Source organism: Lampris incognitus, chromosome 20, assembly GCF_029633865.1.
Source record: "Lampris incognitus isolate fLamInc1 chromosome 20, fLamInc1.hap2, whole genome shotgun sequence".
Classification (NCBI taxonomy): Eukaryota; Metazoa; Chordata; class Actinopteri; order Lampriformes; family Lampridae; genus Lampris; species Lampris incognitus.
The window spans coordinates 14220513-14329849 of NC_079230.1; the positions used below are offsets into that span (position 1 = coordinate 14220513).

The following is a 109337-nucleotide window of genomic DNA, read 5'->3' on the forward strand; positions in this document are numbered from 1 at the left end:
TTCAACACAAACTTGGAAAGTAAGGGGATGCCTGAGGAGTGGAGAGGAAGCATACTGGTACCGACTTTAAAGAACAAGGGCGATGTGAAGAACTGTAGCAACTACAGAGCTATAAAGTTAATCAGCCACAGCATGAAGATATGGGAAAGAGTAAGAGAAGCTAGGTTAAGAGGAGAGGTGATGATTAGTGAGCAGCAGTATGGTTTCATGCCACGAAAGAGCACCACAGATGAGATATTTGCTTTGAGAATTTTGATTGAGAAGTAAGAGGAAGTCGGGATTTGCAGAGAAGTATGTAGGAGTGGTGCAGGATATGTATGAGGGAAGTGTGACAGTGGTGAGGTGTGCGGTTCGAATGACAGGTGGGTTCAAGGTGGAGTTGGGATTACATCAAGGATCGGCTCTGAGCCCTTTCTTGTTTGCAATGGTGATGGACAGGTTGACAGACGATATCAGGCAGTAGACTCCGTGGACTATGACGTTTGCGGAAGACATTGTGATCTGTAGTGAGAGTAGGATGCAAGTTGAAGCAAATCTGGAGAGGTGGCGGTATGCAGTGGAGAGAAGAGGAATGAAAGTCAGCAGGAGCAAGACGGAATACCTATGCGTGAATGAGAGGGAGGCCAATGGAATGGTGAGGATACAAGGAGCAGAGGTGACGAAGGCATATGAGTTTAAATACTTGGGGTCAACTGTCCAAAGTAATGGGGAGTGCAGAACAGATGTGAAGAAGAGAGTGCAGGTGTTACCAGCCTAGACCTAGGGGAATCTGGGCAGTAGCAATGATCCACAGACAGTGGGTACTGTGGACCGGTGAGGTGAGCTGGGTAGATAAACTGTGGATCATAGAAGAGAAACGCATGAGTCCATGTTCACTCCAGCTCTAACCAGTTTATTCTGAGCTGGTTAGGAAGCTGGGAGTAGCTTGACTCCGGGGATCCACAGAAGCGCTACAGCGCCCTCTAGTGGCTTGGTGGAGAAACACCCTTACTGCATTGCAATCACGTATCTAAGTTAGATCTAAATCTAAAAAATAGGGGGGTATAGTTTTTAAGATAAACTTTTCATTGAGGCTATTTTCAATCCCTTACACAGGCAGTGTGGAGTGGGTGGAGAAGAGTGTCAGGAGTGATTTGCCACAGAAGGGTACCAGCAAGAGTTAAAGGGAAGGTTTACAAGATGGTTTGTGAGACCAGCTATGTTATATGGTTTAGAGACAGTGGCACTGACGAAAAGACAGGTGGCGGAGCTGGAGGTGGCAGAGTTGAAGATGCTAAGATTTTCATTGGGAGTGAGAAAGAAGGACAGGATTAGGAACAATTATATTAGGGGGACAGCTCAGGTTGGATGGTTCAAAGACAAAGCAAGAGAGGCAAGTTTGAGATGGCTTGGACATGTGTGGAGGAGAGAGATGCTGGGTATATTGGGAGAAGGATGCTGAATATGGAGCTGCCACGGGAGAGGAAAGAGGAAGGCCAAAGGAGGTTTATGGATGTGGTGAGGGAGGACATGCAGATGGCTGGTTTGACAGAGGAAGATGCAGAAGACAGCAAGAGATGGAAACGGATGATCCGCTGTGGCGACCCCTAACGGGAGCAGCCAAAATTAGTAATAGTAGACTATTGGGTGCACCGTGTCAGAGCTGAGGCCTTCCAGTTGATGGAGTTGACCACCTACACGGATCACTCTCAAACTCTGGGGACAAGGTAATAAGGCAACTACCTGATGAGATGGGCTTGCCGGTCTCGAGAGCCTTATACTCATCAGGGAAGCTTGATGTTTGCGACTGTCGCAATATGGTGTTAGTAATTTGCAGCAGAGGGACTGTCAGGCTGACGGGCCACCCCATCTAGGGATCTACAGGTGGCTTCCACCAGGTCTTCAAAGGAGGTGTACTGAGTTGCGTCTACTGCAGGGGAGCCGGCAGTAGTTAGGCCACAGAATTTAGGCTTGCAGAGCTCTTGAGGTTCTGCATTGTATATCGGGGCTGGAAGCATAGGCCATGATTCTGGGGCCTGAGAGAAGAAGGTGAATAGGCATTGAAAGATTAAGAGTGGACACTGGAGGTGTTTTGAAGGCCCTTGCAAGGTCCAACCTCGGCAAGTTCTAACTGCAGCTGGGCCTCCTGGTGGACCGAGGTGCACTGGCTTGTTGGGAATAATCAGGTCTGGGTGATCTGAACCACTGAGCAGAGTGGGTGGACCTTGTGGAGGGAAGATATTGGCAGGCCCTTTAGGTGTCTGTATTTTTGTTCTAGGGTCAACAATGGGTATGTATACTCTGCCAGACTGAGGTGGCTAGCAGTGAATGCATATTGGATGTGTATTTGTTTATGTGGCTTATTAACAGGAGAAATATAGAAGGGGACAGAGGCTCCATGCACTGGTTTCATGTCTTGGTGTACCCTCCACAGTTTCAGGGCTTCAGTTGTTCCTTGCAGTCTCAGGTGCTGTGCAGCATCAGGGAACAGGATGGTGCGCTCTGAGCCATCATCAAGAATAGCGTATGTCTCCAATGCTCTATTCTCTTCATGAAGGGTAACCTTCACAACTTTGAGGAGGACTCTTCCACCACAGCGAGGCTGGTCCAAGTACAGCATCTCAGAGTCAGAGTTGTAGAGGGTGGCGCTGTCTGAGGGAATATTTACAGGCTCTGCAGCACTCCGCTAATTGACCTCGTGAAGAGAAGACAAGTGCTTTCCTTTACAGAGATGGCAAGGCTACTTTAAATCACAGTCTTTAGCTAGGTGTGCTTGGGCACAATTTCAGCATTGCTTATTCTCTCTAATCCAAATGACAGCCTGATCTCTATTAAGGGCAGCAAAGTCTGTGCACTGGCTCAAATGATGTGCTGTATTGTTGCAGTAGGGGCAATGAATCGTTCCCTTTCCTTTAACTTTTGGTGGGGGTGCAGCTGGGGTGGTCTTACAAGGGAAGTGCTCTGCTCCATGCATGACAGTGGCTTGTTGACTCAGGGGTCGACCATGTGATGTGCATGAGCATATCACCCCCCATATGCTCATTGAGTGGGCGTCAGGGTAGCGTAGCGGTCTATTCCGTTGCCTACCAACACGGGATCACCGGGTCGAATCCCTGTGTTACCTTGTTCGGGCGTCCCTCCAGACAAAATTGGCCAAGTCTGCGGGTGGGAAGTCGGATGTGGGTATTTGTCCTGGTCGCAGCACTAGCGCCTGGTCTTGTCGGTCGGGGCGCCCCCCAGATCGGCAGAGAGAGGGTGGAGCAGCGACCGGGACGTCTCAAAAAGAGCGGGGTAATTGGCCAGATAAAATTGGGGAAATTGGAAAAAAAAAGTGCATGTTAAGTGACGGCAGCCGGTTAGCACTGGTTAGTTCTACAGTAAACCAGGAAGTGAAGAAAAAACTCAGGAAGTGAAGCTAGGTTTACTAGTTAATTATTAGTTCATTCCACTTGTATTACATGTGTGCGTGAATCAAAAAACAAAAACTAAAACACATTCTCACCCACTCTTATAACTGCCAATAAATTGGTAAAGGGAAGTTCTGCCTCCTCTGTGTTTGATTAACACACCTTAGCGACGGCTATCTCACCTGCACCACTTAGTCTCACCTACACCAACTGAAAATGTCTTTTCTCTCCAGGTAAGTATATCTGCTTGGCTAGTGTTTTGAAACTTTCTTGTCTGCCTTTCTTTGGTTTTGTGGTGTTGAGATAGTTGGGCTTTCTTGATGAAATCAGTGATCCTCTCCAAGACTGCACCAGGCAAGTGGGATGTTAGTTGCTGGAGTAGTGGGTCAAATTTCTCCTTCAGCCCTTCAATAGTGAAATAGACCTGTCTCACTCTTTCATTCAGGAGTTGCTTCTGTGCCGTCTCTATGATTCTGTCTGCTCTATGTCCTTTCATTGTGGTACACAGGCGCAGACTAGTGGGTATGAGCCTGTGTTGTCTGCATCTCAGATTGAATCGCAAGTGGTTTCTGTAGTCTGCAATCTTCCGAGCCATCCTTTCATATTCCCTCACCATTTTAAGGGTGTCAGACCCAATTGTTCCGCAACATGTCTGTGAATGTTCTCATTCATCCAGGTCATGGTTATCCAAAGGAATTGAATCAAGTGCAACTGGACTTGGTATATATGCGTGAAGATGTTTCACCTCTCATCCAACAGTCTTCATCAGTTAGTGCCTTTCTGACTAGACCAAGCTAGTCTGACTGGCTGGTGATGAAACTCAAGATATTTATCCTCTTTGGAGTCGTTATCAGAGCTATTGATGTCCATGGCTCTTTGTGTTCCGATGTTTAGCAACGCCCGTCGTTATCAGAGCTATTGATGTGCATGGCTCTTTGTGACATTGTAAGTGGGAGATAGGTGGTGTCGCAGACCTCCTGCTCTGTTGAGGGATGGTTTTTCCAGTTTCGCATAGATGGCTTCCTTCACCCCTCTTTCAAACCATCTATCTTCCCTGTCCAAAATGTGTACGTTGCTGTCCTCGAAGGAGTGTGTCTTCTCCTTTAGGTGTAGATAAACTGCTGAGTCTTGTCCTGAGGAGTTTGGCCTTCTGTGTTGGGCCATCCGTTTGTGTAGTGGTTGTTTGGTTTCTCCTGTGTATAGGTCAGTGCAATCCTCATTGCATTGTACAGCATACACCAGATTGCTTTTTTGGGTGTGTGGTACACGGTCTTTGGGATGAACCAGTCTTTGTCGGTGTGTTGCTGGGTTTGAAGTATACCGGGATGCGGTGTTTGTTAAAAAATTCTCCTGAGTTTCTCGGAGACCCCAGAAACATACGGGATGACTATGTTATTCCTTCTGTTCCTTTTCTCCTCATCGCTCACCCGGTTGGTCTTTTTGGAATGTGTTGCAGTTTTCACAAAGGTCCAACTGGGGTAGCCGCAGGTTTTTAAAGCTCCCCTCGGGTGTTTGTGTTCTTCCCGTTGGGCCTGAGTGCTGCTGGGCACATTGTCAGCTCTGTGTTGCAGAGTTCTGATGACGCCCAGTTTGTGTTCCAGAGGGTGGTGTGAGTCGAAAAGTAGATATTGGTCTGTGTGTGTAGGTTTCCTGTAAACCCCAATGTGGAGGTCACAGTCCAAGAAGGGCAAACTGTTGTTCTTTACGTCTTCCCTTGTGAACTTAATGTTCTTGTCCACTGAGTTGATGTGTTTGGTAAACGCTTGCACCTCTTGTGTTTGGATTTTGACCCATGTGTCGTCCACATGTCTGGCTCGGAGGTGTTCCTCTGAAGGAGTTCAGGGCCCTGTGTTCTACCTCTTCCATATATAAGTTGGCCACAATGGGAGATACTGGTGAGTCCATTGCACAGCCATGTTTCTGTCTGTAAAACTGGCCCCTGAATTGGAAATATGTAGTGTTCAGGCAAAGGTCCAATAGTTGGCAAATCTGGTCTGGGCTGAGGTTGGTCCTATCGTGGAGGGTGTCGTCCCGTAGCAAACGTTGCCTCACAGTTTCCAAAGCGTCCATGGTTGGGATGCAGGTGAATAACGAGGTCACATCGTAGGATACCATGGTTTAATTCGGTTCCAGTTTTACACCTTGGACCTTGTTCACAAAGTCAATGGAGTTTTGGATATGGTGAGGTGTTTCGCCCACTAAAGGGGTCAAGATGTTGGCTATATGTTTGGCAATGTTGTACGTGACCGAGTTTTATGCTGCTGATGATGGGCCTGAGGTGGGTTCCATCTTTATGGATCTTAGGGAGTCCATATATGCATGGAATGTTATCTTGTGGGTAGAGACAGTGGTATTGTATCCGATCAATGGTTCCTCCTTTCTGTAGTTTCTGTAGGTATTCTATTATTCTCCTCTTGTAACCACTAGTTGGATCGCGTCTCAGAGGTTGGTGTCGCTGAGTAATGACGTGATCTTGGCGTGGTAGTCTGTTGTGTTGAGGATAACCGTGCATCTCCCCTTATCTGCTGGAAGGATAGTGATGTTTTCATCCATGCTCAGGGCTGTCACGGCTTTCCTTCCCTCCATGGTTAGGTTGGAAGGAGGGAGTTTCGCATTAGGCAGAGCTGCTGATACCTCTAACCTAAGCTGTTCCGCCTCGGTTTCCGTTAGATTGTTTTTCCTTATAGCTGATTCTGTGGATGTGATGAGGTCAACTATAGGTAGTTGTTTGGGTGTCATGGCGAAGTTCAGTCCTTTGGCTAAGACCTCCTTCTCTGATTGGGTAAGCACCTTGTCCGACAGATTCTTGATCCATCTGTTCTGCGTTCCGTTTTGTGTGGGATGTTCTGTCTTTTGTCTCCAGGTAAGTATATCTGCTTGGCTAGTGTTGTTGGTTCGTCGCTGTAATTTTTGAAACTTCCTTGTCTGCCATTCTTTGGTTTTGTGGTGTTGAGATAGTTGGGCTTTCTTGGTGAAATCAGTGATCCTCTCCAAGACTGCACTAGGCAAGTGGGATGTTAGTTGCTGGAGTAGTTGGTCAGATTTCTCCTTCAGCCCTTCAATAGTGAAATGGACCTGTCTCACTCTTTCATTCAGGAGTTGATTCTGTGCCTTCTCTATGATTCTGTCTGCTCTATGTCCTTTCATTGTGGTATACAGGCATAGGCTTATGGGTATGAGCCTGTTGTCTGCATCTCAGATCAAATTGCAAGTGGTTTCTGTAGTCTGCAATTTTCCAAGCCATCCTTTCATATTCCCTCACCATTTTAAGGGTGTCAGACCCAAATTGTTCCACAACATGTCTGTAAATGTTCTCATTCATCAAGGTCATGGTTATCCAAAGGAATTGAATCAAGTTCAACTGGACTTGGTATATATCCGTGAATGGACCATTGCACAGCCGTGTTTCTGTCTGTAAAACTGGCCCCTGAATTGGAAATATGTAGTGTTCAGGCAAAGGTCCAGTAGTTGGCAAATCTGGTCTGGGCTGAGGTTGGTCCTATCGTGGAGGGTGTCGTCCAGTAGCAAACATTGGATCACAAAGAGCCATGCACATCAATAGCTCTGATAACGAAGGGCAAATAACGAAGGATGATAACGAAGGACCTCGGAGCTTGGTCTAGTCAGAAAGGCACTAACTGATGAAGCCTGTTGGATGAGAGGCGAAACGTCTTCACGGATATATACCAAGTCCAGTTGCACTTTTCAATTCCTTCCCCAAATACTTATTTAGTAATGCTAGTGGGATTGAATTTCTTCTTAAATGTAACTATTCCGTAGACAATAACCTATTAAACTAACTAATTTTCACAAACAGGCACTATTAGCGTGGAACTTGGCCTATAAGCACAATTTCTCTCCACACAGATACTTCATATGGAACAGCAAAGATATTCAGTTTAAAAACAAAACTTATCAGGCTCACAATGATGAAGGACCCACAAAGCAGGCTCACACAGGTAGTAAAACTTCCAGAAAGGTTTAATCAAGCAAAAAGGTTGGTGAAAATAATGCTGGAATGCTTGGAGGATCAGCAAGGATTTCCTCGGAGGTGACTGGATGGCCGCTCAGGAAACGGACTTCGGAGGCGGCAGAAGGGCCGCTCAGTAAACAGACTTCGGAGGTGGCGGAAGGGCCGCTGGGTAAACAGACTTCGGAGGTGGCGGAAGGGCGCCGCTCGGAGACCAGACTTCAGAGGCAGCAGAAGGTTCACTCAGGAAAATGACGTTGGAGGCAGAGGAAGGGCCGCCGCATGGGGACCGGACGCCAGAGGCGGTGGAAGGGCCGCCGCTCGAGGACCAGGTTTTGGAGGTGGCGGAAGGACCATCGCTCGGGCATCCGGCTTCGGGACAGCCGCAAGGGGAGCCAGCTTCAGAGGCCGCGGCGGGGAGCCGGCTTCAGAGGCCACGGCAGGGCAGCCGCTCAGGGATCCGGCTTCGGGACAGCCACTCAAGGAGCCAGGTTCGGAGGCAGCAGCAGGGAGCCTGCTTTGGAGGCGGCAGCGGGGCAGCCGCTCGGGGAGCCGGCTTCAGAGGCGGCAGCGGGCAGCCACTCAGGGAGCAAGCTTCAGAGGCGTCGGAAGGGCCACCGCTCAGGGACCAGACTTTGGAGGTGGCGGAGGGCCGCCACTCAGGGACCAGACTTCGGAGGCGGCAGAATGGCCGTCGCTCGGGGATCCAGCTTCGGGACAGCTACATGGGGAGCCGGCGTCGGAGGCCGTAGCGGGGCAGCCGCTTGGGGATCCGGCTTCGGGACAGCCGCTCGGGGAGCCAGCTTTGGAGGCGGCAGCCAGCTTCGGAAGCGGCAGCAGGGCAGCCGCTCGGGGAGCTGGTTTCGGAGGAGAAGCCTGTGGAGGCTTGGGGTACCTCCCTGTAGGCAAAGAGAAGGTAAGGGAGCCACTGATCCAGGTCAGATCCAGTCTCATTCACAAATTTACGGAGCATTTGTTTGAGGGTTTGGTTGAAACGCTCCGTCAGTCCATCCATCTGCAGGTGGTATGGGGAGGTGCGCACCCTCTTTATGCCCAGAAGCTGGTAAACCTGTTTCAAAAGGTTAGACATGAAGTTAGTGCCCTGGTCTATTAAGATGGAGGTCATGGTCTCCATGTTGTCAGGTATTTGAAAACCTAAGGGCATGTCTGGAGCAGCCTCAGCTGATGGTTGTACAACAGTGTGTTTGAATTTCTCTTGCCTCCTTTGGCTACGGGGCTTCCAACAATTCCCGGGCTGTGTGTCAAGCTCAACACCATAGAAGGGCAAGGCACTGAGGGCTAGGGAATCTGCATCCACATGCTTAGCTTGTGCTCTGGTGACTGCAACATTACAGCTCTGCACTGGGTTCAACAGGTCAAAAAGTACAGGCAGGTCATCACCCAAAATCACTGGAACAGGCAAGTTGTCTGCAACTCCAACATTTAACAGACACGCCTGTCCTTGTACTTCAACATAAAGGTCAACAGTAGGGTAAGGCTTCTCATCACCATGTACACAGCAAATGGGGATAGCCTCAAGGGTGCAGATGGCATTAGGTGGCACATATTTTTTGTGTATGAGAATCTGAGTACTGCCAGTATCAATCAGGGCTCTGAAGTCTTCTCCATTTACCTTGACATTGACCATTTTCCTGGGCTGGTTACTGTGATGTTTAATGTCAACACTTTGGCATGGAACAAAACACATTTGAGTGAGCTTGGCTGGATTCTTTGGGCACATTGGTTTAATATGGCCTTCCTGTCCACACAGATAACAAATGGGTGTTCTGCTAGGAGCTCTTGATTGTACTTGTTGATTCTCCCTTACGGGAGGCTTACCCACACCTAGCGATGGCCTCTGGTGGGGAATTCGCTGCATTTGTGGCAGCGGTGGGATCAGCCAGTTGAGGACACAGGTATTTTTTTCCCCACCTTTTTCTTTTTTTTTTCTTTTCTTCTTTCCCTGCCTCCACTTTGTGAAGACATGCACCGTGGAGGAAAAGCTGGAAGAGGAGGTAATAAGAAGCCGCTCATAGGACTAGAAGATCAGCCTGAGAGTGAGGAAGAGTTGGAGGATGGAGCTTTAAAAGGAGCATCAGGCACTGGGGGTGAAGAGAGCAGACAGCCAACATTGGGAGACCTGACCAGTATTATTCAGGCCTTCATGGGCAACAGGATGCCTGTGAGGTGAAATTGAAGGAGGAAGCTACACGGCAGGAGCAACAGTTCCAAGCGCTTCAACATCAGTTCAGGCTTTTGCAGTAGGAGGTTCAGGTTCGCACATCTCCAGTACCAGAGCTCACTTCAACGGCGACAGATCCTCTGGAGACTCCTGATGCAGATAATTATTACCAGCAGGCCCAACCTGCGGCCTCATCAGAACCCATCCACCTTGTCAAATATCCATCAGGTCAGTTTCGCTTTTCTCATGAACCTAGACTAGAGAAATTAACAGAAAATGATGATGTTGAACACTTTCTCATTACATTTGAGAGAATCGCAGCAGCCTGTCGGTGGCCAAAAACTGACTGGGTTTTCTGACTAATCCCACTCCTGACACCAATGCAGCAAATTCAGGGGGCAGCTCGGGACGCCGCATCCAGGACGCGAACCCGTGGCTCCCACACCGCAAGCGACTACGTTAACCAGTCGACTAAAGGGTCCAACCCGTTAACCAAGGGCTAACATGTCTACTTATTCGTGTACGTTACACAACCCCCCTCTTTCGGGAAGCGCGTCCCCGCGCTTCAGCATATCAGCTCCCTCACGCCTCTGGGCGCACGCGCTTCCAATGACCTCACGGTCTCACCATCCCACCACTGCCACCAAATGTAGGGGACTGAGCCGGCAAGGATGAGGAACACAGGTATTTTCCAGAAAAAAAAGGGTTTTATTTACCCAAAAATGCAAAAAAAAGTACTTTACAAAAGATAGAACAAAAGTCTGGGCCCATAAAAGAGGTCAAAATAACAGAACTTAAATCAAGCAATAAACTCAATATAAAGTGAGTTAAATGAAACAAACTAACAGAATGACTGCCCAACAAAAGACAAAACAGACCTCCTTAACTAGACACAAAGGGACACATATATAGTGGCTGATCAGACCAACTACACACAAGGAGGGGTGACATACAAACACTAAACACTGCTGACTAAATTACAAACAAAAAGAAAACAGGGCAATCAGATAACCAATATAAATACATTCAACTTCTAACCTAACAAAATAAATCAATAAACTAATACAACCCAAAACATTACTAAACTCTAAACTAAATCCCCAAATCCCCCCATGATGTGGCCGGCACTTGGTTTGGCCCAATTGGCCACTTCCTCCATAAAAGGGCTGTGCTTCCAGGGGCGGATCCTTTTGCCCAAGCCTCACAGGAAGCCCCTCGGCAGCAACAGCACCCTCTGCAATTTAGATCAGTTGTGAGGCCACAGGTGTGGCCATCACACTGCCTGTTATCTACATTCCTGTTTTTTAAGTTTGCTTTATTAAAGCATTGCTCTAGCCCAGCCTGTCTCCGCTGTCTCCATCTGGGTCCTGTTCCTGCTCCCAGTGTGATGTCAACCGTGCATGGTAGAGATGTTTTACTGTTGTTGAGAATTCTCATTTCTTCCCAAAAATTCACAACAGTTTCCTAGCAGCTTCTTAGCCATGAAATCTGCTCTCATGGCTTGCTCATTTTTACAAATGAAGTGAATGGCATACTTGACTCTTGCATTATTACCATTACTTATTTCTGTCTTATTGTTTTTCAGAACTGTTCAGTGTTGAATGTTTTTGAAACATACCATTAATCTTCATCTGTGCTGGAACAGCAGCAGCACAGAACCTTCATCACCCTCTCAAAGAAGCATCTGACACGGCCCTTCGTGGACTTGATAACAACCTCTGAAAATCATAAAACCATTGCTGCTCAGTATTGTGCTTCAGCTAAACACAAGGAAACTCTAATCCATTATACATCTTACTGACCAGGCTGGATATCGCTTATTCCCGTGGACTCCTCTTCATCAAAGGGCAACATTTCACAACACTTGGACATTGCTCCCTCAGCCTCCTCCTCCTCATCAACAGAGGATGTTCCTCCCTTGGATTTGTCTGTGATGTTGTTGGAGTCGCATGTCGACCGCGCTAGAGCCTTTTCCCCAGAGGAGGTTGAAGATGTAACACTGCAAAGTCAAAAATGCTTGTCATCCTACTGTTTATAAACTAGAACACATCCTACTGTTAATATAAGAGGATTCTCTGACATTACTAGACACTTTTTTTTATCTCTTTAATGGAGACACATGTCTATAATGTGCATTGTTTCTTCCATCTTCCTGATAAATGAAAACATCTACCCACAGATACACAGAGCACTGTAACACACACTTACTGGGAGTTGCCAGCGAAGTTATCCTGAGAGCAGTCCATGGTGATGAATGAGTGTTGCAGAACCTGACTGGGTGTTACTCTCTGGCTCGCATCCATTTCAAACATGTGCTTCGCCAAGTCTGCAAAATTTTCCATCTCCATGGCTGTTGTCACAGAAGGCCCTTCGTTTTGATAATTACGTTGAATGAGCTGGAAGTTCATTAGGCAACAAGAGTCAAGAATATTTCAGATCACTCCTCTGGGTAAAAAATGACAATGGTTACACATATTGAGAAGTACATGAGGTTCTTCAGATTGTCACACATCCTTGTAAAATGTCCTTCTGTTCAAATCCTAAATGTTGAATGTTCAAAAGAGATCACTTACACCCTTAAGCTCATCAAAGGATTTCGGGCTCAACCTTCTGGCCACAGACATGACACCTGTGTCCTTCTTATATTCCTCTGGTATCTACAGAGAGATAATGTTCTACATGTTAAATCTTGCCTAACTACAGTAAACTAGGCAGACCAACACACAGTGTGACTGACACACAGGCAGATAGCATGCTAGGTCCGAGACCAGCTCCATCAGAGTAGAAAGGTGAGTGATGGTACCTTAAGTCTCCACGCTTGCTTGGAGGAAGAGGCGTTTCTCGCAAAAAACAATGTGGATCTAATTCCAGAATTTAGGAGCCTGTCAGGTGGCTGCCCCCATATCGCCACCATGTATCTGATCTACAAATAAAACACAACATCGCATTTGGAACACATGAGCACACTATAACACTTGTCAAGAAGAACACAACAGGTGCACTTTTAAAAGAAAAATATTGGTCAACCATTGCAAACAGAACTGAAAGATTATTTCTGTACGATGTATTAAATGCAGCATGAACAACTGTTATAATCTGGCAGTTTATCATATATCATCTGTAAATGAGCCAAATTATATCTCTGACTTTATGCCATGGCAACTTCCTTCAAAAATTATCGAATAAACAACTGGCTCTTCAGTGAAAACATCTCTACTTATTAGGAGGTTTGTGCTTGTTATAAACACACAGCGTATAGATGAAATGTCTTTTTTTTAAACGGACTTATTGTATTGTTTAACTGAGGCACTGACCATGTCATAAAAGCTTCCCCCAGGATACAGTATCTTCCCAAGGGCCAGTTCCACAGCCACACAACCAAGAGCCCAGATGTCAATGGACTCGTTGAAGGGGAGGCCAAGCAGCATCTCTGGAGCGCTGAGAGTAGAGAAACAGGAAAACATTACAGCATATCATTCATGAAAACTAAAACCATACCTCCCTCCCTCATGTTGTCTGTCACTCACCAGTAACACAGGGTACCACCAAAGCCCTTCACATTCACCTCTGTCACATGGCGAGCAAGACCAAAATCTATGAGCTTGACCCTCAGAGGCTCTTGCAGTTGGTTTACCACCATTACATTATCAGGCTTCATGTCACCATGAATGACTCCAATGCCTTTCAAATGGTGATATGCTGTGGCCAACTGAAAAGATATGCAGAATTCACGTTCAGTTCATGAGCCAAATATGTGTAATTTATTTGCGGTCCCTTTTTCACAATATGTATGCATAATATTGAGCACAATTCATTCTCGAATCTTAAAAAGCAGCTTAGAAACAGGGAAGTGATATTTCGTTTGAAGAATGAAATGCGAAACTCTTCCTCTAAAAAGAAAAACATGAATTTTTCAAAAGTTTTTCCTTCTGGGTGAAACCAAAGGTTAGCGGTCCTACAAGGCACCATCTGTATCAACATGTTAACAGGAGAATAGCTGACCTGATGCAGGATGTTCCTAATCTCCTTCATGGGCAAAGGTTGATAGCTTCTGTTCTCCATGAGGTCCTTAAGACTTATGTCCAGCAGTTCAAATTCCAGACAAAGGAAATTCAGGTAGAGGAAACAGCCACCCCATCTCGCAATGTTGCATTTATTTGGATCCAATGAGCTGAGTCTTGTTAATATGGCCACCTGAGGAATACATTAGAGGTTGAAGAGAGATTCTTACAGTTGTAAATCCGGATTGAAAACAGAGCCTATACTTTTAAAACAAATTCTGTTTCACCTCTTTTTTATTCACAGCATCATTCTTGATCATTTTCACCGCCACAGTTTTGTTGCTGTCTGTTTTTAAACACTCTGCAACCGTTCCAAAGTTGCCTTCCCCCAGTATGTCCTGTACCACATAGTTTGAGGACCTGCCACACAGAACATAACCTCTTGCTAACTGAGCGGGATCTGATGGAAGAATGATGGAGGGCTCCCTGGTCGCTAAACGATAGGACATCTGCCTCCGCAAACTCATCTGGAAAAGGAAAAAAAAATATGGACACGTTACACCCTACATCATAAAAACACAACAACAACAACACCCATATGAACATGTCTATACAACTTTAACTTAATATGCAGGGCTAAGATTTTCTACACTTTCTTGAGACCCCACTTTTTTTGGACACCACTTTCATTTGTTGCTTAGATTAATTTAGTTAGGCCTCCTCACTGTCATGTTGTTTTTTTATTGCATCCCCTCACATGTCAGTGAACTTTTAAAACCCTGTTATGGTTTATGTGTGGTAAAGGACACAAATTCTGTCTGACCATCTGATCCCCCTTCCACTGCTGTTTACACTGGTTCTAATATGAAGGATATGGAACTAATGATAGCGTTAGATAAACTGTTTCTGTCCTGTCTATATAATTTATAAGAAAATCATTTAGCATATCAAGTAAATTTACCGTGTTTCACTTGATGTCCCTTGATATCTGTTAAGTTTCTTAATCCAACAAACAGTGGCGTCTCCAATGGGTGGCCACGGCCACCCTGATACTATCCCTGCCCCCCTCCCGCTGGCCCCCCAGCCACGAGTTGCATATGTAGGATATGCTTCTGATTATGCATAATATACTTCTATCTGATATTTTATATTAGGTGCTGTTCATTTAAATCAATAATGTATATTTTTCATTATAATTCATGTCAAAGAAAATAACATGCATAGCCAGACAGCCAGCCGCTTTTGATCGTCCGTCACTGCATCACACATATACAATATAACAATGAATCGTCTAACCAGTGGCGCCCCCAAGGGGTGGCCAGGGGTGGCCACGGCCACCCTGATACTATCCCAGGCCCCCCCGCTGGCCCCCCCAGCCACGAGTCACATATACAGAATATGCTTCTATCTGATATTTTACATTAGGTGCTGTTCATTTAAATCAATAATGTATATTTTTCTTAACTCTCATATTGACAGTTTTCATCTAGCCTATACAGTACACTACAACAGCAGCATAGAATTCCCGAAATTCAGTCATGGCTTTTGGTTTTGGTGTGCCACCCCAAGATTTTCAGTGGCCCCATTTGGCCACCCCTATGAAAAATTTCTGGGGGCGCCACTGCGTCTAACACATTACAATATATACAGATACATAACACATTAAAACAGAATTGTTGTGGAACTCAAAATGTTAACTGTACCGATATTAGTCTATGCACATCAGATATTTAGTAACATTAACTGTAAAAAAAAAGAAAGAAGAAGAAGCCAAAGTATTTCAGTATGCGATTCCTTAACTCTCATATTGACAGTTATCAACTAGCCTATACAGTATACTACAACAGCATAATAGAATTCCTGAAATTCAGTCATGGCTTTTGGTTTTGGTGTACCACCCCAAGATTTTCAGTCGCCCTATTTGGCCACCCCTATGAAAAATTTCTGGGGGCGCCACTGCCAACAAAAAGCATGCTAAATTAAAAAGCTCTTTCAAAACACAAAGTTAAACTGGCTAATGTCCATTTGGTGGTTCAGTTAGATTCTGTAATGTCATCACATCGTGACATGTGATTTCCAAGTTCTAGAATCCAAAAAAAAAATTCTAGAATCCTCAGCGCTACAGAATGCTGACTGGTAGAGGGAGCTCCTCAGCCGGGCAGCAGAGACGGTTTAGGATTTACAACAACAAATGCAACTACAATCGATAATAACAGTAGTCGTAACTTGATATAATTGTAAAGCAAATTTGTGAGTTGTTTTGTCAAGCGATAGATGAAATTATTTAATTTCTCAGTCCTCAGCTATCAAAACATAGCTGATACATTAGTTACGCCTGCCCATCCAAACATATGTGTAGCATTCAAATACCTTTTCTTTTTTTATGAAGAACTCCAACCACAATGTAGGTTACGCTCTTCAAATCTCTGACGTTGCTTTGTTCGGCACTGACTCCGACCACAATGTGGGTTACGCTCTTCAAATCTCCGATGTTGCGCTCTCGAAGTCTGGAAGCACACTGAGGCGAGCGCCGAGCGTTCCATCTTTTATATGCTGCGACGGCTCAGCAATTAAAGAGACAGTACCCATTTTTCCTACCTCTGTATAAGTCCGTCCTTCGAATTTCTTGTTTTTCTCGACAACGAGCTCATCCACTCTGATGATTTTTTTTTCGTTTTCTCAGGCCAAGCCACGGTAAGCTGGATTCGCTGATGGCGGTAGTAGAATTAAACAAACTGTCAACCAGATGACCCCCCCCCCCCCCGTTTTCTCAGGCCAAGCCACAGTAAGCTGGATTCGCTGATGGCGGTAGTAGAATTAAACAAACTGTCATTGAGTGTTTGGTGGGAGACCTGAGGCCGTTTGGTCTGATGCTTTTTCGTGCGAGGCAGTTTCGTCTGACGTCTCATCCGATGGACAGTATCTACTACAGCAGTGTCCCCGTCACTGCACTGGGCCATGGCATTTGTTTATTAGGAACAGAGGAAAGACTGCCTCCTACTGGCCCACCGACACCACTTCCAACAGCGACTTTTTTTCCCGGGAGGTCTCCCATCCAAGTACTTTTTGTCAAACCTCTTTACGCACAATGCCCTCTAGATTCCTGTAAAACAGCTTCGATCAAATGGATATACATTTTCTCATTAATTCCCTTCGCTTCTGAAGATGAATTTTGTAAAGAAAAACTGAAATGTGATGCAGACAGCCATGATGTCAGTGCATGTATTACATCACCAAAGCCTTTTCGGACATGGTGTCTTTTTACATCATCTTTACAGGCGTAAAAAAAGCAAGTATCAAAATAAATGACTGGCTGGACTGCGGCAGGATGGCGCAGTGGTTAGCGCGGTCGCTTCACAACAAGAAAGTCCTGGGTTCGAGCCCCGGCGTAGTCCAACCTTGGTGGGTCATCCCGAGTCGTCCTGTGTGGAATTTGCATGTTCTCTGCGTGGGCTTCCTCCGGCGGCTTCGGGTTCCCTCCCACAGTCCAAAGACATGTAGGTCAGGTGAATTGGCGGTACTAAATTATCACTAGGAATTACTGTGTGTGTGTGTGTGTGTGTGTGTGTGTGTGTGTGTGTGTGTGTGTGTGTGTGTGTGTGTGTGTGTGTGTGTGTGTGTGTGTGTGTGTGTGTGTGTGTGTGTGTGTTGGCCTGTCCAGGGTGTCTCCCTGCCTGCTGCCCAATGACTGCTGGAATAGGCTCCAGCATCCCTGAGAGCAGGATAAGCGGTCAAGACAATGGATAGATGGATGTGACTGGATCAACAAAACTATGCAATCTTAATTGCACAGTAATCTGTTAGCCCATTTAGCAAATTACAAACCCAAATACTAATTCCAAAAACTTGCTGAAAGGGTGATATTTTCCAAACTTATTACAGATAAAAACAATTTCTGGATGCCAGAACAGCAGGAAATCCGTCTGATAAACTGTCAGAATAAAAGATAATATAGACCATTAATTATACCAGAAATGGGGCGTGGTGCTAATTTTTAGTTTAACAGAAATGGCTTAAAGACCTGAGAAAATAAGTCAAAGATTGTCTTGGTGCACACTCAGTATAATCCAGGTAAGAAATTCAAAGAAGTTTTAAATAGTTCATGAAATGTATCTGTCAATAACCTTGTATCTAGATGAACTGATTCAACCTTATTTGATAAATCAACGATAAAATTCTATCCCTGAATATTCCAACAGATCCCTTCACTGGCTTCCAGGGAATCACGGAATCAATTTTGAAATGCTGCTCCTTGTTTAGAAATCTCTCAGTGGTTCAGGGCTGAAACACATCCCTGACCGGCTTTTTGAATATGAACCTTCCAACAGAAGAAGGCTGTGTTTGTACCAGGCAGCATCCAGTCAACCTTCCATATGTAAATAAGCTGTCTCCCCGCCTGCCGCCCAAAGACTGCTGGGATAGGCTCCAGCATCCCCAAGACCCTGAGAGCAGGATAAGCGGTTTGGATAATGATTGGATGGACATAAAAATACTGACCACCATTTTTGACCAAATTCTTAACAGTTCAATGTGTTATTCCCCATAACTGAGTCCAATCTGCATATAATAATAATAATAATAATGATAATAATAATAAGCGATATCAGGCCCTGGCCTGATAATCGCCAGAGCCTGTCAACCAGATCCTACCACCATTGTATCATCAAAGATGGAAAAGACCCAAAATGCAGAATCTGTGGAATGTACGAGGAAACCATCAACCACATTGTCTCAGGCTGCCCGGAACTGGCAAAGACCGAGTGCACATACAGGCACAACAAGGCAGCAGCATACCTGAACTGGAAGATCTGCAGGAGTTACGAGATCAAGACGACTGAGAATTGGTACGAACATCAGCCAAAAATGGTCACTGAAAACAATGATGTCACCATCCTCTGGGACATGCCCATCCACACTGACAGAGAGATAAAAGCCAACAAGCCCGACATCGTCATCAGGGAGAGGGAGCAAAAGAGGTGCATGCTCATCGACATGGCAATACCATCCAAAAAAAAGCCCACCTCAGTGAAAGTCACAGAGAAGCTGACCAAGTACAAAGACCTGGAGACTGAAATCAACAGGATGTGGGGTATGAAGACCGAAACAACACCAGTGGTCATCAGAGGTCTACGACTCATGAAGAAGGGAATGGAAAAGTTCCCCAACTGTATCCCAGGCAACATCAACATCTGTGCAGTCCAGAAGATCGCCCTACTCGGAACAGCCCACATATTACGACGAGTACTGTCAATCACGTGACATGTGCCGTATAGTGCCTCAAGTCCATCGTTTGGACCCGGCTCTACAGGATGTAAAACAGGAAACATGAAAGCAATAATAATAATAATAATAACAGCTTTATTTATATAGCACTTTTCTAAAACAATGTTACAAAGTCCTTTACAAAAAAATAAAACCAGACAAGGCAAAAGTAAGAGTCAAGTCAAGTCAAGTCAATTTTATTTGTGTAGCCCAATATCACAACTTACAAATTTGCCTCAGGGGGCTTTACAACAACACAACATCATGTCCTTAAACTCTCGCATCGGATAAGGAACAACTCCCTAAAAAAGCCATGCAATGGGGAGAAAAAATAGGGAGAAACCTCTGGCAGAGCAACAGAGGTGGGATCTCTCTTCAAGACAGACAACGTGCATACAACACTGAAAAAGGATAACAGAATTATAATGGAATTAAAAATATATGAAGAACATGATGAGCAGGATGCCAAGCAGTGTCCAGATGCCACCGGAACAGCCCAGGACCCAAGCCACGCGACCAGCATTCATCCATCCATCCATTATCTGAACCGCTTATCCTGCTCTCAGGGTCACGGGGATGCTGGAGCCTATCCCAGCAGTCACTGGGCAGCAGGCGGGGAGACACCCCGGATAGGCCGCCAATTTATAAGATATATAAAAAGAAAATGTGATGAGGGGGATGCCAAGCAGTGTCCAGGTTGCGACCATCCTCACCACGGATTCCTGGGAGGAGGACAGACTGCACGTGCACACAAGTGAGACTCACATGACACCATTCACACACAGAAAAAGACAAAGGAGAAGACATCATTCAGAGAGAGAAAAGACACGTGAGAGAAGAGAACAGTTTGCAATAGCCAATAATCTATACTCTATAATCTTGTCGGCAGAACAGTGCTTGGTAAATTCATTGAGACAGAAACCGACCCGCCATGCGGTACAGGTTGTGACGTACTCCACTTAAAGGCAACTAATTGTGGACTACGGCAAAAAGATGAGTTTTAAGTTTGGATTTAAAGGACTCAACAGACTTTGATCGTCTGACGGCAGCAGGCAGGTTATTCCACAAGAACGGGGCCCGATAGGAGTAAGATCCATCGAGTAAGAGTAAGAGGAGTAAGAGTAAGACCAACTAAGTAAGAATAAAAATAAAAACTGCATAAATAAATAAAAATAAATATCAAACGTTTGTAAAAGCTTTCATAAAAAGACAAGTTTTAAGGCAAGATTTAAAAAAAGCTAGAGACTTGGTTGGTCTTAGTTCGACAGAGAGGTCCATAGTGTGGGGGCTCTTAACAGCAAAAACCTGATCACCCTTTGTGACAAACCGAGACCTGGGAATAACCAGCAGGACTCCATCTGTGGACCATAATGGTCGGGAGGGCACATACCAGGTCAATAAATCATTAATGTATGTAGGAACAAGACCATTAAATCCTTAAAAGTGAGCAATACATTTTTATAATCAATTAGAAATATAATGGAGCCAGTGTAGGGAGGCAAGCACAGGAGTGATATGGTCATGCCTCTTTGTCCCGGCAATGAGCCAAGAAGCAGCATTTTGTACCAACTGGAGATGGTGCAGGGAGCCCTTGCTGATACCAGAACAAAGTGCATTACAATAGTTGAGCCGAGAATAGATAAAACCATATACAACCTTGAGCGGCATGGTGGCACAGTGGTTAGTGTAGTAGCCTCACAGCAAGAAGGTCCTGGGTTTGAGCCCCGGGGTTGTCCAACCTCAGGGGTCATCCTGGGTTGTCCTGTGTGGAGTTTGCATGTTCTCCCCATGTCTGTGTGGGTTTCCCCCAGGTGCACCGGTTTCCTCCTACATTTGAAAGACAGGCAGGTCAGGTGAATTGGCCATACTAAATTGTCCTTAGGGGTGTGTGTGTGTGTGTGTGTGTGTGTGTGTGTGTGTGTGTGTGTGTGTGTGTGTGTGTGTGTGTGTGTGTGTGTGTGTGTGTGTGTGTGTGTGTGAGCCCTGTGATGGCCTAGATAGCAAAATTGCTGTGGCCGGGACCTGTCCCACACCCGACACTTCATCCAGCCCACATACGATGGCACTTAGGCGATCTGCTCCTATTTGCCAGATCTGGGCCAGAAGCAATGCCGCACGGGCCACATATTTGCCAAAGGTGGCCCATATTTATTTTGTGATATTTTGGTCATATTCACCATTTACCACACAGGCCCCTTCAGGGTTACATCCAGACTACATGTTGCCAAGAGTGCCGCATCTTTGCCAAAAAAGGCCCAGATTTGATTTGGCATATTTGGGCCATATATATTATACAGGTGGGCCATTTCAGGCTCACATCCATTTTGTCAGGGCCAGAAGAAGGCCATCAGTGCTGCATCATTGCCTGAAGTAGCCCACATCCAGATGCTATCTGCCTGCCGCCCAATGACTGCTGGGATAGGTTCCAGCATCCCTGCGACCCTGAGAGCAGGACAAGCGGTTTGGATAATGGATGGATAGATATACAACTTTTTGCAGATTGGCAATTGATAAAAATGACCTAATTTTGGAGATTAGCTTGAGCTGGAGAAAGCGTTTTTTTGTTTGGTTTTGTTTTTTATTCCCCCTCCCCTTTTCTCCCCAATTGTATTCGGCCAATTACCCCACTCTTCCAAGCCGTCCCAGTCGCTGCTCCAACCCCTCTGCTGATCTGGAGAGGGCTGCAGACTACAACATGCCTCCTCAGATACATGTGGAGTCACCAGCCGCTTCTTTTCACCTGACAGTGAGGAGTTTCACCAGGGGGAGGTAGCGCGTGGGAGGATCACGCTATTCCCCCAGCCCCCCCACCCCAAAAAAAACAACAGGCACCCCGACCACCCATATGGGGCGCTAGTACAGTGACCAGGACATACACCCACATCCGGCTTCCCACCCGCAGACACGGCCAGTTGTGTCTGTAGGGACGCCCGACCAAGCCGAAGGTAACACGGGGATTAAAACCAGCAACCCGTGTGTTGGTAGGCAATGGAGTAGACCGCCACGCCACCACGATTTTCATTTTGCCTGGAACTTTTACCAGATTGAAAGAAAATTTTATAGATGTGGGTTAGTGGTTTTGCAATACTTTCAATTGTGGTACTTTCTTAACTATTGTCATTTCAATATCATTCCACTCAGTAGATTCTTTTCTCACATTTGTTTACAATGTCCATGATTTCCTTCTCTTCTACCGCTCGAAGAAAAATGGAACTTGAATTTCTGTCCCCATAATTATCATCATTCCCCTCTGTGATTTTGTGTGTCATTGATTTTTTTCTGCCAGTTTTGGGCCCACATTTACAAAGAATCTGTTGAAGCCATTGACCACGTCTTCCATGTTATTCATAGTCTTATCATTATCTGTAAAATACTGAGAGCAGCTTGGGCTTCTAGACCCATTTCTAATAATACGATTCAACACATTCCATATACCTTTGGTGTTGTTTATTGGTCTTTAATTCTTTGTTGTAGTAGTCCTTCTTGCATATCCTCTTAATGTTAGTTAGCTTGTTTTTCTTTTTTTGTATTTTATTTCTGCTTCAGTGGTTCTGTGCTTTATGAATTCTTTATAGATCTTATTTTATCATTATCAGCGACTTTCTTAGCGATGGTTTACCTGAACACACGTGGTTTCTGCCCGGCTTTGAACCTTGAAACTGAGGCCATGTGACATGTGACAGTTTAACAATTCAGCAGAGAAACCGTCCACTTGCTTGGAAAATGGTCGACCTCCCAGCATGCTCAAATAACTGGATTAGTATGTCGTGGTTGAGACACTGTTTACCCTTTGGGTTTACCATAGATCTAAAATTTGCAAGCCTTTATTTTTTCTATTTCATTCTGTGAATTACATCTCCAACTGGCAAACACGCATTGTATGTTGTACGTGAAGGACATAGATTATTCATTATCCACCCCACCCAACTCCCCTAGGTCACTAATCTGGTAATTTGTCTGCTTTTATGACAGCGGTTGTTGTGTAACAGCAGAGTTCATTGCCCTTGTAATAGACATATTATATCACATGTTGTTGTTACAATACATCCACTTGCCTCACTGAAGGTGAGATATAGTACGCAGAGTAACAATGAATAACATTAGCTGGTCTGCTCACTTTTGGTGGTGCAGCGAGCTAACATGTTTCTTGTTGTGATAGGTAAAAGTCTAAAATTGCAGACGAAAACAGATGATGCACGTCCACCACTCCTGCTGATAACAGGCTATAAAAATCAGGCCATGAGGGACTAGGAATTGTCTTGGCCTTTGGCAGTTCCAAGGAGTGTCAACCCCCCCCCCCCCCCCGAAGGCTTTGCCACACCAGTTGCCATTACCCCACTCTTCGGGGCTTCCCGGTCGCTGCTCCACCCCCTCTGCTGATCCGGGGAGTGCTGCAGACTACCACATGCCTCCTCCCATACATGTGGAGTCAGTCATCAACCGTTTCTTTTCACCTGACAGTGAGGGACGTAGCACGTGGGAGGATCACGCTATCCCCCCCCCCCCGATCAGGCACCCCAACCGACCAGAGGAGGCGCTAATGCAGAGACCAGGACGCATACCCACATCCAGCTTCCCACCCGCAGACACGGCCAATTGTGTCTGCAGGGACGCCCGACCAAGCCGGAAGCAACAAAGGGATTCGAACTGAGATCCCCGTGTTGGTAGGCAACAGAACAGACCGCTACGCTAACCGGAAGCCAATTAATATTTTTTTTAAATGTTGAAAGTTCAGAATATTTCTCTGTAGTTGGTGTAAACGTACTCACCAGTTTAGAATTCACTTTGCCGCCCTGAATAAAGAAAAAAATAGTTGTGCCCTCCACCCGACCTGGGAAAATTACCAACTGACGTCACTAATATCTTTTTTCTTGTGTATAACTAAGACTGTGCAGTGTATTTTTACCGTGACGTATATTTTGTATGATCCTGTGACGCTGCTGCAATTTCACAGTGCACGGAGGGGACGTCACCATCTATAAAAAGAATCAATAATAATTTTTTAGCGAAAAAAAAACTGTAAGTGTGAGTCTTAATTGCACGTGTGACAAAATATATAACCATCTCCTGACAATTCCTTAAACTTCTTTTAGAAATAAATAGGACTAGGTTAAGTGTTTAACATTAAAGTTGATTTTACAGTAAAATTGCTAAAAACCGCCACTGGTCTTAACACATTGTTTGGTGAATGGTGTCCCAGCATCACTTTGTGACCCACCTTACTGTAACCAACCCTGAGCTTATCAAAGCGATATCAAGGGTCGTGCCATGTTTTCATTTCTTTACATACACTCGGATTTAATCAGCATGATTTGGCAAGCTTGGTTCACATACAGATTTTACACTTGACACTTTACTGGGGCATCTTTAAAGGGTGGAGATTGGGTTTATTGGTGCATTCAGAACAGACACAGTGGGTTTATCAATTCTGCCGACAGAGTCGCTCTCAACAGCAAGGACATGACAAAAAACAGATTTATGAATACAGGATGTGGTAGTCTCCATGTCATATTTAACAAAATTAGGCCTAAGTTATGAATAATAAAGGGTAAGCCTATAAGTGGATGGAAAATAAATAAAATGCCTGCAAGTTAAAAATCACAGTAAAATGTGAAAATGTTCATGATGCTTCTGCATTAATACCTTTCCTGAGAAATACCCTAACGGATGGATGGATGGTTAACCGAAAGTCCAAGAATTCAGACATATGATTCAAATCTGCCTGGCCTTGATTAGAGCTCTAAGCCAGGATTTTCAAGTTCTGTGTTGGTGCGTGGTGCCTGGTCTGGTACAGGGTCCCGGCAGAGGAGCCAACACAAAAATGCATCTGGGATCAGACGGAGGTTTGTCAGGCAGAGAAAGATGCTATACAGTTGTAGATCAATGCGAGCTCCATCCTCTAACATGCACTCCATCACAAAACTAGGAAAGTACGTGACACCTAACGACATCACCGCTATAGCATAAACCTTCATTGTGCGTTTGTCAAGACAGAACGGTGGCAGGCAGGACACAATGCATATCATTGCAGTTAGAACCAAAGCCACGGTACCCAACCCAATGGCAGTGGCGTTTACTTCTAAGAAAAGTATGCAAATTAGATCTACAGTGAGGATGACAGGCAGTGACCAGTACATAGATCGCAGTTTTTTGGTTGCCTTTGGTAGCTTCTGGGATAGGACAGCCTCCAGTGCCACCAGGAGATGTAGGAGCATCCCACTGCGTCTGGAAGCGAACCACACATCAACGAGTTTTTGGCAGTGATTGATGGAGCAGGAAGAGCCCATGACCTGCATGGCCACCACGGGCGTGGACAGCGACTGCAGGAGGGCGGTGAAAAGCAGGGACGTGGAGAAAACGGTGAGGTTTCGGGGCTCCGCACATTTGCAGCAGAAGGACAACAAGACCATGACGATCGCAGGGAGGCCCACACAGACGCCGCCCAGGAGCAAACCCAGCGATATAGTATCACTTCCCTGGATTCTCTCACCTGTGTCCCACCCAAATGGACCGCTGCTGAGGTGAACCCATTCTGTTAGGATCTCCATCCTAATGTGGCTTCACCGGACAAGGCTACAACTGTTTTAAAGGGAAGAAAATTAGAGAAAAATATGACTGGATGCAGATTCCACCATCCATGCACAACTTGAAATACTACAAAGGCAATACATGACAATACCACTAGTCACTTAGAACACACTTATAATTTCACTTAAATGCACTGAGAATGAAATATGTATACAGTACCAGTTAAAGGTTTGGACACACCTACTCACAGTCAAGTCAAGTCAAGTCAATTTTATTTGTATAGCCCAATATCACAAATTACAAATTTGTCTGAAAGAGCTCTATTTTTACTAAATTCCACTTAGGCACCAAATTAAACAACTTATTGGGGTGGGGGGGCTTGTATATTTTTAATCTAAAATGGCTTTAGAAAGAAATTCAGCTTAAATAAATTCAAGATTTTGAAAAACATACATTGAATCAGGTGTGTCCAAACTATTGACTGGTACTGCATATATATCTTCATATACAGTATACTATATATAAAACGTTCAGCCAAAACATTAAAACCACTGACTGGTGAGCGAGTAACATTATCTCGTTACAATGGCACCTGTCAAGGGGTGGGATAATATTAGGCAGCTGGTGAACAGTCAGTTCTTGAAGTTGATGTGTTGGAAACAGGAAAATGGGCAAGCGTAAGGATCTGAGCAACTCTGACAAGGGCCAAATTGTGATGGCTAGACGACTGGGTCAAAGCATCTCCCAAATGGCAGGTCTTGTGGGCAGAGGCGGACTGGGAATGAAAAATGGCCCTGGACTTTTTGACTCAGACCGCCGCCCCCCAATCCCGCCCCCCAGCAATACACCACCATCCACACAAACCACGCCACACTTTACGTAAACAAGATGACTGAACAATATTTATAACAATAACTTTAGTAAAATAGAACAAGGGGAACATGTTGCTCTTAGGGGGAGGCTGGCTAGAAGGAGCACATTTTGGCACAATGGCACTGGCAGCAAGGTGGCAAGAATCTCTGGAGCCATCTGACCAATAAAAGAAATAATATAGGAAGAAATGTGTTGGAGAAAAGACTGGTGAGTAGGCAAGTCATAGAATAAAATAAACATATTTCCTACCTCCTTAAATTAACAATTTCTGCAGCAGCACACTTCTCTCAGCAACACCATCTATAACCAGGTCACTGTTCAGGGCCATTAAAACATCTCGCTCAGTAGCCATGAGCATAAAAGCTTTCAGGTGCTGTTGAGATAGAGTGCTCCCGAGCCTCTGGATGAATTTTAGAGTAGAGAAGCTCCGCTCGCAAGCTACCTGGGTTACTGACAGGGTAATTAGGAACTTGTACGCAAGGCCCAGGATGTGGTATGCGTCGGTCAACAGGTTGTACTAAGAACACGGTAGCAACACACTGGACAGTCCTTGCAAGATGAGCAGCTCTTGTTCACCATCTTCACCTCGTCTTCATTTCCTTCAAGTCCATGATCCCCCATAGTCCTGGTTGTGTACTCTTCAAATCCCGATTGTTTTAACCTAGTCCACTGTTCTGCCAGACTCATGAGCTCATGCTGTAAATTGGCCACTGTTGCTCTGCTATCAAATTTGATCAAACATTTGCTTAGTTCTTGAAGGGCTGTCTGTGGAAGGCCACTGGTACTGGATGTTAGCTGACTAAAGTTTTTGAGGTCCAGAAGAGCCATATCGGCATACAAAGTGCCATTACTCAGAAATCGCCTATGGATGTTATCTATAACTGTATCCAGAATTCGCTTATGGACACCATTCCAGTATGCACCCTCTGCCTTAGTACAAGTCTCATCTTGCACCATCTCTCCAGGCATGGTTTTCTTCTTTGCCACTTAGCCATAACAATTCCGTTGCCTAAATGTGCGTGCTATTTTTGATGACATCGGCTGTAAAAGGTTCTATGAGTTCAACATTATGAAAGTTCGCCGTAGCACGTCAAACTTTTTTTAATGTCCCGCCCCATCCAGGCTGTGAATTGGTCGGTTCAATAAAAGTGATGAACGCTTCTTTCAACAAAAGGCACCCAGTATAGCTAAATAGCTAGCTGGCCAAATGCAAACATTGCTTATCTTATCCATATTGTCTTCTGTCTTACCGCTTTAGCTGTAAAACATTGACTAACAGTTGAACTGGTATCATTGGGCTCAATGAGCTGCTCTCTCTGCTCTCTGTTGCCAATACCTTCAGGCTCACTGAGATTATTGATGGGAAATGGCAACAAATGAATCATTTGTCATTATAAAACAGTTGGCTGCATCAGCCTCAAGGGACTTCAGCCTCTTCTCTCTCTGGTTTTCAGCACCACCTTTGTGGGTTTTTTTTCTTTTTGATTGTCAGTCTTGCTCCACTCCACTATTTATCCAAACGTCGCCACTTATCAGAGATAGGAAAGGGGCGGGGCCCCGGAAACATTTGAATGGACCGGACCAAAAGTAATTGGCTGGGAGAGAGAGGCTGACAGATTTAATACCCAACCGCAGTGGACCGGCAGCCCACTGACACGCAACACTTGGTTATTTTTAAGTGGGGGCTGGGATTATTTTTATTTTGCATTGCATTGACCCCAATTGTCAAGCAGCCCACCGGGAAAACTCCCGGTGATCCAGATGGCCAGTCCGCCATTGCTTGTGGGTTGTTATCAGTATGCAATAGTCAGTACGTACCAAAAGTGGTCCAAGGAAGGACAACCAGTTAACAGCCAACAGGGTCATGGGCACCCAAGGCTCATTGATTTGTATGGGGAGCGAAGGCTAGCCCATCTGGTCTGATACCACAGAAGAGCTACTGTAGTTGAAATTGCTGCAAAAGTTAATGCCGGCTATGATAGACAGGTGTCAGGACACACAGTGCATTTCAGCTTGCTGCGTATGGGGCTCCGTAGCCACAGACCAGTCAGAGTGCCCATGATGACCCCTGTCCACCACCAAAAGCACCTACATCGGGCACATGAGCGTCAGAACTGGACCATGGAGCAATGGAAGAAAGTATCCTGGTCTGATGAATCACGGTTTCTTTTACATCATGTGGATGGCCAGGTGCGTGTGTGTCATTTACCTGAGGAAAGGATGGCACCAGGATGCACTATGGGAAGAAGGCAAGCTGGTGGAGGCAGTGTGATGTTCTGGCCAATGTTCTGCTGGGAAACTCTGGGTCCTGGCATTCATGTGGCTGTTACTTTGACATGTGCCACCTTCCTAAACATCATTATAGACCAAGTACACCCCTTCATGGCAACGGTATTCCCTGATAGCAGAGGCCTCTCTCAGCCGGATAATGCACCCTGCCACATTGCAAAAATTGTTCAGGAATAGTTTGAGGAACATGACAAAAGTTCAGGGTGTTGCTTTGGGCTCCAAATTCCCTAGATCTCAATCCGATTTAGCATCTGTGGGATGTGCTGGAAAAACAAGTCCAATCCATTGAGGCTCCACCTCACAACTTACAGGACTTAAAAGTATCTGCTGCTAACGTCTTGGTGCCACATACCAGAGGACACCTTCAGAGGTTTTGTGGAGTCCATGACTCGATGGGTCAGAGCTGTTTTGGCGGCACAAGGGGGACCTACACAATATTAGGCAGGTGGTTTTAATGTACAATATTAGGCAGGTGGTTTTAATATTTTGGCTGATCGGTGTACTTATATTTGACTGTCGGGTTGTATTGGTTCAATTCCACTAATTCTATTGTTTAAGTAATAAACAGCATTAAGCAATCGGATAACAAGTAATCAGTTTGCAGGGGACACAGTAATATATATAATGGGACACTCTCTGCCCACAGTCTTAATAACTAGTCTCGTCCAAAAAGCATTCAACCAGTTAATGAAGAATTTTATGTAATGATTTTTCCATTGTTGGCATTACACATTTAGCATTATTAACATTATTTTCATGCATTAATTCAACAAATTAATGAAGCATTAATGAAGCATTTATCTAGCAATGATATGAGGATGAGTTCTGCTGCTTATTTGCTCATTAATTTATTTCCCTTTTTTCCCATCAATCACCAATTTTCCTATGTTTTATGGGCCCAAGGTTTCCTATCTCCTGCCCACTGCGGGTTTCTTCAATCATCCCAGATCGACCTGGACAAGCACCCCACCAAGTTGTACAGGTAAATAAGAATCATAATGGTTGAACACATTTTCCTTTCTGGTTCCCAACCAGGATAGCTGTCCATACTGGATTATACAAACCCAGCCAAGGGTTCAAACCATTAACTGCAGCATACAGGTCATTTAAAATGTCAAATAATATAGTAACGGATGGTGTGCCTGTCTGCCAATCACTTTTTCAATAACTAATCTAATTCTTAAGATCCAGTTTGATGTGCTTTTTTATGCTTTGGTAATAAAAAACAACACAGACTTACCTGAATATTCTTGTTCCAGAGAGAACTAAACAATGTGTAGGCAAGATGACGTCTTCTATTTCCGAGGTTGGTAAGTTGTGAATGACAGATTTATAGTCCCTTCCTCACAACACTGCTGCCGTCATTCAGCCTATCTGTCTAACTTTGCTTTCATCACTTATGGTTTACCAGTTTGTCAGGTGTCCCACCAAGCAAGTGGTATAATAAACTGAGCCACACCATTTTGCAGCTTTTGAACAAAGTCTAATGTATGAACACGCCTATGAAGCACCACTAGCTTATCTTAAAATCAATCATCCCACCCTGGTTTGAAAGGTGCTACCCCCACCCTCACGCACGCACACACACACACACACACACACACACACACACACACACACACACACACACACGGACACACACACATGGACACACCCACATATGCTCATGCGCACACACATGCATGTGCACACACACACATGCATGTGCACACACACACACACACACGCACACACACACACACACACACACACACACACGGACACACACACATGGACACACCCACATATGCTCATGCGCACACACATGCATGTGCACACACACACATGCATGTGCACACACACACACACACACGCACACACACACACACACACACACACACACACACACACACACACACACACACACACACACACACACACACACAAGTACAATAAATCATGTCACAAATAGGATCAATAAAGTTCTTTTCTTTTTACCTTAGTCCTACATTGCTAACAGTATTAATTAATTTGAAATTTGAATGAAACTAGTGAAGCCCATTTTTGTTTAAAATTTTTTTCATCTTATTGTACTGTCTTTGAAATAATAATAAAAAAGTGTCAGCACCACTCCTTATCGGAGGTGTCACACAGCTCGGTTCAAAGGCCGATAGCCATTAAGTATACATGTGTGAGAGAAAGAGAGAGAGAGAGAGAGAGAGAGAGAGAGAGAGAGAGAGAGAGAGAGAGAGAGAGAGAGAGAGAGAGAGAGAAAGAGAGTGAGAGAGAGAGAGAAAACATTTATACAACATTATTAAACATTTATAAAAAAAAAAGATAAAAATCCAAACTTTTTTTTCCATGAAACAAAATATTACTGTACAGTACGGGTAAACACTTAAACATTTTTATTAAATATTAAGTCATCACCTGCCACAGAACATGTTACATCATTATACCACCACTTTTTGATAAAATCACCCATGTTATTCATTCTTTAAAGAATCTAAACTCAACCCAGAATCTGGCTTTCACCAATGAGATAAGAACAGGATGTACTTCCTGCCCTGTCCTGTTCTCCACTCAGTTCTTCCTACTACTGTAGATGGACAGTTTGGCCTCCCCTACTACCAGATTTAGTAGTTGCCACCTAGAGGTGTCAGATGTTTTGTAGCCAAATCCCAAAATGAAGACAGTCTTAGTCCTCCTCTCACCAAACCATCTAAAAACATTCTTCAGTGCATTAAAATACTGAAAACAGTGAACAACAGTCTCTACTTCTCCACAACATGGACATTTACTTGAAATTGTGGGGTTGATCACAGAGCTAAAACTATTCACTGCAATGGGAGCTCCGGTAGTTGACGTCATGTAACAGTCGAAATCATTACACCGCCATTTTGGCAGGAAAGCCAAGGGCCAGCGAGTCTAGTTATCCGTGGTCGTTACAATATGTAGGAGTTGTTACCCGTTTTTATATTCTTGTTGAGCGCATGTCTGTACTCTACTGTCTGTATATTTGAATGTTTGTCAATTTAAAAAAAAATCCATCCGCGTGTGTCCTGCAGTGAAAGTAGATGAGTTTTCTAAAGCATCTGGACTACACTTAAATAAAAAAAGTGAACTAATTGCTATACATGACCCACTAATACAGAGAGAGAGAGAGAGAGAGAGAGAGAGAGAGAGAGAGAGAGAGAGAGAGAGAGAGAGAGAACAAAAAGTTTCTCCCACCTGCACCAGGTCTCTGATGTCCTTGTCGATCAGTTTTCCCGCCCTTACCTAGGGCGCCGGGGTAGGTGCATTGTTCTTCCGGTCTAAACATCCGTAGCCGGATGTAAACATGCAAGCCTATATCTGCAATATCTTCCAACACCATTAAACATTAAAAATAGACATTAGAAAACAAAACAAAAAAATGGTTCAGGGACACATTGTGCGGTGCGTGGCTGTACTAATACACGGAAACGCCTGAATGAGTGGTTGGATAGAGAGTGTGTTGCCCATCGACCTGCCACATAACGGCAATGTCCCTGCATTCCACTGTTTTCCTTCCACGGAAAACCAACAGCAGATTTCGAATCACGGGTGTGGTTGAAGGCTTTGAATTTGAAGAAACCACCGAAAAACGTTTTTGTTCGTTCCTATCACTTCATTGCCAAAAAGCCAACCAAAGAAAACCATTTCCCTGAACTGTGGTAACTGGGTATCTACTCGTTACACCGGAAAAGAAAAGCATAGGATGGCTCGAATGCGGAAATGGGCCGGAAGTGCCGCGTAAACTTGAAGCGAATTCATTTCCGGGGCCATCATGCGCTGTCGAGCGCAAACATTTCAAAGCACCGTAAAAGAAGCGAGAAACTTCACCTCAACTGTGGGAAACCAATCAGACGTAACAAATACATCACTCAGCAAATGGAGACGTTGGTCTCAAGGAAGGTGTAAAGTTATTAAATCTAATTCCAAGGCAGCAATGTAGTGTTTAAATTCCTTTATTAACTTATTCAGCTTCCACGTTTGGCAATCGTAACTATCTAAAATGAGTCTTCATTTCCAGGGGTTTTCTTCTTCTTTCAACCTACAACATAATAAACCAAGAGCGCCCTTCAATGAATAAAATGAAACATCAAATCACAACACAAGAACCATCACATGCATTATAAACTATAAACATTACAGAAGGTTATAGCCAAAATCCCCTGGCAGGGCTATTCATGCGCAATAATTTTAGCTCACTTTCATAAATTATGAATGAGGGAAGACACAAGAAAGAGGGGGATAAATGTCAGTTTTGCAGACATCTCAAACATCCATTATCCTAACTGCTTATCCTGCTCTCAGGGTCGCGGGGACACTGGAGCCTGTTCCAGCAGTCATTGGGCGGCAGGCGGCGAGACACCCTGGATAGCCCGCCAGGCAATCACAGCCCCCCCCCCCACCACCACCACACACACACACACACACACACACACACACACACACACACACACACACAATCATTCCTAGGGACGATTTAGTACAGCCGATTCACCTGACCTACATGTCTTTGGGAGGAAACCGGAGCCCCCGGAGGAAACCCACGCAGACAACATGCAAACTCCACACAGAGGACGACCCGGGATGACCCACCAAGGTTGGACTATCCAAAGCGTCAAAGCGTCAAATGTACTTGAAGAGGTATAATGAATGGCTTCAGGTTGAGTACCAATGTGTTTTGGCTGAAGAGGCCCTTTGTCCTCAGCATGACATTCCAAGGTAATGACAGATTGATGTCCAACAATACAACAAGTTGTAAAAATGTCCTTTTAACACAAATGAGACCCACTAGTTACTTCAGAAACCGTGGAATAGTTAACATCCTCTGTGCTCGCCGAATAACTCAAGAGCTAACCAGTTTTTATAAATTCACACGGCAAGCCCATCGTTTTGTTGCCGGGTTTCGCAGTGCCATCATCTAAAAGGGTAAGCCTTGGAGAAAACAAACCACACAGCACAACGAACTCTAGTTCTGTTTAATTTTATTACAAAAACAAAAGGGGATTTTCAGAATTAACAGTACAACAGTCTATCTACCCAGAAAAAAAAGCTAAAAAAAAAAGGCATAGAGGGAGACAGTTTTGGTGTGTATGTGATTTTGTGTACAAACCCCATTACCCCCCCCAAAAAGAACAAATTAAAAAAAAAACAAACAACTAAATGGATCACAGATGTGCCAGATAAAATGTCATCTTCAGATTCATCTGTTCACAAATATACAGGTAGAACAACAGAAGGAATGAGCATTATGATGTGTGTTTTGTGTGTACGTGGGTGGGTGAACGGGGTGTTTGGGGGGGGGGGATGCTGGGGTCTTTTCGAAGTTTTTCTGTCTTATATAAAACACTTGGCAGAAGATAAGTCCTCTTATACTATCTACTAGTTAACAAACTCGTTGATCTTTTAACGAAAAAAAAGTTTGTAATAAAAACCCATTTAAACACACACAAACACACAGCTGAACCCTGATGGATGGAGTGAGGGAGGTGTGGGATGAAAATGCAAACTGAGAAATGAGGAATGACGAGCTAACAAAGTGTTTCTTACGCTCTTGCTGGTACACCGTTACCCTTTAAACACGACACCGTCTGACCAACACAAAAATAAAGGAGCATCTACTTCTATATACACGTTGTGTATATGTGTGTACGTGCGTGCATGTATGTGTGGGCACGTTCATTTGTAAAAATATGACTGAAAGAGCCAGTTGGGGCACAAAGGGGAGGTTTAGTTGGGTGGGAGAAATCAGATGAACTAATTTTGGCAGTAGTCTGTGCGTGCATGTATGTGTGTGTGTGTGTGTCTAAGAAACATTTAGTGCCGTCGTTTCTTCTTGCTGGGCGGGGCGGCTGATCGAACCTTCCTCTTCCTGTTGGTGGTCTCCTCTGCGTCCTCGTAGTGACTCTCCCTGTCAGCTGTAGGACAGTGGCATGTGTGGTGGGGGAAAAAGATGTGAGAGACATAAGGACAGAATTGAGAAATTTGTGAAAAAAAAAAAAAAATTAAATCGCAGTACCACTTGACTCAGGCTGGAGTGATTGTAGACACTTAAAATCACGGGCCATTAAATATTCATTGATCCATAAATCTATTAATGTACTGGAATGCTGCGTGATGCCAGGATTTTGGAAAAATGGTAAGCCGCGATAAACTGACCCACACTTGTTCTTGTATCATGATGGTCAGCCCTGGTAAACTTTTGCATCCAGACAACTAGTTGACATTGACAATATTGCTGACCTGTCCTAGTCATACCAGTAATGTCCAGCGAGGCAAATGTTCGTAATCACATCCCTTATGTAGGTATTCATTTTCAAATATCTAAATTTCAGAGTCACGTTGAAGGAAAGCAACCGAGAAGAAAAAAAGACTTCCGTTATTGGAGGAGCCTCCAGATTCCAAATCCGAAGTCAGCCCAAAAAAAAACCACACTGCATACCGTTTAGTCAACCCAAAATAACTGAAATGATTTTGTGATTGATATGTCACATGACCAATGTCATTTTAAAACATAGCAATATACCAGCTTAAACAGTTTGACAACTTTTCTTATTTTAAAACAATAAAGTACTTTCTCCTTTTGAAGCTTGCAAGATTTTACAGGAACAGACCTTTTCTGGCCTCCTCCTCAAGCTCGTCCCAATCTTTTCCGCTCTCCTCTTCACTGCCCAGTGATGCACTATAGTCTGAAGGACACACAAGACAATCAACAAAGATAGAGTATATACACACACACACACACACACTGCATATTTGAGTCCAACAGGGCAGAAAGTATCTCGAGACATACCAGAGTCCTCTGTCTCTGAGTCATAATCTTCATCACTGTCCTCCTCTTCCTCTTCATCCTCCTCTGCAGAGGGGTTGAACGTCTCATCCTCCATCTCAGACTCCGAGTCCTCCTCTGCGCCACTTCCCTGAGACATGGACACAGACGGAAGAAGAGGGACAGAAACACAATAAGAAAGGGACGCAATCAGATACAAGACAGCACAACAATGAGAAAATGTGTACTACAAACTGTATTAGAAAGGGAATGGGAGCTTCATGCCCAAAAATCTGACGAATCAGGAAAACAGAGGAGAGACAACATGAGCTACTCTGCTCCAAATTTTCCAGTTCTTTGAAACAATAACTGGGGAAGTGGCAAGCACAAGAACTTCCTACCAACTGGTTTAACAAGTGAAACATGGCTGTGTGCATGTCTTTTTTTTTTTTTTGGGATATTCACCCCTTTTTCTCCCCAATTGTACCCATCCAATTACCCCACTCTTCCAAGCTGTCCCGGTCGCTGCTCCACCCCCTCTGCCGATTCGGGGAGGGCTGCAGACTACCACATGTCTCCTCCGATACACGTGGAGTCGCCAGCCGTTTCTTTTCACCTGACAATGAGGAGTTTCATCAGGGGGCCGTAGCGCGTGGGAGGATACGCTATTCCCCCCAGTTCCCCCCCTGAACAGGTGCCCCGACCGACCAGAGGAGGCGTTAGTGCAGAGACCAGGACACATACCCACATCCGGCTTCCCACCTGCAGACACAACCAATTGTGTCTGTAGGGACGCCCGACCAAGCCGGCGGTAACACGGGGATTCAAACCGGTGATCCCTGTGTTGGTAGGCAACGGAATAGACCGCCATGCCACCCGGACGCCGTTGTATACATGTCTTCCCTAACCCTAAACCTTTTAATTTAGCCTATGAAAATATTTAACAGGTCATTTAGCCCGACATCATGTTAATCTTTAAGCTGTAAAAACCACAATTCTGACAAGGTCTGAGTATTGTCCCCGCCAGGTGGTGAGCCTGGAGGGAACTTGGTGGCGCGTGTCTGTGGGTTTGTGTTTGTCTGTCCGCTGCTCATCACTCATACTACTGGGGCCTAGCATCCTAATATTTTTGTGCAGTTACAACTGTATGATCAAGAACTGCTCATGATTGTAATGATTCAAAACTTTCGAAAAATGTTTATCACTACCGCTGCTCCCTCTCTTCATTCACTCTAGCTCACTCGACCAATGCTGCCCTCTGTTGCTGCCCGATCTGAGTCGACCATAGATGTGAATCGAACATAGATGTGAGTCGTGCATGTGCACAGTTGACTTACATCAGGCAGAAACAGTGTTAAAGAATTATGTAATCGGGTACAAGTCTTGAAAGTAAACGACAAGTCGGTCGTATTTCGCAAGTCTGGAAATCATTCACTGCTGATCTCAGCACAGGAGAAGTTGAGGAACAAAAAACGTTTGTCCTTATTTTCGAAGTATAATAAAGCTGGGTAAACCGTTTACCCTTGCGCATGTGCGACTCGCATCTACGGTTGACTCAGACCGGGCAGCAACATCATCAAAAGTTGTTACAAGAATTCTGATAATCCAAAAAAATGCAAAATCTATAGAGGAACAACTTCCTCCAGGAACAGCTGCATATTCTTGTCCTTGCCCAGTTTTATATTATGAAACTAAAGATGGGGTTAGGTTTAGGTCAAAATGGTCACATAGCAAATGTTTTCTTTTTGGAAAGTCCTAGTTCACATTAGACTTGGTTGCATTCGTGTGGGGTCCGCCTAGGAGAATGCACATGCACAGACTGACAGACAAAATGTTTTTATGTCTGAGAACTTTTTTCGCTTGAGTGCTGCATATTAAAAAGTTTTTCCATATTTCCCCTTTCAATCGACTCCCGTTCAATCAACTTGGGCGCTGCGCAAATCTCTTATAATGGCAGGAAAGACACTGGTTTTTTGGTCTGTGTGCATGTATCCAACATGTCTGGTTACAGACGCCGTTTCAGACACACCATGACTACCACCGAGGCGCTGCAGTACTTACAGGCGTTAGAGAGCAGCGATTTTAAGTCATTTGAAAAATAGCATTAAAGTTATTAAAATGTTAATTTTGGTGTCAGTCGTTTCTTAACAGACATACTAACATATGTAATGCATTAATATCTCAATTGGGTATTTATCTTGACAGAATATAGTTTTAAAACCGTCCGACCATGGTTGTTCTAGTAGTTTTTAAGTTCCAGTCATTGTTTGGGACTGTTCTAATATTTGTTTTCAGGTCTTTTTTTACAGTTTATGTTTTATAGGCCTGTTAGGTTTGTTAGATTAGCAATATGTGTTTTCCACTTCGTTTTTCAGGTAATATTTTCACTTTTTCAATTTTGCTATTCAAGTTCGACCATGTCTCTATGAAGTTTAAATTGTTTAAAAATAGTATTATAGTTGTTAAAATGTTAATTTTGGGGTCAGTCGTTTCCTAACAGACATACTAACATATGCAATACATTAATATCTCAAGTGGGTGTTTATCGAGCAGTCATTTTGACCGCCCATGGTCGTTTTAGGTAGGAGTGAAATCCCAGTTGTTCTAGTGTTAAGCAAGTCAAACAGGATCGGAAAGATGAAATGATCTCACTTCTCCAAAAACCAACTTTTAATTGCGTTAAAAGAAAAAAAATCAATTTTAAGACTCGATATTTAACATGCCTTTTAAGATGTATATTTCCTTTTGCAGCATTTCCATGTACCTACCTCACTCTCTGGGTCCAAGAACGACCAGCCTCCTTGCTCAAAGAATCCTTCTGGATCATCAACAATGGTTTTCATGATTTTGGTCCAGTTCAGAGACTGGACTCCTTCTGTGTATTTGATATCACACGAGCTGGAAGAGGAAACAAAGATCCCATTAAAGAATTTGTGATGCACAGAGGAAATTATAGAACTACTACACCGCAAGCAACTTCCAGGTGGGGAGAAGCTCACCGTTTCCAGATAATTCAATATCACTACAAAAGACAGCATCATATCCTAAATCCACTTTTTTAAATACTTTTCCACAACTTCCTCAACTGTCAGCAAACAAACCGATGGGTGTGCCAAAACAAATGCAAACAACTTTGTAGCTGTATCATTTTACTCTTCGGTGTATGAGTCTGTATGAGATTTAGACTATGACAAACAGCAAAATGAACTCACTGAAACAATCCAAAAGGTGTTAGACACAACGGCTTAACTGTTCACTGGTGCAAAAGCCAAATCGCTACCTAAGCTAATCAACCCAACGCTGAAGTTTCCCATTCATGCAGTCATGTCATATTGATTGGTACTGACTTGAGCCACTCTTTGATGGGGTCCAGAGAGTTGACGGGCACAGCATTGATCATTGTGACCTTCTTGTTGTAGTCCTTGTAGACGATGACCACGTCAAAGTTCTTTAGGTGGAACTGCACACGTTCAAAGTGGACCAACTCCACCTCGTCCAGAGTCACAACAAATGGCGGCTGGAGGAGTAAAGCGGTAGGATTAGCTTCGTTGATCTCAAAACAGTTCAGATGTGAAAAGAATAAGGAAAAAAGTACACCAACACTGTACAAGCTATGCATGAAATACCATGGCCAAGGACATACAGAGAACAGAAGCCCTAAAAAGGTAAAAGAAATTAGCAATGGATTTTTTGTTAATTGATTTGACAGTATATTTTAAGTGCAACATTTGTTTCTATGCAGAAACTTGAGTTATTTGTTAAGGAAAAAATACAAGTTCTGGTTGTCTATCTCCCAAGTTTTCTAAAAAGTTTTTGGGCCTAAAGGGAAACAATTTAAAATATCTATACTCCCGGATGTTATTTGGCTTTTGAAGCCTTGTACTTTACAGCAGGGTTGTTAACCAATTCTGACGGTCTAGGCACAGTTCTGCAACTGCTGTTAGATGATGTGTCACATTTACTCACCCATTCAGTAACGTTGACAAGAGAACTGGATGTGGGTTGTAGGAGGCAGGTACTCCTGTAGGGGGCACCCTGGAAGCTGAAAACGAGTTACACACAAGTATACCAGTCAAAATTGTGATGCAACATTCAGACAAGAGTGGAACACTTCCTTGGAGTCATGCTAGATTAAACTCCCCCACAAGAGCTTTTGCTCTCCTTAGAGGTGTGTATGGCCATGCACACACACCCTAAAATCTTGAAATTTGTCATGTGCATGTTCATTTGGAACCTAGATTATATATCCATTTGTTCTCTGCAGCAAAAAAAAAAAAAGGTTTACCAAACCTTTTTCTTTTTTTGTTTCAAAGAGATAATTTCATTGGATAAAAAAACCAGGGACTCACCCCAGGTCTCGGAAGGGGACCTCGAACTCCAACTCCTCCTTAGTCAGCGTCTCCACCTTCTCGATGAAGTTCTTGAAGGCTGACTTGAGCTTGTGCCTCATCTCCCTCTCCATCTGCTCGGCGTACAGGTCGTCACGGTCGTGCATGTGCTGGTGCTTGCCCAGGTCTGTGGTGATCTCCCCGACCTCCGTGTAGAACTGCACATCTGTGTGGCGCTTCTTGCCGAACATGATGGCGTTCTGGGTAGGACAGGTGAACAGAAACAGAGCAGCTTTGATGTACTGTAGACACATTGGTACGTGCCTACATGGTACGTGCCTAGCTGAGCAAACAGGATACCCCTGCTAATAAAGTTTGTCCCGTGTTCGTAAAAATGCATAATGTAATCCATTGATGAAACTCATAAAAGGAAAATAACCAGCAAAAAGCAGGTGACTGTTCCGTTTCCAACCCCGATGCGCCACATACCCTCACCCAAATTGACTCTCCTTTAGCAGAAATCAGTCTATACTGCCGCTCCCCCTTCACAGCACAGTTATTATTGAGTCAATCAGACCCTTTGTGTCGGTGAATGCACACTCAACAGTTTTTGATGGATTGACAAACCCAACACACATACTTTTTTTTGTCGACCCCCCCCCCCGCCTTTTTCTCCCCAATTCACCCTTCACTAAGCCATGCCCCTGAAACGCAGATTGGCCAATCACAGCACAGCATAGAACAGGCTCTGACAGAGGTCCGACACTGTCTTGGTGGCGCTCCGTTGACTGATGCAAAAGTTTCAGATTGTCTTCATTTCGAGCTGGTTTTGTGGACTTTTAGCTACTAATGGTTAAACGTTGTGCCTGGGGCACTTGTTACAGTGACACTCGTTACAGAGATGTGCGTTTTTTTCCCTTTCTAAAACCAAAATCAAACCCTGAAAAGTGTAGGCTGTGGATAAAGCTGTGGACATCCTCAAATCCAGTTGAACCCCTCAAACATCAACAAGCATCGCTTTGTCTGCTCCAAAGTAAGTAATTACTTTTATTAACCCTAAAATAATGTTAAAGCTTGATGGACTTAGCAACAGTAACTAAGGGGGGCGGGCCTTAGTGAAGGGTGAATTATATCCAGCCAATTACCCCACTCTTCCAAGCCATCCCGGTTGCTGCTCCACCCCCTCTGCTGAGCCGTGGAGGGTTGCAGACTACTACATGCCTCCTCCGATACATGTGGCTTCCCCAGCCACTTCTTTTCACCTGACAGTGAGGAGTTTCACCGGGGGGACGGAGCACATGGGAGGATCACGCTATTCCCCCCAGTTCCCCCTCCCCCCTTAACAGGCGCTCCGATCAGAAGAGGCACTAGTGCAGTGATCAGGACACATACCCACAGCCGGCTTTCCACCTGCAGAAACAGCCAATTTTGTCTGTAGGGAAGCCTGACCGAGCCAGCGGTAACACGGGGATTCGAACCGGCGATCCTCATGTTGGTAGGCAACGGAATAGACTGCTACGCTACCCAGATGCCCTACACACATACCTTTAGGTGGAAGTGTAGTACGATGATCATCTCCCCGTCACAAGGCTGGAAGATGGAGTGTTTGATGTTGTTGTACAGGATGTCCACTTTGTCGCCGCGCACTGAGGTAAAACGGAACCCTGGCCAGGGAAAAAGAGGAGATGACTGAGCCAGAATTATGTGGGTTAGTTGTTGTCTACATAGAATATAAACTTTGTTGACAAGTAGGAACTTTTGGTTACACTGCACACAATTAAAATCAGAAACTGCACATCAAGAGAATCAAAAAAGACAATTTAGTATCATTTCTATTGCGTGTTAAGTGCACTTCCTGGTGGCAAGTTGGCAGAAATTCCCTGTTCTCCTGTTATTCGTCCCTCACCGTTGGTATGCGCCTCCAGTGAGCCCTGCATCCTCTTCTGGGCAATGTTGGGTCTGATGTAGAGGTCTTTAAGCTTAGGGTTGCTGCGGTTCAGGTTGATAACCAGTGAGTCTTGCTTGACGATGCCCTCCTTCTCCTTCTCCTCAGCCTCCCGCGTCTTGTAGCGCTTCTGCACCTCCTTGATGATGCGGAAGGCATTCTGCAGGTTGGTGGAGGGCACGGATGTGTCGCCGGGTGCCTTCAGATTGGATGCCCGGTACGTGCTGAGGGGGAAAAACAGGGTGTTAAGTTTGGATAAGTCACATAGGAGGAAGGAAAATGGTAAACTGTCTATACCATTAACAGAGTATACAGGCTTTAATGTGTATTTTTGATTCCAGTGGAAAAAAAGAAAAACATTAAAACTACATTAAACAAAAATGCATTTTGAGATACTACTAATATGAACAGCTGGCTTGACAACCACTTTTTTTTTTAACCCGTACTGTTAGCAGGTTTGGCATACAACACGAGGAATTCGTATGCCAGTGTGTCCTAGTCAGTTAATCTGCAAAGTCGAGTTCAGGCTCTCCACCTGCAAAGGCAATCTTGATTATCAAGAACAGCTCATAATAAAGCCGTTCTTTGGATGATCTGTGGGATGATGAGCACAGGGTTCTTGCTGCCACCTGTCCTCCTCTTCAGTATATTGATCAGCTAAACAACAATGAGCATTGCTTCTCCAAGAGGGAGACAATCACCGTAAGTAAAACAAGGAAACGGAAATGAAAAATGACAACATGTATCTGATCCGATATAGAAACAAGCTGACATGTGTTCAACAAAGCCTAATTAAATTATTTTATCGATATTAGTTATAGCCATAAAGGAGGAGAGGGTGAAAAAAGCGGGGGGGGGGACTAAGAAGGACGTAATTCTGCGAGTGTTCCAGGGAGTGCGTAAGGCAGATGCTAAGCAGCGTGTATGTGTACGTACAGTGCATCTGGAAAGTATTCACACCCCTTCACTTTCCCCACATTTTGTTATGTTACAGCCTTATTCCAAAATGGATTAAATTCCTTTTTTTTCTCATCAATCTACATACAATACCCCATAATGACAAAGTGAAAAAGGTTTTGTAGAAATTTTTGCAAATTTATTAAAAATAAAGAACTGAAATATTGCATGTACATAAGTATTCACACCCTTTGCTACGACACTCAAAATTGAGCTCCGGTTCATCCTGTTTCCACTGATCGTCCTTGAGATGTTTCTACATCTTGATTGGAGTCCACCTGTAGTAAATTCAATTGATTGGACATGATTTGGAAAGGCACACACCTGTCTATATAAGGTCCCACTGTTGACAGTGCATGTCAGAGCAGAAACCAAGCCACGAAGTCAAAGGAATTGTCTGTGGACCTCCGAGACAGGATTGTATCGAGGCACAGATCTGGGGCAGGGTACAAAAAAATTTCTACAGCTTTGAAGGTCCCGAAGAGCACAGTGGTCTCCATCATTCGTAAATAAAAGAAGTTTGGATCCACCAGGACTCTTCCTAGAGCTGGCCGCCCAGCCAAACTGAGCAATTGGGGGAGAAGGGCCTTGGTCAGGGAGGTGACCAAGAACCCGATGGTCACTCTGACAGAGCTCCAGGATTCCTCTGTGGAGATGGGAGAACCTTCCAGAAGGACAACCATCTCTGCAGCACTCCACCAATAGGGCCTTTATGGTAGAGTGACCAGACGGAAGCCTCTGCTCAGTAAAAGGCACATGACAGCCCGCTTGGAGTTTGCCAGAAAGCACCTAAAGGACTCTCAGACCATGAGAAACAAGATTCTCTGGTCTGATGAAACCAAGATTGAACTCTTTGGCCTGAATGCCAAACGTCACGTCTGGAGGAAACCAGGCACCTCTCATCACCTTGCTAATACCATCCCTACAGTGAAGCATGGTGGTGGCAGCATCATGCTGTGGGGATGTTTTTCAGCGGCAGGAACTGGGAGACTAGTCAGGATCAAGGGAAAGATGAATAGAGCAAATTACAGAGAGATCCTTGATGAAAACCTGCTCCAGAGTGCTCAGGACCTCAGACTGGGGCGAAGGTTTACCTTTCAACACGACAACGACTCTAAGGACACAGCCAAGACAACGAAGGCGTGGCTTCGGGACAAGTCTGTGAATGTCCTCGAGTGGCCCAGCCAGAGCCCAGACTTGAACATCTCTGGAAAGACCTGAAAATAGCCCAAATATAGGTGTGCCAAGCTTGTAGCTTCATGCCCAAGAAGACTTGAGGCTGTAGTCGCTGCCAAGGGTGCCTCAACCAAGTACTGAGTAAAGGGTGTGAATACTTATGTACATGCAATATTTCAGTTTTTTATTTTCATTAAATTTGCAAAAATTTCTAAAAAACCTTTGTCATTATGGGGTATTGTATATAGATTGATGAGGGAAAAAAAGGAATTTAATCCATTTTGGAATAAGGATGTAACATAACAAAATGTGGGGAAAGTGAAGGGGTGTGAATACTTTCCGGATGCACTGTATGTGAAGTGTCCACCTGTAGGTGAACGGGATTAATCCCAATAAATTCTGGCGTCAGAGATCCGCGAACTATTGTAGTGAAATTGGAGCGCAGACAGACTCTGCAGCCACTCATGGACTCCACAGTCATGCAGACACCCCATGACCAAGAGAACAGTTGGAGCCCCAAGCACCGCAACCCCAGAGGAACATCAAACCCACAGGGGGCCAGGAGCCCGCAGAGCAACATCCCTGCACGCCCTCAAGCACAAACCAATCCCCAAAATCACAAGTCGGCCCACACTCCCACCACAAACCCCAACGTGCAGGCAAAAGGCGCATCCGCAGGCGTGAAGCCAAGCCGCAGATAGCAAGCACAGACCACTGGCTCAGAGCTGGGCCCCGCGACAAACAGATCCCCCACCCTGCAGGCAAGGGGGCCCCCATGCCCATCCACGCCCCAAGTAGGGGTGAGGGCCACCGCACTGCCACTGAGTAGATGCCCTATCCAGCCACACACAACTAGCATACACGCACATAGCCAATTACTACCCCCCCCCCCACCTCGAGGCACAGCAACGCGGGAGTGCAGCCGGTGGGAGAATGGTTTGACAACCACTCTATGCTGGCCTTTTGAGGACATTCAGGTGGCAGAAGTTTGTTGAGTGGTACCATCACCATTCCCATCACAGACCCGCATAAAACACACAAACTCAAGACTTTTTTTAAAAAGCGCTAAACATACATTTCTTTGACAAAGGTGGCATCTGGGTTGGGGAAGATGTTTCCTTCATGCCGTCCCAAGGAGCTGCCCGGTACGTAGAAGTTGATTCTCAGGTAGGTGTAGTCTCCCTCTACAGACATACTGATGTTCTAGACAGAAAAAGAGTATGAGATCAGAATGAAGATCAGAATGAAGAAACATAGAACAGGCAAACGTTTTGAAAAAATAAAGAATTCAAGGTAGACCAATGCCTAGTATAAAATAACATGGGTATATAAACATTTGAATAAGATAAGCTTTGATAAGTATCATTTTCCTCCAGGAAGAAAGAATATGGATAAAGATTTTTTGCATGATCTTTTTGAGGGGATAAATATGTGTTGTCAATGTTGACGATGACCCAAAGATCTCATTAGGAAAGGCAACAAGTAATGGTTACAAAATTGCTGTTACATCTACCTTTAACAGAAAAATAAGATATTGATGATATGATATTGATAACAATCTTGCCCATCTTTGGCGATGAAAGGACGTCTCAAAATTATTCTTAAAAACATAAGCAACTGGCCATGTGACATTCTGGCAACCTGAGCCAGTGGTTTAACTTTTAAATGGTAACTGGAAACTGGTTTAACAGTGTGGACAGCCAATTGCTTATGTGTACATTTGCATACTCTGCACAAACGCTTTTGCAGTGAAGTGTAAATCTGTGCGACAATCTGAACTGCTGATACTCTGAATGTGTTTGTTGTCAAATTTATTTGTATAGCCCAAAATCCCAAGGTAGTCCCAAAGATTTTACAATCAGTACAATATACAACATACAAAAAAAACCTATCCTTGGACCCTATACTTGTGATCGAGGAAAGGCTTGTTGAGACCTATAGGATCCCTCTACATGAATGACAGACAATTTCAACATATTCTTTTTTAGCAATGTTCCCTTTTTTGCAGCAACCCCAATTCTCCACAAGGATGATCAAAGCTTCATTTTAAGTTATGGGCTCCTATCACCACGAGAAATAGTTCGTTGATATGAGAGCAAGAGATATTTCTTGAATTGTCACACCGTTTTATTTTGCCTGCATGTACCTTAATGGTGGCAATGTGGAAAGGAGTGGCGATGCCAAAGACGGGCATGACGACCGTCTCGTACTTTTTGTCGATGAAGATCTTCATGTCCCTGATGTCTTTTTCTCTGGGCATCTGGGACACGCTCTTATATGAAACATTAGACTTCCTGGCCCTGGGGTGGAAGGAAGGAGATGCGGAGAGTAAAAGCGTAGTTAATGAATAGCAGATTCTACTGCTTACTGATCGCATGGGTTCCTTCACACTAACAAGTTTAGGGATGCAGTGCAGGATCCAATCGTTTACACAGAGAAACTAAACAGTGGAAGTGTCTTTTTGCATGCTCAATAATGTAAGTATGGAAATCACAGAAAGGTGAATCAGTTAATCTGGACATTTTTATTGGGTGAAACATTTCATCACTCATCTAAGTGACCTCAATTGACTAACTTAGATGAGTGATGAAACGTTTCTCTCAATAAATGTGTCCAGATTAACTGATTCACCTTTCTGTAATAAACAGTGGAAGGTGAATCAATTCAGTTATCAACAGTATATCAAGACAAGTGTTAAGATAAATTTTTTTGCTTGTCTCGAAGTCCCTGGAGACTAATTTTGACATGTCCGCTTAGTCAAAAGATAGTTGATCAGTTTGTTTTAATTTAAATGTTTCCAGTAAAACTGATTTTCCAAATTTAAACCCCTCTCTTAGTCCTCCCACATCATCGTCTTCTGCTTTCCTTCCAATTCCTTACTTCTGAATCTGTTGCTCTCCTTTCTGCTCCGTCAGACGACGCCTTGCCTCTTCATTCACCTGATTGGCCAGTTCCTTCTGGTGGGCTCGCCTCTTCTCCTCTGCCGTCATCTCATTCTGAAAAAATGAACAAAAGGTGCAAGAGTGAGCAACCTTATGCACAAGGAAGAAGTTATGCTACATACAGCTACACTTAACAGCTGCAAAGTCGTTCATATACTGACGCACACACACACACAAACTGATAGTTTCTGGATTCCAAAGCTTTAGACATCCACAATAGGAAAGAGCATTAAAAGAATAAACTCCTAAACTACTTGTTTTAATTGATTGTGACAAAAAACAAAATGAATTTACCAGTGACCGGGCAGTCTCAAAGCAGTAACAAGGAGGTGCTCAATCAAACACACTCGAACACTTACCCTAGTTCTGTCTGCCAGCAGAGCTGCACTACGTGCTCCCTTCCCCAGTAGCTCCTCAGCATCATCTGCGTCTTCCTCATCATCCTCTTCATCATCATTCTGTATATAACAAACCACACCCATTTATCTTCCAGTAATTTCCAGAGACTGTGTAGTTCACAGAAACAAGCTTTTACATAAAAAAGGAACAAGGGTAAATTTAAGATTGACAACATGATACGATTGAAAAAGAAATTTTTGGCAAAGAATTGCTTCATCTATTACGTTGATCTACATAGCAAGCTCACGGTGAAGTAAAAACATTAAAAATATTGTAGGTGCTGTGGCTAGGGTGGATAGTCATGTGAGGTTTTGGGAACACTTCGAATGGTTGTCAAAGAAGACAGCGCTCTGTAGAAAGTGCCATGCTTAACTCGCTGAACACCACCTTACCTTCAGAAAGATTCCCACGTTCTTTATCTTCTTTTTCACTGGTGTAAGTATTGTGGCAGCCTCCTCCTGTTAAGAGACATTTCACTATCACACATATACTCTTCTGCTGCTATCAAACCTTTCCATCAAGTCAGTAAAAAAGGCAAATGAAGATGGATGTTAATGACTTGTGTCCCTCCTTAATGATAAAGAATTTACCACCTTTATCACGACAGAGCTTAATAACTATTTAGATACTAATACCTCACCAGAAACATCACCTCTTATATTTTGTGGGACTGTGCTAAAGCGTACATCAGGGGGTCACACCATTTCATTTACACGTGCTCAGAGAAGGAAAAAGGATGCCAAACAGAGGGAATTGGAGGATAAAATAACGGATTTAGAAAAGCAACATAAACAAACTGCCTCACCTTGTCCTATTATAACTCTTAATGCAACCTGTAGAGAACTTAATAGCTTGTTATCAGAGATTGGGGGAAGCTTAAGATTCACTAACCAACAATATTATGAATATGGTAACAGAGCAAGTAGATTATTGGCATTTAGATTGAAAAAACAGCAATCATCTAACATAGTGCATCGAATAAAATCCAAGAACTCCAAATTCCTCACTAAACCAGATGAGATAGAAGAATCTTTCACAGAGTTTTACAAATCCCTATATAATAACCCAGACACTTGCACTGAGGATACACAACCTGAAACATTTCTAAAAGACATAAAATTGACAGAATTAACGGCTAAGGAATTAGATGAACCAACTGAGGAAAGGGAAATTAAGCAGGTGATCTCCACTCTGAAAAATAATAAAAGCCCAGGGCCAGATGGATTTATTAACGAGTTTTACAAAACCTTTAAAGACATGTTATCTCCCTTGTTATCAAAAGCGTACCATCATGCATTTGAGTTAAAAGTTATGGCCAAGCAACCATAGTGGTAATACTATGGGTAGAGACCCTACTGAATGCCAACCCTATAGGCCAATATGACTACTGAATGGAGACTTGCGCATTTTAACAGCAATTTTGGCTAGACAGGTCAATAAAATTATCACCCAAATTATCCATCCTGATCTGTCTGGTTTTATTACTGAAAGATACTATGGAGACAATATTAGAAGATTACTTAACATAATGTCCCATCAAAAGGATGAGGAAAAAGAAGCATGATATCATTAGCTGTCCAAAAGGCCTTTGATCGTGTGTCATGGCAATACTTATTTCAAACATGACAATGGTTTAAATTTGGCCCTAATCTCACAAACTAGATACGAACACTTTATTCAGATTCACAGGCTGCTGTCAAAGTTAATGGGTATAGATCAGAGAGATTTATATTAGAACGCGGATGTAGATAGGGCTGCTCTATTTCGCCCTTCCTGTTTGTCATTAGTACTCAACTGTTAGCACAGCCCATTAGAGATAATAACATAAAAGGAATTGAAATAAATAAAGAGCATAAATTATCCCTTTATGCAGATGATGTGCTACTATATTTGAAAGAACCAACAACAATAATACCACAACTAAAGAAACTTATTTCTCACTATGGATATTATTCAGGATACGAAATCAAAGTGGGAAAAACAGAAGTCATGGATATTAACGGCAGAACACCACAAAGTATAAAACTCCAGCATGGGTTTAAATGGTCGAAAGATGGTATTAAGTATCTCGGTATACACATCCTCAATCCTGTATAAAACCTTTACGATGCCAATTATAAGAAAATAATTCGGTGTGTCAGTAATGATTTGGACCGATGGTCTTTTCTCCCTCTGTCCCTACTAGGCCGTATTGAAAGCATAGGTATGAAAGTTTTTCCCAGGCTGCTTTATTTATTTCAGATGTTACCTATTAAAGTCCCGAAATCTACTTTTGATAATCTGGATAAATTGATTTCTAAGTTTATATAGCAAAGAAAGCGCACAAGAATTAAGCTTAAAACATTACAGCTATCTAAGCCAGATGGGGGGCTTAAACTTCCCAATTTAAGATATTACTTTTCGGCCACACAGAAACTGAGTGAGACAACCAGCTCCATAAGTCACCATACCAATGCCTGCAAATGTCTTTGCAAAATAATTAACCACAATACTATTGCGGCACTATGCAATTTCCCACAATAATATAATTATAAAACAAAAAGGCAGAATATTGAGACTTTGGGTAAATTTCATGAACAAAGTTACAATCATAAAGAGTTAACACTTGAACGACCGGGACTTCACTCCTACCTAAAACAACCATGGGCGGTCAAAATTACCACTAGTTTTTTTTAAGTTGGATTTTTCTCCGTTTTTTCCCCAAATTGTACCCAGCCAATTACCCCACTCTTTCGAGCCATCCTGGTCACTGCTCCACCCCCTCTGCCGATCAATCAATCAAATTGCATTTTATATAGCGCTTTTCTAGCTGCAACAGCCACTCAAAGGGCTGTAAATGTCTGGTCAAATCTAAATTTCAGACACCTGTTACAATAGAACACAAGCCAATCTGGGGAGGGCTGCAGACGTACGCCATGCCTTCCCCAATACTTGTGGAGTTGCCAGACGCTTCTTTTCACTGAGGAGTTTTGCCAGGGGGATGTAAGCGCGTGGGGGGGGGGGGGGGGGGATCACGCTATTCCTCCCACTCCCCCCCCCCCGCCCAAACAGGCACCCCAACCAACCAGAGGAGGCACTATACAGCAACCAGAAGGCATACCCACATCCGGCTTCCCAGCCCCAGACACGGCCAATTGTGTCTGTAGGGATGCCCGACCAAGCCGGAGGTAACACGGGGATTCGAACCAGCGACCGTGTTGGAAGACAACGGAATAGACCGCTACGCTATCCAGATGCCCAACTGCCAGTTTTTAAACTCTATATTCTGTCAAGATAAATATCTAATTGAGATATTAATGCAGTGTATATGTTTGTATGTCTGTTAGGAAACGACTGACACCAAAATGAACATTTTAACAACTATAATACTACTTTTAAACAATTTAAACTTCATAGAGACATGGTTGAACTTAAATAGCAAAATTGAAAAAGTTAAAATATTACCTGAAAAACAAAACGGAAAACAGATATTGCTAATCTAACAAACGTAACGAGGCCTATAAAACTTGAAATGTAAAAAAAGAACTGAAAATAACCATTGAAACAGTCCCAAACAATGACTGGAACTTAAAAACTACTAGAATGACCATGGGTGGTCAAAATGACCACCCACTGTTTTCCAACTATATTCTGTCAAGATAAATACCCAATTGAGATATTAATGCATTGCATATGTTAGTATGTCTGTTAAGAAACGACTGACACCAAAATTAAAATGTTAACAACTTTAATACTATTTTTCAAACAATTGAAAATCACCGCTGTCCAACGCCTGGAAATACTGCAACGCCTCAGTGGTAGTCATGGTGCGTCTGATGGCAGCTGTACCCAGACATGTAGGCAATAATCAAAAATCAAATTTAGACTATTACTCTGCACTGGAGAATGCTAGTGTGTCTCTATGACAGAGCAATGAACTTCGCAAAGGAAATAGTGCGAACAAAACACGTCATAAATAGTGACATGACGTGCATGATCACATGCAAATTATGAGCCGTCTTTTTGATGGCTGATGGTCGTTTTAGGTAGATCTTCTCATAACTTTTTTGTGCAATTGATTTAAAACTCATTTTAATGCAAATATATGCAATTTTAGGAGCATTCGAGAGTGGCAGGTCTGTATCTTTCCCCCCCAACAAAGTTATTAAACTTTGAACATCAAAAATGGTCAAAATGACCGCCTTGATTGTTCTAGTGTTAAAGGCATAAAATCGTCCTTTTTGATGTTTTCTATTGCTGGTGATGACTAATCCTTGAATTTCCAGAAAAAAAAAAAAAGCTTTTGTAGTCACAGATTACTGTCATCTAAGACTTCCCCAGGAAGTGAGACAGTACATATCTTTTAACATCTCCACCACATAAGCTTTATTTTGAAGATTATGGCAGCGAGTTTGAAGACGCAGCAAGTTTATGTGGCAAACAACCAAATATAGTTGACTACAACATCAATAGTTAAAACGCAAGTTAAAAAAAGTTTTCATGATCGGCCAAGGAGAGGATGCTGACCCATGCTAGTCATCATGGCGATTCGATTTCATCTGTAATGGATCTATGGGATTTATAGCGGTTTAACACCAATGCAGAAACAAGTATCGCCAAACACATCAGTAAAACAAAGACACTATTAGGGACTGTAGCTCTAAAGTTGATTAGCTTGTTGCAGCTACCTCTAACCATGCCAGCTACATCGGTAGCTCTGTGGCCTGCTTTAGGATATAGAGTGCAAACATGGAAGTCACCCTGTGGGCTTGGTTTGGCAAGATGTATGGGGACTGAGTGACTATTGGGAGGCACAGAGAGAAAGGAGAGGCCAACCTGCCCGACTAACTTTCTTTCCATCAACTATTTGTGTGTATTTCAGTGAATGGTCAGGAACTGTGGAGGGAACAAGACATTGGATTTTGCTTAGAAGCCTGAAAATACAGGGCTGTCACGTAGATGGTGAGGAGAACTTAATTGATGGATTGTGGACTTATTCTGAAAGGGAAGCACTCAAGGCTGAACTACACAGTAAGCATGAATAATTTGTTACCAATAAATATGAACAGTAGAGTCAGAATCCAGATGTCCCTCTTGATAAAAATTTGAACTAGGGACACCTTGATTCCTTTGTAGATGTATATTTAGACTCTGTTATTTGAACTAGCCTAATTCTGGTCACAAGCCAGTTTCTTCTAAACTTTAATTATCTTATTTCTACTGTAGTGTATCTGTATCTTACCTCATTAATCTGTACTGTGTCTCCAACGAACAGGGCATACTTTTTCTGCTCATCCTTCTTCCCCTCTTTATTAACAAGGTCAGCAAAGCCCAGACTGATACTCAACACCATGCCTGGGGGAACACAGACACATTATGAGAAATGCTGTTCCACAATAATAGTAGCCTTAATTCCATTCCTAAAATCCACCAGAAGGAGTTACTATGGTATAAAAGCTCTCCTCCCAGTTTTAATTCATCAACATGGAATTCCAATGGGATTTCACAACCCAAAACCAGAAAACAATCAAGTGCAAATAAGAACAGCACACTGACAAATCAAGTTCTAAAAATATCAAAAAGCAAATTTAAGCAATAATGATCAACTAAACAATACCTCACTAGTATTTAGGTACCATTAAAAATGTCAACTGAAGAAATGCTAAATATTTTAAGGACCTTCACAGTGCACACAGACACCCTGCAATAGCAAATTTTGGTGAAATTCCAATAAAAAAAGGAAAGGAAAATACAAATAGTATTTTACAGACACAATGAAATGTCACCACAAAACCAGATTCATCACAGGAAAACCCCATTAAATGCAAAGTTGAAGGGGCTCACCTTTTTTCAGTTTGTACTGGTTTTTGCCATTCAACACCAAGGAGCCCTCTCTGAACTCTATTCCCATTGCAAAACTACAAGCAACAGAAATACAATAAAAACAAGATGCGAGACAAAATCATGCTAATTAGGACAACTTTACAGAATATAAAGGCCTGTGCGTGTGTTTTACCCAAGGTTTTTTGTGAGTTTAGGCACCAGGTCTGACTTCTCTTTCTTGACGTACTCTAGAACGGCATTATAGGCGTCACAGATTTTTACCCCTGTGGGAGAGACAGAAAAAACAAGATTGGATTACTAAGAGTTTAGGCTTCATTTGCAAACACCAAAATGTTAAATGTTGAATTAAGTTTTGAGTCCTTATATAAGCCTGTTACAGTAAGATTGTGTGCATGTCTAAGGCTACTAAATATCAGAGGCTTTTAAAGACATAAAAGTGCATACAGCTGCCAGACGCACACAATTGCTGCCAACTTCACTACTACGGCCCCTACCATCAGCCTTCACTGTTGTCTGTCCACTGGCTTTGATTATTTTCTATTATTTTACAGAGAAAAGGGGGAAAGTAGTGAGGGAGAAAGAGCAGAGGAGACACAGTAGAGAAAAGTTCTGTTGGGAGTTGGGTGAATTGACTCTCTGGACTCTCCCAAAAGTAAAAAAAAAACTCACCGTGTTTGAGCTGTTTGAGCAGCTCCTCCTCCACCTGCAGCAGGAAGTTGTAGTTGTCCTGCATTTCCTGTGGCGGGTCCACCATCAGGGTGCGGACCAGGTTGGAGCAGTAGGACTTGTAGCGGATACCCATGGCACATGTGATGGCACCGAAGTGCATATGGTTCTTATCACTGGCAGAGGAAATGGGATAGGTTTCAAATTATAATGACATGATACCTTATAGTGCTCATCAGTTTCACTTTTACAACAAGCACCCCAGGAGGTGGCACTAACTATATGGCTCAAGGACATGTCAGTGGGACAACATAGATTCTGACATGGGGCTTAAATTACAGTCTCCCTCCTCACTACATAGTCCTGCAACCCTGCCTTACCATGACATGTCTGACAGAGAATTGACATTTTTGGGTTTTTTTTGTTTTCCACTTTCCTTGTGGCAAATAATTTAGCTTGTTGCAGAGTTGGAGTGGATCAAAATTTTCCTAAAATATAATCTCGAATTGGGTTGGGGACAAGCTGTCACACTCAAGTCATTTATAAGGAAACACTGACACACAAAAATGTTTTTGCCGTTTGAATTACATGTTAATTTCATCACAATAGTGAACCTCAAGTGTCCTTAACCAAGTCTGGGTTTGTTACATGAAAACATTTAAACAAAAGTCACCAACCATAACTCCATTTTCAATTGCACTTGCGGTCACTGTTGCTTTACAGGGTGCTCTTCATATCCTACTGCTTTTTACATCAACAGCATCAATCTATTGCAAAGAGTTACTGAAAATGTCCCACGATGCCGACACAGAGACAACTTGCTACCTGACGACGCTGAACTTGAGGCTGTAATTTCCTCCGCTCTGGATAATTGGGGGGTAGCACATCTCCACCGTGGAAGGGTCGGCACCACCCAGGTACTTCTTCTCTTCTATCGCTTTCTCAACAGACTCTGCCAGTTTACTGTGGCGCACTTTCTGTTTCAGTCCAGGAGATAAGAGAGAAAGGGATTCAGATATTATAGGGTTTGATTCCAAATTAGTTTATGCCGATTTAGGAAGAGAAAAATATTCCATTAGCGACACTTGACATCACATCATTAGATCTTCTATAAAATGACTTTTTGTCCGTCTTATTCACTCAGGTATGCTTGTGATGTTTAAGTCTGTGAAGTAATTCTTGTTTTTAATGCACTTTTTGTTTTTAATATTTACTGTGTGTTATTTGTTTTTATGTGGCACGGAGGTCCTTGTAAAACATAACTTCGTTCCCTTGTATGTATGAGATGTGTGATCCATGGTGAGTTTCATTCAAACATAAGCTCTGTAGTTGTGGGTGCTGCATTTTTAACATGATGGCCATTCCTTGATTAACACCCAGAGTATGCAATCTTTTTCTTTTTTTTGATTTCCTCCCCCTTTTTCTCCCCAATTGCACTTGGCCAATTGCTCTCCGAGCTGTCGCAGTCGCTGCTCCACCCCCTCTGCTGATCCGGGGAGGGCTGCAGACGTCACCTGACAGTGACGAGTTTTGCCAGAGGGATGTAGCGCGTGGGAGGATAAAGCTATCCCCCCCGAACAGGCACCCCGACCAACCAGAGTGCAGCAACCAGGACACATACCTACATCCACCCACATCCTTCCCACCCGCAGACACAGCGAATTGTGTCTGTAGAGATGCCCGACCAAGCCGGAGGTAACACGGGGATTTGAACTGCCGATCCCTGTGTTGGTAGGCAATGGAATAGACTGTCATGCCACCCAGACGCCCCCAAAGTGTGGGATTCTTTTGAGTATATAGCAGTGTTCGACAAATCTAAGTGTCTTGTAGTCAAAGAATCTCAAGATTGTGGCCTGCTGATAAAAGGGGAAAACCCAACAAACCTCAACATCCACCTTTCCTCAAAACATGGGAAAAGTTTACCAAGAAATACTGGACAGCGAGAAAGGAAGCAACGTCAGACGATGCAGCTCTGAAAACAGACAGCATGGACCCGTCACTGAGACAGATTGAAACAGCTAGTTAAAGTTTGCTGTCCAAACGAGTCGAAACCTGGCCCACTAAATGTCTTGCATACCTCAAACGCGAGGATGCCTTGGTAGCAAGCAAGGGCTGACGGCCTCCTTCCTGGGCATCTCAGCCGGTTTCTACCACCCTTCATCGGGAAGGGCACGCCATGCGTTGCTAAACTTAAAATGGCTAGAGCATCCTCATACTGGTGAGGCTCTTGTGCAGCGCATAGCCGATTCAATGGAAGAGTGGCGTATTCCGGAGAACAAGGTTTTACTTGTCATCACAGACAATGGGGTGAACATAGTGAAGGCTGTCCAACTGCTGGGTGACAGGAGTCAGCAGAGAGAGAGAAAAAACATAGAAATGGTTGAAGAAGACGGGAGGACAAGGATGTTGAGCACTGTGAGTGTTGAAATGCCAATGTGATTTTGAGAAGTTAACTACAATGTAATAGACACCGTACATATGCTGGTTTCCTCTCAGCAGTCTATGATTAGGTCAAGGCTGCATGGCAACCTAGCTATAGGTTAATGTTAATGTGGTATTTAGGAAGTTTAGCTGCTAACATCCAACTGCACTGCAGCCAGATGTTAAAATGCATCAAGTCAATAATTACGAGGCCATCACCGTGTCATTTTCATACAATATATTAGAAGAAATTAGCTCAGCCACTGAGGATGCACAAACTAGTGCATTCTTAGTGCAAGTCCAGATAAATTGGCTTGCGTCAGGAAGGGCATCCTGCATAAAACCTTTGCAAAATCAAATAATGTGGATCATAAATCAGATTTCCATACTGGATTGGTTGAGGCCCGGATTACCCATGACCGTCACCGGTACTTGTGGCCAGCAGGGTGCCGGTGGAAACTATGCTACAGTTGGGCGAAGGCGAGGGAGAGTGGGAAGGCATGTCCAGAAGCAGCGGGAGAGGAGGAAGGGTAAGAGTGTAGCAGTGAGAGTTGGAACTTTGAATGTTGGCCCTATGACTGGTAAAGGGAGAAAGCTGGCTGATATGATGGAGAGAAGGAAGGTAGATATACTGTGTGTGCAAGAGACCAGGTGGAAGGGGAGTAAAGCCAAGAGCATCGGCAATGGGTTCAAACTCTACTACCATGGTGTGAATGGGAGGAGATATGGGGGTAGAGATAATTCTGAAGGAAGTGTATGTTAAGAGTGTGCTGGAGGTGAAGAGAGTGTCAGACAGAGTGATGAATATGAAGCTAGATATTGAAGATGTGATGATGAATGTTATCAGCACACATGCCCTGCAAGTTGAGTGTGATATGGAAGAGAAAGAACAATTCTGGAGTGAGTTGGATGAAGTGGTGGAGAGTGTAACCAAGGAGGAGAGAGCGGTGATTGGAGCAGACTTCAATGGGCATGTTGGTGAAGGGAACAGAGGTGATGTGCAGGTGTGGTGTCAAGGAGAGGAATGTGGAAGGACAGATGGTGGTGGATTTTACGAAAAGGATGGAAATGGCCATGGCAAATACATATTTCAAGAAGAGGGAGGAACACAGGGTGATGTATAAGACTGGAGGAAAGTGCACACAGGTGGACTATATCTTATGTAAGAGGTGCGATCTAAAATAGATTGGAGACTAAGGTGGTGACAGGGGAGAACATCACTAGACAGCATTGGACGGTGATCCGTAGGGTGACTTTGGAGACCAAGAAGAAGAGAGTGAAGGCAAATCCAAGGATCAAATGGTGAAAGTGTAAGAAGGAAGAATGTTGTGTGGAGTTCAGGGAGGAGCACTGGGTGGTAGTGAAGAGTTGCCGGATGGAAGGGCAACTACTGCAGAAATAGTGAAGAAGACAGCTAGGAAGGAACTTGGTGTATCATCTGGACAGAGAAAGGAAGATAAGGAGACTTGGTGGTGGAATGAGGAAATACGGGAAAGTATACGGAGGAAGAGGGTGATGAAGAAGTGGGATAGTCAGAGAGATGAAGAAATGGGGTCGAGGTAATCCTCAAGGAAGAGTATGTCAAGAGTGTGTTGGAGGTGAAGAGAATGTCGGACAGAGTGATGAGTATGAAGCTGGAAATCGAAGGTGTGCTGATGAATGTTATCAGCGCATATGCCCCACAAGTTGGGTGTGAGATGGAAGAGAAAGAGTTGGATGAAGTGGTGAAGACTGTACCCAAGGAGGAGAGAGTGCTGATTGGAGCACACTTCAATGGGCATTGTGGTGAAGAGAACAGAGGTAATGAAGAGGTGATATGGTGTCAAGGAGAGGAATGCAGAAGGACAGATGGTGGTGGATTTTGTGAAAAGGATGGAAATGGCTGTGGTGAATACATATTTCAAGAAGAGGGAGAAACACAAGGTGACATATAAGCGTGGAGGAAAGTGCACACAGATGGACTATATCTTATGTAAAAGGCGCGATTTGAAAGGGATTGAAGACTGCAAGGTGGTGACAGGTGAGAACGTAGCTAGGCAGCATCACATAGTGGTCTGTAGGATGACTTTGGAGACCAAGAGAAGGAAGACAGTAAAGGCAGAGCCAAGGATCAAACAGTGGTAGTTAAAGAAGGAAGACTGTATGTTACCTCCGGCTTGGTCGGGCGTCCCTACAGACACATTTGGCAGTGTCCGCGGGTGGGAAGCCGGATGTGGGTATGTGTCCTGGTCGCTGCAATAGCGCCTCCTCTGGTCGGCTGGGGCGCCTGTTCAGGGGGGAGGGGGAAGTGGGGGAAATAGTGTGATCCTCCCACACACTACGTCCCCCTGGCAAAACTCCTCACTGTCAGATGAAAAGAAGTGGCTGGCGACTCCACATGTATCGGAGGAGGCATGTGGTAGTCTGCAGCCCTTCCCGGATTGGCAGAGTGGGTGGAGCAGCGACCGGGACAGCTCGGAAGAGTGGGGTAATTGGCTGGATACAATTGGGGAGAAAAGGGGAGGAACCCCCCCCCCCAAAAAAAAGAAGGAAGACTGTTGTGTGGAGTTCAGGTAGGACTTAAGACAGGCACTGGGTGGTAGTGAGGCGTTGCCACATGGCTGGGCAACCACTGCAGAAATGGTGAGGAAGAGAGCTAGGAAGGTACTTGGTGTATCATCTGGACAGAGGAAGGAGGACAAGGACCTTGGTGGTGGAATGAAGTACAGCAACGTATACAGAGGAAGAGGTTGGCAAAGTGGGATAGTCAGAGATGAAGAAAGTAGACAGGAGTACAAGGAGATGTGACGTAGAGTGAAGAGAGGCAGCGAAGGCAAAAGAAAAGGCGTATGGTGAGTTGCACGAGGGTAGACACTAAAGAAGGAGAAAAGGACTTGTACCAACTGGCTAGACAGAGGGACTGAGCTGGGAAGGATGTGCAGCAGATTCAGATTCAGACAACTTTATTTATCCCAGAAGGACAGTTCAGTTCCACAATCTACCCAGACCATATACAAACTCAGACAAGGTTAGGGCGATCAAGGATAGAGATGGAAATGTGATGACAAGTGAGGCAAGTGTGTTGAGAAGGTGGAAGGAGTACTTTGAGGGACTGATAACTGAAGAAAATGAGAAAGAGAGAAGGTTGGCTAATGTGGGGATAGTGAATCAGGAAGTGCAGTGGATTAGCAAGGAGGAAGTGAGGGCAGCTATGAAGAGGATGAAGAGTGGAAAGGGGGTTGGGTCCAGATGACATACCTGTGGAGGCATGGAGGTGTTTAGAAGAGATGGCAGTGGAGTTTTTAACTAGATTGTTTAACACAATCTTGGAATGTGAGAGGATGCCTGAGTGGAGAAGAAGCATACTGGTACCAATTTTCAGAATAAGGTTTATGTGCAGAGCTGCATCAACTACAGAGGTATAAAGTTGACCAGCCACAGCACGATGATATGGGAAAGAGTAGTGGAAGCTAGGTTAAGAGGAGAGGTGACGATTAGTGAGCAGCAGTATGGTTTTATGTTACAAAAGAGCACTCCAGATGTGATGTTTGCTTTGAGAATGTTGATGGAGAAGTACAGAGAAGGTCAGAAGGAGTTAAATTGTGTCTTTGTGGATTTAGAGAAAGCATATGACAGGGTGCCAAGAGAGGAGGTGTGGTATTGTATGAGGAAGTCAGGAGTGGCAGAGAAGTATGTAGGAGTGGTGCAGAGTATGTATGAGGGCAGTGTGACAGTGGTGCGGTGTGCCGTTGGAATGACAGATGGGTTCAAGGTGAAGGTGGGATCACATCAAGGATCGGCTCTGAGCCCTTTCTTGTTTGCAATGGTGATGGACGAGATCAGCCAGGTGTCTCCGTGGACTATGATGTTCACGGATGACATTATGATTTGTAGCAAGAGTAGGGTGCAGGTTGAGGAGAGCCTGGAGAGGTGGAGCTATGCACTGGAGAGAAGAGGAATGAAAGTCAGTAGGAGCAAAACAGAATACATATGCGTGAACGAGAGGGAGGACAGCGGAATAGTGACGATGCAAGGAGTAGAGGTGACAAAGGTATACGAGTTTAAATACTTGGGGGTCAACTGTTTAAAGTAATGGGGAGTGCGGAAGAGGTGAAGGAAAGATTGCAGGCAGGGTGGAGTGAGTGGAGAAGAGTGTCAGGAGTGATTTGCGACAGAAGGGTACCAGCAAGAGTTAAAGGAAAGGTTTACAAGATGGTTGTGAGACGAGCTATGTTATGTGGTTTGGAGACAGTGGCACTGATGTAAAGACAAGAGGCGGCGCTAGATGTGGCAGAGTTGAAGATGTTAATATTTTCATTAGGAATGACGAAGGACAGTATTAGGAATGGGTACATTAGAGGGACAGCTCAGGTTGGACAGTTTGGAGACAAAACAAGAGAGGCAAGATTGAGATGGTTTGGACATGTGCGGTGGAGAGATGCTGGGTATATTGGGAGAAGGATGCTGAATATGGAGCTGCCAGGGAAGAGGAAAAGAGGAAGACCAAAGAAGTTTATGGATGTGGTGAGGGAGGACATGCAGGTGGCTGGCGTGACAGAGGAAGATGCAGAGGACAGGAAGAGATGGAAATGGATGATCCGCTGTGGCGACCCCTAACAGGAGCACCCAAAAGTAATAGTAGTACTGGTAGTAGTAGATATCAGAAGAAATAAGGTATAACAATATAGATACTAGGCTGTCTTATGCCCTGTATTTCTTTTTTATGCAAATCAAATGCAAACATTACACAGAATTAGCTTTTTTCCCCAAATCTATAAAATTAAAAACTAAAAGTAAATGAATCAAAATGGAAAGTAGAATTCATCACAAAACACACTAAACTGAAACGTAAAAAGACACTCTGAAAAACTAAAACAAAATGAAAAACCTGGAACTATAATAACCTTGGTCCACAACAAATAGGTCCACAACTGGCTTCATAAATTATAATCCCAAATTATAATCCCAATCATGTGTGACACTGTCAGACCCTAATTACCCCCTAACGCTGATGCTTCTACTGACCTCGTCTGCATCCACAATCTCCATAACACGCTCTTTAAAGAACTTGGAGTAGACCTCGCTGGTGACGGCTGCAGCCTTCTTCATCAGGGCCAACTCCCCATCCTCCTTCACGGCCATAGTGTAGGCTACCACCGCACTGATGTCAACCTGGAGGGAGAGGAGAGAGAAATGAATTTGTGGAAAAGAAAGGCATGAACAGGATGGGGGGGGGGGGTGTTAAAGTGACTCCAGGTAATTTGAATCAACATTATGCACAGCTCTTGTTCCAGGTTCTCTCTCGGTTAGATTATTGCAACACATCTTTCACTGGTATATCAACCTGTGAAAAGAATCCAAAATAACATCCCCCCTTTGGTATGCCTATAATGGCTCCTGGTGGCAGCTCCGTAAGTGCAAACCCTCATTGGTGGTGTTCAGTGCAGTTCATGGAACTGCATCAACTTACCTGCAAACACATGAACATGTACACTCCTGTTCATACTCTTCTCTCTGCAAGACTACAGTCTATGTTCACTTCAAAAGCATCAAGCTCTTGGTGCAGACCTCTCTAAACTGGCCCTAAAATGGTGGAATGAACTGCCATCTTCCCTCATGGCTGCATAAAGACCTACAAAAAAAACCTTCGAACCAACTACCTCATTTCATAGATGGCCTTAAGCACAACTGTGATGCTGATTTAGGGCACTGTCCAAATAACGAATCCCTATTATTTGGGTCAGTATTGGTGACTTACCCATACAGCTGTGTGATATGACCAATACCTCATATCCAAATAACAATACATAACCATATAGCACATTTTATGTAAATTCAATGAATACATTGTTTCTGGGTTAGGGTCAGCTGTGATGTGAACCATTGTGCAGCGCATGCATGTAAATTTGAACGGCACAGAATTGGATATATCCGAGACTGACTGGCCGGTCACCAGTCATGGCTGGTCAAGCTGCAAACCGACTGATTCCGGTCACCAACCGATCGATTGGTGCATCTCTACTTTAAATATATCCCCCAAGCTGCAAGGTGAAGATGCCATCATAATTTTTTGAACCATTTATGAAGACAATTGGGAAGAAATGAAGACAGCAGAATGGAGGAACAGGAGGGAGTGCTTTGTTGGAGTTAGGTCCTGTGCCAGAGGTAGACCAATACTGTTCAGTTCTGTCAGGACATGTAACCATGTGCTTTTTATTTTATATTTTCCCTTACCTTCTCCAGGCCCTCGGCAGTGATAGTATCATTCCAGCTCTTCATGTATTCCCCAGGGAATTTGTCTTTACTGAAAACTCCCACCGTCTTCCCCTCCTTGCTGCCCTTGATGGCCTCCATCATCTTGTCAAAGTTGGCCTTGTTGCTTTCATTCTGAGACACAGAGAAAGCAATAGTCCTGATAATTAACATATTTAAATTTCTTTTACAATGGGTATTGCAAATGAAACAATTCAGTATCAATAAAGAACCAATAATATATGAATGAGTCGGTCCGTATTTGCAGACTGCAACCAAATAACAAATGCAACCAAATCTGTGGTATGTTTACTGTTGCAGAGACAAAGACAAATAGCTTAAAACTGTGCACTGTCATGTGATGCAGTGAAGACAAGGCCTCACAGAAAACAAGGCACATGGCTGACAGACTGTACATATCCCTTCAAAAGACAAAGCTCAAAAGGATTCAAATTTTCAAAAAGGTCTCTCCACTGAAACAACTATTAATGTTCTCAACAAGAGTTTTTTTTTGTGGCCAATATCAAAAGACAACTGATTTTTCTAAAATGATCACTGCAAATATTTTGTGATATGAATAGAGCTTGTTGCTTTGAGGAATTAAGACATGACTGCACTTTTTGCATTTTATTTTTTCAAATTTATTTCTGATTTTTTCTCCCAATTTAGTGGCCAATCGGTCCCTATTTTAGTTCAAATTCCCACCCTCGTACTGCATGTGTTCGCCAACTGCATCTCTCCAGCCGGCAGTCTCGAAGGAGACGCCTCCCGCCGAACTACTGCTTTTTCCAACACACACAGAGACGCATTCATGTGACGAACACAAGCTGACTCCGCCCCCCTCCCAAAGACAGCGTTGCCAATTATTGCTACTTCATCGAGTCTGGCCATAGTTGGATCTGATGAGACCGGGGCGCAAACCCCGGTCCCCAGTGGGCAACTGCATCGACACAAAGCCGATGGTTAGACCGCTACACCACCGCGGACCCCGCACTTTTTGCATTTTAAAGTCAACATTTATAATTGGCTTTATCTATAATGGGTATTTTATATGAACATTTCAACATTAACAAATAGCCCATATTCTACAATTATTAGAATATGGACTACTAGTTTTTCTCCCCGCCAGGTGGATAGCTTGGAGGGGGATTATGCGTTTGGTCGCGTGTGTGAGGGTTTGTGTGTGTGTCTGTCTGCGACTAATCTCGCAAACTATCGGAGGTATCAGCCTAAAATGTTTTGTGTAGTTACGACTATATGATGAAGATCCCCCCCGTGGTTGAAGTCATTAACTATAGAACGACCAAGGCCGTCATTTTGATGGTTTTGGATTTTCAAAGTTTAATAACTTCGTGAAAAAAAGATACAGACCTGCCGCTCCCTGAATCCTCCAAAAATTGCATATATTTGCATTAAAATTAGTTTTAGATCAATTGCACAAAAAAGTTATGATAAGATCTATATAAAACGACCATGAGCCGTCAAAAAGACAGCTCGTAATTTGCGCGTCATGTCACTATTTATGACGTGTGTTGGTCGCATCATTTCCTTTGCAAAGTTCATTGCTCAGTCATTTCTTAACAGACATACTAACATATGCAATGCATTAATATCTCAATTGGGTATTTATCTTGACAGAATATAGAGTTTAAAAACCGGCGATCATTTTGACCGCCCATGGGCGTTTTACGTAGGAGTGAAATCCCGGCTGTTCTAGTGTTAAAAACCTTTGAAAAACGTTTATTCTCGCTATCGTTGCTCCCTCTCCATTCACTCTCTAGCTCACTCGACCAACACTGCTCTCTGTCGCTGCCCGATCTGAGTCAACTGTGCACATGCACGACAACTCACATCTAAGGTCCACTTGGTTCGGGCAGCGACATGATCAAAAGTTTAGAGAATTTTGATAATCCAAAAAATGCGAAAGTTATAAAGGAACAACTTCCTCTAGGTTGCAGTCAAAACAGGAAGTGCTAAATATTCTTCTTGCTGCCTGATCAGTCTACCGTAGATGCGAGTCGCACATGCATGAATGTAAAAGGTTTACCCAGCTTTATTGTATTATGAAAATAAAGACAGGGTTAGGGTTAGACCAAACTAGCAACATAGCAAACCTTTTCATTTTGGAAAGTGCAAGTTCACATTAGACTTGGTCGCATTTGTGTGAAGGTTCGCATAGGAGGCTGCGCATCCACAGACTGACCGGCAAAATGTTTTTATTGGTTAAGTTTTTTTTTAGCTTGAGCGCAGAATATTAAAAACTTTGGTAACACTTTCTATGAAGCTTGCATCTATAACGCCCTATAAGCATCTATAATACCCTATAAGCATCTATAACGCCCATACTTTCCTATAATGTGTATTACAATGACTAACAGCTATGGCTGAGGACTGTGAAATAGCACTGAAGTCTCATTATGCATCTCTACAAAACTTCAGCAAAACAAGTTGGCTATGATGAATTATGACATTTGACAGAAAAACAGGCTAATGATGACATATTTATAATGCATAAATCCGCTTTAAATTGACAGAACTTATCATAAAGGTGGTTATGAGGTGTTGTGAGGGCATATACATGATTATAATGAATCTTACAATAACTTATAGCTACACTTACAGGGCGTTATAGATGCTTATAGGGCGTTATAGATGCAAGCATCACAGAAAGTGTTACCAAAACTCTTCTTTTTTTTTCCTCCATATTTCCCATTCAACTGACTTGGGCGCTGTGCACAAGTCTGTTTTTTTCTGTCCATGTGTGCCTGTATATGTCCACTGCTAATCTCGCATACTACTGGGCCTGTCAGCCTAATAATTTTTGTGCAGTTATGACTGTATGATCAAGGACTTCTGGCAGTGGCCAAATACACGGTGTTTCAAAACCTTTGAAAAAACCTGTTTTACGCCACAATTGTGTGCTAATTCCTTAGCTGGCTTTTTGCCCAAGTCCGAGCACTGGAGAAGAGATATGCTGGCAGTGCCTTCGTATTTTCCCTTCTCCTGGTAGGTGAAAAAAGGGGTGGTTTGTCACCAAGTCCAAGCACTGGAGAAGGGGAGATGCACCTGGTGGGGATCTGCGCTCTGTTCAGTGCACTCTCCATGGGACTTCTTGGTTGTGTGTATGGGCGTATTTTTGATTGTTTACAATGAGTCTTAGCATTCAGCATCAAAGCAGTAGCATACGCATACCCAAAATAATACTGGTTCATGTTAAATAGTGCTATGAAGCAAAACAGGAGAAAGACGTCTGCACTGTGGATAGAAGCTCCCTTGGGGAGTGTATTCCACAACACAATGACTGATCTATCTGAAAATCAAGTTGTGTTAAAAATGTTACCTGATAAACCAGTGAGGAAGGAACATAAAGTGTTACTTGTTTTAATTATAAGCATTTAACCTGGCTGCAACATTGGTACTTAGAACAAAACAGTCTGCCTTGAACAAAGCACATTTTCAGAAAATTACTTAGGTCAGGTGAATTGGCCGTACTAAATTGTCCCTAGGTATGAATGTGTGTGTGTGTGTGTGTGTGTGTGTGTGTGTGTGTGTGTGTGTGTGTGTGTGTGTGAGAGTGTGTGTGCCCTGTGATGGCCTGGCGGCCTGTCCAGGGTGTTTCCCCGCCTGCTCCCCAATGACTGCTGGGATAGGCTCCAACATCCCAGCGACCCTGAGAGCAGGATAAGCGGCACGGATAATGGATGGATGGATGGATGGATGGACTTAAAATAAACAGCCAGACTATGTGGGTGACTCATGGCCAAATGCAGACAAGTATAATTCACTGTGCACCATTTTCTCATCCCCATTACCTTTTCCCTGGTGAGCAAGGTGATGGGTGGGACACCATTGGCATTCTCATTGCCTTTGGTGATGGCCACCTGTTTAAGGAACTCCACCTTCTTCTTGCTGGCCAGGAAAATTATCTTGTTGTCACAGAAAACCATGATGGTGTCCGTCAACTCGTAGCCAAACAACCAAGTCTGTGGAAAATTGAATAATACAGACAAAACAAATTTGTGATTTGTGATATTGGGCTATACAAATAAAATTGACTTGACTTGACAAAACGTTGCATTACACTGCAGTAAAGTGGCTTGTGATACAATAGTCAATAGTTAAGTTAATTCATTACAAGAGCCATACGAGCTTTTAAGTCAAGCAAGAAGATATTTTACACTCTTAATAAAAGGAGATGAAAAGTACTCAAGCATTTGAAACAAATAACCCCAACTAATCTCCAATGACTCGAATTTTTGAAACCGCATAGACAGAAATAAAAAAGTACCGATCTGCTGGTGGGAAATTCACCAGAAGCAACAAAACTTTTTGGTGTCTTTGGCTAGGATATAACAAAACTACACTGCAGAGACATGCCCTCCCTTTTGTGAAGAATCGCAACACTGTGCAATACCATCGGTGCTATCTCATCGGTGCTATCTCATAGTTCAACGATCCAAGAGAAGTGCAGAATCTTCTTGAGTGACCTTAAAGAGAGCAGTGCTACAATGAAAAAAGTTATCTAAATTCTGCTCTACAGCATTCATGTTTAAGAAAAGAATTAAAAGATCAGGGCACAGGGGGGCGTCCGGGTGGCGTGGCGGTCTGTTCTGTTGCCTACCAATATGGGGATTGCTGGTTCAAATCCCTGTGTTACCTCCGGCTTGGTCGGGCGTCCCTACAGCCACAATTGGCTGTGTCTGCGAATGGTAAGCCGGATGTGGGTATGTATCCTGGTCACTGCACTAGCGCCTCCTCTGGTCGGTTGGGGCGACTGTTCAGGGGGGAGTGGGAATGGGGGAATAGCATGATCCTCCCACACGCTATGTCCCCCTGGCAAAACTCCTCACTGTCAGGTGAAAAGAAGCAGCCTGCAACTCCACATGTATCAGAGGAGGCATGTTGGAGCTGCGACCAGGACGGGTCGGAAAAGTGGGGTAATTGCCCAGATGCGAAAAGGGGAACAACCCCCCCCCAAAAAAAAGATCAGGGCAAGGAATGTGAGCAGGTGTCACTGCAGGGGACAAGAGGAAGTTTCAGCCTCACAAGAGTGGTGGATGTGGTTGGGTCAAGATGACAAGGAAAAAAATCTTGCAAGATAAGCCAGAGAGCAAAGATGAAAATCGTCAGAGCTGAACTTGGCATTGAGCAAAAACTGCAACTTAGTTATGTATCAAGATACTAAATGTCACGAAGAGCAGCTGAGGTTCGCATCCAACAAGATGCTGAACCTCAGCAGTTAAATGAATAACAAACAGCAGTCTAATTCTGACAAAATCTGAGCGATATTGTACAAATTTCTGCCTGAGCAATTCCATATCAACTAGAAGCAGACACAACTATAGCCTTCAACGCACTATCAAAACCTGCAAGTTCTTTTTCCAGTGTTACAGTTGTGGATGAGGAACTAAATTGTAAAGAGTGACTTTGCAGTAGGCTACAACCAATTAAAACTGGGGGAAAAATTATTCTCCACAAGCCAGTGTGCCACAGCTAGTGGTGCAGTTATCCCTGCCAGCTGTCTAAATAAGGCATCAACAGATCTAAACAGTTCAATCAGAAGTCAGACTTAAAACAAGGAAGTCCTGCATGGAGTTGCTGCATTATTTTGAGTAGATATGTGAAACAGTATTACCAGTGACTCTCCTTTGGGTCTCAATCAGTGATTCTATAATTTTTTCCCTGTATTGAAATTAGATTTCTATGATTTAAAAGTTTCAAAATTCAAAACAAATGGACACACTACAACACCAGTGGTTTCAGAGTCCAGGTCAGTAAAATTGAGAACTCACCCACCAGTGGTGATTTCACCTGAATGTCACTGTGTGCAAAACTTATATATGGTCTGTGTTACAATCCAAGTTATGCTTCTAGACTAATCCTGCTACTAAGAAAAAAAACCCACACATTTACTGTGCTTGACTAAAGTGATTAATCTACTTCTAATGGGAGAAGACAATCTCCTGTCCCTTCCCCAGTTAACAGTTCTGTATGCAGGCCTGTGCTTGGAGAGGTTGGTGTATTGTGATGCAGCTTAAACTGTGACTTGCAGTACCTGTAGTGCTGTGGATTTAGCATATACAATCTCCTCGTCCACCCCAACAGATACCACGATGGCATCCACTTTGCCAAATTCATCTTCTCCTTTCTGTAAAGATTGGAGGAAATAGCAAATGTACATCATCAACAAATTACATTCTGTGTCAAAAGCAGACATTGTAGTTATCACAAGCACATGTCTTTACCCCCCCCTCCCACACACACACACACACACACACACACACACACACACACACACACACACACACACACACACACACCAACCCCATGTTTCTTTATTGGTCAGAATCTGGCAAATATGGCCTGCTAGCCAGCTAGGGACTACGAGGAGATGCTCTGTGACACGGCAGGTGGCTGAATGTGTAACAAGTTGATTTTCATAGTTAGCCATCACTTGTGCGCCCAACTTGGAAGCGGTTCTGCGAAATTCAACCCCTGGTCACCAACATCAGCACATGATAGATTTAATAAAGCAGGTGTAGTAGGTAGTGTTGTAGGTAGGTCTATTCGACTCGGTGTAGGCTACTGAAAAAGTAGAAACTGTGAGTCTGGTAGTGAGCATGTAGCCACAGCTATCACGCACGACAAGATAGCAGACGCCTGTATGGTAATTTAAAAAAAAGTGCCTTCTAGGTTAAAACTGATAAGTGGATCGTCTGTAAGTGGACTATTTGACGCGAGTTTAAAGATTTAGCTGCCTCCGTAGTATGTTAGCTTGACTGTTAACGGGCTACCGAGCTAACGGTGAGCTAACGTGGTGGTTGAGACGAGGCGAGCCGCTGGACGCCGAGCGCGTAGCTAGCACGGTCAGCTAGCACGAGCTAGCAACTCGCTCTATCCGACCGGCGGAACGGGGAAAGTCGGCTCACCAGCGGCGTTATTAGTCTCGCCAAACACTATTTGTACATTTCTGTGTCGCGCCCGGTGTTTTCCTTTTTCGCCATTTGTCCGAAGCCCGAACGGTTAACGTAAAGGCTTTGAGTTGAGGCCTTCGGCTCATTGTACAAGCCCGGAAACATCACCGCTCACGTTGAAAACAAAGTCCGCATCCCGCTGAAGCCCAACTCTCTGCACGCTTTACCAACCAACAGACCCGTCATTTCAATTCTGCGCTCTACGTCGTCCCCCCTTTACCTTCCAGTTGCCGTATAAACGCTTAATTCGGCGGTAGTACGCTTCCTTGTCCAAGTTTACCGCCATAGCGAGTCCTCTGCTCCGCCAAACTCCAGCTCCCGGCTTCGTAGTAAGGCCGGATGAGTGTCAACTAACGCACTTTCCACGCCTTGGTTCTCGGCTGCGACCAGATCCTGTTTCCCCCCACAGTGTCCCTATCAAAGACCTCTCCGAGCTAGTAATATGCTAATAGTATACTGTATGCTAACAAACAAACCAAGTATTACACAAACCTATGGGTTAAAATACACTAAAAGGTTAAAAGCTGAAATCTTCATTTATCACATAAAAACCCGCTTGTTTCCCTCTGTCACGCTCAACGAATCTGTTATCATCAATTAACTCGCTTCCCACCCCCCCTCCTTCCCCCTATGCTTTTCTCTCCCAATCCCCTTGTATTCACCCTACATATCAGCCCACTGAGCTGCACCAACATAGGGCCAAACGGCGATTTTAAAAAAAAGACATACGACAGTTAATATTGAAACAGTTACTGCATGAAAAGGCCCCTCAGGTCCGGTCGCACAAATATTTCACAAAAATAAAATTAGCAATATGTATCCACCCCAGAAATTTTTCGTTTACGCCCCCCCCCCGACTTTGTAGTTAATTATGGTTTGTGGTTGCGCGCTGTGGATTAGTTACACGGCATCTCCGTTCGCGCAACAGCGACACCTGCCATGTTGATCACGCTGCTTTTTCCCGCCACAGAGGATTTTTCCCGCCATCGTCATCGTTTCGAAGTTGTCGTTGCCTGCATAAATCTCGCGAGATGCGCATCAGCGAAACGACTCAGATCAGTAGCGGTCCGCTGAATGACTCAAATATCTGCACCCAGCAATTTGAAGGGTAAATTAACAGAGCGTTCATCGTCACAAGTATATGAAAACATAAAATATTTTATTTCCCCATTAAAAACATTTCCAGGATATCTACATTAATCCATAATTATTCAAATCTTCCTTTCTCAAGATTTCGACCCAAGTGGTAACAGTTAACATTCTTCCTTTGGAAGCAACCTTACACTGTTTAAAGGTTCGACTGAAGTATTGATGAAGTGTGTTATGTCCAAAAAAAAAAAAAAAGCTTTTTAATCCCCTTCCCACCAAGTAGCGTAGTTAAGAACTTAGTTCAGTATTTTTGCCTACTATGTCTTTGCCACATTTTTCTCAAAAAAAAAATCCTTGTTAAAATGTCTGCCACTTATTCAAGCAGCTCATAATTTTTAAAATTATATAATAGAGGTACAGTACAGATTGATATTTTTGTGCCTAAACTGCTGGGAATGGAGAGCCCAACATCTCCCCAACTCTTCAAACAAGGCCATTTCTAAAATTAAAATGAGACTTTCAAACAATGGTTGGTCATCCCCCAAAACTGTAGTGTAGACAAAACTTGTGAGACATCAAGCATATGTCTTGTTTTTTTTAGTTTTTTTTAAAGTTTTGAATGTTTTTGTTTTTTTTGTTTGTTTTTTTTTAGTTTTGGCTGCACAAGCCCCATAGCGGTCTCGTAATGGTTTGCCCACCCGTAAAAATCAAAATTAACTTCACTGTGATTGGCTGTATGCAGCCAAATCGGTCATATGTTGTACACTGGCTTAACAGATCAATCAGGAAACCAAGTTACCACCAGCCTTCAACACGCATAAATTACTGAAGCATGATTTAACATAAATCACGTTGGCCTGGATTACTTTTCTCGCTCCTCAGTTCCATCAGCCGAGTGAAGGGCATGCACACATGAAGTAGTTTCTCTTTGAAATCACTGAGCCATATCAATTACGCTTTGAAAAAAAAAGATTACCCCAACACATCTTCAAAAACAGCTAAAAACACAATGTTCATATAAAATGTACTCATTTATGAAGTTTATAATTTAAACACAAGATCAATGATCGTAGCTTTCCCATCCATGAGTCTGGGTACAAGGACAGGGTCTATAGTGGTGAAACCAAGTCTCTCCTATTAGTCGTGTCCTGTTTTCTTCATGACGGCTCCATCCTTCCGTCACTCCATCCATTTCACACACAGCCATTAGGTCTGGGTCAAATAGTAGTTTCCAAAAAATGAAGAGAAAAAAAACCTGTGCGTTTGCTTTGACCTCTCTAGAAAGCCAGTCGGGTGGGGTTTTTAACATTTTAACAATTCATCTGTTGAGAAAATTGTTGATCGCAGATTAAGTATACAATTGACTCCATTAAATTCCTGGTAGACACTGTATTGTATCATGCAGTAAAAACCCCACCCTCCTGGCACACAAGTATGATAAAACAAACCATACATGCAAGTGCCATTTGACCCCATGACCTGTCTATCACACTCTCAACCATCCCATTTATTCAATAGTGTCCTTTTTTTTCCTATTATGTCCTGTAGTTGCCTGTCCAACGTGTGTCCCTTCCCTATGTGACAGTAGTGGAGTTCTGCCCTCGGATGGCACACCACGCCATGAACACATCCCTGGAGAAGGAAAAAAAAAATTATGTAAATCACACCCATCAGTCCATCTCATACTCAAGTCAACCATGAACTAATTGTGATTGGACATTATTTCACATATCGTACATCCATTTATTATTTTCACTTTCATTCATCTTTTTTATTTGTAAAGACTTTGTTTTGACTTGTAAGACTGTTATTCAACATCAGCACTCCTAACAAAAAAGGATGTGTGACTTGTTTCAATGACTCCTGGACGAAACATTTGCATTTAGTTCATAGCACTTGCTTAAACTTGCTTAAATTACACAATAAGTGGGGTTTACCCCATCAGAGTAATTCAAATAATTTTTAGGTAAACAGTCAATCACTGTTAAGTACACACAACTGACACAAATACTTAACTATGATTGGCTCAATGCCACTGACATTCTGCCATGTAGCAATTTCTATCAATCTGGTTACCAGATATGCTTTGGTTAAAATAAACCACAAGTTTTTTGTTTTGTTTTTTCCCCAAATGTTGAAATTTTATTTTTCAACATTGGAAAAATAAAATAATGTTACACCCATCTCTGGTGTGTGTGTGTGTGCATGTATGTGTGCGGAGTGTTTAGATATGCGTCCTGATACTCCAAATCCATACCTGCAGTGTGTGGCAACACACTCATTGCTACAATACTCATTGTCCCAGTCTTTGCTCTCCACAGCGGGGTTGTTGCAGCCGGCCCGCAAACATAAGTTGGGGGTGGAATTGGGGGTAACGTCTGGTCCAGGGGTCACATTCACCTCCACCTCCATCTGTGAGATTAATATTAAGATTTTTCAATTCAACCAAGGCTCTAGTCCAGAGAGAATTAAAAATAAGGGCAACTGTTTAAAAGAACTCAATGTTCTACGTTCCTATCACAGCAACAAACCCATAAGAGAAAGAGTAAAAACAAATAATGGCTGGGCACACACTACGACTTTTTAGATCTTAATGGACACTGAAAACATGGGAGACTGCGCACATTAGGACACATTTTATAGATTTTTTTCTTTGTCTTTCAGTTGTCAGGTGAACACATACGTACTAGACGATCAGGACAAGAAGGGACGTCACACACTTAACGCCATGATAATAACCATTAATCAGAGCCCCAACTCTCACAACCGTTTTTTTTCTTAGCAATTGGCAGTAATGCAAAACTCTGTGAATATCAACCTCCATTAAAAATCAATGAAAAAAAAAAATCCGAACTTGGAATGTCACAGAAACCACTGTGATCCAAAGTGACATTACAGTAAAAAACAAAGCAGGAGGGTCCCAGTCAGATAAAATTAGTTGGGCTTGTTGTGTGTGTGCACCGTTTTGCAGCAAAAAAAATAAAAAAAAATAAAAAACAATTTAAAAAGTTAAACATTTAAACATCTGCAAAAGCGTTCTTTTGTTCTTTTGAGTTCTTGGTCGGTCAGCTTTGCTCCCATTGGCTGATGTGGGTTTCTATTAGCCTTACACTGCAGGACTTCCTGTCACAAATATCATGTTTGATATTACTGGGGCAGCCCTGATATGCTTGCAAGTTTGTATAGATACCTTACACTACAGGATAGGCTCAGGCCATATCAGGCCCAAAATTGGGGCAATTATTATGTAATGTGTGCCCAAACTTATTAGGGGGCAACAGGAAAGAATATTTCTATGAACATCAACAGCTTATACAGTGCATCTGGAAAGTATTCACACCCCTTCACTTTCCCCACATTTTGTTATGTTACAGCCTTATTCCAAAATAGATTAAATTCCTTTTTTTTCTCATCAATCTACATACAATACCCCATAATGACAAAGTGAAAAAGGTTTTGTAGAAAGTTTTGCAAATTTATTAAAAATAAAAAACTGAAATATTGCATGTACATACACTACCGTTCAAAAGTTTGGGATCACATTGAAATGTCCATATTTTTGAAGGAAAAGCACTGTACTTTTCAATGAAGATAACTTTAAACTAGTCTTAACTTTAAAGAAATACACTCTATACATTGCTAATGTGGTAAATGACTATTCTAGCTGCAAATGTCTGGTTTTTGGTGCAATATCTACATAGGTGTATAGAGGCCCATTTCAAGCAACTATCACTCCAGTGTTCTAATGGTACAATGTGTTTGCTCATTGGCTCAGAAGGCTAATTGATGATTAGAAAACCCTTGTGCAATCATGTTCACACATCTGAAAACAGTTTAGCTCGTTACAGAAGCTACAAAACTGACCTTCCTTTGAGCAGATTGAGTTTCTGGAGCATCACATATGTGGGGTCAATTAAACGCTCAAAATGGCCAGAAAAAGAGAACTTTCATCTGAAACTCGACAGTCTATTCTTGTTCTTAGAAATGAAGGCTATTCCATGCGAGAAATTGCTAAGAAATTGAAGATTTCCTACACCGGTGTGTACTACTCCCTTCAGAGGACAGCACAAACAGGCTCTAACCAGAGTAGAAAAAGAAGTGGGAGGCCGCGTTGCACAACTGAGCAAGAAGATAAGTACATTAGAGTCTCTAGTTTGAGAAACAGACGCCTCACAGGTCCCCAACTGGCATCTTCATTAAATAGTACCCGCAAAACCACCAGTGTCAACATCTACAGTGAAGAGGCGGCTGCGGGATTCTGGGCTTCAGGGCAGAGTGGCAAAGAAAAAGCCATATCTGAGACTGACCAATAAAAGAAAAAGATTAAGATGGGCAAAAGAACACAGACATTGGACAGAGGAAGACTGGAAAAAAGTGTTGTGGACGGATGAATCCAAGTTTGAGGTGTTTGGATCACAAAGAAGAACGTTTGTGAGACGCAGAACAAATGAAAAGATGCTGGAAGAATGCCTGACGCCATCTGTTAAGCATGGTGGAGGTAATGTGATGGTCTGGGGTTGCTTTGGTGCTGGTAAGGTGGGAGATTTGTACAGGGTAAAAGGGATTCTGAATAAGGAAGGCTATCACTCCATTTTGCAACGCCATGCCATACCCAGTGGACAGCGCTTGATTGGAGCCAATTTCATCCTACAACAGGACAATGACCCTAAACACACCTCCAAATTGTGCAAGAACTATTTAGAGCAGAAGCAGGCAGCTGGTATTCTATCGGTAATGGAGTGGCCAGAGCAGTCACCAGATCTGAACCCCATTGAGCTGTTGTGGGAGCAGCTTGACCGTATGGTACGCAAGAAGTGCCCATCCAACCAATCCAACTTGTGGGAGCTGCTTCTGGAAGCGTGGGGTGCAATTTCTCCAGATTACCTCAACAAATTAACAGCTAGAATGCCAAAGGTCTGCAATGCTGTAATTGCTGCAAATGGAGGATTCTTTGACGAAAGCAAAGTTTGATGTAAAAAAAATCTTATTTCAAATACAAATCATTATTTCTAACCTTGTCAATGTCTTGACTCTATTTTCTATTCATTTCACAACATATGGTGGTGAATAAGTGTGACTTTTCATGGAAAACACAAAATTGTTTGGGTGATCCCAAACTTTTGAACGGTAGTGTAAGTATTCACACCCTTTGCTATGACACTCAAAATTGAGCTCCGGTTCATCCAGTTTCCACTGATCATCCTTGAGATGTTTCTACATCTTGATTGGAGTCCTCCTGTAGTAAATTCAATTGATTGGACATGGTTTGGAAAGGCACACACCTGTCTATATAAGGTCCCACTGTTGACAGTGCATGTCAGAGCAGAAACCAAGCCATGAAGTCAAAGGAATTGTCTGTGGACCTCCGAGACAGGATTGTATCAAAGCACAGATCTGGGGAAGGGTACAAAAAAATTTCTAAAGCTTTGAAGGTCCTGAAGAGCACAGTGGTCCCCATCATTTGTAAATGGAAGAAGTTTGGATCCACCAGGACTCTTCCTAGAGCTGGCCGCCCAGCCAAACTGAGCAATCAGGGGAGAAGGGCCTTGGTCAGGGAGGTGACCAAGAACCCGATGGTCACTCTGACAGAGCTCCAGGATTCCTCTGTGGAGATGGTAGAACCTTCCAGAAGGACAACCATCTCTGCTGCACTCCACCAATCGGGCCTTTATGGTAGAGTGGCCAGACGGAAGCCTCTGCTCAGTAAAAGGCACATGACAGCCCGCTTGGAGTTTGCCAGAAAGCACCTAAAGGACTCTCAGACCATGCGAAACAAGATTCTCTGGTCTGATGAAACCAAGATTGAACTCTCTGGCCTGAATGCCAAACGTCACGTCTGGAGGAAACCAGGCACCTCTCATCACCTTGCTAATACCATCCCTACAGTGAAGCATGGTGGTGGCAGCATCATGCCTCGGGGATGTTCTTCAGCGGCAGGAACTGGGAGACTAGTCAGGATCGAGGGAAAGATGAATGGAGCAAAAGTACAGAGAGTTCCTTGATGAAAACCTGCTCCAGAGTGCTCAGGACCTCAGACTGGGGCAAAGGTTTACCTTTCAACACGACAACGGCCCTAAGCACACAGCCAAGACAACAAAGGAGTGGCTTCGGGGCAAGTCTGTGAATGTCCTTGAGTGGCCCAGCCAGAGCCCAGACTTGAACACCATTGAACATCTCTGGAAAGACCTGAAAATAGCTGTGCAGCGACGCTCCCCATCTAACCTTACAGAGGTTGAGAGGATCTGAAGAGAAGAATGGGAGAAATACCCCAAATATAGGTGTGCCAAGCTTGTACCTTCATACCCAAGAAGACTTGAGGCTGTAATCGCTGCCAAGGGTGCCTCAACCAAGTACTGAGTAAAGGGTGTGAATACTTATTTACAAGCAATATTTCAGTTTTTTATTTTTAATAAATTAGCAAAAAATTCTACAAAACCTTTTTCGCTTTGTCATTATGGGATATTGTATGTAGATTGATGAGAAAAAAAAAAGGAATTTAATCCATTTTGGAATAAGGTTGTAACACAACAAAATATGGGGAAAGTGAACGGGTGTGAATACTTTCTGGATGCACTGTATATACCCTGATTTGTGTATTTACTGTGAGTTCTGCCTAAAAAGACTTTTCACCATAAATTTCATCATAGTAGTTCACCATTTGTAATGCCACCGCCGAATAACTTTTACCTACTATTAAATCAATCTTGCAAACCACAAGCAGCTCTTTGTTTCAGGGTCTCAAATAACCACTACAAACTCTAAATAACACATTTATTCAATCAAGCTTACCCCTTCCTCTACCTCAGCCATTTCCTCTCCTGCAGTTACCATATCAGAATGCTGGTCCACATCCATCGTTAGGGTGGAGGGGGGGGCCGCCGAGGCCCCTGCAGATGTTATCCTGATGGGCGCCCCCAGGTTAGACGACGGCGGGACTATTTTGATCTGCAGAGGGGGCGGAGCCGTGGAAGTGGCAGTGCCCCCGCTCCGCGGCTTGGCCTGCAGGGGTGGGGGTGCCTGGGCATGCACCATCTGCTGCAGGCGGGGTGGGGGAGGGGTGCCATGCATCTGCTGGAGTGGCGGGGGCTGACGGGCTGAGGCAGATGAGGCCGTCGTCAATGGCGACGGTGAAGCTGTGATGGTCACGCCACCTGAGGGCGACGTCGCGTGCTTGATGATGATCTTGGTGACGGTGGGGGGGCTCGGGGCTGGCGCAGAGACCTGTGGCGGTTTGATGGCGCCAGTTCGGGAGCGAGTGGAGACCTGTGGCAGGTCGAGGATTATGTTGGATGTGCAGATGTTGGTGATGGTGTTCTCCTCGGGGTTGTATTGCTGGGCCCTGGTGGGGCGAGCTGGGGCCACCGGAGGGGTGGAAGTGACCGGTGTTGGGACTGCAGAGGGAGGCGATGGGGCAGCATCCAACACTTCTATAGGGGCCTGAGGAGAGAACAGCTAGATGTCATGAAGACATAATCACACTTTTTACATTGACAGATTTCTTACACTGAAACACTAAGCACTTTAGAGAAGGATAGAGGTGAAAAAGCAACAGAAGAAAGATAACAACAAAGTATAAATAATATGATTAGACCAACGGGGGGGGGGGGGGGGAATCAACAGCACCAATTAAAAACGTATCTTTTCAGCTTTGCCTTCACGTAAAGATTGTTTTTCCTGAGTACTCAAAAACTTGATTGACTTGCCCTTTGACCCAAAGTCTGGACCCATAGGAGCTAAATGATGCCTCAACCCAAGTATTTGTCCTTCTTTATACATGAGAGAAGAGCATGCTTGAGCTTAGAGTGCTTGTCAGGTTAAAATGTTTGAAGATGGGGCGTCCGGGTAGTTTAGCAGTCTATTCCGTTGCCTACCAACACGGGGATCGCTGGTTCAAATCCCCGTGTTACCTCCGGCTTGGTCGGGCGTCCTTACAGACACAACTGGCTGTGTCTGTGGGTGGGAAGCCGGATGTGGGTATGTGTCCTGGTCACTGCACTAGTGCCCCCTCTGGTCGGTCACGGCGCTTGTTTGGGGGGGTGGGGGGGAACTGGGAGGAACAGTGTGATCCTTCCACGTGCTACATCTCCCTGGCGAAACTCCTGTCAGGTGAAAAGAAGCGGCTGGCGATTCCACATGTATCGGAGGAGGCATGTGGTAGTCTGCAGTCCTCCCCGGATCAGCAGAGGGGGGTGGAGAAGCGACCGGGACTGCTTGGAAGAGTGGGGTAATTGGCCAGATACAATTGGGGAGGGAAAAAAAAAGAAAGAAAGGGGAGTGGGGGGGGGGGGGTTTCAACAAAAAAAAAAAGATTGAAGCTGCCAGAGTTGCTGTTTTACTCCTGTTTGTCTGTATTTGATTCAGTCTGAATAACATTCAGCTTTGTTATGTAGGCCTAAAACTTAACTTCGTATGAATACAAGTGAAATCAAGATACATTATTTTGTTCCAAATGCTATCTACAAAAAAAGATACCAATATCTAGTCCCTTGTTAGAGTGATCAATATTTTATTGGTTCCTGACGGAAAGTTCTCTTTTTGCTTGACTCTCCTGCACACATAGTAGGTCAGAGGGCAAGACCAGCTACAGAACACAGATCCTGGAGTCGGTGAAGATATAAGCCCAATTTATACTTCAAATGTCGGCTAGCAGACAGATGTCTCTCGACAATTTTGACGTCATGAGAGACACTTTTTGTGTCTCCCAGGGCTGTCGTGTACACGACACATTTTCTTATGTCGCAGACTCGCGCACATTATGTCGCTTAGCTGTGATTGGATAGTTGGATTGAAGGGACGAGGTGATCGAGCGTTGCCATGATTTTGCTTGAGAGCGTTGTTTACACTACGTGCGATCATTCATAAAAAGAACACTCGCTTTTACAACACAGCGCGTGACGCGAAACGTTTCCATAGATACCAGGAGACAGTCAGCGACATTGCGACAAGCATAAATGCGAGACACTTTTTTGTCTGCTAGCCGACATTTGGAGCATAAATTGGGCTTTAGTCTCCGACTCAAAGAGTTGAACTCAATCTAAGTGCAAGCTCCCTCTTGTCTCACCGTGCAGCCCAAACACACATTCATTTTGCAGTAGAAATGCTCACCAACGTTCACCTTTTGTGTTTGTTTGTTTTTGTTATTTTTTAATTCATGACTGTTCAGGGCTCCAGACTGCAACCAATTGGATGCATACACTCACTGGCCACTTTATTAGGTACACCTTGCTAGTATCGGGTTGGACCCCCTTTTGCCTTCAGAACTGCCTTAATCCTTCGTGGCATAGATTCAACAAGGTACTGGAAACATTCCTCAGAGAGTTTGGTCCATATTGACATGATAGCATCACGCAGTTGCTGCAGATTTGTCGGCTGCACATCCATGATGCGAATCTCCCGGTCCACCACATCCCAAAGGTGCTCCATTGGATTGAGATCTGGTGACTGTGGAGGCCATTTGAGTACAGTGAACTCATTGTCACGTTCAAGAAACCAGTCTGAGATGATTCGAGCTTTATGACATGGCGCGTTATCCTGCTGGAAGTAGCCATCAGAAGATGGGAACACTGTGGTCATAAAGGGATGGACATGGTCAGCAACAATACTCAGGTAGGCTGTGGCGTTGACACGATGCTCAATTGGTACTAAGGGGCCCAAAGTGTGCCAAGAAAATATCCCCCACACCATTACACCACCACCACCAGCCTGAACCGTTGATACAAGGCAGGATGGATCCATGCTTTCATGTTGTTGACGCCAAATTCTGACCCTACCATCCGAATGTCGCAGCAGAAATCGAGACTCATCAGACCAGGCAACGTTTTTCCAATCTTCTATTGTCCAATTTTGGTGAGCCTGTGTGAATTGTAGCCTCAGTTTCCTGTTCTTAGCTGACAGGAGTGGCACCCGGTGTGGTCTTCTGCTGCTGTAGCCCATCTGCCTCAAGGTTCAACGTGTTGTGTGTTCAGAGATGCTCTTCTGCATACCTCGGTTGTAATGAGTGGTTATTTGAGTTACTGTTGCCTTTCTATCAGCTCGAACCAGTCTGGCCATTCTCCTCTGACCTCTGGCATCAACAAGGCATTTTCGCCCACAGAACTGCCGCTCACTGGATATTTTCTCTTTTTCGGACCATTCTCTGTAAACCCTAGAGATGGTTGTGCGTGAAAATCCCAGTAGATCAGCAGTTTCTGAAATACTCAGACCAGCCCGTCTGGCACCAACAACCATGCCACGTTGAAAGTCACTTAAATCACCTTTCTCCCCCATTCTGATGCTCGGTTTGAACTGCAGCAGATCGTCTTGACCATGTCTACATGCCTAAATGCATTGAGTTGCTGCCATGTGATTGGCTGATTAGAAGTTTGCGTTAACAAGCAGTTGGACAGGTGTGCCTAATAAAGTGGCCGGTGAGTGTATATGGTAATTATATCTGCCCAGTGCCACCAAAATAAAATTAACTGGTTGCACCATCCATCCATCCATTATCTGAACCGCGTATCCTGCTCTCATGGTTGCCGGGACGCTGGAGCCTGTCCCAGCAGTCATTGGGTAGCAGGTTTAAATCTTGTTTAATCACAAATTCATTATTTGGTCACACAGTTGTCTGACTTCACGTGCTTTATTTTATTATACTGCTTTGGAATACCAACCAGCAGCATTCGCTTCGCCATCTTGCGATCCCTTGAGTTCATAAGTGTGAAAAAATTTACGACATGCGGACTAGGTAGGAATCCAAACAGTGTGTGCAGGTTGTCACTCACTGCTCAAGGACACACATCTGCTCATGACGAAGCGTAGGCCAACAATTAACTCATTTTTTGGTAAGAGAGATGGCCCACCACCTAGTACATGCCCGGGCCACCTTTGTCTCTTGAGATCGACACTTCAGCGGACCCAGCAGAAGAAACCGATTCCGACCCAGAGGAAATTGAACAGCCATCTCAAAGAAGATACCTGGCTGTGTCTATTACCGACTGTGTTCATTGTTAACAGTCAGACAGTATGTGGCAGGCAACTCAAAATTTGCATGACCCTCACTCTTTCACAACAAAAGCCATAAATGCACATAATAAAAGCCATAGAAACACACCGCCACAGAGCTGTTCTCTCCCCCAGCGGCATTTCAACACCAAGCAGTAGCCAACTGATCTCATGACGAGGCAGAGATGATCATCAAGTATAACATGGCATACCATATTCTCATAGATGAAATGCCAGTCATTACACTGAAAACAAATACTGCTAAAAAAAAAAGAAAAAGAAAAAAAAAGGATTAACAGGCATCCGGGTAGCATGGCGTTGCCTACCAACACGGGGATCGCCGGATTGAATCCTCGTGTTACCTCCGGCTTGGTCGGGCGTCTCCACAGACACAATTGACCATGTTTGCAGATGGGAAGCCAGATGTGGGTGTGTGTCCTGGTCACTACACCAGCGCCTCCTCTGGTCAGCTGGGGCACCTGCTCAGGAGGGAGGGGTAACTGGGGGGAATAGTGTGATCCTCCCACGTGCTACGTCCCACTGGCGAAACTCCTCACTGTCAGGCGAGAGGAAGCGGCTGGCGACTCCACATGTATCGGAGGAGGCATGTGGTAGTCTGGAGCCCTCCCCGGATCGGCAGATGGGGTGGAGCAGCGACCGGGACAGTAGGGTGGTGTAATTGGCCAGATACAATTGGGGAGAAAAAGAGGGGGGAAAAAAATCCCAAAAAGAAATAAAAAAGGATTAACAGCAAATCCAATATACACTGATGATAAGGACTGTGCGCTAGAGTTGGGTCGGTTTCTGGTTTACCTGTCCGGTTCAGTGTACGAGCTTAAACCGGTTTGAATTTAAGCAAACCAACTGAACCGGTATCTGTCATTAGGAGACCTTCTGGCAAATTAAAAATCAGCAACCTGTGCCGATGACATCACAGTGCTAAATCCAACTTGTATTTCCTTAGTAATAATAATAAGCAATATGCCAATGTGATTAATGATGTATTATTTGTTCATAAATGGACTAACGGAGCCACTAGTGTCTGACAGGCTGTGCGCAATTTGTTGAGTCGAATTGGGTTCCTTTGAGTGTTGAGACGCATCTGTCAATAAACGTATCCAGATGAACTGATTCAATCTTCTTTGATGAGCTGGAAAAACAGACGACATTTTGATATTTTGATTTTTTTTTCAAGCTGCACCAGGCCGAAGTCTTATTCTATTTATTATTTTGATGTTTAGAAGAAGAACGTTTAAGTTGAATGGTTGGTGTGAGAAATAAAAACACAATGTGTCATTGAGTGGTACACTCTCATTCAGTGTCATTATGTTTCACTCGGGAGTGGCGGCTGTTGAGTCAAGTGCGACACCTAGTGGTAAAATTCGGTATACTGGTTTGGTCCACTGTTTGGCTTAATATCAAACCGGTTTGAAAGTTTTTTTTAAACCAGTCCAACCCTAAATTGTGCACACACCACACCAATCGAGGTGATGGGGAAAAATGTCAGCGAATCAAATTCAGACATGGAATCACTAAGTCTTGTGGTGCCAAATACGTACTTGTGCCACTGTTTGAAAAACATAGTGGCACCACTGACACCAGTGTAAATTGTTAGTGTGGAGCCCTGTAGTTATATCCTGTATAAATGAGTTTCAACCCCTCCACCTCACCCAGTCTGACACCTCACCTGAGAAATCTGATTGGCTCTGTAGGCTGCCAGTGCTTTCAAGTACTCCCTCTTTGCCGCTTCATTCTTCCTTTTGTAAACCTGAAAAAGAAGCCTTATGCTGAGCACTGCCTGCTGTAATACGAAAGACTCCATCACATGTCTTTAAGTTGACAAATGAGTCTTTGAAATAAGTGATAAATATTACTAATTCTGATAATTTTTGACAAGTGATGATATTGACAACATTGTGGATTTGAAAAAATAAGAAAGATCAATTATCACTACATTTCAGAGAGTAATCTTGAAAAGAATTTTAGATTTTTATTAAAAAAGTGAAATTGTTGCAACCCGCTGACACAGATATAAAATAACAGCCTAAAACAAACTTCTATAAAAACTCAAATCAAATAAAAATTTGAAGCACATTTATAAATAAGAGTTGCACTGGGATCCATTTTTCAACAACTTTTTTAAGCTTGGAAAATAGATTTTTTCTAATCCCAGGTTTTCCATGATTACTTAATAAAAAAAAAAAGCTGCTCCATGTCTTTTCCTACCTGTTTCTGTTCCTCCCCAAGGCTGTCCCACATGGAGGCTACAATCTTTGACACCTCTCCGAACGTGGCGTTGGGATTCTGTCCTTTGATGGCCGCTTGCGTGTCCCTGAAGAACAGGGCATAGGCCGACACCGGTTTCTGAGGCTCGTTGGGGTCCTTCTTCTTCTTCCCCTTCTTCCCTCCTCCCCCGGCGCCCCCACCTCCCCCCGCGCCCCCTTTACGCCCCATGGCTGGGGAGGCGCCGGAGGCAGGGACAGGCAGGGGGGAGTCGGTGAGGGAGGGGTCGAGGGAGATGACTCCGGGTGAGACGGCGAGAGAGACAGGAGATTCCACCAGGACGCTCTGATGTCAGGGAGGAGCGGGAGAAAGAGGCCACATCAAAAACCGACCTGGGTCAACCTCTGTTGCATCAAACCTCTAACTCGCTATGGTCAATTGTCTACAGAGTTGCTTGTGGGCTAAAGCAAGTTTTGCAACCCTGCCACCAGACAACAAACAAAACAACAAAACCCACTGCACATTTCAGGTGCTGAATGTAGTGAAATTAGTTTTTTCCTTTTCCTGCCAATTCTTTTAAAAGTCAACACATTTGGAGATGCAGGGTTTTCACGCAATGTCATTGGATAATTTTATATCATCATTTTTTTCACGTTCGATGAGAACCTCTGCATTTTTTTCAACAAAGCTCTGTGTCACGTATGGTTACACACACCCGCACAGGTCCCCGCCTGTTGGCCTCTGAAAAGCTTAACTGAAGCAGGTGTAGAACTGAAGGAGTCTTGTTTTGGGGAAAGGAAGCCTCTCCAACTCACTTTACCCCACTCAGATTATTCCCACTATCTTCACAAGATCTAAACCAGCATGCTTCCAGTCACACCTCTGACCTGTTAGCTACAGCTGTCACATTTGCCCTGAGATGCCCCAGCTCCAATCATTTAGCTGAATGTTATACTACTGTCAGTGACGGGTTCAACTGAAACTCACAGAAATAAAAAGAGTGACTATCTTCTAGCTCCATTAGGAATGAAACCAGATACAGAAGTCTTGAAATAACTTGAGCAGAATTAAAAGCTCCAGACTTACCCGTCTGAAGTCATCCATGTCGTCATCCTGGAGGGAGCTGGTGGGCGATGCCGTGGCCGACAGAGGGTTCTCGGGAGACTGGGTGCGCTGTAAAATATTCCCGCCCCCCAAACCTAGCCCCAGTTGGGCACTGAGCTCTGACTGGTCAATGGTAGTGAGCTGGTTGGTCCCAAGTAAGCCGTGGCTCATGTCATTCAGCGGAACATCAATGGTCATTGGGGATGGGCTGCTGAACTGAGAGCCGATGGGATGTCCGAGATCCTAAGAATTTAAGGAGGGTAGAGACAGAGGGCCAAAGGATTACAATGAAACTTACTTTAAGAAAAGCATCACTGTTAAAAAAAAAAAAAGGGGCATTCCAGCTTTGGTTTACACGGCACAATTGTCAAATGTTGCAACTGAACGCAGAGTAATGAGTAAAGAAGTGTTAAAATTCTTGCTCACATCTTAATTATCAGATATTGGTAGAAAATTATACTGGGACATATGAGAAACTGTTCAAAACTAAGTTAAGCTTTAACCCCCTTACCAATATAGTGGACGATAACACAATTTCAGTACCAATCGAAAACATAAAAAAAAAAAACATTCTATTCTTACTATGTTAGTGCTTCATGTGTACAAACTAGGACTACCCTAGGACTGATACCACAAGTTAAACATCTGATTTCAGACAGCCAAGATGAGATGCAACTTAAATGATCCCCATGGAAGAACTGGATTACCACAGCAGGTAAAAGCACAAAGCAAAGAGAAAAGCAAACTTCGTAAGAGCAGGGCAGGCCAAAAGCAAAAAGCATCCAATATAGAAAAACATGACATACCACATAAAATATATGTAAGGAAGGTAGCTAGAGTGTATTTACCAAAAGAAAATATGCCAGGTGTGCAAATCACAGCTGTAAAAACCGGCAAACATTGCAACATTCAAACACGTAAACTACAACAGCGTGTAACACTTACCATGCTTAGTGAGGACCCCAAGAGTGGGCCTGCTCCCGACTGATTGATGACTCCCAGGCTCAGGTGTTCCAAGCCCTGCGAAGGGGGGTTGACAAAGGTGGAGGCGAAGGAAGGGTCATCGCCTCCGACCACGGCGTTCCCAGGCACCACCACGCTGTCAGAGGGTCCGGCATCAGACAGCTCCCCAAAGTGTGACACCACATCCGACACTGTGAGGGCAGAGTCTGGGTCCAGTGAAATTGGAGGGATTTCAAACTCCTCGTCACCCAGGCTGGGGGTGTGGAACGTCTATGGGGGGGGGGGGTGTCGGAGAAAATACAGTTGTAGACAAGGGGGATTTAATAGTGGGGGATGGGGAATGACAAGAGCCATGGAGCAGGGGGGAAAAAATGGAAAAGAGGAAAGGGAACTCAAGGAAACAAAGGAGAGGGCAAGAAAGAGGTGAATAAAAACATTAGCTTGGAAAAAGTGTGAGTAACAAGGAGAAAGAAGGAAGTGCAAAGGGAAGCCCAACAAAAAAAACGGAAGAGCGGAAGCAGATATAAGACACACAAAAAAAGGCTCATCATCAGGAAATACGCATCTTTCTGAAACTACTTTATGTATGGTCTATCATGAGTGAACAAAGGATGAAACACTTCTGCGAGAGGCCAGTCATGGAACATTGCTTTCTTCAGTGAAAAGCTCTTTTGGTGTGAAGGTGAGACACCAAATGGCAGCCTGAAGCTCGTAAATATATTTTCAAAGGCATGCAGCTAAACACAGTTGCACAACTTGTGCACTGCAAGAGGATGCGCACAAGGCTGCTAATATGTTCTGCTGAAAATGTCACTGACAACACTCCAAAACCAAGGCCCATCAGACTAGTCTAAAAAGAGATAAAAATCTTGTTTGGGGATGTAATCACAAAAGAAAACGAGCTGAGGAACCAAGGAAAGAAGCCTACCTCTGAAGAGGAGAGAAAGGGATGACCTGACCCCGAGATTGTCAGGTAACTGTCACTGCCTCCAGGGAACTAAAACAGATTAAAAAAAATAGTCAGGCCATGTACATGCTGATGCATCAGACTCCAGACAAGACACATTTTGGTCCGTTAGGGCTGCGGCAGACAAGTCTGTCACTTGTGACTTGAGAGCTCAGTCACCACTTGATTGGGTAACCAAATCTTGTTCGAGGGTTCTTTGTCCATTCTAAAATTCAATTTCAACTTTTTGAACAACTAAGTAATGTGGGAATGACTTCTGAAAACCACTAGCCAATGAGGATGCTTGATGAACATGCCCACTGCCCTGTATGTGCAACTAGGCAAGTCAAATTTATGTCCATCCTTAAAATCCCAATTTAGTCCCACATGGCTTTACAATCATTGCATTCTATAGGACACCCCCCCTTTCTTTAGACCTTCGAGTCAGATGACAAAAAAAACCCCACAGAAAAACAATATTTACAAGAAACCCATCATTTCCACCTTATGACTGTGGGACAAGACAATATCTAAGTTTAAAAGAATGACACAGGTTCGCACAATTTCTTTCAACAAAACCAAGTCAGGCAGCAGTTATGCAGTTAGCAGTTGTTAAGACATGAGTCGTCTACATTTAGCTCAAACAGTTTTAATATAAGAAAGACACTGACATGCATTCAGTGACAAGCCCACGTTTTAAAATAACCCCAGGCAGCACATAGGACAAGGTAACAGTCTACATGGAGTATTGTACCACACTGTGTGTGAATGACAAGTACAAGTTTTCCCATCTCCTAAGGGGTCACCTTGTTGACGGAGTCAAATCCATTGAAAGACTGCGGATCCAAAAATTCTGGATCCACATGCTGTCCAGTACCATCCGTCAGATCCGAATAAAAATTCAGGTCCATCGCTTCGACGGGTCCTCATATGAGATACGTCTTCAGTACAAGGTGTTGTGCAAGTCTAATTGACTTCTTGCCTCGAAACGCCAATATTTTGGGGAGGGGGGGGCGCCGCTCACGCCGCTGTAGGTACTTAAACAGCTAGCTAACATACAAATGTCACTCTATCGAGGATTACTCGTATGAATCTAACAACGCTGGAATCGACATCTTTGCACACATGTTAAGATGGCTCACACTGGCAAAGTGTAGCATGTGCACGCCTGCAACCGCACCAAAAATAACCCGTCTGCAGGCTAGCAGCCGAGCTAACGAGGGTCCCCTTACTGCTGACCTGTCCTACCGCCGATTCAAGCGAAGCTGGCTCGGCGTGCTTGACGCAAGGCTGCGGTACCGCCTCACAAATCAGCCCGGCGCCCGTGTGTCTGTCCTCCGACGGCTACATTTAAACTAGTCCACGGCCGCGACTGGAAGACCGCACCAAACGACCTACCCCAAAAAAATATCAACAAATGAACAGGATGTGTACTATTCGGATTCCGTAGGAGGACAATCGTCCGATAGTGGATGGCTCCGTCACGACGGGAAAGACGGACCGTCCCAGTTTTTTTTCTTCTTCTTCTTCTTCTTCTTCTTCTTCTTCGCGGCGGCTACGGCGCCCAGGCCAGGCTGTGCAATGGATCCAGAGCTTCGGATCGGAGTTTGGGATTGGACGGAAAGGGGAAGAGGGGGGGTCGCACAGGCAAGGAGGGTCGGGGTCCTGCGAATTAAATTCGGTCAATAAAAAAAAGTTGTATCGTTTATTGATGTGTGTTGCTCCAAAACGAGATATTTGACACGACTGTGTCATTCAACAGACTCACATTTCAGAGTGGGATACGACCCGTATTGCATCTCGCAGTTTCACCTCCTGTTTGAAATGGTTCGCCCCAGCGGCCTAGTACTGAGGGGGCACTAATTATAATAGATGAATGTAAAGCCATTTCCAATCAAGTCCGAAGCCTACTACGCTCAAAAAGCAGCCCGTTTGTTCGTAGATAGCGCATATTAAATCCACTTTACGGCTCACGGATTACTTCACATGAGCGTTAAGAAGGCTTAGGTTATAACATATACGTCAGGGACAATTCGTGAAACAAGGTCCAGTGGTGTAGGATGATCAATATTCCAATTTCCAGTTAACGGATGTGGTGAATATTTGTGCTACAGAGCTAATGGGAGAAACAATATCTAGGCAGGGTCGGGTGCTCCCGTTCCGGGCACTCGAGCATGAAAAGAGCATCATTGTGTTTGTGACAACCAACCAAATATTATGTGCGATTCAGTCTGTGGTTGATCACATATGGAGAGAACGATGATTTATCTCAATAATGTTGGAAGTTTATAACGCTATCTAGTCTTCTTCTTACCTCCATGCTCACCCCGAAATTTGATTTTTATCCCCCTTAGTGAACTTCGACCAGAATGTGATTTCCTCAAATATCACAACATGGCACCGGCTTCCGGATTTTACGTCCATTTGGAAGTGACGCCACCACGTAAAGGGATATTGAATAGGAACAATCGAGACCGGTCATGACAATTTTTTTCCCAACAGCACTACGGGAACTCTGCCCTCTGATTGGTTAGGGTTAGCCAATCAGAGAAACGCGAACGGATCTTCTTTTTTTAAGACATTTTATTTTTCATTGTACCTACATACAACGAAATTGGTTCCCTGCATTTAATCTCATCCTATTCTAGTAGCAGTGGGCTGCCGCAGTGCAGCGCCCGCCTCTTTCTCCCTATTGCCTCGGTCAGGGGCACAGGGGCACAGGAGTATTAACCCAAACATGCGCACATCTTTGATGGTGGGTGGAAATCGGAGTACCTGGCGGAGACCCATGCCGACACAATGAGAACATGCAACTCCACACAGAAAGGACCTGAGACGGCCTGGGGTTCGAACCCAGGACCTTCTTACTGTCAAGTCCATTTTATTTGTATAGCCCAATATCACAAATTTGCCTCAGGGGGCTTTTCAGCAACACAACATCCTGCCCTTAGACCCTCGCATCGGATAAGGAACAACTCCCTACAACAACCCTTTAACAAGGAGGAAACCTCAGGGGGAGCAACAGGAGGGATCTCTCTCCCAAGACGGACAACATTCAATGGATGTTGTGTGTAGACAATTTACAGAATACAACACTGAAAGAGGATAACAGAATTATAATGGAATTATGAGATATACGAAGAATATGACGAGGAAGATTCCTAGCAGTGTCCAGATGCCAACGGAACAGCCCAGGACCCGAGCCACGTGACCAGCATCACCATGTAGAAAAAACAAAAAACAAACTATCTTTATGCATGCTCAATAATCCAGGTAAGAAAACCAAACAAGGTTGCATCAGTTCATCTGGATACAACGTTCATCGACAGATACGTTTCATCACTCATCTAAGTGACATCTTCAGTCTAAACTGACTGCAGGCATCCCCGCCCTTATAAACAATACAGTTGCATAACGACCCGGGGGGGGGGGTAAGAGTACATCTGTCGCCATCTTACAATGCTGTGATTGCAAACATTCCTTACACCTGAATGTCTTCTACTGCAGGTTTGAGAGGGACAAATTTACACCTCTCACCGACTCCAGCCCAGCGACAACGGCCCCCATCACACCTCTGGTGACCCACCTACTCTCCCCCCAATACTCAGGCTGCAGTCAAGATTCATGAGGAGGATGTGAGCCGGCTTTTCCAGATAGAAGACCAGGAGAGCAAAAGCCTGTGCTGAGCAACTGGCTTCAATTTTCATGCAGATTTTCAACAGATCCCTGGAGCTGTGTGAAGTCCCCTCCTGCTTCAAACGCTCCACCATCAACCCGGTCCCCAAGAAACTCTCCATCACAGGGCTGGATGACTACAGGCCTGTCACAGTGGTCATGAAATCCTTCGGATGACTGGTGTTGACCCACCTGAAGAACATCACAGGCAACCTGCTAGACCTCTGCAGGTTGCCTACCACGCAAACAGTGGATGGCGCAGTCAACATGGGACTGCACTACATCCTGCAACACCTTGACTCCCTAGCAACATATGCAAGGATCCTGTTTGTGGATTTCAGCTCGGCGTTCAACACATCATTCCAGAAATCCTCTCCTCCAAACTCACCCAGTTCACTGTCTCCCCTGCCATCTTTCAATGGATTACCAGCTTCCTGTCAAGGAGGAAACAGCAGGTGAGGTTGGGGAAAGTCACTTCTGGAATACGGACAGTCAGCACTGGTGCTCTTCAGGGATGTCCTCTCCTCACTGCCTTCCACCTCAACACCAACAACTGCTCCTCCAAGGAACCAACTGTTAAACTCCTGAAGTTTACAGAGGACACTACCGTCATCAGACTCACCTAAGATGGCAAGAAGTCTGCATATTGGCGGGAGGTTGAGCGGCCGGTACAGTCAGAACAACTTGGAGCTGAACATGCTTAAAACTGTGGAGATGACAGTGGACTTTAGGAGACACCCCTCAGCACTGCTCCCTCACATTATCCGAGACCTTCAAGTTTCTGGGAACTACCATTTCCAAAGACCTGAAGTGGGAGACCAGCATCAACTCCATCATCAAAAAGGCCTAGCAGAGAATGTTCTTTCTGTGGCAACTGAGGAAATGTGGTCTGCCACAGGAGCTGTTGAGCCAGTTCTACACCGCAGTCATTGAACCTGTCCTGTGCACATCCATCACGGTCCGGTTCAGCGCAGCAACAAGAGGATAGGAACAGACTGCAGTGAACATTAAGGACAGGAGAAAAAAAATCATTGGTTCTCCCCTGTCCACCCTGAAGGACTTGTACACCTCTAGAGCCCGGAAACAGGTGGGCAGAATCAGCACAGACCCCCCCCACACACACCCAGGACAGTCTGTTTGAACTCCTACCCCCTGGCAAGTGCTACAGAGCAATGTGCACCAAAACCACCAGACATAGGAACAGTTTTTGCCCACAGGGCATCTCTCTCATGAACACTTAACAGCAGAGTGCCATAATGGACTTATGTAAATATGACACTTTTTAAATAGACCCCTCTGGTCAAGATGTCTCACCTACGATGTGCACTATCTCTTTAAACCAGATGTGCAGTACAAATGTACAATTGTAAATACTGTATACTGGTTATAAATGATTAATGTTATTGTTATAATTATACAAAGTATATAAGAGTGTATAAAAAGATAAATATATAGTATGTATGTTATAAATATGACAGAGGAAGACGCAGAAGACAGGAAGAAATGGAAACGGATGATCCGCTGTGGCGACCCCTAACGGGAGCAGCCAAAAGTAGTAGTAGGTATGTTATAAATATTTAAGCCATAACAAAACTCTGTATAGTTGTGACATACCTTGTGCATACATACTTACCTCCAGGATTCTATTCATTATTTTTCTTTTTTTTTGTCTTGTGAGTGATGTATGTAGGTACTAGAAGCTGCTGTAAACCGGAGTCAAACTCCTCCTATGCATGAGCACACTTCGGCCAATAAAGTTAATTCTGAGTCTGGTTGAATTGCTGATTTTGTTGCCAGTGTTGAACTTTCTACATTTTGATTAAATGTCACAGCATATTGTATAATAAATTGCAAATTATTAGCGCAAATAGCGCATCATTACAGAAGAGACGGTCTACGTGTTGATTTAATGTCCTACTGAAGGAACAAAAACATCTCAGGTCAATTTTCTTTCAAAATTGGTTTATTTATTCCCATATTTTTCAAGCGTTTTTTTTTTTTGTACGAATGCAATTTAAAAAAAAAGAGATTTTCTTTATCTTTATGTACAAGCAAGAAAAAAAAAACAAAACAAATAAAAGTGAATGTAAGAGAATCCCTGCACAATACACTGAACGGATGAACTAAGCAGTGGTGTGGAGTCGAACGCGTCACATTTAATGCTCCTCTTGTTAGCAGCGAGCTCACAAGCTCTGGGAGCCAGGCGTCCTCTGCTCACTGTCTCCTCTCTCTCTCTCTCTCTCTCTCTCTCTCTCTCTCTCTCTCTCTCTCTCTCTCTCTCTCTCTCTCTCTCTCACACGTGCACACGGACACAGACAGCAGAATGCTAAGGGGGTTAGTTGGTGTGTGTGGTAGGTAGGGAGTTGTAGGGCACAAGTTCACGCCACACCGTGGCTGATATACTCTGGGGGTATAAAAAACAAACAAACACAAAAACCCTTGACTTGATGTAACTATGCCCAAAACACCCACATACCACTTAGACTGCATGCACGCACACACACACACACACACACACACATGCTCACACACAACTTCACTCACCACACTGCCTAAAAACAGTTAAAAAAACAACAACAAAAAAACACATACATTTTGACAGCATGCAGTGCAGTGGTCCTCTTGACAATGGTACAATGTGTCCAAAGTACCAAAATCTTCCTCTGGCTGTCGCTCACATCATGGCCTACTCCTTTAAAATGCTCCTTTTTTTTAATCCCTCAAACCTTAACTTTTGCAAAGTCCTCCTTTTTCTTGCATACACACACTATACTGCTACCATCTAAACAACCAAGTACCAAACCCACAAATCTAGCTAACAACATGCAGTCCAACATGGACCCGGTCTATAATGAAACCTTGAGCAAACCTCAGCTGAATTCCATTGCACTAGATGCCTCTTTTTATTTTTTTCCTCCCTGGAGCTGGTTGAGTTTGTTTGACATCATGAAACCAGTGGACTGGGTGCATAAAGGTAACGGCATCCTTGATTTAAGTTATGAGCGCTATCGCCATCAGAGAGCGCCATGTGCACCCAATGTTTGCTCCACCAGTTCCTTGTGGGAACTGCCAGTTTGCACATCACCAGTTTAAGGCAGGCTTTGCTTGGATCAGGTGGCGATTAACAGAAAACGGTCAGCCATAGAAAATGCCATTAAGTTTGGACAATCCCAGGAGGATATTGGGAAACGATTAAGCTTATTTTTTTTCTGTAAACTGGAATTGACTTACAGCAGCATTAGAAAGTTTGTGAAAATTTTACATTTTTCTGTATTTCTGCATAAATTTGACCTAAAATGTGATCAGATCATTATCTATGTACTAAAAACTACATAAAGAGAACCGAATTAAACAACACAAAAACTACTTTTTTCACTTATTCGTTGCACAAAATAAGACTGAATGGGGGGGGGGCTAAGAGTACATCTGTGGCCAAAATCCTCTGTGAATTAGTACACATAGCCATTGTAACTCTACTTAATGCTCATACCAATTTGCATATGAAACCTACTGTTGTTTTCGGTCGTTATAGTTTGTAAGGGTGGGGATACCTGCAGTCAGTTGAGACTGAAGAGGTCACTTAGATCAATCAATCAATCAAGTTGCATTTTATATAGTGCTTTTCTAGCTGCAACAGTCACTCATAGCACTTTACATTTCTAGTCAAATCTCAATTTCAGACACCTGTTATAATAGAACAAGCCGTTTTCTATACAACCGCTACCCATTTCTTATGCGTAAGGCCACCGAAATGTGATTTACAACAATTAACTTATTCACATACGCATCATCATGCATCCAAACAGCATCTGTAAATGTGAGCAGCTTTTTTAGCCTCAGGGGATGTGCAACATGATCCAGAAAGGGTCGGTGTGGGTGCAGGTCTCCGCTCCAACCAAGCAGCTACACACCCGAGTCCATAAATCAACATCCTTAGCAAAGACTATTGGTTGACTAATAGAATCAGTTGTGTAACTGCTTGGTTGGAACAAGACTATTGTTTAGATGAGTGATGAAACATTTCTCTCAATAAATGTTGTGTCTAGATGAACTGATTCAACTTTCTGTGTCAAACACTGCATTCAAACATGAGAACCTCACCCCAACTGCGAAGCAGGGTGGAGGCAATATCATGGTTTGGGGCTGCTTTGCTGCCCCTGGACCAGAACGGCTTGCCATCATTGACAGAACAATGAATTCTGGATTGTTCCAGCAAATTCTCTTATTTGTAAATTCTACAGGAGAATGTCAAGGTGCCAATCTGTGAGCAGAAGAGCAACAGAAAGTGGGTTTTGCAGCAAGACGACAACCCTAAACACACAAGTCCAGCTACAGACGAATGGTTAAAGCAGAAGAAATGTAATGTGTTGGAGGCCAAGTCAAAGTCCAGGCTTTAATCCAATAGAGATGTTGTGGAATGACCGGAAGAGAGCAGTTCATGCAAGGAAGCCCACCAACATCACTAAGTTGAAGCATTTTTGTGAGAAGGAATGGGCCAAAATTCCTCCAAGCTGATGTGCAGGACTGATCAGGAGTTACTGGAAATGTTTAGTTGAATTTACTGCTGCTCAAGGGGATTTGGTTGAACTTCAGCAGCAGTAAATTCAACCAAAAATGTTTGGTTGAATTTACTGCTGCTCACCGGTTACTAAAGGCAAAGGTTTACATGTGTTTTTTACAAAAAAGATGTTTTTTTTTTTTTTTGGCTTTTTCCCTCTTTTCTCCCCAGTTGTATCCAGCCAATTACCCCACTCTTCCGAGCCTTGCCGGTTGCTGCTCCACACCCTCTGCCAAGCCGGGGAGGGCTGCAGACTACCACATGCCTCCTCCGATACATGTGGAGTTGCCAGCCGCTTCTTTTCACCTGACAGTGAGGAGTTTCACTAGAGGGATGTAGCACATGGGAGGATCACGCTATTCCCCCAAATTCCCCCTCCCCCCTGAACAGGTGCCCCGACTGACCAAAGGAGGCGCTAGTGCCACGACCAGGACACATACCCACTTCCAGCTTCCCACCCGCAGAAACGGCCAGTTGTGTCTGTAGGGACGGCCGACCAAGTCGGAGGTAACATTTGAACTGGCGATCCCCATGTTGGTAGGCAACGGAATAGACCACTACGTTACCCGCACACCCCCCAAAAAAGAAATTTAATGTTGGATAATTTTGCTCAATACATAAATTAAAGAGCAATAAGTGTCATTTTTTGTGTTGTTTGTTTAATTGGGTTCTCTTACATCAAGGATTGGCTCTGAGTCCTTTCTTGTTTGCAATGGTGATGGACAGGTTGACGGACAAGATCAGGCAGGAATCTTCGTGGACTATGACGTTTGCAGATGACATTGTGATCTGTAGCGAGGGTAGGGTGCAGGTTGAGGAGAGCCTGGAGAGGTGGAGGTATGCACTGGAGAGAAGAGGAATGAAAGTCAGTAGGAGCAAGATGGAATACCTATGCATGAATGAGAGGGAGGACAGTGGAATGGTGAGGATGCAAGGAGTGGAGGTGACGAAGGCATATGAGTTTAAATACTTGGGGTCAACTGTCCACAGTAACGGGGAGTGCAGTAAGGAGGTGAAGAAGAGAGTGCAGGCAGGGTGGATAAAAGTGTCAGGAGTGCTTTGCGACAGAAGGGTACCAGCAAGAGTTAAAGGGAAGGTTTACAAGATGGTTGTGAGACCAGCTATGTTATGTGGTTTGGAGACAGTGGCACTGATGAAAAGGCAGGAGGAGGAGCTGGAGGTGGCAGAGTTGAAGATGCTAAGATTTTCATTAGGAGTGATGAAGAAGGACAGGGTTAGGAACGATTATATTAGAGGGACAGCTTAGGTTGGATGGTTTGAAGACAAAGCAAGAGAGGCAAATTTGAGATGGTTTGGACATGTGTGGAGGAGAGATGCTGGGTATATTGGGAGAAGGATGCTGAATATGGAGCTGCCAGGGAAGAGGAAAAGAGGAAGGCCAAAGAGGAAGTTTATGGATGTGGTGACAGAAGACATGCAGGTGGCTGGTGTGACAGAGGAAGATGCAGAGGACAGGAAGAAATGGAAACGGATGATCCGCTGTGGCAACCCCTAACAGGAGCAGCCGAAATTAGTAGTAGTAGTAGTAATAGTTTAATTGGGTTCTTTATCTTCTTTTAGGAGTTAGATGAAGATCTGATCACAATGTAGGTCAAATTTATACAGAAATACAGATAATTCTAAAGGGCTCACAAACTTTCGAGCGCCATCCTAACTGTCCCGATGAAATAACACTCTCCCATCCATTACACAAATCAGGTCAAAACAACGTTCCAAGAAATATTTCTGAACGCTATCTGATCCAGTTCTGGATAAATAATCAACAAACACCATAGGACCAAGAAGCTACAGCTTATATCCAACGGATTCATGAGGGACTGCCCTAAAAGTGCAAAGACATGGCACTTCAGACAAGCAAAAACAAGCAAAGCAAATAAAAATAAAAACTCATGACACAGCCCAAGTGTGAAATCTAGATCCTATTTGGCTTTTACATCATCGAGAATAAGACCAACTGGGCCAGATGGTGCATAAGCAATGTGAAATCAGTGGAGTATAGATATGTAATTCGAAGCTGCTGATTAATTTCAGGTCCAGAGATGTAGGCAACTAAACGTTGATTTCATTAGGCTTACGTTGAGTGTAACACACTTTCAAGTAAAGCAGACATCCATGACTGAGCTCTGCCAGTGTTAAGCAGACTAACAACACCTCAACCCCGACCGCTTTTCACGCACATACAACACATCTACGTCAGTTTAACAGACACAAATTTGATCTGGTCTCAGACTGGATCACACACCTTCAACATAGCCTTTCCTCTTTTAGAGGCCTTGTGTGTGTAATTCCACTTGAATCCTGACCTCCACTGTTCAGGATTGTGATGAACCACAACAGGTCAAAACAAGCAAGATAAACAAATATAGAACAGTGGTGAGTGCACGGCATGTTTGCCGATGTCAGATGTTTTCGAATGGCCGCAGCAGATATTGTTTGCTGCAATCGCTGCATAGTTTATTGAGGACTGTGGGGGCTAGGGCATCAAACAATGACGAAAACAAATAAGCCACTCCAGTTCCTGTGTTTCTGAATGCAGAAATCTGGGGACTGGAGGAAGGAGTCATTTAATTTCTTTTAACCCATCAACCCCTTTTGATATTTATTTGTCATGTTATGCTTCTGGAAAGCCAAATATTACCCATAGCTCATCTAAACGAGTGTCTCTTGTTCACCCCTTTCCCCTCCTCTTCTGAACTTAGTGACTTAGTTGAACAAAGAAAAACCAACTAGCATCTCCAGTCATTTCAGACACCCACAACGGCTTCTAAAATACGTTCTCTACAAAGCAGAACCCTGAGACGCATCAGTGGAACACTTGACCGCTTACGGAATATATTAAAAGTTGCTCTCTGGGTAAAACACGCCTCCTTATTCATTGGTCCGCTGCCCGAGTACACTCGCCTACACGACAGTGCTGGTCCCTCCTCCAACCATCGTTAAGTCCCTTAGATGGATGACTCTCACAAACGCATGCACACACGCACACACAGACACACACAAGCACATGTATGGAGCTAAGCCCTCTCATACTTTTGTCATTCGAGGAATTGTGTTGATGTTTTTGTTGTTTGTCAGAAGTGAGACGGGGGACCTATATTATGTGACAAGGAGAGATTGGTTTCCTCTTGTTCATCCAATCAGGAGTAGATGGTGATGACTTCGCTTCCTCCTCCTCTGACCAGCAGGACACGTTCCAGTCCCTCTGTCAGAACCTCCAGGAATTCCATATCTGGCCACGAGTTAAAGGATCAATGTTTTTGCCTTCAGAGAAGAAACGTCTTTGCACAGCGAGCCTCTCAATCAAGAGTTCTGATCCCCCCCCTTTTTTTCCCCAGTTGTACTTGTGCAAATACCCCCCTCTCCCGAGCTGTCCCGGTCACTGCTCCACCCCCTCTGCCGATCCAAGGAGGGCTGCAGACTACCACATGCCTCTTCCGATACGTGTGGAGTCGCCAGCCACTTCTTTTCACCTGACAGTGAGGAGTTTTACCAGGGGGACGTAGCGTGTGTGAGGATCACGCTATTCCTCCCAGTTCCCCCTCCCCCTGAACAGGTGCCCCGGCTGACCAGAGGAGGTGCTAGTGCAGTGACCAGGATACATACCCACATTCGGTTTCCCACTCGCAGACACGGCCAATTGTGTCTGTAGGGACGCCTCACCAAGCCGGAGGTAACACGGGATTCGAACCGGCAATCCCTGTGTTGGTAGGCAACGGAATACACCGCCACACCACCCGGACACCCCATGGGTTCTGACATTTGAAGGACTCTGAAACATGGTGTGTTATGATTCTTTGTGCTCCAGACGTCAGCTGAACCGAAGAGAAGGACTGTTTCCTAATTCCGACCAAAGCACAAAAAGCCTGCTTGTTTTTAAAAACTGACTTCTGACATGAATCTGAGCCAAATGAATGGCAATAACATTTTACTCGTGCGCAGCAGCTGGCAGTCACTAAGCAACTGGCTAGATTTATTCCTGAGCTGACATGGAGGCATTAACGTGAATAACAGCGGAAATCAACAGAGAGACCACCTGCTGTGGCTTTTCGATCATCCTTCATTAGTTGTATAACAAAATGCACAGCATTAGTTGTATTCAGAAAAAGAAGCGTTTGCCCTTATCCTGGATTCCTTTACGCAAACATGCCAATGGTCACGATTCAAATGAAATGACAAAGAAATCTGTGGCTTAAGATAACCCTAACCCCATACTAGCACACACAACAACACAACAAATTGGCTTGTTTCAGGGATAGTCTTGCATCTATATTGTTTTTTTGTTTGTTTTTGTTTTTTTACATTAATACAAATGGAATGACCTACCATGGAGGGCCTGCTTTGTTTAAAGATAAGGTCAGGTGTTTCCAGAAATTTCTTAAAGTCCCAAATGAGCAGGAACCTAGTAGAGAAAAATGCAAGACATCCCAAAACTTCTCTAATGTGCTTTCTCTTCTGAATAATTCTGTCAAATTTTTCTTTGACTGTAACAGTGCTGAGAAACCCTGTGCTGTCAAGGATACAGTTTTCATCTCCGTCAGGGTTTTTGGGCGGTCCTGGCATGTTGAGCAGGACCAGCCGGGCGTCATGGGATTTGTTGACGATGACCTCATTCAGCTTGACCGCCGTGTGCATCCGTCTGACATTAGAGTGGTCACTTGGAGGGGGGAAGAGGATGGTTAAAAAGCAGTTTAATTAACAAGTGTCAATTAACCACATAAAGGTTGTATGTTTGTCACTCTTCTTCAATTCACTTACACTACACTTTTTTTGTGCCTTTTCTACAATTCAGACTCATATTCGCCGGTAATAAGTTCTATAGTGATAAATTCAATTTTGTTTCTTTAGAGTTATCCTTAACTCTGCTCATCTTATGAATAATAAAAATGCCCCTTTCATCAAATCACATGTTTTAGTGGAACTGTTGTTCTTTGGATTTATCAAGTCCTTTGACAATAGATATCATTCACATTTCTACTCCACATTTTCTACTTACTAATTTGTGTTTTTTGATTTTATTTTTTTTATATACTCTTTTGATCCCTGTAGGGAAATTACACTCTGCATTTAACCCATCCTAGCTGTGTAGCTAGGAGCAGTGGGCAGCCGCCATGCAGCACCCGGGGACCAACTCCAGTTCGTCTTGCATTGCCTTGGTCAAGGCCACAGACAGGAGTATAAACCCTAACATGCATGCATTTTTTGATGGTGGGGTAAACTGGAGCACACCCACCTAGACACGGGGAGAACATGCAAACTCCACACAGAGGACAACCTGGGATGACCCCCAAGGTTGGACAACCTCAGGGTTCGAACCCAGGACCTTCTTGCTGTGAGGCAACAGTGCAAACCACTGCACCACCGTGCCGCCCATATATATTGATGCCCACAAATTTGGCTGTATGTGTGTGCATTCAGTTGCACATAGTATGTGTGTATGTGCTTGTGAGTTTTCCTTTGTCAGTTTGTGTGTTCATGTGTATGTGCTTAGTTGTTTACTTGTAAGTATATGTGTATGTGTGTCACATATACTATGCACATACTAAATTTTGTATATGTGCATTTTTTTAATCTGTCTTTTTGTGTTTGGGTCCCATCGTTCAAGTACTCACGGTCGGATGCTGAGCATGTCTCTGAAGCCCTCTGGCGTGGAGCAGCCCGAGTGTGCGGAGCGGTACTGCAGGGTCTTTTCTTTGGTCCAGGTCATCTGGACCCGCCTGTGGTGGTCTGAGCAGGAGCCGCCGGCCCCAACCCCCGGTGCCTTGTCCCGCTCCCCCCCGTCAGTGTCATCCTCGTCATCAGAGCCAATGCTGGTCAGCCGCAGCATGGAATTACGGTCCTTGACCAGCTGGGCCTGTTGTGGTGCACACACAAATGTGGATGGGTACATACACACATGCACAAAAAGTGGAACAGTGGACAGATGTGTGCATGCACACAAACACACAAAATACACACACAGCCACACAAAGGCAAAGAAATGCATGCACGTGGCAGCACAAACACACACACACAACCAAACCCACACATTTTATCTAGAGATTAACCAACTGGCCACTTTCTTTTCTCATCATATTGCCCACTGTCTACAAATTGCTCTACACCCCTCCCCCTTATACTTTTTAGTTCTATTCCTTCTTCCTCTATTAATGACTGTCTCTCTCTCTCTTTCTCTCTGTACCCATCCCTTTCTGTGTACCTGAATATCTCTCTCTGTGCACTTTTCCTCCCACACCTATTTTTTTCTGTGGACATTTCAGTCTGTCTCTCTTTACATGTGTCTATCTGGCACTGTTCATACCTGGTATTAAAATGTGCTTCAGGTGATCATTCCATCAATACATGAGCAGATGTGTTCACACCCGTATGTGTTCATACGGGTGTGAACACACCCAAGACGGATTGAGAATCAGATCACCCAAACCAAATTTGGAAGTGGTTGGAGACATGTGACCACATTGGTAGTGTAGTGTGAAGGCATATGCATTTTCTAACCACATAGCATTTTATTCCTCATCTGTGTAAGCAGAAATACGTATACCTTCACACACCATCATTGCAATTAAAACCACGAGTTAAATCCTGATCAAACATTTGCAACAGTGGGTACCCATGGATGGAGCAAAAGAGAGATCACCAAATGTCTACGCACTCTCTGGTGTGAAGAGTCAGTTCAAAACAAATTCGAGGATTCCTATCGAAACTGATGTCTATAGGAGGAAATTTCTAAAGAAAAACTGCGGAAGTGATCTACATGGTTACGTACACACTGAGTGGAAGATTCAATCATGCTTAACAAAAGACGCATGTTGACAACAGGTGTGAACAGAAGCTGTCTCAGACACAATCTGGACATATCTGGATATAGGAGGCTAGGTCTAAACAGGGTCTCTGTCCACCTCTTCTGTCGCCATGTCCAGTGTGGGAAGATGGCGGCATGGACTCGTGTTTGCAGCGGCCTCACCCAGTACCGATTATGCAGTGTCTTTGCCCACGTCTACATCTGCATCTAAGTTTGTGTCACCGTGTGAAGTTTTTAGGTTGATCGTTGATTTCGCTTGGCTGGGAGAGCTGGCACTGGATCGGCTGAGAGAGCTTGGTCTGCTTTGTCCTGTCGGCCTGAGGAGGAGGCACCGAGGGCAGTCTGACAGGACACGGAAGCGGGGCAGGCTAAGCTAACTGCTAGCCCATGGCCCTGCCCGAGAGGAAACACCGAGGCATCCTGGTGGTGGCCTAGCCTAGCATCGACTGTGCAGTGTTTTTGTCCGCGTATGCATTTGTGTTGTCGTGTGGAGTGCAAGGGAGGTGTGTCGAAGGTGTCTGGCTGGAGAGCTAGCGTCGGATCGGCTGAGGGAGCCTGGTCTGCTGCATATGATGGGCCCAAGGATCACGGCCCTGCCTGGAGCTGCGCCTGAAGAGGAAACACCAAGGGCGGTCTGACAGGCTGCAGAAGCAGGGCAGGCTAAGCTAACTGCTAGCCCATGCAGACCGGCAGTTCCGACAGTCATCTTGGCTGGGGTTCGTTCTCTGGATGGTGGAGTTTTTGGACGGTGCTGCACTGGGTGGACTGTGTTGTTGGCTGTTTGTGTTTTTTTTTTTTTTTTTGCTTGGTTCTCTCTGTTTTTATATGTTTTTAGTGGTGTTGTTTTTGGATATGTGTTTTTGTCTTTTGTGTACAACTGCTGTGGGCTGGGGGAAACAAAATTTCGTTTCTTTTGTGTACATAGTACATAAGATGAAATGACAAATAAATTGTTCCTGATTCCTGACCTCTCTCTCTGTACAGCGGTCTGTCTGACTCACTGCATAAATGCTTCTTTCTGTGTACCTGTCTGTCTCTCTCTGTCCACTTGTCTGTCTTGATCTGAATACCTGTCTCTCTCCGCACACCTATCTAACTGCCTCTCTCTATGGACCTCGCTGTCTGTCTCTTCGTGTACCTGTCTGTCTCTGTTGAGGGGCTTGGTATTTGTGGTGTTGACTCTCGATACCCTTGAACCTAGGGGAAAGATACACCTACAGATAACACATAGTCACTAACTATCTGCTTGCTAACAGAAAAAAGACTAGTTCATCTGCTGCAGCAAAAGTAGACATCACTGCAAGTAGGCACATGCTTTGGTGAAGGTTTTTCCTGAACATATTGCCCAACTGGGGTAAAACAGTGTTAAACTTTTTTAGTAAGAACATGGAGGCAAAAGAAGAGCCGAAACAAGTGGAGTGAAAGAGAGAGAAGGGGTGTTGGAATTAGGTAAATGAGTTAACAGGATGTTATCAAATAATAACTGGAAATTCCTTTTTTTTTGTTCCAGTCCACTTTAGGAACCAAACGGATGAAATTTGCTGAAATCTGGGAAGGGTTTCAGTCACCTTTTGTCTTGATGCATGCTCGATAATCCCGGTAAAGAAATCCCAGAAAGGTGAATCAGTTCATCTGGACACAACATTTAGTGGGAGAAACATTTCATCATTCATTGCAGGTATCCCCCTACCTTATATGTCGCCATCTTACAATGCTGTGATTGCAACTATTCCCCAATCCTCTGTGAATAGTACACATGGCAATTGTAAGTCTAGTTAATGGTCACGGCAATTACATATGAAACCGATCGTTGGTTTTAGTCGTTATGCAACTGTATTGTTTATAAGGGTGGGGATACTCGCATTCAGTTGAGACTGAAGAGGTCATTTAGATGAGTGATGAAACATTTCTCTCTCAATAAATGTTGTGTCCAGATGAACTGATTCACCTTTCTGGGATTTCAGTCAACTTAGTCTAAATGGTTTTAACTGAAAACTTCACTGAAAACATCTGAGCTGCCCTGATACAAGAAACTCTATCTCTGGCAATGCAACTTGGATAAAACTAATTATGAATGATTTACAACAACTATCTGACCCGGTTTGGCATAAAACACCATTTTGGACAAACAACAGGCCTCTTACTTGAATCATTTAGATGCCGAACAATGGGATTTCAGATAAACTACCGTTTTAAAATTTGAACATCTGGAATGATTGTTTGGCGTGTTGTCAGTTTGAAACTTAACCGTTCCCTGCAAGGAAATCCTTTTGCCACATACCCCACTGAATACCGAGGTCAGGGGTCAGCTACAAGAGTAGAGCTCTGAGAGCTGGTAGGGATTTTGTGCTTTGCTTAAGGACACATCTGCAGGGCAGAGGTCCTCAAACAGAGGCATCAACTCTGGTGACTTGGTTGAAAAGTCATCTCTCTTGTCACTCACTGGCTCCTTGTCCAAATTCAGTACATAGGCAAATAATAGTTGATCGGTTAAAAAGACTAAAAAAGTGATTTCCCCTGAAGGATTCAATTGCACTTTGGTGGCCCATAGATGTTTTATAAGCCCATATGTTCAGGAAAACCTCTTTGCCTTCACAAGGTGAACAGCAGCTCTCAAAGAGGGGGACTACTAATTTGCACTACATATGGCCACTTGCACCCAGCTACTCTGCAACTAGTTAACTTACGTCATCGAAACTCCAGCGAACTCGCTATGGAAACCAAAGGCAGAGTTGGATGAGGTGGACTTAAAATGACTGGCAGATGCGGTTGCGAATAGCAGTACTGGATGGAAAAGACCGACGTGATGTATTCACTTTTTTTTTTACATTAGCACACAAATTTTCCATTTTGCCATCACCAGGGTTCCTACATGTTTTCCAAATCTAAATTCCATCTTTGATCCAGACCTAAAATTCCTGAAACGATTTGAAGAATCAACATGCGGTTATGTCCATGTGTGCACTATATTGCTTACATGTTGCTCGCTCGCTTGCAAGCAGCATGGCACAGAGTCTGTGGTGCTCACCTCCTTTTCCCGGTCTGACTTGGAGAGCCTCATCTGGCGAAGCATCTGAGACCTCTGCTCCATCATCAGGGTCCTCTCGTAGGTATATGCACTGATGTCACTGTCATGCTGCAGAGACAAAAAAAAAAAAATGAAAGGGAAGGGAAGTTTCAGTCCTGTTACCCCCACCTTCAGAAACACACACACACACACACACACACAAAATCGTGTGTAAGAGCTGCTTACCATCTCAACTACCTCTACCTCAGCCTCGATTCGCAGGTGGTAGAGGAAGGTTGCCAGGTCCTTTTTCATCTGGATGGAGTTATCCTCCATCTGGGCCACCGTGAAGATGCGCATCCCACACTTGCGCCAAACCTTGGCAGATGCAGAAGGGAATGTACACACACACAACGGTCAGAGTCAAAGTAATACCAAACAATTCAATACAGACCAAAGCTGAATCAAACCCCTTTTTTTTTCTCCAATTTTTTTTGGATTTTCCCCCATTTTTCTCCCCAGTTGTACCCGTCCAACCACCCCGACTCCTACAAGCTGTCCCGGTCGCTGCTCCACCCTCTCTGCCAATCCGGGGAGGGCTGCAGACTACTACATGCCTCCTCCGATACATGTGGAGTCGCCAGCCGCTTCTTTTCACCTGACAGTGAGGAGTTTCTCCAGGGGGACGAAGTCCATGGGAGGATCCCGCTATTCCCCCCAGTCCCCCCCCCCCGAACAGGCGCCCCGACCAACCAGAGGAGGTGCTAGTGCAGCGACCAGGACACAGACACATACCCACATCTGGCTTCCCACCTGCAGACATGGCTAATCCTGTCTGTAGGAACGCCCGACCAAGCCGGAGGTAATATAGAATCAAAACCTTTTGCCAAAACCACACATACAAACATTTACACAAGGTTGTGTATTCCAGATGAATGCTTAGACAAACATAAACAAAATCTCAAAAACACACACCTTGTGTTGACGTAGCAGGAAGGGCAGCAGCATAAGCATGCCCCCATCATGGACGATCCACCAGACGTCGATGTAGCCCTCTGCGCAGGGTTCGCTGTTGCAAGGAAACAGCGAGATGTTCTTGGGGACCAGCAGGGCCAGGTGGGCCGCCGTGGTCAACCGCACCGTGTCTAGATAGGCCAGAGAGAGGGCACTAAGAGGCTTTGTTCAAACTGTTCCAACTTAATTTTTCTCAAACTGCCACTGTTTGTTGTACATTATAGTGAATAGAAAGAGGTTATGCATGGGGAAAAAAAATTGTTTGGAAAAATATTGCCACAGTAGCACACTTATGAAGATTTAAAAAAGTTGAATTTTTCCGATGAAAGCACATGAATTTAACTGTCTATAGCAGCAAACTCATAAAAAATAAGGAAAAGTTGTTTCATGCGACTTTGTAAAAGTTTACAAAAAAACCAAAACAAAAACAGTCCAAATTATTTACGGAGCCAGTAATACCGAGAAAGTAGTGGTTCTAGAATCCATGTCTAGAATTTAAGTTCTGAAGTGTTCATGTGCCGTTTTATGGAAGGTTCAGCGTTGTACTGCTGTATTGTTTGGTGATATCAGCAGCTACTGTAGCTGGCTGTTACAGACATACACTCACTGGCCACTTTATTAGGTACACCTTGCTAGTACCGGGTTGGACCCCCTTTTGCCTTCAGAACTGCCTTAATCCTTCGTGGCATAGATTCAACAAGGTACTGGAAACATTCCTCAGAGAGTTTGGTCCATATTGACATGATAGCATCACGCAGTTGCTGCAGATTTGTCGGCTGCACATCCATGATGCGAATCTCCCGGTCCACCACATCCCAAAGGTGCTCTATTGGATTGAGATCTGGTGACTGTGGAGGCCATTTGAGTACAGTGAACTCATTGTCATGTTCAAGAAACCAGTCTGAGATGATTCGAGCTTTATGACATGGCGCGTTATCCTGCTGGAAGTAGCCATCAGAAGATGGGAACACTGTGGTCATAAAGGGATGGACATGGTCAGCAACAATACTCAGGTAGGCTGTGGCGTTGACACGATGCTCAATTGGTACTAAGGGGCCCAAAGTGTGCCAAGAAAATATCCCCCACACCATTACACCACCACCACCAGCCAGAACCGTTGATACAAGGCAGGATGGATCCATGCTTTCATGTTGTTGACGCCAAATTCTGACCCTACCATCCGAATGTCGCAGCAGAAATCGAGACTCATCAGACCAGGCAACGTTTTTCCAATCTTCTATTGTCCAATTTTGGTGAGCCTGTGCGAATTGTAGCCTCAGTTTCCTGTTCTTAGCTGACAGGAGTGGCACCCGGTGTGGTCTTCTGCTGCTGTAGCCCATCTGCCTCAAGGTTCGACGTGTTGTGCGTTCAGAGATGCTCTTCTGCATACCTCGGTTGTAATGAGTGGTTATTTGAGTTACTGTTGCCTTTCTATCAGCTCGAACCAGTCTGGCCATTCTCCTCTGACCTCTGGCATCAACAAGGCATTTTCGCCCACAGAACTGCCGCTCACTGGATATTTTCTCTTTTTCGGACCATTCTCTGTAAACCCTAGAGATGGTTGTGCGTGAAAATCCCAGTAGATCAGCAGTTTCTGAAATACTCAGACCAGCCCGTCTGGCACCAACAACCATGCCACGTTGAAAGTCACTTAAATCACCTTTCTCCCCCATTCTGATGCTCGGTTTGAACTGCAGCAGATCGTCTTGACCATGTCTACATGCCTAAATGCATTGAGTTGCTGCCATGTGATTGGCTGATTAGAAGTTTGCGTTAACAAGCAGTTGGACAGGTGTGCCTAATAAAGTGGCCGGTGAGTGTAAACTGCCCATCATGTGGAGCGCTTACTCATATCATCAGAAAATGCAATGGAGGAAGCACTTTTTCAACCAAATCAGTGGATTGTGTCAAGTCAGCCTTTTACTGAATAAAGAAGTGAAGGCTGCAAGTCTACACTTAACTAGTACGTTTGTCCAGTGTTGAGTCTCGAAATTAAACATTTCATAAAACAAGTGAAAATAATTGTTGTTGTATTATCTGTTGGTAAATATCTTTTACAAGCTTGCTCTTCCATATCAGCTTGTTAGCCATGACAAATTCGCTTCAGACTCACGGCTGCTTGCATTTTTCTTCCGTATTTGGCAGCTATGGTGAAAACATAAAACACTGTATGTCATATCATTTGCTGGAAAGTCCTACCAAACAGTGACAAATAAAATGAGCAACAACAAATGCGTTTATGATACCGAAACTCCCTAGCTACTGTCTTGAATATTCGAGTCACACTAAGTATAGAAAAAGGACAGATAATTGCATGCAAATTTTCAGGATTGTGGCTTTAAACTGAGGCTTCAAAACTCAATAGATAGTTAAGTGACCTGTTGAGATGAACATTCTTTGCAGAGTAAAATTAAATCTGCTTTGTTACTTAACCTTATCAATCCTCAACCCTTTAGAGGCCATGGTTGTTTGGCTAGACCATGAATTCCTACTAGCTCTAAAAGGGCTGTTCTGCAGCTGAACCACTGCTTTGATATCCCTGAGCAAAGGGTGAGATTGAAAAGGTTGAAACTCTTTTTCTGGGGGATCAAGAGATTATGACCAGAAATCATAAAGAAGTCCGTTCAAAGAGGGTAAACTAGGAATACCCACTGAGTAATATCCTAATCTGTCTATGCTGCTCCCTCAAACTCTCCCTGCTCAACTCACTGATGAAGGTCTTCCAGGACTGTGGGTCTTCACTCTGCCTCCACGCGTGAGGCCAGCCCATCACCACAGTGTTGGGCTTCATTCCCCCCAAGCCGCTGGACTGTATCATGTAGCTGATGCCCTCACGAGGCTTCATGGCCACAATGCACTGGCAGAAGCCCTTCACACGCTCCTTATCCATCAGGTGCTTCATGGTCTTTGGAAAGAGACACATTGGGAACAGCAATATGTTGAAGAAGCCACCAGTGGCCAAGTAAGCTGTACAAACTGAGAGGGGCGCAAAAGTACTGAGAGACGTAAGAGAAAAAAGAAAGGAACGAAAAGATAGGATGAAAGAACAAATGAAAGAACAATATCTATTTGATCAGCAGTTTTAAGGACTGTAGATTTTGTTCTGGTTAGTTACATCAATCCCTTGGACAGGTCATGGAACCAGGGAAATTTTTGGGTTATTTGTCTACAGATCTATAGATTCACCAAGCCTTATATTAAATGCCGTAATAGTTGCCATGGCTGCAGTGACCCTGTAACAAGGACAATCCCCACCTGTTCAGCAGCAAGGGCTTCTCCGTAACTGTGGAGAAAATTGCCTGGGATGACGGTGCCCACGATAGTCAGGCCTTTCCCTGCCTTCAGCTGGCTAGCAAATGTCAGCAGGCGGGGAGACTTCACGTGGGCATCTTCATCCAGCTTCAGTAGCACTAACAGCTGGGGCCTGTCGGAGAACAGCGGACATATACAGGTTAGGTTACAGTGTGAGAGAAATGATGCCTTTGCATGTTCATGTTTCACTGATGTAGACCACTGCTACTAGTGTTAGCATTATTGCTATTACTACTACTACACTAGTAACGCATGTCTAGCACTACTAGTGCTACCATTATGAGTACTATTACCAGGACCACCATATGTCCACTAGGAACCACTTTTTAACTTGACTTTCATTGACAATGTTTACCACGAAAAAGAAGTAAAGCTGCCATGTTGTTGGGCTGATAAGTACGAGTGTTACTGCCACTACTGCCACTACAACTACATGTAGTACCTCTGTAGTTATTGCTACTTCTACCATGACTACGTATACGACTTACTGATATAAGAACTAAAAAACTGAAAAA

At 44.1% G+C, this 109337-nt stretch overlaps 4 protein-coding genes across 5 annotated transcripts in view; all 4 read right to left on the minus strand.

Moving 5' to 3' along the window:
* Positions 1–24132: 24132 nt before the first annotated feature.
* Positions 24133–29910, minus strand: LOC130130891 (uncharacterized). The gene is made up of 2 exons (XM_056300750.1): positions 29732–29910; positions 24133–25380 (listed from the first exon to the last, which is right to left on the minus strand). Exon 2 carries the CDS (start codon positions 25347–25349, stop codon positions 24534–24536), a length of 816 nt encoding a protein of 271 aa, XP_056156725.1. The 5' UTR covers positions 25350–25380; positions 29732–29910; the 3' UTR covers positions 24133–24533.
* Positions 29911–32938: 3028 nt separating this feature from the next.
* Positions 32939–69733, minus strand: supt16h (SPT16 homolog, facilitates chromatin remodeling subunit). The gene is made up of 24 exons (XM_056300534.1): positions 69352–69733; positions 68213–68305; positions 65970–66140; positions 62140–62292; positions 60931–61077; positions 54331–54482; positions 53509–53681; positions 53012–53102; positions 52840–52913; positions 52238–52350; positions 47409–47474; positions 46977–47075; positions 46556–46671; positions 45822–45975; positions 44751–44878; positions 41504–41766; positions 41143–41261; positions 39619–39857; positions 39236–39311; positions 38617–38786; positions 38038–38167; positions 35294–35420; positions 35115–35189; positions 32939–34418 (listed from the first exon to the last, which is right to left on the minus strand). Exons 1-24 carry the CDS (start codon positions 69415–69417, stop codon positions 34318–34320), a joined length of 3096 nt encoding a protein of 1031 aa, XP_056156509.1. The 5' UTR covers positions 69418–69733; the 3' UTR covers positions 32939–34317.
* Positions 69734–70300: 567 nt separating this feature from the next.
* On the minus strand, positions 70301–88833 carry tox4b (TOX high mobility group box family member 4 b). The gene is made up of 9 exons (XM_056300495.1): positions 88751–88833; positions 86419–86487; positions 85473–85760; positions 84510–84770; positions 83427–83768; positions 82888–82968; positions 77010–77657; positions 72478–72632; positions 70301–71852 (listed from the first exon to the last, which is right to left on the minus strand). The coding sequence occupies exons 1-9, from the start codon at positions 88754–88756 to the stop codon at positions 71795–71797; spliced, it is 1908 nt and encodes a 635-aa protein (XP_056156470.1). The 5' UTR covers positions 88757–88833; the 3' UTR covers positions 70301–71794.
* An 8994-nt stretch (positions 88834–97827) lies between these two features.
* Positions 97828–109337, minus strand: part of LOC130130897 (solute carrier family 12 member 6-like) — a 46094-nt gene continuing 34584 nt past the window's right edge. For both annotated transcript variants that reach the window (XM_056300754.1, XM_056300753.1), the window contains exons 18-25: positions 108766–108934; positions 108220–108415; positions 105472–105641; positions 104743–104874; positions 104518–104625; positions 100300–100541; positions 99211–99344; positions 97828–97919 (exon numbers count right to left, since the gene is read on the minus strand). In XM_056300754.1, the coding sequence (XP_056156729.1) occupies positions 97828–97919; positions 99211–99344; positions 100300–100541; positions 104518–104625; positions 104743–104874; positions 105472–105641; positions 108220–108415; positions 108766–108934 (1243 nt within the window). The remainder of the gene's footprint in view (positions 97920–99210; positions 99345–100299; positions 100542–104517; positions 104626–104742; positions 104875–105471; positions 105642–108219; positions 108416–108765; positions 108935–109337) is intronic.

Bases quoted from the DNA above. Each gene is read 5' to 3' on its own strand.
- LOC130130891 (XM_056300750.1), bottom strand. From the start codon at position 25,349: ATGGAGATCCTAACAGAATGGGTTCACCTCAGCAGCGGTCCATTTGGG.
- supt16h (XM_056300534.1), bottom strand. From the start codon at position 69,417: ATGGCGGTAAACTTGGACAAGGAAGCGTACTACCGCCGAATTAAGCGT. The intron at 47,076-47,408 runs GTAAGGTGGTGT...TGTTATATACAG, and splicing joins ACGTGGGAATCTTTCTGAAG to AATGATGATGAAGAGGATGA. The intron at 35,421-38,037 runs GTAGGTACATGG...TCCATGTCTCAG, and splicing joins TCTTGGACCCAGAGAGTGAG to GGAAGTGGCGCAGAGGAGGA.
- tox4b (XM_056300495.1), bottom strand. The intron at 85,761-86,418 runs GTAGGCTTCTTT...CCCCCCCCATAG, and splicing joins CCTTTCTCTCCTCTTCAGAG to ACGTTCCACACCCCCAGCCT. The intron at 83,769-84,509 runs GTAAGTCTGGAG...CCCTGACATCAG, and splicing joins ACATGGATGACTTCAGACGG to AGCGTCCTGGTGGAATCTCC.